This window comes from Emys orbicularis, chromosome 25 (genome assembly GCF_028017835.1).
Source record: "Emys orbicularis isolate rEmyOrb1 chromosome 25, rEmyOrb1.hap1, whole genome shotgun sequence".
NCBI lineage: Eukaryota > Metazoa > Chordata > Testudines > Emydidae > Emys > Emys orbicularis.
Window position 1 is genome coordinate 15,929,573 of NC_088707.1, and position 121,896 is coordinate 16,051,468.

Here is a 121,896-nt window from a genome sequence, read left to right on the forward strand (position 1 = left end):
ACCCGACCTTCCTTTCATGCTGCTCTGGAGGAGGAACGCGAGTGGATGATGTCTGCTATGTCCTCTCATGCACTTAAAGCAGAGAGGGACACTGCGGCAGGGGAAGCCTGGGTCTCTGAGCACTGATGAGCTGATAAGGGACACCCACAAAAATCCTGTCCTCTACCCGGTGGCAAACCCTGGGCCCTAGGAGAGTGTGTGCAACGGGAGGGGCAAGGGAATTAAAACGCTTCTATGACCTGATATGGAGGTGGTACCACTGAGCATCATATCATGAGGGCATTTGCAGGAAAGACTTATTTTTTCCTGAATAAATATGGTAAATAACTGCACAGAGCTAATAAATCACAATATGCATGTGAGCTACACTGGAGCCCCGGGCAAACTACTGCATTAGTATTGGCTAGGGGGGCCTGGGAAGAGACAGAGGCGATAAATTGTTACAGCAAATGGCATAGCTGTCACATGTGATTAATTAATCAATTACTGTGGAGAAGAGCAGCTTGCAAGCTGCTGGTGAGAGGTTTGCAGAGGTCTAAGCTTATTAGTCAGCAGTTGGGATCTCTCACTCTTTGGAGTGTCTTCTCTGTGTTTGCTAAAAGTGAAGCATTTTTTTTTAAATATCCGAGTGGGTGCCTTGTGATTCTCCAACATGCAATATTTGAAAGGTTTGGAACAGTCTAAGATTAGGCATTGTCTAAACGAGAGAAAACAGCTGTCTGTGTTACACAACACTGGCAGGGGAAAAGAGAACAATTACCATTTTGACTGTGGTTTGTTATCATGTGTTGATTGAGAAGATGCTGCAGATCTTTGGGAACAAATCTGCTTAAGAAGAAAAAAAATGACATCAACAACAGCTGCCAGGCATTTTCTCTCTCTATGCTGTACAAAAGAGACACCAAGATACTGGTTATTAAATAGGAGTTAAACAAAAATTTTCTGTCCAAACGATTTTTCACTGGAAAATTGTTCTTTGACTAAACAAAATGTTTCACAAAAAGTGTTTGCTGCAGAAAAGTTAGATTTTTCATTGAAAAACCCAAAACTGAAATATTTTGATTTGAAAATGCTGCCACACTGCCTTGTGATAGTTTTAGTTAGGTTGCCTCATGTCCCTATTCTTCTCAATGGGCTGGTCGCACTAGCTGAACTACCTGTCCCATGATGCACCATGGCCAGCAACTCACATGATGCATCACTTCCTCATTCCAAGAGGAGAGATCAGAGTGCATCATGGGATTCCGACCAGGAGTCAAGTCTATAGAAGAGAATGAAAACAAGAGGGAGGAGCCACTACCATCTAGAGCTGGCCACTTTGGTGAAATATCCTTTCATTAAAGCTGAAACCTATCATTTCCATGAAATGTCTCCCCAAAAAATTTTTGGGTTGAGCAAGACAGACAAGTCCTTGCTCAACCTGATTTGAAGTAAGAACAGAATTTGAACCCCTGCCTAGACCAGTACTCTAGCCACCAGGAAAGAGAGAGAGAGACAGACACTCTTGGTTTTGTTCTAGCACAGGACACTTTACTGATATAACTAAGCAACAATGTGATGACATCAGAACACTGCTTGTGACGCAGCCCTGATCCTGCAGTCTTCACACAGGCAAAACTGCCATTGACTTCAGTTATTCCTGTCATTTTGAGTGCAATGTTACTATTGCTGTTATTTGCACTCCGGTAGTGCCTAGTGGCTCCACGGTCCTGTTGTGCTGGGCGCTGTCCAAACATCTACCGACAAGACAGTCTCTGCCCCAAATCAAAGTGTCAGAGAGGTGCTGGCTGGACACAACACATGGAAGGGCGGATGTGAGATAATGAATGGTAACTGAGTGGGAGTTCTGCCTGAGTAAGGACTGCAGGGTTGAGTCCCCTTTGCACCGTGGTAATGTGCCCTCTTTCAGCTCCAGGACCCTCAGGACCCTCGTGTGGGTGGAGTGGAAGAAGTGGGCGGGGTTATTAACTATTTCCTTCCCAAGGGAGGATTAGCTATAGTTGTGTTCTTTATGCAACAACACACCGGCATGGCGGTCTAGTCCCAAATAACCACATTTCCCAACGACACAAAGGGCATGTCTACGCTGCCGCTGGGAGGTGTGTTTGCAGCAGGTGTAGCTATACCTGAGCTAGCGATGAGTTAGTTAGACAACATGATCTGGCTGGATCAAAGCTAATCTAGTAACACAAGCAGTGCAGCCTGGCGGCGTGGGCCCCAGTACATCCTAGCTAGAGCTAAGCTAGCTTGGGCGTGTCTGTCAGTGCTGCAGCCACAGGCGCCAACTCCGGGAGTGCTCTGGGGCTCAAGCATCCCTAGAAAAAAATAGGGGGTGCTCAGCACCCATCAGCCGCAGCTGTTCAGCGGGGCTGTGGATCAGCTGTTCGGTGGGATCATCGATCAGCTGTTCAGCCCCGTCAATCAGCTGTTAGGCAGCTGGCGGGAGGTGTTTGGGGGAGGACGGGCAGGGGGCAGAAAGAGACGGAGTGAGGGTAGGGCCTTGGGGAGGGGTTGGAGCAGGGGCAGAAAGAGGCAGAGTGAGGGCAGGGCCTTGGGGGAAGGGGCGGAGTGGGGGTGGGACACCGGAAAAATAAAAGTCAGCGCCTGTGGCTGCAGCCACATCTCCTGACTGCCGCACAGACAGACCCCAGCAGGCAGGAGTGCCGCCAGCTTTTCTGCCGCCCTAGGTGGCAGAAGGTCCCGCCCCGAAATGCCGCCCCCCACAGAGGCGGCGGAAGGTCCTGCTGCTGAAATACCGCCGCGGTCGCCGCCCCCCCCAATTGTAGCGCCCTAGGTCGCCTAATTGGTTGTGCCGGCCCTGCCAGCAGGCAAGGCATAACTACCGTCATATGAGTGCTCTGGCTGGTTTCTGGCAGTTTCTAAAACACGGAGGCTCATACACTGTTCGAAGGCATACTCCTACACAGTGCTGCGAGGACGACTGGAACAATGGCCATGCAACAAATGGATTTTTTTGGCTTACCTCGATGAGACAAATCACTGCAATAATAATCATTATTACCACCGTCACCGATATCGCCAGCAGCAGCTTGTTGCCGTAGCTGTATTGGGGGGGCTCCGGGGATAACTATGAAACAGAAAGACATTCAGACAGAATGGGAATGATAGTTACTTCTGAGTTTTCTATTGCTCATTTCCAATGTATCATGTGATGCTTACCTCCTCTGACTCTTTCTTGCTGGCTTTCCTCTGGTGGGTGCTCTCGTTGGGCGCGTTCCCGTTTTCCCAGAGGTACGTTCGCCACAAAGAGGAGGTTTCTTTGATATCTTCTCTCTCGCTGAACAGTTTCATGAGCAGGCCTGTCTTGGAGATGAGCTTCGCGCAGGCCAGCTGCAGCCTGGGCTCAGTGCAGTCCATTTTCAGGGTTCGGATCACATGGGAGAGAAGGTTTCTCACAGCTTGGTTTGGGATGAGGGAGCGCAATCGATTATTCAGCTCAGCTTCAAACAGGTCTCCTTGAACAGAGTAATTATCCGGGGATGATGACCCACTAAGTGCATATGGAAAACCAGAGCTCTCTTTTTGATGCTTCCAGTGTGTTTCATTGGCTTGGTGTATGCTGGGTAAGATATCATCCAGCGAAGAGTCATTGTTTTCTGATGGGTTCTCCAAGACAGCATCAGTCAAAGCAGCACCCTTTCTATGTGATAACCTATTGATTACATCTTCTTTACTATTCATCCTGTGCTTTTGTTTTCTTTCCACTAGCATGTGGCTTACATCTGAATTCACTCGATGAAATGCCTTCTGGAAAAGATGATTATTTCTACTGAAATGTGGGCTCCCTTTCTGGCCATGTTTTCTGAAAATAAGAACTTTTTTAGGTTTTCTAAGGGGTGCATACTTTGCCTTTAGAGTGTCCAGATCTTTCTTCCTACCAGTTTTATTGGCATGTTCCAAGAAAATAATGATTTTACCTGTTAAGTCATCAGAATTGTTTTCAACCTTAAATGAGACAGTCAAGTGAGAGGCCTGTGTGGGCAAGTGTGGAAGGGAATGTCTCCGGGAGGAGGGAATGGATATTTTGTGATGTCTGAAGACAGAAACTGTGCTAGAGGGATTTAAACTCCTAGCCACTTTCTTCCTGCTTTGTGCCACACGGTGCAAATCTAAGTCACTTCGCTTTTGCACCTGACTCTTAAATGCCTTCTTAGTTTCTCTTCTTTTTCTGCCAGAACAGCAAACTGTTCCTTTGCTTCTCTCTTCTTTAGCTTGCAGGGTCTCTCTTTTCATCTTTTTTGATTGTTTTTCCTTCCCTTCCCTTGTACATTTCATCCTATAATCCACACATTCCTTTGTTCTCTCTGGAGTTTTCTTCCTTCCATGCGTGTTTCTGGATAAAACCTCGTCGCATTGCTCTGCAAGTTCCCTACAAATCCCTCCGGCTTTCAAATGTTCTCTCAGATGCCCGGGCACTGCTGGAATTTGCCCCTCAGTTCTGCGTGCTTGGCTTTTGTGCATGGCAGGAGTTGTCAGGAATGACTTGAGCACAGATTTCATCTTGTTTGCACCATTGCCATTTTCAGAATTGTATAATTTTTCTTGGAGCTCTGTTGCTAGCAAGTTCGCCAAAATATAGAGTTTCCTCAATTCACTTTCATTGGCCCAGTCCACAAGCTGAAAGTCAGTCAATGCCAGCATATTGGATTGAGCGGCAGGAAGTTTGAAAAGGCCTGGGGTAACTTTTCCTCTGTGTAAATTAAAATTAAACAGTTTAAAAAATGGCAAGACTGTCAGTCCTACATTGTTTATTTCTCCCTTCTTGGTCAGGTGTTTAAAGAAAAGGTAATTTACTCCAGGAAGAAGATCTCCTGACTTATTAAGATCCATATCAAACTTAGGTTGATACTGGCTATCTGCAAACATCGTGATTTCATTCTCACTGTTGGTGAGTAAAGGTTCCTCAGGCTCAAGATTTAACACGATGCTGGCATTCAGTTTCCTGGACTGTAACACTTTCATTAATTCCTCTTGCAGCTTTTCTAAAGGTTCTCCGTGAACTGTTCAAAAAACAAGAGAGCAAATTTGTATCTCTCTATGTCAAGAAGAGATTGCTTCAAAAATATGGGGTCACAGGGTTACCTTACAGTGTAACAACCCAGTGGAAATGTGTGCTAAAAAGAAACCCCTTTTGAAATGTATAGTAGAGAAGAGAGAGAGGGGAAAAGACTTGTTAGAACAACCAGTCCCTCTTTTGGAGCCAGAGGATATATAAAGGGCTCTGCCCCCATTAGTTTTAAATGTCCAATTGACCAAGCTTTCCTTGGGAGAGTTTTCCACAGTCTAAGAATCTCACTCTCTGGTTGTTTCTCTTCCATGGCTACATCTCATTGCCCTTTGTGACACCCTTAGCTAAGTGTAAGTATATTTTTTCACTCTTGCCAAACTCAGAATCAGCTGAATAAAATGAACTCAAATTAAAAACCAACCAAAAAATGCAAATCCTGTAAAGCAGGACGAAGCATGGAATCAGACCAGCTGAATGAGGATGAAATATTGGTCACCACTCTATTATCCTAACTTGAGCAGTCACTACTAATAGAACATTCCATATGGAAAATGACAGACTAGATTATCCAGTGCAAAGTGACCTTAAAGCAGTCACACAGCTGAGAACTCCCCAATGCAGGCAGACTCTCTGATGGTGATCAGCTAGCAGAGGCAGGTCTGTGGCCCCCACTTAGGGTGACCAGATGTCCCGATTTTATAGGGACAGTCCCGATTTTGGGGTCTTTTTCTATTACCCCCCACCCCCATCCCGATTTTTCACACTTGCTATCTGGTCACCCTACTCCCACTCCCAGTAGAAGTGGAAGGAGTGGGCATTCGGGGTGCAAGGAGGGGAGAGGGTGTGGCAGAGGAGACTTCAACATGACCAGTCCTCCCCAGGCATAAATTAGGGCTGCGCCTGCGCAGTTCTAACTTGTGATGGACTGAGGGGGCCCTGAGTCAGGGCATTGCAACCAGCATCCGGCAGCTCCCCAGACTTGAAGGCCTATGTGAAGAAAATGCTGAGACTGTAGAGTTAAGGGAAGCACTCGAGAGTCAAGAGATTCTTAAATCAGTGCTGCCCACACAACCATAGCTCTCCCCCCAGTTGCATATACAGTCTAATTACAGATACAAGGTAACAGTTTCAAAAGTGCCTAAGCGACTTAGGAGTCTAAGAGTTCCATTGACTTTCAATGAGATTTACACCCCTCAGCGTCTGTCACTTATGAAAATGGGATTTAGACTCCTAATGACTCGGAAATGTTACCCCACCTCTTAGTCCATGATAATTGGCCCCTGCCTGTGCTCCTTTTCACGGTGCTCCTGCCTCATGTAGGATGCAGGGAGTCATCAAGGACCATGTAAGCTCTCAGAATAGAGCTTATTAATAAGGCTGCAAATCTGTCACGGAGGTCACAGAAAGTCATGGATTCTGTGAATTTCTGTGACCTCCATGACTTCTGCAGCGGCTGGTGTGGCTGGCCCCAGGGCTGAATGAGCAGATCAGGCAGCCCCTGGGCCAGCTGCACCAGCTGCTGCTGGGGCAGTTTGGGTGTGAGAAGGGGCTCAGGGCTGGGGCAGTGGGTTGAGGTGTGGGGTGGCGCTTACCTTGGGGAGGGGGATGGCTCCCTGGAAGTGGCTGGCGTGTCCCTTCAGCCAGGGCCGGCTCTGGCTTTTTTGTCGCCCCAGGCAAAAAAGCCTCCCGCTGCCCCCTCCCGCCCCCGGTGGGGAGCGTGGCAGGGGAGGGCGCTGAGCCCAGCCGCGCTCTCCCCGACCAGCCAGAGCGCCGGGGGGAGGGCGGCGAGCCCGCCGCGGCTCCGCTGGCGGCCGGAGCGCCGGGAGGAGGGCGGAGAGCCCGCCGCGGCTCCGCTCTCCCCGGCGGCCAGAGCGCCGGGAGGAGGGTGGCAAGCCCGCCGGGGCTCCGCTCTCCCCGGCGGCCGGAGCGCCGCGGGGAGGGCGGCGAGCCCAGTCGCGGCCCTGCTCTCGGGCCGGAGCGCCACGCCGCGCCGCCCCCCTCCCGGTGCCGCCCCAAGCGCATGCTTGGTGGGCTGGTGCCTGGAGCTGGCCCTGCCTTCAGCTCCTAGGCAGTGGGGCAAGGAGCTCTGTGCACTGCCCCCACCCACAGGCACCACCCCCGCAGCTCCCATTGGCTGCAGTTCCCAGCCAATGGGAGCTGCGGAGCCAGAGCTCGTGGCGGGGGAAGCATGCGGAGCCCCCTGGCCTTCCCTCCCCCTAGGAGCTACAGGGACACGCGGAACTGAATAGGGAGCCTGCCAGCCCCCCCAATCCTCCCCCCCAGCAGCAGTGGGGGTCCCAGGCCACCCCCCCAGAGCACCTGCGGCCCCCCTGTACCAAGTTTTAGTTAGGGGTATAGTACAAGTCATGGACAGGTCACGGGCCGTGATTTTTTGTTTACTGCCCAGGACCTGTCCATGACTTTTACTAAAAATACCCAAAACTAAAACGTAGCCTTACTTATTAATAATCCTTAGCTCATTATAGCACTTTTCATCAGCAGATTTCAGTGCGCTTTACAAAGGTCAACATCGTTATCCCCATTTTACAGGTAGGGAAACTGAGGCACAGAGCAGGGAAGTGACTTTTCGAAGGTCATCCACCAGGTCAGTGGCAGAGCTGGGAATATGACCCAGGTTGCCCAAGTCCCATTCCAGTGCTCTAGCTAGTGGGCAACACTGTTCATGCCGTACATCAAAGCAAAGTGGTGCATGCAGTGGGCCTGGTGCTGCATTTCACCCTGTGCGAGACAGGGGCACTCTGAGAACAACCTGTGATCATGTAACAGAGACCAATCAGGCTGTGGTTTCCTCTATTTGTTCAGGACATTTAAAACTGTAGACTAGATGCAACTGTAGAACTAGTACAATATAGAGCGATAGAGAAAAGGCCTCAATGGCTCAACTGATATCTCCTTGCTCACCTCTGTGATTTCTGGCCCTAGGTAATGGTGGGAGGGTGAACAGCCTGACTAAGAGTACAAGAATTCATGGCATCTCTTGTCAGTTCTGAGGCTCAAGGGAGGTGCATGACTGAGGCTGTGGTATGCAACTCAGCACATGCAATTGCATCGCATCAGCATGCAGATACCAGTGCTAAAGGAAACACCATGCTGGATGGAACCAGCCATAGATAATTAACCAAACAAGCCAGTTTTCCCAAGATGATATTTGACACCGACTAAAGTCTTAATTCCAAAACACTTTTCAGCCTTAATTTCCTCAAACCCACTCTCCAGCACGAAAAGCTCCACATTTCTCCATGCTCTGTGTGTGTGTGTGTGTGTGTGGGGGGGGGGGGGGGGGGGGTTAGTTCAAAGTCTTCTTGGGTGCCAGCTGCTGGTGTATGTTGGGGCTGTTTGCTCAGCTGACTTTCAGGGAGTTTAAATGGCTCACACTGATAGGGCACTAAACCAGCCAATCATGAGGCTGCCTTGGTCTCACACCAGCAGGGATGCCCCTGGAATTGGCACAGAGGTAGAACAGTGTCCACATGTGGAGTTAATCAGGAATAGCTCTTGAATAATTCCATGTGTAGACAAGCCCTAACCTAATAGTTAGAGATTGGTTTAAACACCTATCATGAGGTTTAATATCCCTTCCCAAATGTTTATCAGTAAGTATTCTAATTCTGAATATTCTGGTATCCATAGAAATGTCCAGTTCCTATCATCATAGGACCTAATCACATCAGCCATGCCATCAGGGCTCGTTCACCTGCACATCTACCAATGTGATCTATGCCATCATGTGCCAGCAATGCCCCTCTGCCATGTACATTGGCCAAACCGGACTGTCTCTATGCAAAAGAATTAATGGACACAAATCTGACATCAGGAATCATAACATTCAAAAACCAGTAGGAGAACACTTTAACCTGTCTGGTCACTCAATAACAGACCTGCGGGTGACAATTTTGCAACAGAAAAGCTTCAAAAACAGACTCCAACAAGAAACTGCTGAGCTTGAATTGATATGCAAATTAGATACAATCAACTTAGGCTTGAATAGAGACTGGGAATGGCTGAGCCATTACAAACATTGAATCTATCTCCCCTTGTAAGTATTCTCACACTTCTTATCAAACTGTCTGTACTGGGCTATCTTGATTATCACTTCAAAAGTTTTTTTCTCTTACTTAATTGGCCTCTCAGAGTTGGTAAGACAACTCCCACCTTTTCATGCTCTCTGTATGTGTATATATATCTCCTCAATATATGTTCCATTCTATGCATCTGAAGAAGTGGGCTGTAGCCCACAAAAGCTTATGCTCAAATAAATTTGTTAGTCTCTAAGGTTCCAAAAGTACTCCTGTTCTTTTTGCGGATACAGACTATCACAGCTGCTACTCTGAAACAGTTCCTTTTTGAATCTTGCTACGTTCTCGGCCTCAACTTCATGAGGCAGTGAGTTCCATAGTCTAACCATGTATTGTGTGAAAAAGTATTTCCTTTTTTCCATTTTGTATTTGCCACTTTTTACCTCATTGAATGCCCCTTGTTCTTGTGTTATGACATAGGGAAAACAGAAGCTCCTGATCTCCCTTCTCTAGACCAGTCATTATGTTATAGAATCTTATCATGTCCCCTCTTATCTCCTTTCTAAGATAAGAAATCTTCATCTTTTCAGTCTTCATGCAAGAGTTTTCACAGGCCATTGATCATTCTCATCACCCTTTTCTGAACCCCCTTGAATTCCGCAATATCATTTGTGAGATGGAGTGACCAGTGCTGTGCACAGTCCTATGAGCTCAGTCCTGTGAAGTGCTGAGTGCTGGGGAGGATGACCAGATAGCAAGTGTGAAAAATCAGGACAGTGGGTGGAGGGTAATAGGAGCCCATATAAAAAAAAGCCCCAAATATCGGGACCGTCCCTATAAAATCAGGACATCTGGTCACCCTAGTGCTGGGAGTGGAGGACCAACTGAACCTTTCCTATACAGAATCTTTCACAGCTAATGGAGTAATGGTCAGATTTAAGGTGTCTACGTTCAAAATGATATATGTTAACTGCAAACCTACCGCACAGGGAGGAGTTGGTGGCACACAAATGTTCACAGTGTAACTTGATTGTCTTACACAGAATTTCAATATTCTCTTTCATCTGGCAGAGGCAGCAAGCCATGTTGTTGGGCAGTATACTACAGACAAAAACATGATTGAACAAAATCCCAGTATTTCATTCCTTCCATTGTATTACATATTGTGCAATACACAACCACCCCCGGCAACACATTTGTGTGTGTGTGTTTATTCTAGAGTTGCATGGGAAACTATTTTTTCACCCAACTAAAATTTCAGTTGAAATTTTTTTGTTCAAAATTTTCCATTTGAATTTTTTTTAAAAAATGGTGTGAAGCATTAATTTTCAGTTCGAATCAAAGCTTTCATTTTGATTTTTTAAAAACAGAACTGAAAAATGCAATTGGAAACAAAACAAATGTTTTCGTTTCCTTTAGAAATTTCTCATTGAAAAATGTAATCAGAAACAACATTTTTGACAAAACTCCATACATTCAGCAGGTAGCTTTTCTTACTATTACACTGGTCTACAATGTTTGAGAAGTCGTCTGCTTCAGAGATAAAATGTGCTATTTATTATGTATTTTGATGTGCTGAATTCAAATATGACAATTAAAACAACTGATTGGCTACTGTTTCTAAGATATTTAAGTTTTTACCTTTTATGTCTATGTATATTGTGTAGATAGTAGAGTTTTAATCATAAATTGTAAACCTAGGTCTTTTCATGTGTTTATGGTTGCTTTACATGATAATATTTCACCTGTCCTGTTTATGTAACACTTTAAAAATCAGCCAAAGGGTTATATAAATAAAATTTATTATGAAACAAAAGGCAAAAAACTATTATGTACATAGTTTAGTCCTATTCAGTGTCTACTCTGCACTTCTTGGCTTGTCTCTTGTATTCATTAAATGGAGCATCTCTTGTCACTGTCCAGCAATAGTCTGCAAGCATTGATGGGCTCCATTTGCCCTGATAGCGTTTCTCCATTGTTGCAATGTCCTGGTGAAATCGCTCGCCGTGCTCGTTGCTCACTGCTCCGCAGTTCGGTGGAAAAAAATCTAGATGAGAGTGCAAAAAATGTATCTTTAGTGACATGTTGCAACCAAGGCTTTTGTATGCCTTGAGGAGGTTTTCCACCAACAACCTGTAGTTGTCTGCCTTGTTGTTTCCGAGAAAATTTATTGCCACTAACTGGAAGGCTTTCCATGCCATCTATTCCTTGCCACGCAGTGCATGGTCAAATGCATCATCTCGAAGAAGTTCACGAATCTGAGGACCAACAAAGACACCTTCCTTTATCTTAGCTTCACTTAACCTTGGAAATTTTCCACGGAGGTAATTGAAAGCTGCTTGTGTTTTGTCAATGGCCTTGACAAAGTTCTTCATCAGACCCAGCTTGATGTGTAAGGGTGGTAACAAAATCTTCCTTGATTCAACAAGTGGTGGATGCTGAACACTTTTCCTCCCAGGCTCCAATGACTGTCGGAGTGGCCAATCTTTCTTGATGTAGTGGGAATCTTTTGCACGACTATCCCATTTGCAGAGAAAACAGCAGTACTTTGTGTATCCAGTCTGCAGACCAAGCAAGAGAGCAACAACCTTCAAATCGCCACAAAGCTGCCACTGATGTTGGTCATAGTTTATGCACCTCAAAAGTTGTTTCATGTTGTCATAGGTTTCCTTCATATGGACTGCATGACCAACTGGAATTGATGGCAAAACATTGCCATTATGCAGTAAAACAGCTTTAAGACTCGTCTTCGATGAATCAATGAACAGTCTCCACTCATCTGGATTGTGAACGATGTTGAGGGCTGCCATCACACCATCGATGTTGTTGCAGGCTACAAGATCACCTTCCATGAAGAAGAACGGGACAAGATCCTTTTGACGGTCACGGAACATGGAAACCCTAACATCACCTGCCAGGAGATTCCACTGCTGTAGTCTGGAGCCCAACAGCTCTGCCTTACTCTTGGGTAGTTCCAAATCCCTGACAAGGTCATTCAGTTCACCTTGTGTTATGAGGTGTGGTTCAGAGGAGGAGGATGGGAGAAAATGTGGGTCCTGTGACATTGATGGTTCAGGACCAGAAGTTTCATCCTCTTCCTCTTCCTCGTCTGACTCAAGTGAGAATGATTCTGGTGCATCAGGAACCGGCAGTCCTTCTCCGTGGGGTACTGGGCGTATAGCTGATGGAATGTTTGGATAATGCACAGTCCACTTTTTCTTCTTTGACACACCTTTCCCAACTGGAGGCACCATGCAGAAGTAACAATTGCTGGTATGATCTGTTGTCTCTCTCCAAATCATTGGCACTGCAAAAGGCATAGATTTCCTTTTCCTATTCAACCACTGGCGAAGATTTGTTGCAGAAGTGTTGCAACATATGTGTCGGGCCCACCTCTTGTCCTGATCTCCAATTTTGCAGCCAAAATAAAGGTGATAGGCTTTCTTAACCATAGTGGTTATACTGCGCTTTTGTGATGCAAAAGTCACTTCACCACAAACATAGCAGAAGTTATCTGCACTGTTCACACAAGTACGAGGCATCTCTGCTCACTTTGGCTAAACAGAAATGTGTCCCTTTGCAAAATCAAACACTGACAAATAAGAGAGCACGACACTGTATGATTTCTAGAGCTGATATAGGGCAATTTGTTCAGCAGAGTGATGTAAGCTTCGTTATGATTGCATCATCCATAACTTCTAGGAATAACATGATGCAATTCATGTCATGTATGACGCAATACCAGCTTCAGATTGCATCATTCATTGTTTTGCCTAAAAAGCAAGTACTGTCCAAACCCAGTCATAGATTTATTCATAGATCCAGTCAAAGATGTATTTTAGTCATTTCTGGTTTAAATTGAGATCCCTTCCCTTTATAACTCACTTATCCTCCGCCATTCCCAAGGGTCGTATATACTGACCCAATAGCATATCTTGAAAACTAGAGCCAATCAACAATTTTAAGCATCATTTTCATTCTCACTGACCCAGAATTAGTAAAGTTTGACTACATTTATTTCAGAAGCATTTTGGCTGTAGAGCAGTGTTATTTGATTATAATATTTCTATTATTTATTAGTTGCTTTGCAGCAGTGCATAGAAGCCATAGTGATGAACAAACAGAACAAAAAGAAGAACCTAACTGATCTAACTATATGTTGTCTTTAACACGGACTTGCAAAAGAAAAATATTGGGCTGGTTGCCTTTTTCTTTTTTATGATGTATAATGAAGGTCCAAAAGGATTTTGTAAACACAGTACAGAAAAGTTACTAACTGAAATAACTTTTCTTTTCTGAATGCATTGCCATGATCCCATACAGCTCTCAATTATTGCTGAGTTATTAGATACAAAGCTAATGGTCTCCACAGGCAAACCTTATAAGCATAGATTATGAAATTAGAGAATTTACAGAAAAACAGCTAAAGTTAGTGTAGGGGCAAACCAGCATGTTTAGCATCAGAGGACTAGGAACAGGAAACAAACTGAAAAACCAGAATTCTGTGGTATACATTTCTGTACACATCCCCAGGGTTCGACTTCCTTAAGTTAGCTGAACAAGTGAGCTTGTGGTTTTCACTTGTTTTTTCAGACTAAATACCTGCTTACTGTGCTTGGTACCATGCCAGTGGGAAAGGACCTATGGAAAAGCTGACACATACCAGCAGCTCTGATGTAGTATAGCCGGGTCTTTGGGAAGGGACATGCCCGCAGGCCAGACAGGGCATAGCAGGGTCTTTGGGAAGGGGCATGTCTGCAGGCCAGACAGGGTATAGCTGGGACTTAGGGAAGGGGCATGTCCACAGGCCAGACAGGGTATAGCCGGGACTTAGGGAAGGGGCATGTCCACAGGCTAGACAGGGTATAGCAGGGTCTTTGGGAAGTGGCATGTCTGCAGGCCAGACAGGGTATAGCAGGGTCTTTGGGAAGGGGCATGTCTGCAGGCCAGACAGGGTATAGCAGGGTCTTTGGGAAGTGGCATGTCTGCAGGCCAGACAGGGTATAGCCGGGTCTTTGGGAAGGGGCATGTCCGCAGGCCAGAGAGGGTATAGCCGGGTCTTTGGGAAGGGGCATGTCCGCAGGCCAGACAGGGTATAGCAGGGTCTTTGAGAAGGGGCATGTCCGCAGGCCAGAGAGGGTATAGACGGGTCTTTGGGAAGGGGCATGTCCGCAGGCTAGACAGGGTATAGCCGGGTCTTTAGGAAGGGGCATGTCCGCAGGCCAGACAGGGTATAGCAGGGTCTTTGGGAAGGGGCATGTCCGCAGGCCAGACAGGGTATAGCAGGGTCTTTGGGAAGGGGCATGTCCGCAGGCCAGAGAGGGTATAGTCGGGTCTTTGGGAAGGGGCATGCCCGCAGGCCAGACAGGGTATACATTCAGAGCTATTAAGGGATAGGTAGGCACAGTCTCCCCACTTATACCACCTAAGTAATGAGACCCATGGATTCTGGACATGTGGAACCCTCTGTCCAGCAGTGTGCCTGGAGTTTGTGTCCCTTTGCACTCACCATTCAAGGAGTTACTGGGCAATGTCGCCCCTTTCACCAAAAGGTTGTTTTAAGTTAACTTGTTTTCCGTTCGGTGAGTCTGTGCCAGGCCCCCATGCCATTCTCTCCTCCCCTCACACAATGGGCCAGACCCAGCACCCGCTTCACCCTCTGCACTGCTCCTGTGATGCAAAGAGGCCAGAAAACTGACTGAAGAGGGAGCTGGGAAATTCCCAGGTGTGGGGAATCCCTGGCTGGTGCACAACTGGCATAACTGGCTCTACCTCACCCTATCCTGAGTCCCCTGATACCAGCACAGAAGGTGTGTCAGGGACAAGAGGGTGCCCCTGTGATCAGGAGAGACTTTAAGACACCTTTGTCACTTTGCCCTCGTCCTTTCCCAGTCAGCCAGACCGAAGGATCTGACTCCTGTGCAAAACTGGGCCTGCTCTTGAGTTTGGTTTGATCGTTGCTTCAGAACCTTAACCCTTGTCTCAAATGCCTGACAGGACTGTACTCACACTTTTCCATAGCCTGTTGCCCAAGCTTTCTCTCAGTTGCTTTGTTTGATCCCCCATCTTTTCCCTTTAGCTCTCTTACCTCAAAGAGCCACTCCACTTATAGAGGCCTGAGATGGTCCTACCGAGCTCCCTCTGATCTCATTACCAGGGTGAGGCAACTGAATAACGCCGCACCTCCAAACATAGTCTCCAGGCCTGCATTCTGGTGCAGGTGCTCAAAAGCCCTTCCGCATGGCGCCAGCTGTCCAGTCCAGCTATTTCATTAGGAATGGTTAGAGTTTTGGATGCTATTTTATTTTCATTATTGTGTCTTTATCTCAATGAAGAATAAAAGCTAATGTGTTATTGTCCATGTGTCAGGGAATGTCCTTTATTAAAGGGCTTATTTTAATGCTACACCATGTTACAAAACAGGGCTTTGGCTTCAGTGTGATTTTTATAGCTTGCCTTTTCGGTTGCATTCTGCAGTGCTGCTAGGCACAATTAACAAGCCCTAGGTGTTCCTCTGGGCCAGGGACCATTGTTTTGTTCTGGGCTTGTGCAGAGCCTAGCACAATGGGGTCCTGGCCCATGACTGGGGCTCCTGGGTGCTGCAGGAATAAGTAAGAATACAAATAATAACAATAACAACGAAGAGTCCTTGTGGTGCCTTAGAGACTAACACATTTATTTGGGCATAAGATTTTGTGGGCTAGAACCCACTTCATCAGATGCATAGAGTGAAAAATACAGTAGGCAGGTATAAATATACAGCACATGAAAAGATGGGAGTTGCCTTACCAAGTGGGGGGTCAGTGCTAACGAGGCCAATTCAATCAGGGTGGATCTGGCCCATTCCCAACAGTTGACAAGAAGGTATGAATATTAGAGGATTGGGCCAAAAGAAATCTGATGAGGTTCAACAAGGACAAGTGCAGAGTCACATTGGTAGATGTGTAGGTGAACAAGCCCCTGATGGTGTGGCTGATATGGTTAGGTTCTATGATGGTGTCCCTTGAATAAATATGCAGAGTTGGCAATGGAGTTTGTTGCAGGGATTGGTTTCTGGGTTAGTGTTTGTGTTGTGTGGTGTGTAGTTGCTGGTGAGTATTTTCTTCAGTTTGGGGGTCTGTCTGTAAGCGAGGACTGGCCTATCTCCCAAGGTCTGTGAGAGTGAGGGATCCGCCTCCAGGATAGGTTGTAGATCCTTGATGATGCGCTGGAGAGGTTTTAGTTGTGGGCTGTAGGTGTGCTACATTGATGACATCTTCATCATCTGGACCCATGGGAAGGAGGCCCTTGAGGAATTCCACCAGGATTTCAACAATTTCCTCCCTACCATCAACCTCAGCCTGGACCAGTCCACACAAGAGATCCACTTCCTGGACACTACAGTGCAAATAAGTGATGGTCACATAAACACCACCCTATACCGGAAACCTACTGACCGCTATACTTACCTACATGTCTCCAACTTTCATCCAGACCATGTCACACGATCCACTGTCTACAGCCAAGCCCTAAGATACAACTGCATTTGCTCCAATCCCTCAGACAAAGACAAACACCTACAGGATCTCTATCAAGCATTCTTAAAACTACAATACCAACCTGGGGAAGTGAAGAAACAGAAGGGTACCCAGAAGTCACCTACTACAGGACAGGCCCAACAAAGAAAGTAACAGAACGCCATGACATGAGCCATCACCTATAGCCCCCAACTAAAACACCATCAGGGGCTCCTTCACCTGCACATCTACCAATGTGATATATGCCATCATGTGCCAGCAATGCCCCTCTGCCATGTACATTGGCCAAATTGGACAGTCTCTACACAAAAGAATAAATGGACACAAATCAGACATCAAGAATTGTAACATTCAAAAACCAGTAGGAGCACTTCAATCTCCCTGGACACTCAATAACAGACTTAAAAGTGGCCATTCTTCAACAACAAAAACTTCAAAAACAGACTTAAACGAGAAACTGCAGAACTGGAATTAATTTGCAAACTTGACACCTTCAACTTAGGCCTGAATAAAGACTGGGAGTGGCTGGGTCACTACAAAAAGTAATTTTCCCTCTACTAATTTTCCCTCTGTTGATATTCACACCTTCTTGTCAACTGTTGGGAATTGGCCTCGTTAGCACTGACCCCCGCACTGTTTTTACTTGCATCTTTTCATGTGCTGTATATTTATACCTGCCTACTGTATTTTTCACTCTAGGCATCTGATGAAGTGGGTTCTAGCCCACGAAATCTTATGCCCAAATAAATGTGTTAGTCTCTAAGGCGCCACAAGGACTCCTCGTTGTTTTTCCTGATACAGACTAACACAGCTACCCCTCTGAAAATAATAACAATGGAATCTTTACAGTTTTTCCAGGCTCCAGATGAATGGCATCTGAGTCTGACATTGACTTTTTAATAGAATAATATCATCAAGCATTCTAATGATTCCTAGCTCTCAGAGTGCTTTTCCCCAGTAGATCTCAAAGAACTTCTCAGTGTTTAATTATTTATCTTCATAGCACCCCTGTGAGGCAGAGCACAGCTGTTATCCCCACTGTGCAGATGGGGAGCTGAGGCTGCACGAAGTGGCCAAGTGACTTACCCAAGGCACATAGGTTTCAGAGGGGTAGCCGTGTTAGTCTGTATCAGCAAAAACAACGAGGAGTCCTTGTGGCACCTTAAAGACTAACACATTTATTTGGGCATAAGCTTTCGTGGGCTAAAACCCACTTCTTCAGATGCATGGAGTGGAAAATACAGTAGGCAGGTATAAATATACAGCACATGAAAAGATGGGCTGTATTTTCCACTCCATGCATCTGATGAAGTAGGTTCTAGCCCACGAAAGCTTATGCCCAAATAAATTTGTTAGTCTCTAAGGTGCCACAAGGACTCCTCGTTGTTTTTGCCAAGGCACATAGGAAGTCTGTGGCAGAGCACAGCCTTGCACCCAGGCCTAGGCTGGTGCCCTGCTCACTTCCTTAACCTACAAATGGCTTTTTAAAATAGTTAAACAAATTCTCCTGCAGAGACGGCTCATTACTGCTGATGGCAGCTTGGTTTTCAGTTTGCCTCTGTAATTAAAAGGTGACCAACCAAAAGGTAATGTTTGCACATGGCTGTTCTTTAAGACACCTGTTTAATTGTACTCTTAGGAGATGGCTTTGGTTGAGGTTATGTCCACACTACAGGTGCTACAGGGGCACAGCTGAAGGGGTGCACCTACACCGCTGTAGCATAGATGCATCTACATTGAGAGAAGGGGCTTTTCCATCAATGTAGTTAATTCACCTCTCAGAGGGGTTAGCAAGTTCGACAGAAGAATTCTTCTGTTGACTTAGCTGCATTTACACTGGGGGTTAGGTTCTCTTAACTATGGCACTCATGGCGCAACATTTTTCACAGCCCTGAGTGATGTAGCTAGGTTGATCTAACTTTTAAGTGCAAACCAGGCCCTAGTTTACCGGCAGGCAATAGTGGTAGAAAGCACACTTCATATGTGCAGATGCTGTATGTTGGAACAAACTCTCCCCAAGGCCCTGTTTTAGTTATGATATACTGGAGCTAGTGTCCAGGGGCAGCTCCAGGCACCAGCGTACCAAGCGCATGCCTGGGGTGGCAAGCCACGGGGGGCGGCATGCCGGTCACCGTGAGGGTGGCAGTCAGGCTGCCTTCGGCGGTGTGCCTGCGGGAGATCCACCAGTCCTGCGGCTTCGGCGGCAATTCGGCGGCGGGTATGCCGAAGCCGTGGGACAGGCAGACCTCCTGCAGGCGCGCCACCAAAAGCCGCCTGACTGCCGTGCTTGGGGCGGCAAAATACATAGAGCCGCCCCTGCTAGTGTCAATATTTCTCCAGGGGAACTGACATCTGTAAGCCTTTGATTACGGCAGAAAAATCAACAACTCTAGCAGTTAGAAGTTGGGGTTTAAAGGCACTGTTTTTACTTTGCACTTTGGTTTGGTTTTGGTTTTTTGCTTTTCAGGCAAGTAATTTTTCTAGCAACTGCAATCTGCATTGAATAGAAACAAAATCCACAGAGTACTTACAGTGTTTCTAACCGGAGTGATGTCATGAGAAGAGTCTGAAATGTCTTTTGAGTCACTTGTGTGGCACCTAGGTCCCTGAAAAAGATTTATAAAAAACAAACTAAAAGTGCAGGCCTGGTTATTTGAATTCTGCCCCGAGGACAATACAAACATCTGATCTTAACATCATTTACATTTAGACCTCCCTCTGCATAGTCAACTGCACAAATATATTTCAAAACCTTTATGGTCCAGCCTATTAGAGCTGTTTAAAATCATCAGGCCTGGAAGAGGAGGAGAGAATCCTGCTGATTTAGGGGAGGTAGGTGAGACAGGGATAGACTCATGGGCTCCACACTCTTTTTCATCTTCATCCCTGAATCCAAGAGGTCATCATCCAAGTGGACTGAAGGAGGACACTTCTCGTGGAGGAGATGAAGCTACTCTCTCCTTGGGGCAGCCAGAAGAAGGGGAATAGGACTAAGAGTGAAAAACCTCTCTCATTGAAGTCAATGGGAGTTTCGACAGGATTTCACCCTCCATGTTTAAATACTCTTCCCGAAGGACCACACCCCAGCTGAGGTCTTGTCCACACACAGACGTACGCTGGTTTAACCAGAGCTGTGTTGTTAACTAATGTGGTTAAAGCAGCACTGGGTCAGGAGCACATGGTCTTAGTTTGGTTTGTGTGCCTTATTGTGGTTTAGTATAATCCATTAGTAGAGGAATAATCTCTACTTAGCTGTTCTTAACCCACAATCAGAGCATCAAATTTGCTCTGGTTTAATGGGTTTATAAACACACCTTCAGTTAAACCAGTGCCCGTATGTGTGTAGACAAGGCATGATTCAAGGAAACAGTTTGTTTCCTCATAGGCCACTCCAGCCAAGGAGCAAAAGACCCACAAGGTGTCTGAGAAGGCCTCACATTCAAACCCCAGGAGGAGGGGAAGTCTGAGGAGGAGGAGGGGGAAGAGTAGCTATTTTATCTACGTGGAGGCTAACAGCCACCATAGCACCCGAGTGCTTCCTCTATGCCACTGAATAAACCCACCCAACTCCCTGGAGAGGTATCAGATCTATTAGCAGGTGGGGAACTGAGGCACAGAGAGAGGAAGTGACTTGTGTAGCCTCCCACAGGAAGTCTGTGGCAGAGCTGAGAACAGAAGCGATGTCTCCTACATCCCACCCAGTGCAGGGCCTTACTGCCAGGATCCCCCTTCCTCTCTCGGCGGGCTCTCTCACAGCTAAGCAAAGGAGAAGGAAATGATTTTCCCAAATCCACTCTCACAAGATGAATGGCCAACCCCAACCACTAAAATCCATAAGAAATGTAAAGAACAGCCTGTATTTTATCCAAGAGAGAGTTGAAAAGATCACTAAGCGTTGTCTCCTAATTTAGACTGTGGTCTGTTAGAAAAGCGTCCAATCTGGATTTAAAAATTGTCAGGTTGTAGAATCCCCCACCACCCTTGGTAAATTGTTCCAATGGTTAATTATTCTCACTGTCAAAAATGTACACCTTATTTCCGGTCTGAATTTGTCTATCTTCAAGTTCCAGCCATTGGCTTGTGTTATCATAGGGTTAGAAGGGACTTCAGGAGGTCATCTAGTCCAACCCCCTGCTTAAAGCAGGACCAATCCCCAGACAGATTTTTACCCTAGTTCCCTAAATGGCCCCCTCAAGGATTGAACTCATAACCCTGGGTTTGGAAGGCCAATGCTTAAACCACTGAACTATTTCTCCCCCCTTTCTCTGCTCTAGTGGAGCTAGAGCAGCTGAGAATCTGTCACACTAATGTTACTAGACCTATGATACACAGCCTGTATTTATACCTCTCTACTGTATTTTCCACTGCATGCATCTGATGAACTGGGTTTTAGTCCACGAAAGCTTATGTCCAAATAAATTTGTTAGTCTCAAAGGTGCCACAAGGATTCCTCGTTGTTTTTGCTGATACAGACTAACATGCTACCACTCTGAAACCAGCCAAAAGACTGAGTTTGAATCAGCAGAATGGAGTGAGAAATGAAGGCCATGTGACTTGTATTGCATGTGACACTGTGTTCCATCTGAACACAGAAACTCCCAAAAACACAAAGTACAAATCTTTTCCACTCAACCCTCATGAATATGAAGATCCCTCTCCCCTGGCTGTAAGTGTGGAGTCCATAGATAAGGGGCTGGGAGCATTACACATGGGAATGAAATAAGAAATATGCAGTAAAATGACACTGACTCACATGCATGGAGCAATACAAAAAATATGGGCCAAAGTGAAGGAAAACCCATTGCTTCAGTTTCCTACACATCCTAGATGAATGAACAAAGTTCTGAAAATAGTAAAGGAAGATGATGAATCTGTTTCTATTCCGGGATACTGTGTGCTGCCGACTGAGAAAGGAATAAGAAATGCCATTGTGACAGAGCCTTGCCTATGGGAAGAAGGGTGGTTCATTGGTTAGGATGCCAGCAGAGGAGACCTAGATTCAGTTCCTTGCTTTGCCACTGACTCCGTACATGACTGTGGCAGTCATTTAGTCTCTCTCTGCCTCCTCTGTACAATGAGGAGAACAGTGCTGTCCTATCTCCTAGGGTGTGCAGATAAATATGTTAGACTGTGAGGGGAGCAGACATCATGGTAGTGGGAGCCATTTGGGTATCTTAGATAGACAGAGGCTGCCAAGAAATTCAGAGCTGTACACGTGAGATTATGGTTTTTACTAACCCCTGTGTATAATTTTATAAACAATAACCTTTTCCCAAGAGCTCCCTGTACTGTCTGAATCAAGTTCCATGCAGTGAGAGCAAACAACTGGTATGATGCCATCTCTCAACAGCCACAGCAAAATGATATCAGTTAACAGGAGAAATGCACAGAATGGAAACCCATGATCTGTTTGTGCAGTGGAAGTAGATATCCCAGAGATAAAAGAACCTCTGCAAATAAGATGCCTGAACCCCTGGCCTGTGGGATTGTGGGAGCTGAAAATAGGGTGACCAGACAGCAAATGTGAAAAAATCGGGACGGGGGTGGGGGGTAATAGGAGCCTATATAAGAAAAAGACCCAAAAATCGGGACTGTCCCTATAAAATCGGGACATCTGGTCACCCTAGCTGAAAATGTTCAGTGTAATCATTACCCAAGGACAACAGAAAGGTAGTTGTTGCCTTGTACCCCCTCAGTGCTTTGGGGCTGTGATGTGGGGAGAGTATGATCACCAGAACTTCTGGCATAAAATGCACTGACACAAGGGGGCGCCAATACAAAAACAGTAGCCAATCAAGAACCTTGGTATGAAAACAAAACTAATCAGCCACCCACCACACAGAGCAGCTTGTACTTCCCCTCATATTAACCCTCTGGAATCGTCAATAGCACCCAGACTCCTATCTTTCAATCAGCCCAAGTAGAAAAACCAGCATTCTCTTCTGCAGAGACCTCCTGTCCAGTACAGAACTGACCTCCTAGTCTCCAAGACCTGCTGTGAAGTACCATCTTCAGCTGCAAGATCTGATCCATCTGATCTCTTTGGGCCAGCCTATTCATTTACAGCATGGCCTGTGTGGGGATGGAGTGGAATGACTCTGCCCCTACCTCTCTCTGCTCCCTTCAGTGTTATTTGTGCCAGTCCCTGTGCTCTGAGGACTGTAGGGGCTAGGGGGCCCATCCCATGCATGGGAGTGGAGAAACAGAGTCAAAGATCTACTTTATAAATGAGGGTAACATTGAGTCAAGTCAATACTTACAGATACTTCAGTGAGGGCAATTCAAAAAATGACGTGTCAGCAATGATTGACAGCGGATTATGGCTTAGGACCCTGAAAAATCAACGAAACAGCACCAGAGCTGAGTGAGCTAGGAAAGTAAGTGTGTTGGCTAACAATGTTCATCCACATTACTCAGGCTTCTTCCTCTGTTACTTATTTGTTTCTTCTGTACGTTTGCCTGAAAATGAAAATATCACTGGGTCCAGGGGCAGCAGGGGGCACTCAGCACTTGGGGAAATCAGCCCACTTGTTTAGGTGCCTAGTTATGGACCCTGGAACTTAACGCTAGCCACCTACTTCTAAACATCTTGGCCTTTTTTGGCTGCCTGTGGAGGGTGGGGGTGGGGTCAGGGCCCTTTGACTTTTGCTGCGATTGCTTTTATGGCTGAGTTCCTTGAGGGGTAGTAATTGAATCCAGCCAGAGCAAAGCTCGGTGTCTTTGCAGGACTTCTTCTGTGCTCAGGGGTGGAGAGGCAATCCCTGATCCAGGAGAAGGCAGGATAGCCTTGGTCTCCTTTGTCTTGTGCAGCTGGCTTCTCCCTGCTCCCCAAACAAGTTCTGTCCAGAATAATGCAGGGGTGAGGCACGAGCTTCTTCCAAACCTTAGAGCAAAGGTCAGCGGCCTGCACCCATGTGCACCTGTCTGTTGGCCAAGAAGGCCTGAGAGCTCAGCGCCCTCAGCATGTCCATTCTGCACAGATAAACCCCAGGGCTGAAGCTGAGACCGTGGGGGGAGCATGGTGCACATGCGCTGGCAGGTATAGTGTGTGTGGCGCATGTGTACATGTGCTTTATGCTTGCCTAGCTTATATATGGGTGCCTACAAATGGTATGTGTTTGTGTCATAGGGAGTAGCCTGCATGGTGTGTGTGCGTGTGTGTGTAGGAAGACTGCATATATGTGCACCCCTCCTCCCCCGGATACACAAATCCATGTGCCTGGAAACCAAAAATCCACTCAGGTCCCATGAGATGTGCAGTGACCACTGTAGCAGTAGGAGATAGTAAAAGCTCAACGTAGGACAAAGGCAATGGTGCTTTTCAAACCCTATAACTCACCCAAATCACAGTGAATTTCTACTGGACCCCCTGAGAGGCACATTTGGGACCTGGGACTTCCTTCCTGCTAGAGGGCAAGTTTCTAACCATTGAACATTAGAGCTGTCCAAAAACCGTTGTGCACATTGGACCTGATTCTGATGTAGATTAAGGCCCTATGTAAATGCTCCTTTATGCTGCCAGTGCAATGTAAAGGAGTCAATGAGAACAAGGCCCATATGTATGAATGGCAGAAGTGGGTTTTTTTCATGGTTTTTATATTAAAAAATGGCTGCATGGTTTTTGCTCAGATTTCCCCAAAGAATTCACTCTCAAGCTGAGAACCAATCTGGCACATTTCAGCCTGAAAGATAAAAGTTTGTCTAAGTTCTAAGCATCCAAGGCAGGCTTTCGGATGAACATTTAAAAGCTGGAACCCAATTCTGCAGTAAGGCATGACTTTGGGAGGGAATTCACAGATGCAGAATCAGGAAAGACACAGGGCCCTGGCCTAAGTTCCCGCTTGCACAGCCGCGCAGGAGTCCACCAAGGGCTGCGGTGCGGGGAGGAGACACGCCTCTCCCTCCCAGCCCCGGGGCTGTGGCAGGGAGAGAGGAGGACTCCCCCAGCCCCAGAGTTGCTCTAGCGGGGAGAGTCACCTCTCTCCCGGCCCCGGCCCCAGCGCTGCTGTGGTGGGGAGCAATGTTCCCTCTAATGTGTGGAATGAATTTTGTTATGTGCACCGATATGGAGGTGATGTGTGGGGAGGGTGGGGCCAAGGGGTTTGGAGAGTGGGAGGGGGCTCAGGGCTGGGGCAGAGGGTTGGAGTGCGGGGGGGTGTGAGTGCTCTGGCTGGGGGTGATGGCTCTGGGGTGGGGCTGGGGATGAGGGGTTCAGGGTGTGGGAGAGGGCTCAAGGGCTTGGTCAGAGCATTGGGATGTGTGTGGGGGGGTGAGGACTCCAGCTGGGGGTGCAGATTGTGGGGTGGGGCCGGGGATGAGGAGTTTGGGGTGCAGGCTGCCCCGGGGCTGGGGCCAGAGGACTCCCCCTAGCCCTCTCCCTGCTGGCAGCAGTGAGCTCTGGGGAAGGGGCCCCGCTCTCCCCGCTGGCAGCTGCGAGCTCTAGGGGAGGGGCCCCCCCTCCCCACCTGCAGCACGGAGCTCCAGGGCTGGGGGAGAAGCCCGCAGAAGCCCTGCATGCCCCAACTTGCTCCCCTCCCCTGTCCCTGCCCACCCCCTACCTCTCTCCTCTCCAGGCTCCTGTGGCTGCGCAGCCCTTTATAGCCTGCTGCACGGCCGCACAGCTTAGAGGGAACTTAGGCGGGGAGAGGCACCTCTCCCCCGGCCCCAGCCCAGGCGCTAGTGTGGGGAGAGAGGGCTGGGTGGAGTCCTCTCTCCCCTGCCCCATCCCAGAGCCCACACCCCAAACCCCTCATCCCCGGCCACACCCCCAGCTGGAGCCCTCACCCCCCACACCTCAACCCTCTGCTCCAGCCCTGAACCCCCTCCCACACTCCAAACTCCTCAGCCACACATCACCTCCATATTGGTGCACATAGCAAAATTCATTCTGCACATGGATGGGAAAAATTAGAGGGAACATTGGCCCTGGGTATATTCAGCTAAAGATCTAAAAAACAAAATGCTTCTCCTGGAAAATACACATTCTTCTATTTTCCTCCTCAGCTCATTTGCTTCCATCATCCATGACTTTAATGTCATCTTTGACTCTGAACTCTCTGTCTTCCCCCATTTCCCCAGTTTGTAAACCTGCCTGTCCCCCAAGTATGCCATACATCTGCTGGAATTGTCCTCCACACCTCCATCTGATTTATTGCAACACTTAACATTCCGGTTTTGCAGTCTCCAATGAAAGCAGAACGCTGTAGCCTACCCCCTTGTACATATCAACCTTGGCCTCATCATGCTCAGTCTTCAAAGTCCAATGGCTCTCTGCTTATTTCAGGATACAGTTCAAAACTGCTCTCTTTGCTTTTAAAAATGCTGCTTTGTAGAGCTGGTTGGAAAATTGGAGGCGGGTTTTCCACAAAAAATTTCAGTGAAACATAAATATTTGTTTTCACTGACGTTGTCTGTGGAAAAAATGGACTTTTTGTTGAAAATCTGAAGACCACAAAAATGAAAAGTTTTGGCCCAAAGCTGTTGAAAATAGATTTTTTTTTGTTTTGGCCACATATTTTTGGTTTTCTGATGAAATACTGGAATTTTGAGGAAAGCAGACACCTTTCTTGAAAATTTCTTTCAGTCAAAAACCCAATTTCCTGTTGAAAAAACATTTTGATGGAACATTTCCAAGCCGCCCTACACCTTCAGCTTCCCTCAGCCTCTGGCCTGTCTCCACTCCCTCCTTGCTCCCCCCACTTAGCCACTTGGGCCCTCTATCACTTCCCAGGGCTGTTGGGGTGGCCAGCTGCCCTGCAGCTTTTGACATCTGGGTCACATTCTCTATCTCTCCTCACTGACTCTCCTCATTCTTCCATGGCCACCTCCAAGCTTCTCTCGCCCTCTGCTGTTGTGTGGAGGTTGGGGCTACAGTCAGCCCTTCACCCTTGTTACAGGGGAGCTGCGCAGCCTGTGGCAGCCACTGCAGAGTATAAAGTCACTCTGCACTGCACTAATGCTCTTTCTGAGAATGAGCTGAGCTCAACACGTTCTTGGGCTTCAGCCATCCAGGCTGAGGCCTTAAACATTGACCTGCCCCCAGGTGCTGAGGCCTATGAAATAAATGCTCCTGCTGTAGGCAAGGGCTGGAGGCCCTGAGACTGGTGGTCCTTCTGCAACTTGTCTCCTAGGGAGCGGCTGTTGCTCTCTCGTGGTTTTCGAGAGGGAGGGGATTTTTTCTCTATCCCTCCATCCTCCCTATCTTCTCGTGAGCACCCTTTTCCTTCTTCTGCTCTCCCACCTGGCACTGGCACAACCCTAGGCAGTGCCCACCCCCCCAGCAGGTTTGCTAGGAGCTTCCTGTGCTGTCTCACATGAGTCTGGCAGCGTGCAGAGCCATGTTGTGAGGAACGCCATTGGAGAACCAAAGATCCTGTAAAAAGAATCCACCCTCAAATAATCTCAATCTTACACTTACAATTTCTGCAAAAACTGCATCCCATGCCAGGCCTGGAATGTCCCGTAACGAAGCTCTGTAATGAGATTACCGCCAAGGTTTCTGGGAAAAGAAACAATTGTAGAAATAAATCCAGCCTGTTGGATAGGAATTTAGTAGTTAGCAATTTTGATTGGTAGGGAATATGCAAATCCCAGGTGGATTAGTGAGGAAATTCTGTTACTTTCTGCATTTGTTTAGCTCGTCAAATAGAGGAAGTGAAATGCACATGCGGTTAATCTCTTTCTATTCCAGGATATAGTAAACCTTTAAGAAACAACCTCAGCTAAATCTGTATATGGACAACCACCTATAGGTGTCTCTCTAGCTATATATCAGTCTGTCTTCTAGTAGTATAACTTTAGTCACATTTATAAAGCTAATTGGGACAAAATACTACCACTAGAATTGATTCTACCACTAGACAGGTTACATAGATGTAGACAGACTTCAGTAAACATTGCTTACTATACAGAACACTATAAAGTCATTTTTATAACTTACATATACTGCAAAAAAGGTAGAGGCTCAAATGCATGTTTCTCAATAAACAGGATTTTATTGCAGGATAAATCCCTGTTAAAATAACAAATTGAGATTACGGAAATATTAATCGCACTTGAACATCATTTACTTTCATTCACCTTGACACAAACGGCAAAGATTACATGTAGTTATGATTTCATTGGGTATTTCTATTCAATATCAGCTTGCATGAATGCATAATTGCTGAAAACCCATGTGACTTAAAGCAACCAGGTCTTCAAGGACTAGACCTGAGTGAAAGTTTTTATCTGAAACTTTTTTCGGCTGAAAAATGCAAATTTGGGTTGACCGAAACATTTTCTGGTTCAAAATGACTTTTTGTTTGAATCGTACCTCAATGTTATTTTTAAAAAGGCTAATCTCAAAAATGTTTTGTTTTAGTGTGAACAAAATTTGTTCAGTTTGCTGAAAATTTTGAAAAAATTTATTTTCAGGCCAACTTGAAGTGATTCTCCCACCCCACCCCCACCCTCACCCCCACCTCATTTTTCAGTTTGGCCAGAAAATAGAAAAGGTATTTGCACAGCTCTATTAAGGATCTTATTCATCACTATTTCAGTTCAATTATTTCTATTTTGCTCTGATCTCAGTGACCTCATTGGCTTCCAATACACAAATGATTTAAAGTTTGCCCTTCCTCCATGGGAATAGACAATGCCTTTAAAGGGGCATAGGCTGGCACTTCTTAATCATCACACCAATGAGTAGCAAGTGACTCTTGGCAATTATGTGGACAGGAGTTACATGAAGGGACTCCAATCACACAACGTCCCCTCTTCTTTCTTTCCCTGCTTGTTGAAGCCAGGCGTAATATGATGAACAGTGCCTCTTCTCTTAGGCATAGTGGACTCACCTTGGGAGTTGCTATTGTTGCAAGTGATAAAGATGATATTTTCTCTTTTAAAAACGTTGGATACTATATACAATAAATTATGTTAAAAGAATGCTACTGAGGTTTCAAACTCGAAAGTTTGAAAATACCAGAATTAAGGTTGCCTGTGAACCTTAAGTCTGCGTCCTGGTGCATATGCATTATGTTTGTCTTTAATTACATGATCTGTTTTTTTTCTATAGGATCATGTCATTCAGTGCACAGGATGGATAGTGCTCAGTGAACAATCAGGGTTGTGTAGTGAATGAGGCTGTTGCCTGTAGGACCCATACCTCATTCGCTGCAGTCACAGGTGCTGACTTTTGTTTTGCTGGTGTTTTTGCTTGTGGGTGCTCCTCTCCCCCCACTTCCCCCTTGCAAGAGTCGGGCAGGGCCTCAGGGGGGAGGGGGCAGAAGAGGCCAAGCAGGGGTGGAGCAGGGGGCCCCCCACAAAAGATTAATCCCACCCTGCAAGTGCTGAGCACCCCCTATATTTTTCGGTGGGTGCTTGATCCCCGGAGCACCCATGGAATCGGCACCTATGGCTGCAGATGTTGGAAGATGTGTAGTGAGCAAGCAGGCAACTGCAGTAAGAGAAAGGGTGGCTTGTGGTTAATGTAGTTGAATGTCAAATTTAGAACAAGCCCATTTACATGCATATCTTTTACATGTGCAATCTTAAATGTGGCATCTGCTGACTTTGGAGTGCTTCAGTTTTCAAGCTTGTGACAGGGTGGTCTGTCTCTTTAAGAGACTGTTTGTTTCCCATCCATGCCCAAATTTGGCATCTAAACCACATCCCACAGCTGACACATATGTCCTAGAGACCAAGCGTGTGTGTCACTTATTAAAAAAAAAAAAAAAAAAAAGCGCTCCAGACCAATCAAGGTAAAATAAAATAGACTCCCCTCAATGGGAAAAGAAACAAAAATACCAAGTCCACACTCAGTAAAGATGACTATAAATAACAACATAAGGATCTGAACACAAAGTAATATTAGAGTCTTGAGCCTACTCCAAGTTAGTAAGCCGCCGCCTTCTTCAGAGGTTTTTGCTTTTTCTCCCCTAAGGCCTCAGGTACCTATTTGCTAAACTGGTGCACCTGTTAATCTGGCTGTGCTTGGCTAACATAGCTCTTCTGGTCATTAGCAGCCTGGCAACCACCAACAGTAGCTTTTAGAGAGGAATATGTATTTGCCTATTTGTTCTTTTCCTAGTATTCTGGGAAGGGTCCAAGGAAGAGGGAGTGCTGCAGTAATTAACCAAAAGAAAAAAGTAAACAAAAGCCAAATTTGCTACCTTTATACTTCACTGGTATCATGTTCATTCACTCATACTACACAACACAGGAAAACCCAGCATGGGGAAAAAATTGAATCTGAAAGGAAAAAACCCTCCCACCTCAAAAAAGTTTTTAAAGAGACAGACCACTCTGTCACAAACCCTCACGTGTTTTTAACAAGAATTTTTGTATGAAATTTCCTAGATGTTTTTTTTTAAAAGAAAAATGGGGAAAAAATTAATATAGTATCTTCATTATTTGCCAAGGCAGCATAAGAATCCCTCAAATGAATCAAGGATCGCGCACGCCTTGAAATAATTGATCAAATAAGACAGACCTCCTGCAGAGCCCTGATCTCCCATATTTCCCTTGGGAATGCCATGTTTGGGAGGAGCAAACCCACTCCCTCCAATAGGACAATGTGGGCGAATCTCCATGGAGATTTCTTCACAAAAACATCTCTCCTGCAGCCTTTCACATGGGAAGGGACACTGTAGGTCCCTGTCTTTGACTTTGCATCTGCTTGCTGTTGAAACCATTCAGGATCCCAGGAGCAGAGTAAACAGCTGGAGTAGATGAGCTGGAAAGTAGATAAGATCCTAAGCTCAGGCTTTATCTTCACTGCAAAATAGCTCTCTCCATGTAAAACCCTAGTGAAGACAAGGCACAGGCAGTTTTTACCTTGATGTAGCTGTTTTTACCTTAACTGTAGCTAGTTGAGATCAACCCTATACTCCTCACCTGGGGTTGTCCTCAGCTACAGCGAGTTAAAAGCTACTGTATCTTGTCTCCACTAAGAATTTACATCAGGATAGCTATTGCGATTTAGTTATCTTGACATAAAAACACCTGTTTTTGCAATGAAGATATAGCCTCAGGCAAACGGACTGAAATAGAGAAGAGAAATAAAATTCTGTAAAACAAGGCAGATGCTGCTGAAACCCAGCATTGTCTCTGTTATGAGGGCATGTCTACACTACAGCCTACTGACATATATTAGGTCGACTTACAGCCACTGCAGTAATTACTGATGTGGCTGATGTCCACACAACCCTCCTTCTATCAGCGGTGCACATCCTCATCAGGAGCGCCTCCCCCGACTGAGGAGGGGCAGGGGGGGGGGGGCTGAGAGCCAGGGCTCTCAGCTCTGTGCAGCTCCCTGCCGGGCTCTCAGCTCCCCGCTCCCACCTGGGCTTCTCGCCTCCAGGATGGCAGGCTGGGATCAGGGGTGGGGGAGGCAGCCAGGCTGGAGCTCATCTGGGAACGAGGAGCCAGTCTCTAGCTGCCAGGTTTTCTTGTCAATTTCACAGCTCCAGCATGGAGTCGTGAAATTGACAAGACAGCCAACAGCCCATGTAAGTAACGCAGTGTCTACACAGACACTGCCTCACCCTAACTATACCAACATAAGCCTTATGCCTTTCATGGAGGTGGAGTTATGATGTCAGTGTAGTATGGCACTTACATCAGCAGGGCTGCCCAGAGGATTCAGGGGGCCGGGGGCAAAGCAATTTCGGGGGCCCCTTCCATAAAAAAAAGTTGTAATACTATAGAATACTATATTCTTGTGGGGGCCCCTGTGGGGCCCGGGGCCTGCGGCAAATTGCCCCACTTGTTCCCCCCTCTGGGCAGCCCTGTACATCAGTGGTAGCAAGGCTGTAGTGTGTACAATGACATACTTAGATTGACGTACTCTGCCTTACATTGACCTAACTGTGTAGTGTAGAAGACCAGACCTGAGTTGTCCCCAAGGTCCCAGCTTTAAAACCATTCATTGCTTTAAAATAACCCAAAGGAGCACTGCCAACAGCAGCAAGGGATTCAAGAACAAATAGCAGTTTGTCAATTATACTGTAAATTAAGTACTACTAGAAATAAACACGTACAGGTGCTTTAGCGACAGCAAGCCCTCGAGTGAATCTTTCTGCAGTTTGCTTAAGTCATTGTCCTTGAGAACTCTGAAAACACAGACAAAATGGTTTACTTGCTATACCAACAATAATCAAGAGAGAAACAAATCTCTTCAGCAGAAAACTATGTTAAAATAGCATCTCTCAAAAGCCTGGTCTACGCTACAGGGTTAGGTCGAATTTAGCCGCGTTAGGTCGATTTAAAAATGACTGCGTCCACACAACCAACCCCGTTCCGTCGACCTAAAGGGCTCTTAAAATCGACTTCTGTACTCCTCCCCGGCGAGGGGAATAGCGCTAAAATCGACCTTGCTGGGTCGAATTTGGGGTAGTGAGGGCGCAAATTGACGGTATTGGCCTCCAGGAGCTATCCCAGAGTGCTCCATTGTGACTGCTCTGGACAGCACTTTGAACTCCGATGCACTAGCCAGGTACCCAGGAAAAGCCCCGGGAACTTTTGAATTTCATTTCCTGTTTGGTCAGCGTGGCGAGCTCAACAGCACAGGTGACCATGCAGTCCCACCCCAGAATTGCAAACTAGCTCCAGCATGGAGCGAACGGGAGACGCTGGATCTGATTGCTGTATGGGGAGAAGCATCGTGCAGGCCGAACTCCGACCAAAAAGAAGAAATGCAAATATATTTGCCAAAATCTCCCAGGGCATGTTTGACAGAGGCTACAACAGGGACACACAGCAGTGCAGTGTGAAAGTTAAGGAGCTCAGGCAAGCCTACCAAAAGACAAAGGAGGCAAACGGTCGTTCTGTGTCAGAGCCCCATACATGCCGCTTCTATGACCAGCTGCATGGCATTCTAGGTGGGGACCCTACCACTATCCCACCACTGTCCGTGGACACCTGCAAGGGGGGAGTCTCATGTAACAGGGAGAAGGATTTTGCGGATGAGGAAGAGGAGGAGGAGGAGAATGTGCAACAGGCAAGCGGTGAATCCGTTCTCCCAGGCAGCCAGGAACTTTTCATCTCCCTGGAGCCAATACCCTCCCAAGGTGGGATCCCCGACCCTGAAGCCGGAGAAGGCCCCTCCGGTGAGTGTACATTTGTAACTACAGTACAGGGTTTAAAAGCAATAGTGTTTAATGTTTGATTTGCCCTGAAGAACTGGGATGCGTTCGCGGCCAGTACAGCTACTGGAAAGGTCTGTTCACATGTCTGGGGATGGAGCAGGAATCCTCCAGGGACATCTCCGTGAAGCTCTCCTGGAGGTACTCTGAAAGCCTTTGCAGAAGGTTTCTGGGGAGGGCTGCCTTATTTCATCCTCCATGGTAGGACACTTTACCACGCCAAGCCAGAAGCAAGTATTCTGGAATCATTGGAGCACAAAGCTTGGCAGCAAATGGTCCTGGGTTTTGGTCGCATTCAAGCAACATTCAGTCTATATCTTTCTGTGTTAGCCTCAGTAGAGAGATATCGTTCATGGTCACCTGGTTGAAATAGGGGAATTTTTGTAAGGGAACAGAAAAAGAACCCTGTTCATGCTGGGCTGTTTGCGCCTGGCTAAAAGGGATCATCCTGGAGAATAGCCATGCAGCGGGGGGAGGGGAGAAGGGATCATCCCAGAAAATAGCCACGTGGTGGGGTGGAGATAGGTGTGTGCTGCACATCCACCTGAAAACCACAGCCCCTCCTTTTAAATGTGAAACCCAACCCATTGCTTGCTCTGGGAAAGGAGGGTGCTGCAGTTTGAAAACATTCCCACATGTTATGAGCGTTAGAAGCCAAACCTTTGGCTTACCATGGCTGCCTGGAAACCGAATTCTGTTGCCCAGACGTGTGTGATGTGTCACCATACTGGCAGTGGGCGCTCAATATAAAAAGCAAAATGCGACCTTGTACCTAAAGCACATGTGCTGTCTGCTGTTTTGCTTGATTCGCTGTGAAAGAGTCTCCCTTTTGTTCTCAGAAATGTATCATCTTAAATTTTACTCTCCCTTTTTATCTCCCCCCAGGTGCAAATGTTTCTACGCTCCCCCTATCATCTCCGTCCCTGAGGTTATTGCAGGTTAGAAGGCAAAAAAACCACACTTGCGATGACATGTTTTCCTAGCTCATGCAGGCCTCCTGAACTAATAGGGCACAGCTTAATGCATGGAGGCATTCAGTGGCAGAAGCCAGGAAAGAATTAAGTGAGCGCGAAGAGCGGAGGCAGGACGCGATGCTGAGGCTAATGGGGGAGCAAACGGACACAATGAAGCGTCTGTTGGGGGAGCAAATGGACACGATGAAGCGTCTGTTGGCGCTGCAGGAAAGCCAACAAGAGCACACCTCGTTAAGGGCACAACTGAGCCAATTTCAGCTTTGGATACCAACTACCAACTGGAGGGTTATCCAGATGCCTCTATCTTCGTGAACAATGGCATCAGAGTCATGGGCTTTCAGATTTCACTGTGTGAAAAGATGAACGCTAGATCAGAGAACTGATTATCACCCATTCTAACATCCTCACCCATTTCTTTACCACCCCATGTCCTGAACTGGAATGGAAATATGTGTGTGTGTTCTTTATTTCCTTACAGTTTCTGGCTCAAAGACTGAACGAAATACCTGGAGAATACCTTTAGTCCTCAATATATAAAATGCTAGAAAATACTTACAAATACTCAGCCCAAGGGTATCCCTTCCATACCCTTTTTTCAATGGAAGAAATAGAGTTCCCACTGAAGTCTCTGTGAAGAAATAAATGCCATTTCACTATTATCTTTAGCAAATTAATTTAAAAGATGATAATTCCATGGAGAAATGTTCCTAAACAGAATACTTTGCAAACAGTTCCCCTCTGTCCTGTATTTCTCAATGCCGGTATTTAGTCATAAAAGGGTGTGATCATGCTCCTCCAAGACAAAATGCCTATTGACTTTGATGGAGCACATTCATGCCCTGAAATCTTTGCATATAGACTGAGTCTGCTGCCCCCTTCTGAAAGTCACAATCCTCCATTGGGATGGCACCACTGATTTCTGTGGAGAAGCAGGTGTCACAGAGGGCTATGGCTGGAATGAGCTGCAGGGGCAAAATAACTTGTAAGGAATAAAGGAACCTGTTTTCCTGAAAATCCTGCTACTAATAAGGGAAGAAGAAAACAAACCACTTTGGTATTGTGAGTGTGGTACCTTTATTCCCGTCCCTGCTTTCCACAAGGGATGGATTCTTTGTGGCTGTGTTCTCCGAGCTGGGTTTTCCTGGACCAGCCCCTCTTCTGATAGAGCACTGGGTTTTCTCTGCCCATTCGAGCTGGGTGAAAGTTTTTTGACTAATAATTTCTCTCTCCTACTGAAGATGTTCCATAGTGTATCAAATACTTGAATAGTCATTGGGCCAGAGAATGTGTGCGAGAGTACTTCTATAGCCTCCTGGTTAGGACATGCTCTTTTTCTAACGTCAGCAATCCCAGTTCAAGGCCCTGCTCCAATAATTATCCAAAGTGGAAAAGCTTCAACAGGTAAGACTGAAAAAGTCCTGTTTCAGGCAACCCCATAGCCAGTGCTTAGGGCACTGTCCTGAGAGACTGGAGACCTGTGTGCAAATCATCCTGGGAGAGGGCACTAGCCACTGGACTAAGCTTTATAAGGAAACATGGCTAGTTTGTGAACCTGGCCGTTCATTTCCTTTTTAAAATGCCTGGAAATGAAACTTTCATTCAAACAAAACATAGTTTGTGTCGACTTTGTCAAATCCCGACATTTTTTTGGAAGTTTCAGTTTCATTTTGACTTGCCCAGAACTGGGTTTTTTGAGCCTGCCAGCAAACCATAAATCAGTTATTGATCCAGCTCTGCTGCTCACCCCACCTTGGCATTGTGTTCATTTAACTTCCCAGCCTTTCCCAGGTGGTCCTGTCCCTTCTACCTGCTCTCTCAAGCTGCTGGACATGTCACTTGGCAGGTGGGAGCGATGTGCTAATACCAGACCCCATTGATGCAGCACATACCTTTGCAATGCTTGTCCATTCAGCTCTCTCATACAAATAGGGGTTTGGCCCCACAATCTTTGGCTGCCATTTCCCCTCCCCCTCACGGTGGGCAACATGCTGGCTCTGAAGGGCTGCTGCCCTCCCACCATAGAGGTAATATAGCTATACTGCAGTGGAACTGTGGGGTTTAATAAGGAATTCGTCCCTATACTGGTGCAGCTTACACCACCCCTATACTGGGGGCTGATTTGATCTTTGGTACCAGTTTGAGCAGGCTTGCGGGCTGACCTCACTTACACCCTGGCTGCAATAGCTGGAGTATAGAAACACTGCAGCCATGCTCCCTCCCATCCTCAGCGTACTCTGGCATGACTCTGTGCCGGGGTGCCTGTCAGGGAAGGTGTGGAACTGCCTATGTTAGCTCTGCACCTGCTGTGGAGGCCTTCTAATCAAGGATGCAATGAACCCATGGAATCCCCCCTTGATGCTTGATAATGCTCCCATGGAAGTCAGTGGAAAAACTCCCATTGACGTCAAGGGGAGCAGAATCTGGCCTATAGTTTATTATCATTGGCGAGCTGAAAGCCCATGTGGTCGTACATGTGTAATTCATAAAGTGTAAAAAAGCCCAAAGTGTCTGAGAACTTAAAAACTGTATGGTAACAGACCATGAATTCCTCTGAGGATTAGACCTGATGATATTCCAAACAAAGAGAGCTCTCAACCATCACTTCGCACTGACTCAGCAGGCATTCTAGGCTGCACAGTGACAAACAGAAAGGGGACAATCCTGGAATTTTATGATGTGGATTATTTGTGTTGTGTAGTGGCCGGGGCCCCAGGATTGGGGCCAGTACCCCCAGGGTGCTAGGTGCTGTACAAACAATAAAAAGATCCCTATCTCAAGGATCTTACAATCTAAGGGAAAAGGCTCCAGGTGGAACAGACAGATAGGGGAGCACAAGGAAAACAATAATGCTGGTCAGCATGGCAGGCAGTGGTCTCAGCACACCAGTTTATAATACTCCATGTGGGATCAGTCCCAAAATGTTCTGCAAGTCTTTCGAGAGCCAAGGCAAAAGAGTCATCAGCCCCTGCTGTAGAAATCATCTCTGATTCCCCTAGGGACAAGCCCCAAAACCTCCTCCTAGATGCCAGCCATCCCAGATCTTCCCCCCACATCAGTGGCCACCTCACAACTTCATCTCCCAGCTTCAGAAATCCTCTTGGGGGTCCCCCAGTTAACAAGCCAACAGCACCCCCTTTCTTCCCCCTGCTAAATGAGACTACAGTACCGTGCCTTTCTTGACATCTCTTCTCCAGCAACAATGCCTAGATGGACTCCTTCCCAGCTCCCTGAAGCTGAGGAAAGTTCCATGTGAGGCCCTGGAAATCACAGGGGAAAACGCCACCCAAATCTCATCTGGGAGTTTGAAAATCTCCACTGGATTTCACTGAGGGTGGCTGGTGGGGGGAGGGCGTTTTCTCTGTTTGTTAGGTTAATTTGTTTCTGTCCCTTGAGTCCATTCCTTCTTCTGATTGAAGGCTGTTTTCAGGCCATATGTCACCTTTCAACCCCCAGCCACTGTGGCTGTAGAGTTGTTCAGACAATGGGGAAATCTGGGAAAGATTTTGACTTTTTTAATGGAGAAAGTGTATTCTTTTTTTCAATCACCTCGTTCTCAAAACTGACTGCACTGTTTCTGATCAGAATTTAAAATAAAAATCACCTGTGGGCAAAGATCAGACCTGGAAACTTTCAGCTCAAGAAGTGAAAGTTTCAGAAAGTTGTGAGTGACTGAAAACAGGCAGTTAAGATGGCAAGTGATGGTCACAGCCACTCTCACAAGCATGGCTAACCACTGACTAATGGGGAGGAAATAATGGGACTGCAAACTTTGCCAGGGTGTTAATGCCAAGAATGGAGCATGTTCCATGGGGGTATAACAAGGGGGAATGGAAGGAGAAAATTGAGGGTGAAAATCAGAGAAAACATCACACCAGTGAGTTCCATTAGGTGGTTTAATAGTATCCTGGGACGCTCCATTGTTTGGAACTTTAAAAATGAGACTAGATGAAGCTCTTGGGGATGTCCTGTAGGCAGTAATCTTGCACTGGCTACAGGACAAAAGCAACGAGACCCCGGAGGTCTCGTTTCAAAATGCTGCTGCAGAGATCATTCTGCTGGCTCATCGCTTCGATCACCCCATCCCCCTTTTTGCAGGCCTCCGCTGGCTCCCCCTTCTCCATTGCATCAAAATCAAACATCAACTACTTGTTTTCAGAGTTAAGGCTCTTCACAGCCTGTCCCTGCCCTACCTACCATCTCTTCTATGGTATGGAGACATTAACCTCCACTTCTGTTCTGGAAATGATGCCTGTTTGGACTGACCATTTGTCAGATTTTCCAACAAGCACCACCACCACACTCTCTCTCCTACACCAACCCCCATGCGTGGGGGAATCTCCCTTTAAAAATCCGCAAGCCCCGTGTCCTCCTTCATATCTCTTCTTAAAACTCTCTGCTGCAATGCCTACAGAACACTCGACAGTGGTCAGGTAGTTAATGTGCTCTGCCCGCCCTTTATCACACTGATCGGAACCATTTCATTGTTTAAATTATGCTCCCTCAGCTGTTTTCCATAGATTCATAGATTGTAAGGCCAGAAGAGACCATTATGATTATCTAGTCTATCTTCTGCCTAGAACAGACCATAGAATTTCACCCAGTGATTCCTCCATTAAGCCCACAATTTCTGGCTGCACTTTTAAAAAGCCATCCAATCCTGATTTAACGACTTCAAATGAGGGAGAATCCACCACATATGTAGGTAAGTTTTTTCCACTGGTTAACAACTGGCAACTTATTTCTAGCCTGAATTTGTCTCGCTTCAGCTTCCAGCTGTTTGTTGCAACCATCTGTTGTCTCTCTCATTTTATATTTGATATAAACCCTTTGGGCCAGGGGCCATCTCTTTGTAAAGGTCCCACAGTGCCCAGCACAAGGTGGCTGGTGCCTGGGCACTACCACGGTACAAATAAATAATAATTATACTAATGACAGGACAGATGTTTTCAGCTATGAACAGGAGACAGCCAGTAAAAGAGGGTGGGTCTGCACAAAGGCTACAGCTGTACCAGGTGGTGTGGTAGATTGGATAATGTGAGTTCTGTAACTTCAGTTTCTGATTTGCTTTGGGTACATCTGTGGATGACTGGTTGTCTGCTTTGGGGAAGCGGATTGTCATGTGACCATGGTAAAGTATCACAGAATGAGTCAATTTGTACTAACACTAAACAGCTTTGCTAGAACAAGGGAAACAGTATTATCCCCAATACTGCCCTGCTCTCTCTGTTTGGTGCAGAGCTTCTGCCTCAACTTTCCGAGGCCCTCTCCTGCCTGGTTTTCTGCTACAGCTTTGGAGACAGTTTTTACATCCTCACAGGAAAGGCAGGAGCTTCCTTGGCCTCGCTATTTGCTACTGTGTACTTTGCTTAATTGCATTTACCGTAAGGGTGGTAAATGTCTCACTTTCTACAGTGCATGTGCAGAGATGGGGGATAGAGAGCAAAGGGAGCCCCTTGAGCTGGGACCATCTTTTCATTCTCTATTTGTCTAGCACAGTAGGGTCTTACTCCATGACTACGGCTCCTAGGTGCTGCAGTAATACACATAAATAATAACAATAAAAATAGCTTTAAGCCATCATTGTGCTCCCCCAGAGCTGCCAAGGGGCCGGGGTGGCCCTCGTGTGACGTACTGCAGCAATGACAACTCCCAAGAGAATCTTGGTGTCCTTGGGGACCACAGCCACTACCGGCAGGCTCAGCCAAATCTCTTTTGGGGTTGGGATGCTGGGGAATAAGGGCTTATCTACACAGGGAGACAGTAAAGGAAAGGTGTGGATATACACTGCTATAGTTATGCCCTATCTAATTCCCTGTGTGGACACTCTTAATCCAGAAGAGCCTTTTTCCAGTTTAGCTCATCTCCCGTTCAAACGCACAGCTACGCTGGTGAATTTCCCCATGTACACAAGCCCTAAGTGTGGGAGACAAGGCAGGGGCAGTTTCTCTCCTTCCCCGGAGCCTGTACCCAGGCCCGTGACCCTGACCCTGGTAATAACAAGCGAAAGAAGAGCAGATGGTTGGGGGAAGGGGAGCTTGGGCACATGAGCTAGGCCAACATTTTCAAACCTGAGAGTCTGAAGTTAGGCACTGAAAGGCACATTTAGGGAACTAAATCAGACAGGGCCTGCCTTCCATTGACCTCAACAAGAGCTGCAGGCCCTTCAACAATCAGCCCCAAATGTAGATTTAAGGACCCAGGGGATTTAGGAACACAAGCCCCATTGAAAGCCAATGAGATTTATGCTCCCAATTCCCTCAGCTGCCTAACTTTAGACTCCCAAATTTGGCAATTTTGCCCTGACGCTCTCTGAAAATGAAGATAGTAGTATTCCTCTACCTCACACAGGGCTTGGGAGGGGGAACCCATGAGTGTGAGATGTTCGGGTACTGCAATGAGCCTATACAGTCTGTGCTGAAAGGATCCCTGCCTGGGCAGGAGAGATCTAGGTGCTGGAGTTTCTATCCCCACAGAGAGGTCAGGGAGGGGGGTGTCTGTGTCCAGGTGGGGTCTCTTCTCTGGGAGCGGGAGTCTCTGTCTTGGCGCACTGTCCCGGTACTCACAGAAAGAAGAAGGTCTGGTTGCGGGCGGCAGGCCCAGGCGGTAGTAGCCGGTGGAGCCCGGCGGGCAGGGCAGCCCTGCTGCAGTTGAGCAGCCCCCGGTGGCACTGGCATGGGGCCGGGCAGGCGTTGCCATGCCGCCCAGCGAGGGAGGCAGCAGCAGCCACCAGCAGCAGGAGGAGGAGCAGAGGGGGCCGGAGGCCCGCCTCACTCATTGGGGCTCAGCGGATGTTGGGAGAACGGTGGCTGCTCCCCGTGGTTACCAAGCAACCACACCCGCACGCTTGTCAGGCATGAGGCACTGCATGGCCCCCGTGGGCTGCCCCTACCGCCGATGTGACCTCTGGACCCACTAGCCTCTGACCCCATCAACAGCCATGGCCTGCCGGTGACCCCCCACAGCAGTGAGGTCACCACTATTCTAGAGCAGCCCCTGAGCTCACCAAGACCTCAGCAGAGCCCCCCGGGTCTTCCCACTCCAGGGTCCAGGAGACCTTCACAAGCTCCCCCCAGTGGAGAAAGGCCACAGGGCAAGCAAGGGGAGGGGACCCAGCCCCATACTCCAGCCCCGAGGGCACCAAGGAAATAGATCCCTCCAGGTAGCGGCCTCCTGGGCCATGGTGGGTGGGGCTGGGGTGAGATTCCTCTGCCCCACTGCAAGGATGGAGACGCACATGGAAAAGGGGGTAGGAAGCCTCAGGTACTGGTGGACAAGGGCCATGTGTGGAGCATCTACAGGGAAGGCTCCTGTTCCTCCCCCTTTCAGTCAGGATAAGAAATGGTAGAGACCCACTGGACAGAGTGCGATATTGGCAGCCATGCGAGGGGTTTGGGCACCCCCCCAGAAAAGGGGGAGCTGGGCAGCAGGGGGTGGGGCTAAGTGGCCCTCAGAGCCTTTGCAATATTTCACATTTTGTGTTTTCTCTTTGTTGATGGGCTGGTGCTCCCTGCCTCTGGTGGGCGTTGGGAAAGTGGAGTGCAGGGCTGGGGCAGATTAATGAGGGGGAATGGACAGATTGCTGAGGGGGGGAGGCAGAATGGATACCAAACATATCCAAAAGAAATGGCATTAACAAAATGTTTGCCTAGCAGCACCTTGATTATTTGTCTGACCAGGCCTCACTTCCTGCAACCTTCTCAGCGAGTTGTCTCGTTACACTGTCTGCTCCTCCAGGAAAGGGCCGTATCATTCCTAGGTTCACATGCAGTGCTTTGCACACTTTGGGGCACTACATGAACAAACAGGAATGCATAATATGCAAAAGCATCCAGCTGTGTAACAGCCCTCTCACCTGAGCTCATCAAAGCAGGGAGGGCAACCCATCTAACCCCCATTTTCCCTGAGGGCACCAAATAGGGGAAGCCCCATCCTGCAGATATTGTTCTCACCTGAGCTTGCCAAATCAGGGACAGCCCTGGGAGTGGTGGAAGGACGAGCACCAACAGTGAGACATCTAAGAGCAGGGCATCAAGATTTCTTAGCAATGGCCCACCACTGTGGATCTGTCCTAGAGGAACCATGGATCTCACCATATGCAAAGAGAGAAGTAAGACTTTTCTCTTTTCAGTTGCTTTCTCACAATAACGGTCCAAGGAGAGCTCAGACTCCGATCAATGGGAGTTAGGTACCTAAATACCTGGGCCTCAGTTTCTAAACCCTGAAGATAAATGAAGAAAAGAGAACGGAGTAGAAGGTAAAGGATCCAAGCACCTGCAATGTTAAGCACAAGGAGAGGGAGAATACAGTCATTGTGACTACATCTCTGCTCAGGTAACGCTGACAGATCGATCCCAAAACTACCCTCACCCAAAGGCACTCAGAAGGGAAGAATGCCATGTGACAATCTGATAATCGCTGGCCTCCTCAAACCAGGAGGGTCTGCAAGATGAACAGAGGGTTGAGGGCTGCAGCATAAGGCACAGCATTACCAACTCCCAGAGTTAAAAAATTGAGTCAGTTCTCCCAAATCATGAGATTTTAAAACATAATAAATGGGGGGGGGGGGGTTGTTCTTGATTTGCCTTCCAGTTTCTGAGTCTTTAGGGGTCACTCAGGTAATGTTTTCAAGCTTCTCTCTGCAACTGTGAGGCCAAAAATGTCCTTAAGCGGAGTTCCTCACATGAAAAAACAGTTACTCAGCTTCTTGTAACTGTTGTTCTTTGAGATGTGTTGTTCATGTCCATTCCAATCCGGAGTTTTTATTCTCTCTCTCACACCCCTGCTCCCTGGTGGTCTCGGCGGTGAATGAAAAAGAGCGCCAGGGGGAACAGGCACCGGCTCCCAAGGCTAAGGAGGCCAAACGTATGGTCCTCTTTGGCAGGAAAGTGTATGCTGCTGGGGGCCTACAGCTGGTTATGCTCAGCAGGTATAACTTTAACTCTTGGGAACGCTACAACCAAATACAAAGAGATGCTCCTTGCGTCATGGATCACGACTGCATCCGTACTTGCTACGACCTCGCCAAGGTTCCAGCTCCACCTATTACGGCGCACTTGACGCGGGCTCAAGCCTCACCCCCCGCTTTCCTGGCCCAGGTCCCCATCCAGGAGATCGGCAGAGTGGCGACCTGGTCATCCGTGCACACGTTTACTTCCCACTATGCCATCACACAGCATGCCAGAGAGGACATAGCTTTTGGCAGGGCAGTTCTCCAGTCAGTGGTTCCTTAACTCCAACTCTGGGCAGGAGGGATAGCTCAGTGGTTTGAGCATTGGCATGCTAAATCCAGGGTTGTGAGTTCAATCCTTGAGGGGGCCATTTAGGGATCTGGGGCAAAAATCTGATCTGTCTGGGGATTGGTCCTGCTTTGAGCAGGGGGTTGGACTAGATGACCCTGAGGTCCCTTCCAACCCTGATATTCTATCACCCCACCTCCAGGAGAGAGCTTGGGAGTCCCCCTGATTGGAATCGACATAACCAAGCATTTGAAGAAGAAAAAAAAGTTACTCACCTTCTTGTAACTGTTCTTCAAGATGTGTAGTTCACGTCCATTCCAACACCCACCCTCTTTCCCCTCTGTCGGAGTAGCCCTAAGAAGGAACTGGGTCATATATTGAGTGCCATGAAGGCACCACTCCAGGGGGCTCCCTAGCCAACACAATGGAAGCTGCTAAGGGAAAAGTTTCCGACGACTGTGCACGCATCGTGTCCACACCTGATTGGAATCAAAGTGAAAAAGCACTCAAAGAAGAATCTGGCTTTAATAAAACCACCAAATGTAAGTGCTGGCAACAGTGGAGGTAGTTGATAAAAGCTCAAGTCCTAAAGAGGATGAAGAATGTCCAGCTGCTCTGAAAATGATTTTATTCAATTTAAACTTAGATTAGTTTCACTGTGACTGCACAGTTAACAGGTCATGAGAGATCCTCACAGGTGTAAATGCCAGTAAAGAAAGTGAAGCTAACTACCAGACGCCCAGTGCAATAGACTACAATCTGTCATAGAAGGAGACTGAAGTTGGTAGATCCCCAGTTGCTTCAGTGGAGGCTACCAGCTTCTTGTGCTATAGGCCGTGGTTAGTTAAGCAGGCCATAAACTACATAGGAAATGAGGAGAAGAGGAGCTTTAGTTTAACTCCAATAATCCAGCACATATTTCAACATGGGGAATAGGAAAGCAAAAGTTCAGTAACTTGATGTTGAACTACAGCTTCTCTTTCAGAAAAATTCCCCGTCATGGAGAATTTACCATAGCTGTGGGGAGTCTGTTCCAGTAGTTAATTATCCTGTTTTAAAAAGCTGCATCTTATTTCCAATTTGAATTTTTCTAACTTCAGCTTCCATCCACGGGATCTTGTGATGCCTTTGCCTTCTAAAGAGACTGCTAGTTGTTAGGGGCTTTCCCTTCACCCCTCCCCTGGTTCTTGTCATGCAGACAGAAAGCAGAACACCGGAAGTCCGAAATGCAGGCAATGCAATGTTTATTGGGGTTAGTTTCAAGCAAACATATCCATAGCTCTGAAGCCACAGAGCCTTTACCTGTGTCCCGTTCCCACCTCCTCTTTCTTAGCAGGCCCAAATATACTTGCAGAGCACACTCCTTGTCCCACCCCTTATAAGTTATGGTCATGTTCTGTTCTGGAGGGTCGTGAGTCTGTGGACTTGGTACCACTTCTTTTGTATCCCATGGGAGGGGTAAGGAGTGAGGAGGTGCTTCGGTCAGGGATAGGCTTTTCTTTGGCTTTTAGTTTTTCTTATGCCTCCCCCCTCATCCCCCCTTGCCCCTCCCAACTGGTTGCTTGACCTTGGCTTGAGAGAGGAGCCAGGCTGCCTTCCAGTGTATGCTCATATATTAAACTCCCACTATACCCAGTAACTAAGTTCCCTCTAAGCTGTGCGGCCGTGCAGCAGGCTATAAAGGGCCGTGCAGCCACAGGGGCCTGGAGAGGAGAGAGGTAGGGGGTGGGCAGGGACTGGGGAGGGGAGCAAGTTGGGGTATGCAGGGTTGCTTTGGGCTTCTCCCCGCCACCCAGGAGCTCTATGTGGCCAGCAGGGAGAGGGCCAGGGGAGTCCTCTGGCCCCAGCCCCGGGGCAGCCTGAACCCCAAACTCCTTATCCCCGCCCCACCCCAGAGCCCTCACCCCCAGCTGAAGCCCTCCCCCCTCCCACTCCAACGCTCTGCCCCGGCCCTTGAGCCCCCTCCCACACCCTGAACCTCTCATCCCCAGCTCCACCCTGGAGCCCTCAACCCCACACCCCAACCCTCTGCCCCACCCCTGAGCGCCCTCCCACACCCCAAACCCCTCATCCTGGCCCACCTCAGAGACCACACCCCCAGCCAGAGCCCTCACCCCCCAGCACGCCAACCCTCTGCCCCAGCCCTGAGCCCCCTCCCACACTCCGAACGCCTTCATCCCACCCCCGCCACACATCACCTCCATATTGGTGCACATATTAAAATTCATTAGAATCATAGAATATCAGGGTTGGAAGGGACCTCAGGAGGTCATCTAGTCCAACCCCCTGCTCAAAGCAGGACCAATTCCCAACTAAATCATCCCAGCCAGGGCTTTGTCAAGCTGGGCCTTAAAAACCTCCAAGGAAGGAGATTCCACCACCTCCCTAGGTAAAGCATTCCAGTGCTTCACCACCCTCCTAGTGAAATAGTGTTTCCTAATATCCAACCTAGACCTCCCCCACTGCAACTTGAGACCATTGCTCCTTGTTCTGTCAACTGCCACCACTGAGAACAGCCGAGCTCCATCCTCTTTGGAACCCCCCCTCAGGTAGTTGAAAGCAGCTATCAAATCCCCCCTCATTCTTCTCTTCTGGAGACTAAACAATCCCAGTTCCCTCAGCCTCTCCTCATAAGTCATGTGCTCCAGCCCCCTAATCATTTTTGTTGCCCTCCGCTGGACTCTTTCCAATATTTCCACATCCTTCTTGTAGTGTGGGTCCCAAAACTGGACACAGTACTCCAGATGAGGCCTCACCAATGTCGCATAAAGGGGAACAGCAGAGGCTAGCAGAGGGAGTTTGCCTGGGAGCTGTCCAAGAGGAGGTATGCTAAGTGCTGCATTAGGGGGGCTGTGTTGGTGAGTATCTGACTGTCTGTTGCTGGGACAGTTTGTCAGTTTGATCGTGTGCTTGATTGCTTGCTTGTTTGTTTGGAAAGTGTGAATTGGGAGTGCTTTGTTCCAGGTGGGCCTTGAGTGGGCCTGGCTGGTATATACGGGCAGTCAGCAGCGAACCAGCTGAGCGGCGAACAGCAGAGGCTAACAGAGGGAGTTCGCCTGGGGAGAGCGCACTGAGGCTTTCATCTGTGGGTTTCTCTGACTAGTTACTGCAACAGCTGAGGAAGCTCTTAAGAGGAAGGTGATATGGAAGGTGAGCGATCAGCTGTTGTAACCTGCACAGGTTGTGCCATGTTTGTCTTTCTTCCACAGGACAGAAGCGACTTTGTCTGTACAAAGTGCAAGCTGGTTTCCATATTGGAAGAGAAGGTTCGAGATCTGGAGAAACGAGTATCGACTCTGCGTTGCATAAGGGAAAATGAAGATTTCCTGGACAGACGTCAGGAGATGCTTCTACGGCCACAACGTTCTGAAGATTCAGAGCAGGCGCAGCAGGGACAGAAGGATGGTGAAGAAGTTTGGCAGCATGTGACCTCCAGAAGGAGAAAGAGGAGCGTCCATGTACCAGCAATGGAGATACAGGTGAGCAATCGTTTCCATGTTCTCTCTACAGGTACTAATGCGGAGAGTGGACTAGATGACACATCTGAAGGAAGGGAGCAGAAGGAGACTCCACCGATTGGAAGGCAAAAGTTTCACTGTCCTAGGGATGAGGGTTCCACAACCACCACTCCCAAGAGGAGGAGGAGGGTGGTGGTGGTCGGGGACTCCCTCCTCAGGGGGACTGAGTCATCTATCTGCCGCCCCAACTGGGAAAACCCAGAGGTCTGCTGCTTGCCAGGAGCTAGGATACACGATGTGACGGAGAGAGTGCCGAGACTCATCAAGCCCTCGGATCGCTACCCCTTCCTGCTTCTCCACGTGGGAACCAATGATACTGCCAAAAATGACCTTGAGCGGATCACTGCAGACTACGTGGCTCTGGGAAGAAGGATAAAGGAGTTTGAGGCGCAAGTGGTGTTCTCGTCCATCCTCCCTGTGCAAGGAAAAGGCCTGGGTAGAGACCGTCGAATCGTGGAAGTCAACGAATGGCTACGCAGGTGGTGTCGGAGAGAAGGCTTTGGATTCTTCGACCATGGGATGGTGTTCCAAGAAGGAGGAGTGCTAGGCAGAGACGGGCTCCACCTAACGAAGAGAGGGAAGAGCATCTTTGCCAGCAGGCTGGCTAACCTAGTGAGGAGGGCTTTAAACTAGGTTCACCGGGGGCAGGAGACCAAAGCCCTGAGGTAAGTGGGGAAATGGGATCCTGGGAAGAAGCAAGAGCAGGAGAGCGCAAGAGGGGAGGACTCCTGTCTCATACTGAGAAAGAGGGACGATCGATGAGTTATCTTAAGTGCCTATACACAAATGCAAGAAGCCTGGGAAACAAGCAGGGAGAACTGGAAGTCCTGGCACAGTCAGGGAACTATGATACGATTGGAATAACAGAGACTTGGTGGGATAACTCACATGACTGGAGTACTGTCATGGATGGATATAAACTGTTCAGGAAGGACAGGCAGGGCAGAAAAGGTGGGGGAGTTGCATTGTATGTAAGAGAGGAGTATGACTGCTCAGAGCTCCGGTATGAAACTGCAGAAAAACCTGAGAGTCTCTGGATAAAGTTGAGAAGTGTGAGCAACAAGGGTGATGTCGTGGTCGGAGTCTGCTATAAACCACCAGACCAGGGGGATGAGGTGGACGAGGCGTTCTTCCAGCAACTAACAGAAGTTGCTAGATCGCAGGCCCTGGTTCTCATGGGAGACTTTAATCACCCTGATATCTGCTGGTAAAGCAATACAGCGGTGCACAGAAAATCCAGGAAGTTTTTGGAAAGTGTAGGGGACAATTTCCTGGTGCAAGTGCTGGAGGAACCAACTAGGGGCAGAGCTTTTCTTGACCTGCTGCTCACAAACAGGGAAGAATTAGTAGGGGAAGCAAAAGTGGATGGGAACCTGGGAGGCAGTGACCATGAGATGGTTGAGTTCAGGATCCTGACACAGGGAAGAAAGGAGAGCAGCAGAATACGGACCCTGGACTTCAGAAAAGCAGACTTTGACTCCCTCAGGGAACAGATGGGCAGGATCCCCTGGGAGAATAACATGAAGGGCAAAGGGGTCCAGGAGAGCTGGCTGTATTTTAAAGAATCCTTATTGTGGTTGCAGGAACAAACCATCCCGACGTGTAGAAAGAATAGTAAATATGGCAGGCGACCAGCCTGGCTTAACAGTGAAATCCTTGCTGACCTTAAACGCAAAAAAGAAGCTTACAAAAAGTGGAGATTGGACAAATGACCAGGGAGGAGTATAAAAATATCGCTCAGGCATGCAAGAGTGAAATCAGGAAGGCCAAATCGCACTTGGAGTTGCAGCTAGCAAGAGATGTTAAGAGTAACAAGAAGGGTTTCTTCAGGTATGTTAGCAACAAGAAGAAAGTCAAGGAAAGTGTGGGCCCCTTACTGAATGAGGGAGGCAACCTAGTGACAGAGGATGTGGAAAAAGCTAATGTACTCAATGCTTTTTTTGCCTCTGTCTTCACAAACAAGGTCAGCTCCCAGACTGCTGGACTGGGCAGCACAGTATGTGGAGAAGGTGACCAGCCCTCTGTGGAGAAAGAAGAGGTTCGGGACTATTTAGAAAAACTGGATGAGCACAAATCCATGGGGCCGGATGCGCTGCATCCGAGGGTGCTAAAGGAGTTGGCGGATGTGATTGCGGAGCCATTGGCCATCATCTTTGAAAACTCATGGCGATCGGGGGAGGTCCCGGATGACTGGGAAAAGGCTAATGTAGTGCCCATCTTTAAAAAAGGGAAGAAGGAGGATCCGGGGAACTACAGGCCAGTCAGCCTCACCTCAGTCCCTGGAAAAATCATGGAGCAGGTCCTCAAGGAATCAATTATGAAACACTTAGAGGAGAGGAAAGTGATCAGGAACAGTCAGCATGGATTCACCAAGGGGAAGTTGTGCCTGACTAACCTAATTGCCTTCTATGAGGAGATAACTGGCTCTGTGGATGAGGGGAAAGCAGTGGATGTGTCATTCCTTGACTTTAGCAAAGCTTTTGATACGGTCTCCCACAGTATTCTTGCCGCCAAGTTAAAGAAGTATGGGCTGGATGAATGGACTGTAAGGTGGATAGAAAGCTGGCTCGATCGTCGGGCTCAATGGGTAGTGATCAATGGCTCCATGTCTAGTTGGCAGCCGGTTTCAAGCAGAGTGCCCCAAGGGTCGGTCCTGGGGCCGGTTTTGTTTAATATCTTTATTAATGATCTGGAGGATGGTGTGGACTGCACTCTCAGCAAGTTTGCAGATGACACTAAACTGGGAGGCGTGGTAGATACGCTGGAGGGTAGGGATCAGATACAGAGGGACCTAGACAAATTGGAGGATTGGGCCAAAAGAAACCTGATGAGGTTCAAAAAGGACAAGTGCAGAGTCCTGCACTTAGGACGGAAGAATCCTATGCACTGCTACAGACTAGGGACCGAATGGCTAGGTAGCAGTTCTGCAGAAAAGGACCTAGGGGTCACAGTGGACGAGAAGCTGGATATGAGTCAACAGTGTGCCCTTGTTGCCAAGAAGGCTAATGGCATTTTGGGCTGTATAAGTAGGGGCATTGCCAGCAGATCGAGGGACTAGCAGAGGGAGATGTGATCTCTACAAGAAGGATGTGATCGTTCCCCTTTATGCGACATTGGTGAGGCCCCCCTAATGCAGCACTTAGCGTACCTCCTCTCGGACAGCTCCCAGGCAAACTCCCTCTGCTAGCCTCTGCTGTTCGCACATGGATATAAAAAATTAGAGGGAACATTGCCCAGTAATACTTTTCTGCTGGGCAGAAGCAACAAACAGTGTCTTTGTTTTTTGTTCACACATATTAGTAAGGATATAAAAGTATCAAAAATCAAACCCAAAATTCTATCTTAGGCTAACAAACAGGCATACATACCAATACTAGTATATTTTCTCCTTGTGCAGGTACAGTGTAGACTGTGATCAACTCACCTTGTAACCATCTCTTTGACAGACTAAATAGACCAAGCTCCTTCAGCCCTTCACTGGAAGGTATGTGTTCCAGATTTTGAATCAATGGTGTACCTCTTCTCTGAACCTTCTCCAATTTTTCAACAGCCTTTTTCAAGTGTGGATCCCAAAAGATGTCAGACAAAGGGGTTAATTGTAAAAGTGAAAGGTAAATCACTGTTTTCCAGAAAATTTACATGACATAGTTGGCACCACAGAGACTTGGTGGGATAATACACATGACTGGAATACTGGCATAGTTTGCTCAAGGAGGACAGGCAGGGAAAAAAGTGAGGAGGTTTTGGCATGTACATCAAACATGTATACACTTGTACTGAGGTTGAGATGGAAATAGGAAACAGATTTGCTGAAAATCTCTGGGTAAGGATAAAAGGGTGATGTTATGGTAGGGGGTCTAGCATAGACTACTTAACCAGGGAGAAGAGGCTTTTTTTAAACAAAATCATCCAAAGCACAGGAGTTGGTGGTGATGGGGGACTTCAGCTACCCAGACATCTGTTGGGAAAATAACACAGCAGAGCACAGATTAATTATCCAAAAAGGTATTGGAATGCATAAGAGAAATTTTTTTATTTCAGAAGGTGGAGAAAGCTACTAGAGGAGAAGCTATTCTAGATTTGATTTTGACAAATAGGGAGTAACTGGTGGAGAATTTGAAAGTGGAAGGCAGCTTGGGTGAAAGTGATCATGAAAGGATAGAGTTCATGATTCTAAGGAATGGTAGAAGGGAAAACAGCAGATTAAAGATAATGGATTTCAAGAAGGCAGACTTTCGCAAACTCAGGGAGTTAGTAGGTAAGATCCCATGGAAAGCAAGTCTACGGGAGAAAACAGTTCAAGAGAGTTGGCAGTTTTTCAAAGAGACATTATTAAGGGCACAAGAGCAAACTATCCCAGTGCGTAGGAAAGATAGGAAGTATGGCAAGAGACCACCCTGGCTTAATATGGAGATCTTCAATGATCTGAAAAAACAAACAAACAAGAGTCCTACAAAAAGTGGAAACTAGGTCAAATTACAAAGGATGAATATAAAAAATCAACACAAGCATGTATGGACAAAATTAGAAAGGCCAAGGCACACATGGAGATTAAACTAGCTAGAGACATAAAGGGTAACAAGAAAACATTCAAATACATGAGAAGCAAGAGGAAGACCAAGGACAGGGCAGGCCCATTACTCAGCGAGGGAGGAAAGACAATAACAGAAAATGTGGAAATGGCAAAAAGTGCTAAATGCCTTTTTTGTTTCAGATTTCACCAAAAAGGTTAGTAGCGATTGGATATCTAACATAGTGACTGCCAGTGAAAATGAGGTAGGACGTGAGGCTAAAATAGGGGAAGAACAAGTTAAAAATTAATTAGGGCAAGTCTACACGTAAAATGCTGCATCGGCATAGCTGCATCGATGGACCTCTGCCTCTATAGCACTTTAATGAAGTTGCTCTAAGCCAATGGAAGAGAGCTTGCCCATCGGCGTAGTTAATCCACCTCCCCGAGAGGTGGTAACTATGTCAGCGGGAGAAGCTCTCCTGTCGTCATAGCGCTGTCTACATGGGGGGTTAGGTCAGTATAACTACGTCACTCAGGGATGAGGATTTTTAACACCCCTCAGTGACGTAGTTATATCGATATAGTTCTGTCGGGTAGATCAGACCTTAGACAAGTTAGATGTCTTCAAGTTGGCAGGGCCTGATGAAACACATCCTAGAACACTCAAGGAGATGACTGAGGAGATATCTGAGCCATTAGCAATTATCTTCGAAAACTCATGGAAGATGGGAGAGATTCCAGTGGACTGGAAGAGGGCAAATACAGTGCCAAGCTATAAAAAGGGGAATAAGGACAACCCGGGGAATTACAGACCAGTCAGCTTAACTTGAGTATCCAGAAAAATAATGGAGCAAATAATCAAGCAATCCATTTGCAAACACCTAGAAGATGATAACTAACAGTCAACGTGGATTTGTCAAAAACAAATCATGGTAAACCAACCTAATAGCTTTCTTTGACAGGGTAACAAGCCTTTTGGATGGCGGGGGAGGCGGTAAAAGTGATATATCTTGACTTTAGTAAGACTTTTGATACTGTCTTGCATGATCTTCCATAAACAAACTAGGGAAATACAACCTAGATGGAGCTGCTATAAGGTGGGTGCATAACTGTTTGGAAAACTATTCCTAGAGAGTAGTTATCAATGGTTCACAATCAAGCTGGAAGAGCATATTGAGTGGGGTCCCGCAGGGATCGGTCCTGAGTCTGGTTCTAGTCAATATCTTCATCAATGATTTGGATAAGGGCATAGAGAATATATTTATAAAGTTTGTGGACGATACCAAACTGGGAGGGGTTGCAAGTTGTCAAGGCTCCTTCCCCACTCTGAACTTTAGGGTACAGATGTGGGGGCCTGCATGAAAACTTCTAAGCTTAACTACCAGCTTAGATCTGGTCCGCTGCCACCACTCCCAATGTGCTAATTCCCTTCCCTGGGTAGCCTTGAGAGACTCTTCACCGAGCGGCGAACAGCAGAGGCTAACAGAGGGAGTTTGCCTGGGAGCTGTCCGAGAGGAGGTACGCTAAGTGCTGCATTAGGGGGGCTGTGTTGGTGAGTATCTGAGTGTCTGCGGCTGGGACAGTTGGTCAGTTTGACCGTGTGCTTGATTGCTTGCTTGTTTGTTTGAAAAGTGTGAATTGGGAGTGCTTTGTTCCAGGTGGGCCTTGAGTGGGCCTGACTGGTATATAAGGGCAGTCAGCAGCGAACCAGCTGAGCGGCGAACAGCAGAGGCTAACAGAGGGAGTTTGCCTGGGAGCTGTCCGAGAGGAGGTACGCTAAGTGCTGCATTAGGGGGGCTGTGTTGGTGAGTATCTGAGTGTCTGCGGCTGGGACAGTTGGTCAGTTTGACCGTGTGCTTGATTGCTTGCTTGTTTGTTTGAAAAGTGTGAATTGGGAGTGCTTTGTTCCAGGTGGGCCTTGAGTGGGCCTGACTGGTATATAAGGGCAGTCAGCAGCGAACCAGCTGAGCGGCGAACAGCAGAGGCTAACAGAGGGAGTTCGCCTGGAGAGAGCTCACTGAGGCTTTCATCTGCAGGTTTCTCTGAGTAGTTCCTGCAACAGCTGAGGAAGCTCTTAAGAGGACAGGGATATGGAAGGTGAGCGATCAGCTGTTGTAACCTGCACAGGTTGTGCCATGTTTGTCTTTCTTCCACAGGACAGAAGCGACTTTGTCTGTACAAAGTGCAAGCTGGTCTCCATATTGGAAGAGAAGGTTCGAGGGCTGGAGAAACGAGTATCAACACTGCGTTGCATAAGGGAAAATGAAGATTTCCTGGACAGACGTCAGGAGATGCTTCTACGGCCACAATGTTCTGAAGATTCAGAGCAGGCACAGCAGGGACAGAAGGATTGTGAAGAGGTTTGGCAGCATGTGACTTCCAGAAGGAGAAAGAGGAGCGTCCATGCACCAGCAATGGAGATACAGGTGAGCAATCGTTTCCATGTTCTCTCCACAGGTACTAATGCGGAGAGTGGACTAGATGACCCATCTGAGGGAAGGGAGCAGAAGGAGACTCCACCGATTGGAAGGCAAAAGATGCACTGTCCTAGGGATGGGGGTTCCACGACCACCACTCCCAAGAGGAGGAGGAGGGTGGTGGTGGTCGGGGACTCCCTCCTCAGGGGGACTGAGTCATCTATCTGCCGCCCCGACCGGGAAAACCGAGAGGTCTGCTGCTTGCCAGGAGCTAGGATACACGATGTGACAGAGAGACTGCCGAGACTCATCAAGCCCTCGGATCGCTACCCCTTCCTGCTTCTCCATGTGGGCACCAATGATACTGCCAAGAATGACCTTGAGCGGATCACTGCAGACTACGTGGCTCTGGGAAGAAGGATAAAGGAGTTTGAGGCGCAAGTGGTGTTCTCGTCCATCCTCCCTGTGCAAGGAAAAGGCCTGGGTAGAGACCGTCGAATCGTGGAAGTCAATGAATGGCTACGCAGGTGGTGTCGGAGAGAAGGCTTTGGATTCTTCGACCATGGGATGGTGTTCCAAGAAGGAGGAGTGCTGGGCAGAGACGGGCTCCACCTAACGAAGAGAGGGAAGAGCATCTTCGCCAGCAGGCTGGCTAACCTAGTGAGGAGGGCTTTAAACTAGGTTCACCGGGGGAAGGAGACCAAAGCCCTGAGGTAAGTGGGGAAATGGGATCCTGGGAGGAAGCACAAGCAGGAGAGCGCAAGAGGGGAGGACTCCTGTCTCATGCTGAGAAAGAGGGACGATCGATGAGTTATCTTAAGTGCCTATACACAAATGCAAGAAGCCTGGGAAACAAGCAGGGAGAACTGGAAGTCCTGGCACAATCAGGGAACTATGATGCGATTGGAATAACAGAGACTTGGTGGGATAACTCACATGACTGGAGTACTGTCATGGATGGATATAAACTGTTCAGGAAGGACAGGCAGGGCAGAAAAGGTGGGGGAGTTGCGTTGTATGTAAGAGAGGAGTATGACTGCTCAGAGCTCCAATATGAAACTGCAGAAAAACCTGAGAGTCTCTGGATAAAGTTGAGAAGTGTGAGCAACAAGGGTGATGTCGTGGTTGGAGTCTGCTATAGACCACCAGACCAGGGGGATGAGGTGGATGAGGTTTTCTTCTGGCAACTAGCAGAAGTTGCTAGATCGCAGGCCCTGGTTCTCATGGGAGACTTTAATCACCCTGATATCTGCTGGGAGAGCAATACAGCGGTGCACAGACAATCCAGGAAGTTTTTGGAAAGTGTAGGGGACAATTTCCTGGTGCAAGTGCTGGAGGAACCAACTAGGGGCAGAGCTTTTCTTGACCTGCTGCTCACAAACAGGGAAGAATTAGTAGGGGAAGCAAAAGTGGATGGGAACCTGGGAGGCAGTGACCATGAGATGGTCGAGTTCAGGATCCTGACACAAGGAAGAAAGGAGAGCAGCAGAATACGGACCCTGGACTTCAGAAAAGCAGACTTTGACTCCCTCAGGGAACAGATGGGCAGGATACCCTGGGAGAATAACATGAAGGGCAAAGGGGTCCAGGAGAGCTGGCTGTATTTTAAAGCATCCTTATTGCGGTTGCAGGAAAAAAACATCCCGATGTGTAGAAAGAATAGTAAATATGGCAGGCGACCAGCTTGGCTAAACAGTGAAATCCTTGCTGAACTTAAACGCAAAAAAGAAGCTTACAAGAAGTGGAAGATTGGACAAATGACCAGGGAGGAGTATAAAACTATTGCTCAGGCATGCAGGAATGAAATCAGGAAGGCCAAATCACACTTGGAGTTGCAGCTAGCAAGAGATGTTAAGAGTAACAAGAAAGGTTTCTTCAGGTATGTTAGCAACAAGAAGAAAGTCAAGGAAAGTGTGGGCCCCTTACTGAATGTGGGAGGCAACCTAGTGACCGAGGATGTGGAAAAAGCTAATGTACTCAATGATTTTTTTGCCTCTGTCTTCACAAACAAGGTCAGCTCCCAGACTGCTGCACTGGGCAGCACAATATGGGGAGAAGGTGACCAGCCCTATGTGGAGAAAGAAGTGGTTCGGGACTATTTAGAAAAACTGGATGTGCACAAGTCCATGGGGCCGGATGCGCTGCATCCGAGGGTGCTAAAGGAGTTGGCGGATGAGATTGCAGAGCCATTAGCCATTATTTTTGAAAACTCATGGCGATCGGGGGAGGTCCCGGATGACTGGAAAAAGGCTAATGTAGTGCCCATCTTTAAAAAAGGGAAGGAGGAGGATCCGGGGAACTACAGGCCAGTCAGCCTCACCTCAGTCCCTGGAAAAATCATGGAACAGGTCCTCAAGGAATCAATTATGAAACACTTAGAGGAGAGGAAAGTGATCAGGAACAGTCAGCATGGATTCACCAAAGGGAAGTCGTGCCTGACTAACCTAATTGCCTTCTATGATGAGATAACTGGCTCTGTGGATGAGGGGAAAGCAGTGGATGTGTTATTCCTTGACTTTAGCAAAGCTTTTGATACAGTCTCCCACAGTATTCTTGCCGCCAAGTTAAAGAAATATGGGCTGGATGAATGGACTGTAAGGTGGATAGAAAGCTGGCTAGATCGTCGGGCTCAACGGGTAGTGATCAATGGCTCCATGTCTAGTTGGCAGCCGGTTTCAAGCGGAGTGCCCCAAGGGTCGGTCCTGGGGCCGGTTTTGTTTAATATCTTTATTAATGATCTGGAGGATGGTGTGGACTGCACTCTCAGCAAGTTTGCAGATGACACTAAACTAGGAGGCGTGGTAGATACACTAGAGGGTAGGGATCGGATACAGAGGGACCTAGACAAATTAGAGGATTGGGCCAAAAAAAACCTGATGAGGTTCAACAAGGATAAGTGCAGAGTCCTGCACTTAGGACGGAAGAATCCCATGCACTGCTACAGACTAGGGACCGAATGGCTAGGTAGCAGTTCTGCAGAAAAGGACCTAGGGGTCACAGTGGACGAGAAGCTGGATATGAGTCAACAGTGTGCTCTTGTTGCCAAGAAGGCTAACGGCATTTTGGGCTGTATAAGTAGGGGCATTGCCAGCAGATCGAGGAACGTGATCGTTCCCCTTTATTCGACATTGGTGAGGCCTCATCTGGAATACTGTGTCCAATTTTGGGCCCCACACTACAAGAAGGATGTGGAAAAATTGGAAAGAGTCCAGCGGAGGGCAACAAAAATGATTAGGGGTCTGGAGCACATGACTTATGAGGAGAGGCTGAGGGAACTGGGATTGTTTAGTCTCCAGAAGAGAAGAATGAGGGGGGATTTGATAGCAGCCTTCAACTACCTGAAGGGAGGTTCCAAAGAGGATGGAGCTCGGCTGTTCTCAGTGGTGGCAGATGACAGAACAAGGAGCAATGGTCTCAAGTTGCAGTGGGGGAGGTCCAGGTTGGATATTAGGAAACACTATTTCACTAGGAGGGTGGTGAAGCACTGGAATGCGTTACCTAGGGAGGTGGTGGAGTCTCCTTCCTTGGAGGTTTTTAAGGCCCGGCTTGACAAAGCCCTGGCTGGGATGATTTAGTTGGGAATTGGTCCTGCTTTGAGCAGGGGGTTGGACTAGATGACCTCTTGAGGTCCCTTCCAACCCTGATATTCTATGATTCTATGATTCTATGAATTCCCTGGTGAATACAGATCCAAACCCCTTGGATCTTAAAACAAGGAGAAATTAACCACCCCCCCTCCTCTCTCCCACCAACTCCTGGTGGATCAAGATCCAACCCCCTTGGATCTAAAAACAAGGAAAAATCAATCAGGTTCTTAAAAAGAAGGCTTTTCATTAAAGAAAAAGGTAAAAATCATCTCTGTAAAATCAGGATGGAAAATAACTTTACAGGGTAATCAAACTTAAAGAGCCCAGAGGACCCCCCTCTAGCCTTGGGTTCAAAGTTACAGCAAACAGAGGTAAACACCCTAGTAAAAGGTACATTTACAAGTTGAGAAAACAAAGATAAAACTAACACGCCTTGCCTGGCTGTTTACTTACAAGTTTGAAATATGAGAGACTTGTTCAGAAAGATTTGGAGAGCATGGATTGATGTCCGGTCTCTCTTAGTCCCAAGAGCGAACTCTCCCCAAAAACAAAGAGCACAAACAAAAGCCTTCCCCCCACCAAGATTTGAAAGTATCTTGTCCCCTTATTGGTCCTTTGGGTCAGGGGTCAGCCAGGTTACCTTTTATATATATATATAAAAGATATACCCTTTACAGGTAAAAGGATTTTGGAGTCTCTGGCCAGGAGGGATTTTATAGTATTGTACACAGGAGGGCTGTTACCCTTCCCTTTATAGTTATGACACAAGTGCTTTGGAGGATAGGATTAAAATTCAAAATGATCTGGACAAACTGGAGAAATGGCCTAAAGTAAATAGGATGCAATTCAATACAGACAAATGCAAAGTATTCCACTTAGGAAGGAACAATCAGCTGCACACATACAAAATGGGAAACGACTGCCTAGGAAGCAGTGCTGTGCAGAAAGGGATCTGGAAGTCATAGTGGATCACAAGCTAACTGAGTCAAGTGTACCACTGTTGCATAAAAAGCAAACATCACTCTAGGACGTATCAGCAGGAATGTTGTAAGCAAGACATGAGAAGTAATTCTTCTGCTCTACTCTGCACTGATAAGGCCTCAACAATTTCAGGAAATATGTGGACACACTGGAGAAAATCTGGCAGAGAGCAACAAGAATGATTAAAGGTCTAGAAAACATGACCTATGAGGAAAGATTGAAAAAAATAGGTTTGTTTAGTCTGGAGAAGAGAAGACTGAGAGGAGGGGACATGATAAGTTTTCAAGTACCTAAAAAGTTGTAACAAGGAGGAGGGTGAAAAATTGACCTCCTTAACTTTTGAGGATAGGACAAGAAGCAATGGGCTTAAATTGCAGCAAGGGAGGTTTAGGTTGGACATTAGGAAAAACTTCCTGTCAGGGTGGTTAAGCACTGGAATAAATTGCCTAGGGAGGTTGTGGAATCTCCATCATTGGAGATTTTTAAGAGCAGGTTGGGAGCACGTTAGACAAACACCTGTCAGGGATGGTCTAGCTAATACTTAGTCCTGCCATGAGTGCAGGGGACTGGACTAGATGACCTCTTGAGGTCCCTTCCAGTCTTACACTTCTATGATTTGGGGAATCTGTTAGAACACCAAATAACCTGCACCTCTGAAGCTCACTTGTTTAATACAGGAAGCCTCATGCTGCAGTTTAATGTCAATGTAATGCAAAACTTGCACTTTCTAAGTGAAAAAGGGCCTTTGTTTGGCACTATGGCAGGTTAATCCAAAGAAGGAAAGGGCCCATAGGAAAATCGCTTTTATCTTGCAACTGACTGGCTTGGTAGATTACATGATAGTTAAAGAAATGTTTCTTAGGTGAGCATACAGGTGTCTGTGTGTGTAAATTCTGCAGCTACTTAAGGTTTCCTGTGGCAGGGCATCCACCTGCACTCTCAGAGACTACACCTGGCCAATTGTGCACTGAGGGAAAAAATATCTTCCTGACCCCCGCAGGTTGACCTGCTGAAACCCTGCAGCATGAAATTTGATTATAATCTATCTTAATGCAGAGCTGCAGCTGCTATGCCCATGCTGAAGGCAACGCAGGCAATCCTGGTGTTCTCAGGGCCCATGAAGGAAGGGATGAACTTAGCTATGTTTGTCTGTCTTTATTTTAGTAACAATAGATGAACCATTTATTTCCACCACTGTATAATCAGAAAGAAATAAAGCATCTAAAACATTTAGCATGTGTAATGTCACAGCCTTATGCTTTCATTCCTGAGCAACGATTTGAAATACTGTAAAACTCCCAGAATACTTTAAGCCACACTAATTAGACTGTCTCCCCTCCAGCAGGTGCCCTTCATCAAAACAGAAATCAGACAGAAATTCTTCTTCTTCTTCAAGGTTCAGCTGCTCCAAGGACAAGTCATTGACCTGGAAAGAGAAATTAAGAGTATATCTGCTACTCAGCACCATATTTTAACCTTCTTTGCCATCTCCCGGAAATGCAGAACGAACCATCGTATTTTAACCACATTTCAGGAAAAAACTGCCTGCCTGGAATCATGTCAGTGCAAGAACATTGGATGGGGAACCTGTCAACAATCAGCTCTCCATTCTGGGTAGCTGGCATCTCTGCTAATTTCTGTGACTGACCAGCGCCACAAGCCAATGAAACAAAAGGAATCTCTCTCCTCCCAAGCTGCCCCTTTCAAGTTTATCATGAATAGCTGGCTCACTAGTTTGTGTGTTGAGAGTGAGGGCTTGTCTTCTCTAGGGGGGAAATTGATGCAGCTGGTGTCGATTTAGTGGGTCTAGTAAAGACCCACTAAATTGACTGCAGAGCGCTCTCCGGTGGATCCTGGTACTCCACCTCTCTGAGAAGGGTAAGGGAAGTAGACCGGAGAGCGGCTCCCGTTGATGCAGTGCAGTGAAGACACTGGGGTAAGTCAACTTAAGTTACGTCGACTCCCGCTACGTTATTCATGTAGCTGGAGTAGCGTAACTTAGGTCGACTTACCCCGGCAGTGAAGACAAGCCCTGAGAGATGTTATTAGTTCAAATCCCACAAGCCACCAAGGGAGGAAGACAATTTTGTGGTTAAAGCACAGGACAGATAAGATTTAGGTTTTGTTTCTTGGCTTTACCACAAACTTCCCATTGACCGTGAGTAAACCAATAGCTCTGGGGGCTTTAAAGCCCTTTGATATACTCAGATGGAAGGGGCAATGGAAAGGAAGATTTAAATGGAGAACAGAATAGCTCTACACAGCAGGAGATCCATATCTTTCTTTAACAAAAAGGATAAAAAATAACCTAAGGCAATTCCACGGCACTTCGCACTGTAAATATATTAGATACAGACCTAAAACAAACCCTGTTTGAATGTTGTAATTACGAAAACACTGCTTTGCCTATGTGCACTTTAAGAGGACTAATGCATCAGGAGGTTCACTGAGACATTTCCTCCACCCAAACTGCTGGGGGTGCTGTGCAATGCCCAGTTGTGCTGCGGGCTGACTGTGTCGTGACATGTCCGATGCATTCCTTTAGAGGAGAAACATTTTGAACTGAACAGCCACAGCAAGTCCCACTGCTTTCAGACTAAGCAAGGTGACTATTCCTTATTCAAGCCACATGTAAGGGTTGAATTTAAAAGTTCAGCTGTTTTTAAGTCCAGCATAAGAATTATGATTTTTTTTTTACATTGAAAAGATTTCATTTTTATGCTAACATAATGCAAAATTAACAGATTTCAGTCAACCCTTTACAAGTAATCACCTTTGGGCTTAGAGAGGAGGTCAGACTAGATGATCATAATGGTCCCTTCTGACCTTACATTACAGTCTATGACAGTCTAACATAAGAACAGCCATACTGGCTCAGACCAATGATCCATCTAGCCTAGTATACTGCCTTCTGACAGTGGCTTGTGCCGGACGCTTCAAAGGGAATGAACAGAACAGGATAATTTTCAAGTGATCCATCCGCAGTGGTCCAGTCCCAGCTTTGGCAGTTGGTGGTTTAGGGACACCCAGTACATGGGGTCATGTTGCACCCTTAACCATCTTGGCCAATAGCCATTGAGGGACCTGAACTTATCTAATTCTTTTTTCAACCTAGTTATGCTTTTGGCTTTCACACATTCCCTGGCAATAAGTTCTGCAGGTTGATGGTGCATTGTGTGAAGGAGTACTTCCTTATGTTTGTTTTAAACTGGCCGCCTACTAATTTCATAAGGTGACCACTAGTTCTTCCATTATGTGAAGGGGTAAATAACACTTCCCAGCCTTTTTAACTTCTTCAGGTACAGAAGCTGTTCCATACCCCTAATCATTTTTGTAGCCCTTTTGTGCACCTTTCCCAATATCTTTTTTGAGATGGGGTGACCAGAACTGCATGCAGTACTCAAGTTTTACATAGACCATGGATTTATATAGTTGCATTATGATATTTTCTATTATCTATCCCTTTCCTAGTGGTTCCTAACATTGTTAGCTTTTCTGACTGCTGCTGCACGTTGAGCGGATATTTCAGAGAACCATCCACAGTGACTCCAAGATCTATCTTGAGCTAACTTAGACCCTATCATTTTGCATCACTTTGCACTTATCAACAATCATTTTCATGTTGTCACCCATTCACCCAGTTTACTGAGATCCCTTTGTTAACTCTTTGCTGTCAGCTTCAGAACAAGTAGATGAAGTTCAACCCAAAGGAGAGTAATTTATTTTAAAACTGCTCTAAAAACTCATTTGGAAGTGAAGTGCCTTTTCAACCTTAATGAGAGTGTCACTCCCACACAATGCTACAGGAAGCGGGGGCCTGGGCTTTGTCATGAGTTATACTTCTGGGTCTGTTACAATGTGGCTGAGAACATGGTCTCTACACTGCATCCCTAGTTTCTCCTATGCTATTTAAAAAAATACATAATTTTGCGTAATGATATCAAGAAAATAATAAAGTTTTAAAATATCAGTATACTGAATAATTGCAACCATACTCTAGGACATGGTAAGAAGAAATGCATTTTTAGGATCTACTAGATACATGATAAAGGGACTTGTAATGATTGCTGCTTGTATTCGAGTATGACTAAAACTGGAAATCAGTTCCCACATGCCGGGCTCAGGAGATGTGCCTAAGCAAGTTGGTGTCTACGTTCCCTCCTACTGTTGGCCGAGGTGGCACGACGATATTCTGTTGCTCATTCTGCTTCCTTTGTAGTGGAGTGCCGAGCTCGCCTGTCGTGGGCCAGTGCAAGACAAAACAGCCTCTATTTACCTGAATAAGACCCCTCAGCTCCTCGTCTGTTAAGGAATCAATAGGTTCCTCTTGGGCAGAGTTGTACTCCACAGCCACCTTACCATTCTCTGAAACAAGCATGCAACATGAGAATTAAGGAGGTGTTTTCTTACCACTTGATTTAGTGACCACAAAATGATTCCATACTCTCTCAAGACTGGACTGAGCTTTATTATTCTGCTTTATAACTGCATGGAGAGCCAGGAGCATCAATCCCATGGGGACAGGCGATTTAGAAAGTTCAGAGATGGAGTAGGTACTAATTTTATCTTCTCATTGTTGGCACGGGGCAGGTATGGGGGTTATAGCTCATTTGTTCCTTTAAGGAATGCAAATACCTTTGCTGTGTAAGATAAAACTGCCCCCAGTGATGCAAGTAACACGTAGTAACTGCCACATTGCATGCAGGGTAAGAAGAAGAGCCTGTGGGGGCTGCTCTCACATATGGACTGAGGATTAAGGACCCAATCTTGCTTCCATTAACATCAATGGAAAGACTCCAGCAGACTTCAGTGGGAGCAGGTTTAGGTTTACGGGATTAGACTTTTGTGTGGAGTCGGAGATATGGGAGATCTGACAGCACGTGCTAAGAAGGGAATCCAATGATTTAGGAAGCTACTCCTCACGCCCCCCATTTGAGAACACACTGTGCACAAACTAGTCTGACAATGCCAGGCTGTGAAATTACTTTGTACACTCTGTACCCCATTCCTTCCTCTGGCCTAGAGCATCTGCTTTCCAGATCAGGCAGAAAAACCAAAGGCACTTAACTAGGCCGAGTAGAGACTGGAAAAGCAGAGGAGCCAGAATCTGTGGAAAGCAGGGTACAAACAAACAAGAGGATGCTATTTACCTGCCTCTGCACAAGTGTCAGGTCTGACAGCAGGAAACCCACCAGATATTTTACTCCAGAAATCCACTTCAGACCTGATCTATAAGTACATTGGCTAGGAGTGTGAAAAAAGTCACTCCCCCAAACCAACCATAACTATGTTGACAAAACCCTCAGTGTAGATGCAGTTATGTCAACAGAAGAGTGCTTCTGTCAGCTTAGCTAACATCGCTCGGGGAAGTGGTGTCACTGTGGCAGCAGAACAACTTGTGTCAGCATAAACTGCGTCTACACTAGGGGGCTATGCCGGCACAGGCTTTGTAGGATTCACATGGCCTAAGTGACATTTTAAAAGTCTAAGCCAGTGGTGGGAATTTAGGCCCTGATTCAGCACAGCATTTAAGCACATATTTAAATCCCATTGATTTCATGAAACTTAAGCCCACGTTTAAGTGCTTTGCTTTATCAGGGTCTGAGAGTGGGAATCAGTGTTTGCTGGAAAGATTGCTGCATATTCCTCTACTCATGAAAAATATTAAACATCAAATCTGCTCCATCAAAATCATCAGACTGGAAACTGACTGTTTCTTAAATGCAAAAAATCAATCAATCGATGTTTAATGCAAGTTTAGGAGTTATTCATTTAAACAAAGTATTGACGGATCAGCACCCATGAGGCACCTATGTTCAGATGGTGGGCGTGAGTCCAATTCAATAGTTAATCAAAAGTCAGGTCCAAATGCCCTTCCACAAACCCTCTTCCCTTCCATGCAACTTGTGACAGGGATAAGTTAAATGCTCATGGACAAAAGGATTCATCTTCAGGAATGTCCATGGAGGCGCTCCCAAAACAGAGAGGGCCTTGTTCCGGCCCTAACGACAAACTTGGGAAAAGAGGAGAGCACAGGCCACCTGAGTGATCTCGATCGCCTTGCCTCAGGTCACGCCAGGCTTTCTGTATCAGCACACGGACACGGGGGTGTCTCTCTGGGCTCCCTGTAGACAGTGCAGTTATTGTATGTGTTATTTTAAGAATGGAGACCTGGGTTGGATTCCCCGTTCTGCCACAGAGTTCCTGCAACCTTGGGCAAAGCCCTTGGAGTAAAGTTCTAAAGAGTGCACAAGTGACTCAGCAGCCCAAGTCTGTCTGAAAATTTCACCCTTAGGCTGTAAAAAGGAACAGAATGTCCTGTGGCACCTTTAAGCCTAACAGATGTATTGGAGCATAAGCTTTCGTGGGTGAATGCCCACTTCGTCAGACGCATGTAATGGGAATTTCCAGAGGCAGGTATAAATATGCAGGCAAGAATCAGTCTGGAGATAACGAGGTTAGTTCAATCAGGGAGGGTGAGGTCCTCTGCTAGCAGTTGAGGTGTGAACACCAAAGGAGGAGAAACTGCTTTTGTAGTTGGCTAGCCATTCACAGTCTTTGTTTAATCCTGAGCTGATGGTGTCAAATTTGCAAATGAATTGGCATACCCGTAGGCTATGTCTCCAGTGTGAGCTAGGGGGGTGATTCCCAGCTCGTGTAGACATACTGGTGCTAACTCCCATCAAACTGGCACAAGCACAAATAGCAGTGCAGCTCTGGTAGCATGTGCAGCAGCAGCACAGCTAGCACAAATCCGCCGGAAACTGCTGGGTACACGTATTCACCGCGGAGAACACATGCTGCCGCGGCCACTACCGTGGCTACACCGCTAGTTATACTTGATGAGAGCTAGCGTATTTTCCCCTGAGCTTGGAATACTAGGGGCACGTCTATACTTACCTCCGGGTCCGGCGGCAAGCAATCGATCTTCTGGGATCGATCCCGGAAGTGCTCGCCGTCGACGCCGGTACTCCTGTTCTGCGAGAGGAGTACGCGCAGTCGACGGGGGAGCCTGCCTGCCGCGTCTGGACCCGCGGTAAGTTCAAACTAAGGTACTTCGACTTCAGCTACGTCATTCACGTAGCTGAAGTTGCGTATCTTAGTTCGAAGTGGGGGGTTAGTGTGGACCAGCCCTAGCTCTGAGTGTAGACTCAGGTTCTATGATAATGGTAGTAAAGATAATAAGTACAATAGATAGATAAAATAAAACACATAGAATCATAGAAGATTAGGGTTGGAAGACACCTCAGGAGGTCATCTAGTCCAACCCCCTGCTCAAAGCAGGACCAATCCCCAACTAAATCATCCCAGCCAGGGCTTTGTCACGCCGGGTCTTAAAAACCTCTAAGGATGGAGATTCCACCACCTCCCTAGGTAACCCATTCCAGGGCTTCACCACCCTCCTAGTGAAAATGTTTTTCCTAATATCCAACCTAAACCTCCCCCCCTGCAACTTGAGACCATTACTCCTTGTTCTGTCATCTGCTACCACTGAGAACAGTCTAAATCCATCCTCTTTGGAACTCCCTTTCAGGTACTTGAAAGCAGCTATCAAATGCCCCCTCATTCTTCTCTTCTGCAGACTAAATAATCCCAGTTCCCTCAGCCTCTCCTCATAAGTCATGTGCTCTAGCCCCCTAATCATTTTTGTTGCCCTCTGCTGGACTCTTTCCAATTTCTCCACATCCTTCTTGTAGTGTGGGGCCCAAAACTGGACACAGTACTCCAGATGAGGCCACACCAATGTCGAATAGAGGGGAATGATCACGTCTCTTGATCCGTTGGCAATGCTCCTACTTATACAGCCCTAAATGCCGTTAGCCTTCTTGGCAACAAGGACATACTGTTGACTCATATCCAGCTTCTCGTCCACTGTAACCCCTAGGTCCTTTTCTGCACAACTGCTGCCTAGCCTAGCTTGGTCCCTAGTCTGTAGCAGTGCATGGGATTCTTCCATCCTAAGTGCAGGACTCTGCACTTGTCCTTGTTGAACTTCATCAGATTTCTTTTGGCCTAATCCTCTAACTTGTCTAGGTCCCTCTGTATCCTATCCCTACCCTCCAGCGTATCTACCACTCCTCCCAGTTTAGCGTCATCTGCAAACTTGCTGAGGGTGCAATCCACGCCATCCTCCAGATCATTAATGAAGATATTGAACAAAAACGGCCCCAGGACCGACCCTTGGGGCACTCCGCTTGATACCGGCTGCCAACTAGACATGGAGCCGTTGATCACTACCCGTTGAGCCCGATGATCTAACCAGCTTTCTATCCACCTTATAGTCCATTCATCCAGCCCATACTTCTTTAATTTGCTGGCAAGAATACTGTGGGAGACTGTATCAAAAGCTTTGCTAAAGTCAAGGAATAACACATCCACTGCTTTCCCCTCATCCACAGAGCCAGTTATCTCCTCATAGAAGGCAATTAGGTTAGGCTGACTTATTTGTTGCAAACTTTGCACACACACACAAATTTAAACTTTGAGCTGAGACCAAACAAGGAAGCTTTCAACCCTAAGCAACACTTTTGAGAAAATATATTTATAATAGTTCTTATTCACTATCATGAAACCTACAACACAACTATTCTCAGACAACCCCCCAGATATTTACAATCAATGTATAAAAATGCCTTACCTAAAACTATGAGAAGTATCTTCTGAAAGGCACCCGACAGAGCTTTCTCAACGGCAAGTTTCTGAACATTTCCTGTTTTCATGACGAACTCGAGGGGATCTAAACCCAACAAGGCAGCAGAGTGTTATTTTCAAAGATTACATTTGAAAGCATGATGGTCATACAGTACTACCAAGAGCTTATTGCACAGTTAAATCCCTTCTGATAAGCAAACACTCACCCAGTAACTCATATTACTCTGGTAGGAAGACTGTTTACTGTAGCACTTTTACAATTATTTATAACATGGAAGTGCCATGAAACCTCAACCCTGACCAGGGCCCTATGGTATTAGGCACCGTACAGACATATAGTGACACACCACTCCTTCCCCAAAGAGTTTACATCTAACACCCATAGCAGCCAACCTGACAGCGCGGAGCCCTGCTGCCAGCTAGTGTGTGTGATGCAGACACTCTGTCCACTAAGAACTGGACTAGTATCAAACCCATTTCACGTAATTAAGACTACAATGTCATGGAGGTCACAGAATCCGTGACTTCCACTGACCTCCGTGACATTTTCTGCCTCGGGGCCAGAGCTCCCAGACAGCCCCGCCTCCACAGCTGCCAGCCCCCACACTGATCGGGGGGACCCCCCCGAAGCTGCCCAGCCGTGGCGGGCGGACCCCACAGCAGCCCCCAGCCCCGCAAGCCGAGGGACCTCAGAGTTCCCCGCACCGCAGTTGGTGCTGAACCTGTCTACCCCTTTGGCGAGGGATACTTTTAGTGAAAGTCAGGGACAGGTCACGGGCTTCCGTGAATTTTTGTCTATTGCCCATGATCTGTCCCTGACTTTTACTAAAAATATCCGTGACAATAACTTAGCCTTACACATAATTCATTCGAGAAAAGTGCCTGTGATGGAGCGCAAATGAGCACTAAAGAAAGACGTGAAAGGAAAGGAAACGAGAGAGATAGAGATAAAAAACAGAGAGGAGAGGAAGGGAAAGAAGAGTGCTGGTCCCGTAGCTTTGGTACCCCACAGTGTTTATTACAAACACCTAGCTGGACAAGCTGGTAGTGCACAGGCCCACCCTGCAGTGCAATATTCTAGTGCCTTTGAACGTCTAGCAGAGTGGAAGCGATCAACACGAACAATCACAAAGTTACCGAATTGCACTGGACACGTACCTCGGCCATTTTCTACATATGCCTCAGCAATGCCAAGTCCTCTGGTGCAGATCCCATGATGGGGCAGTGTTACTTCCACAACGCATAGGTATTTCAGGCACTGCCTCTCTGGCAACCCTCCCAGCTCCTCATTCTCCAAGTCAAACCCAGAAATATTCTGCAGCTGTTGGGATTTACATTTTCAAACCATCACAGAAGGATTTTGATGCAGCTTTTACTGTGCATTTGTCAATACTTAGACAATCATCAACGTGATCGGCAACAGGAACCTTTGTGGCTGAGAAAAGATACTGCAGATACAGGGAAGGGAGCTGTTGCATGTCGGGCTCAAGAGTGGTTTCCTTGGGAAGTGGCGCTAAGACCGGTGTTTTAGTACCCAAGGGACAGTGCAACTGGTTGAAGAATTGGGGATAGCAGTGAGAGAGGGGAGCCAGAGAGATGGCATGGGGTCCATCCAGGGAGCTAGTTTTATCTGCGTAAGAGAGGATGTCCGTTAGATGAGACCTGGTGAGGGCAGAGATGGTAGGAAAAAGAGATTAATAGATTTTTATTACCAGAAGGGATGGCTGTGATATAAACACTGAGCCCAATAACTATGGTGAAGCCAGAGCAGGCGTGTCCAAACTTTCTACCCTGAGGCCCAAGCATTTTATTTCAAGAAGCTCCAGCAGCCACCACCCTCTCTGCCAATCAGGCTTGCAATCTCCAAGTTGTCTTTGACTGCTCGTGTCACATGCAGGGTATTGCCAAATCTTGGCTCTTCTCTCTTCCCCACAGTTTGAAGATCTGGTACCTCCATGTCTGGCCCTAGCGCTAGGCTAAGCTTCTGAACTCATTACCTCCCTCAGTACAGCAACTCCTTCCGGCCGGTCTACCCAATAACCAGGTAATTGTCTGACATTTTGTCCAAAATGCAGCTGCTAAGGCTCTCTTCACTGCCTGTCGATCAGACCAAGTCACTCCCCCATTTCGAATCCCTCCATCAGCTCTCCAGATCAAGAATAAGGGGATGAGGAAGGGAACAAAAGGGGGGGATGATGGAGGGAACAAAAGAATACAAGAAGGGCTTCTTACCGTAATGATCCGGTTCGACCAGCCATTGAAGCCAAGGTAATAATTGGCTAATTCCTTACACTTGTAACTCCTCAGAGCAAGGACTTGCTGCTGAAAGGCCTTCTGTCTGGTGCAAATGCAAACCTGCCCAGAGGAGAAAAGCCCTAGATGGATTAGATGAGACTGGCTTTGTAGGCAGGGAGCTGTAAGTATTCACTAGCACTGCTCTTCCTGCTCCATATGACCAGGCCCTTAGTGCTCCAGGGTCCCACTGAGGAACCAGCGTTGATAGCTCTGGGAGCACAAGGGTGATGGTACCCCACTCCCTGTCCTCCTCAGAGGCAGCCCCACCCCACGGAAGCAGTGGTTCCAGGAGAGAGTGGTAGCGATGTTAGTGTAATAGACGCCCCTGAGCATTCCAGCAGCTACCCCTCGAGAGTGGAAATAAAGGGAATGATTTACTGCTGGATCTGTATGGGGGTCCAGCAAGACCCTAACGTGCCATCGAGATACAGGGCTTCAAGGACCGTGAGCCCCACCCTCAAATGGAGAAGACTCTACAGCCACTTGTGTTCCCCTGCGTCAGCACCACCCTGAGCCCTGAGGCAGACATCTCAGGGCCCCAGCTTATGTCCCTTCGCCCGGAGACTCCAGGATACCACCCTATTCCTAGAAACCTCTCAGCCAATAACTGGAAGTTACACCTTGTTTTAATTCACTTACCTTTAAGGGAGATTTCTGAAATAATCTTTGCCTGTTGCACACGCGTTGGGCTCTGCTGGCATCTCTAGCTGAATAGAACTTGACCAGAGCATAATACCCAGGCCCCGCGACTGCAGCATTTCTGTGAACTCGAACTGAATACAGCAACCCAAACTCAGAAAATGCTGAAAACAGAGATTGCTGAGGAAAAAAGAGACAAACAAAGATCAGTACTAAGGAGATAGAGCAGCAGCCAAGAGGCACTGTGAACAGGGACTCTGCACAAGCCTTGATTATTAATTACGGAGTATTTTTCCTACAATCAGTTTCTTCCTCTAACAATAATAAACCCTTTGAGTAATTAACATGGGTAAAATATAACTTGAGTGTTTGGTTTGGACAGATATTGTCTCTGACTCTTTACATAGGAATACAGGAACTGCCAGGCTGGATCAGACCCAACATCCATCTAGTGCAGGAGTTCTCACAACAAATTTTTGGTGGCTTCAGAGTGCGGCCACCAACTCTTGCCAATTTTTCATAGAATACTTAATTAACTTTAGGAAAAACAACTTTAGGAGGGCAACGAAAATAATTAGGGGGCTGGAGCACATGACTTACGAGGAGAGGCTGAGGGAACTGGGGTTATTTAGTCTGCAGAAGAGAAGAATGAGGGGGCATTTGATAGCAGCCTTCAACTACCTGAAGGGGGGTTCCAAAGAGGATGGAGCTCAGCCATTCTCAGTGGTGGTAGATGACAGAACAAGAAGCAATGGTCTCAAGTTGCAGTGGGGGAGGTCTAGATTGCATATTAGGAAACACTATTTCCCTAGGAGGGTGGTGAAGCACTGGAATGGGTACCCTAGGGAGGTGGTGGAATCTCCATCCTTAGAGGTTTTTAAGGCCTGGCTTGACAAAGCCCTGGCAGGGATGATTTAGTTGGTGTTGGTCCTGCTTTGAGCAGGGGGTTGGACTAGATCAGGGATCTCAAACTCAAATTGCCACGAGGGCCACATAAGGACTAGTGTATTGGTCCGAGGGCCGCATCGCTGAAAACTTTTCATACAACGATACAAAAGTATAGTCAAAAATGAAAAAAATGAAGAAGAATATAGTATACTATTAAAAGTCAATGTATTAACTTTTTAAAAACTGTAATGCGAAGAGGGGTTTTAATAAAATATAAACACCTGTAACTATTCCTTATGTGGTCAGTAATACTGATGATGATCTACACTAACAGTCTATCAACATAGTGTAATGGCAGGAACTTTTTAAAGTAACTATTCATACAAAATACGTTGCCACTTTTAACATTCTTCCCAACAGGGCCGGCTCCAAGTTTTTTGCCACCCCAAGCAAAAAAAATGTCCCGCGCCCCCCGGCCCCGCCCCAACTCCGCCCCTTCCCCGCTCCATTCCAACCCCTTCCCCAAATCCCCGGCCCCACCTCCTCCCCTGGGCGCGGCGCATTGCCCCTCCTACCCCTCCCTCCCGTCCCAGGCAAGCCTGGAAGGGAGGGGGGAGCAGCGGAGCAGCGGCGGGCTCGGGGGAGCAGGCGGCAGTGGAGCGGAGGTGAGCTGGGGGGGGAGGGAGCGGTTCCTCTGCCCCTCCCCCCCCCCCGGGTTACTTCCTGCGGCCCTCCCCGCGTACCCTACCGCTGCAGCTCACCTCCGCTCAGGGCCGGCTCCCGGCTTTTTGCGTCCCAAGAAAAAAAAAAAAAGGAGCTGGCGTGCCGCCCCAAGCACATGCTTGGAGTGCTGGTGCCTACAGCCGGCCCTGCTTCCCAACTACTCACAGCAAAGAATCATACATGGTGAACTTCATACCTCAGACTGCTCGTCTAGTCCATGAGGCCCCACCCCTTCCCTGCCTCCATTCCAACCCCTTCCCCAAAGTCCCTGCCCCAACTCCGCTCCCTCCCTGCCCCTATTCCAACCCCTTCCCTGCCGCGTCTCCGCTCCTCCCCCTCACACCTGGAAAGTCCTAAGTGCTGGGAGGCAGGCGGAGGAGCAGAGACACGGCGCGCTGGGCCGGGGAGGAGGGGAGCTTGGCTGCTGGTGGAGTCGGCACCTATGGTGGGCCGCAGGAAATAACTCCACGGGCTGCCGTGTGTTTGAGACCCCTGGACTAGGTGACCTCCTGAGGTCTCTTCCAACCCTAATATTCTACGATTCTATAATTCTAAATAAATATGCACAGATACATGTCCAAATCATTGTCATTTATTTTTTTTGCAGACTCAATAATAAAAATTATGTGCAGTTGTTTCTATTCTTTACTAGACCTAAACAGACTAGAAACACAAATAAGGTGCTTTGCATGTTCTTGTCCTTTTTGTTATTTTCTTTCGCTCCCCCCTCAACTTTTTTTTAGACTTGCTGGCTAGTAAGTTGCTGCTGTGAAAAGTGATACTTGTATGTTAATATCACTTTTCACAGCCTCCCAGCGAGCTACTAAGGCTTTGTCTACACTACAGACCTTACAGCGGCCGCGTTGTACTGCTGCAGCTGCGCCGCTGAGAGGTCTCCCGTGTAGCTGCTCTAGGCCGGTGGGAGAAGCTCTCCTGCTGGCATAATTAAACCATCCCAATGAACGGCGGTAGCTATGTTGGCAGGAGCTGGGGCTGGAGATGGAGCCCAAAGCCCTGTGGCTGGAGCCTGACCCCACCACCCCCAGGAAGATGGGGAACTCACTGGCTGCTTGCTCTAGTGTTTGTCTCCCCAGCCAAGGCTCAACCTCTGCTGGAGGCCCCGAGGGAGGGGCTGCTGCTTCCCTTCCCCACCCCACCCACGCCAATCACCACCCAGGAGGCTGTGGCCGCAAGAAAAGCCCCTGGTGGCCACGGTGGCTGCATTTGAGAAACACTGATCTAGTCCAGTATCCTGTCTCCAACAGTAGCCGGCACCAGATGCTTCAGAGGAAGGTTCAAGAAGCTTCACAGTGGCCAGATGTAGGACAATCTGCCCCCCATGAAGGCCTCATCCTAGTCCCGAACTGTTAGATTCATAGATCCCTGGCCAGAAGGGACCATTGTGATCACCTAGCCTGACCTCCTGCATAACACAGGTCATACAACTATCCCAAAATAATTCCCAGAGCAGAAATTTTAGAAAAACGTCCAACTTTGATTTAAAAACTGCCAGAGATGGAGAATCCACCATGACCCTTGGTAAATTGCTCCACTGGTTAATTACCCTTACTGTTAAAAACATACACCTTATCTCCAGTCTGAATCTGTCTAGTTCCAGCCATTGGATTGTGTTATACTTTTCTGTGCTAGACTGAAGAGCCCATTATCAACTATTTGTTCCCCATACAGGTAATTATAGACTGTGATCAAGTCACCCCATAACTTTCTTGTGGTTAAGCTAAATAAATTGAGCTCCTTGAGTCTACCACTAAAAGGCATTTTTTCTAACCCTTTAACCTTTTTGGGGGTTCTTCTCTGAACCGTTTCTAATTTATCAACATCATTTTTGAATTATGGACACAGTATTCTACCAGTGATTAAACTGGTCACAGTATTCCAGCAGTGGTCACACCAGTGCCAAACACAGAGGCGAAATAACCTCTCTACTCCTAGTTGAGATCCCCATTTATTCATCCAAGGATCACATTAGCACTGGGAGCTGGTGTTCAGTTGATTACCCACCACGGCCCCCAAATCTGTATCACAGTCACTATTTCCCAGGATAGAGTTCCGCATCCTGTAAGTATGGCCTACAGGCTTTGTTTCTATAGGTATACATTTACATTGTGCCCAGCTTACCAAGTGATCCAGACCACCCTGTATCAGTGACCTGTTCTTGTCATTATTTACCTCTCCCCCAACTTGTGTGTCATCTGCAAACTTTCATCAGTGATGATTTTGTTTCTTCCAGGTCATTGATAATAATGTTAAATAGCTAAGAGCCAAGAACCATTCCCTGCAGGACCCCACTAGAAACACACCTGATCAATGATGATTCCCCATTTATAATTACATTGAGACTTATCAGTTAGCCAGTTTTTAATCTATTTGGAGTGTTGTGACATTCTATACCTTGCGGGAGCATCCTGTAACCCCCATATTCCTCATTTTTATATAATCGTTATCTTACATATAAAGCATGCCTTGTAAGGTATTAGCAGAAAGGTCATGACCTGCTGAAAGTCACTTCTCTATCCATATATGCATATCATTAATGCATATGAAGTTATGAGAATTGTGTTGTATGGTTGTCACTGAAACATGCTGTAAGTTGGGGAATCAGCCAGATATCTCCCCAGAGGCAACAGCAAGGAAAATAACCAACAGCTGGGCAGGGTTTCAAACAACCCAACAACAACCATTGTCCAGCAAAGGAGCTACAATTCAATGACTCACCTGTATGAGGCCACAAAAGGGGAATTGCTCAACATTGCCTGGAGACTGAGGGCTTGTCTACACTGGCAACGCTAAAGATATTGCAGTCCTTAATATACAGGTTTGTTCCTTAAACCTGAGCCAAAGGACTGCAATATCCAATGGGGTGAGAAAAATTGCTTAGTCTAGTTGTTGCCCGGGATAGAGAGTTTAGACTGCGTGATATTTTATTTTATTTTGGTAACTAACTCTGACTTTTTGCCTAGCACTTAATATCACTTAAAATCTCTCTTTTGTAGTCAATAAATTTGTTTAACTGTTTATCTCTACCAGTAAGTTTGTATGAAGTGGGTAGCAAAACTGCTCAGGGTACAAAGGCTAGTGTATATCCACTTTCCATTGATGCAGTGGTGAACCAATTAATAAATCTGCATTGCTCATCTTGAGCAGTGCAAGAAAGTATATTCCTGAGGTACAGTGCTGGGAGCTGGGGAGATTTGGCTCTGGAGCCTCTCTCTGTGTGATTCATGAGCGGCTCTGGGAACATTCATGCAATCTAGCTGGGAATGGGGCTCCACTTGCTGTTGTGCTGAGTGATCACAGTGCCTGGAGGGGTTTGCTGCTGGTCACTAGCAAGGCATTGTGAGAGACAGCCCAGGCTGGAGAGAATTAAGGGGGCACAGCGGTCCCACAGTTCCAGGCTGCACCCTGGGGATCCCGTCACAAGTGTTTTATGTTAAAAACCAGAATGATATAAAATTATCAAAATGCACTATACCTCCAAGTCAAACACCTTCAACCAAACTTGTAATCTCATTTAAAAAAAAGAGAGTTATCAAGTTAGTATGACAGTACACCTCTACCCCGATATAACGCGACCTGATATAACACGAATTCGGATATAACACGGTAAAGCAGCGCTCCGGGGGGGCGGGGCTACGCACTCCGGTGGATCAAAGCAAGTTCGATATAACGCGGTTTCACCTGTAATGCGGTAAGATTTTTTGGCTCCCAAGGACAACGTTATATCAGGGTAGAGGTGTATCTATTTTCCAGAAACCCATGTTGATTGGTATTAATCCTATTACCCTCCATCAATTCTTTATTAATCAAATCCCATATCAGCCGCTCCATTATCTTGCCCAGGATCAGTTTCAGATTGACAAGCCTATAATTATCCAGGTCTTTCCATTTAACCTTTACAAATATTAGCACAACAGTAGCTTTCTTCCAGTCTTCTGGAACTTCCCCCGTGTCCCAAGACTATTGAAAATCAACATTAAATGTCCATCAAGTCATCAGCCAGCTTTAAAAATAACAAAAACACCATACTCTTGGAACAAGTTATATGGACTTATTTAAAAATGTCTATTAGTAGCTGCTGTTTAACACCCTCCTGAGATACTAGTAGAATGGGAAAAGTATTATCATATGACATGATGCCATCATGTTTTTCCTCCCTAAAAACTTTTTCTTATTACTATTGAGAATTCTACCATTGCCATCTAGTCATGGCCTAATACCATTATTAAGATTATTTTGTTCCTAATATACTTTAAAAATTCCTCAGTGTCCTGAACTCTGCTGGCTGTAGATTTCTCGTTCTGTCCCCTTTGCTCCCCTACTAATTTTCTACAACTCCTAGCTTGTGATTCATATTCATTATCATCAACTTCCCCTTTCTTCCATTTATATATATATATATATATATATATATATTATAGCTGCCTTTACTTCCCCTCTAAACCAGCTTGTTTTTTTTTTAAACCAATTATGGCCTACTTCCTTGATTGTGGCTTTTAGGGCAGGTAGTAAAGCATTCTTAAAGAATTCACTTCCCAATTATCACTCACATTTTTCTGATTAAATTCTTCCCTCCCAGACAATCTGGCTCATAACTCTTTTCAGCTTTGTGAAATTGGCCCATTTAAAGACCCCCATCTGGCATTCATTCTGTTTGCACAATACAAATGTAGTCAAGTCATGATCACTTGTACCTAAGTTACTATTAATTTTTAGTTCTGTGATTAATTCCTATGTGTCACGACCAGGGCCGGATTAACCTTTTGTGGGCCCAGCACCAAACATATTTGTGGGCCCCCCTGTGGTTGTGATAGGCCCCTTCCAAGTGTGGGCCCGGCGTGACAGCGCCATTGATGCCATAGTAAATGTGGTATTGCCAGGATGGGGTTGAAAACATTTATTCAAAAACAAAGTAAGATATTTGAAGCCACACTTGATTGAGACCTCCACTCAGCCCATAGAGAACAAACTGGGCTACCAGCAATGTACCCAGAATACCACTGAATTTGGTTTGTGTGAAAGGGGGTTGTTAATTTTGTCCTTTTGTTTAAACACTCAGGGCCTGCTTGGGCCCCTGAACATAAGTGCTTAATTAGCACACTTATGAGCCATATTAATCCTGGATGTAGCAGTCAGTGGTGTCACACCTGCATCTCCCCCCCACCACCACCCAAAGTTATGTTTCATGAATACATTTTTTGAAAGCTGTATTTTCTACTTTGGTACAATAATGTTTATAAAACTTTGGGGCGGAGTGTTGGGAGAAAAATTGCTGGTGCCCATCTTTTGCAGGGAGAAAGAGCCACTGAGAGAGAGACACACACACTTTACTCCAAAGGCTACCACAATCCAGCCTCAAGCTCCTACACCAACCTTCACACCTGGGCTCTTCCCCCACCCCACACAACTAACCCACAAAGAAGGGCTCTCCTCAATCTCCCTGCTACTGCCCCCCCCCCTTTCACCCCAGGGCTGTCACCTCCCTCCCTTCTACTATCCCCCTGCACTGAGCCAACCCAGACTCCCCCCGCCACACCAACTCCCACCTTAACACCTGCTTCTCCTACACCCCCATGGAGTCACCACCAGTTCCTATATCGCACCCGGACTTGCCCCACAACTGCCCCTTTCCCCCCAAACCACACTGCACCCCCTCCCTGGATTCCAGGGGGGCAGTTTCTGGGCATTCCCACTGACAGGGGGTGCAGCAGCCAGCACTGACAAGCCCTGCTGTCACCACCCCTGCTGCTCCCAGAGACCACGGACAACCACCCCCCATCCTGAAGTTACAGGGTCGAGACAGTACCCAGGAGCCTCTGGGCACCAAGGTCACTGGGGGGCTGCACACCACCCGGGAGTCACAGCACCGCAGCTGCCCCCAGCTCCCCATCGCCCCAGGAGAATGGAGGAGACAGGAGCTCCCATCCTGTGCCCCAAGGGGAGGGAAGGCGCAGCGGGATTAGCGCCAGGAATTCTTGCCCTACACCAGACCATTTCCTTGCTTGGGATTCTTTTTGGTCCACTCCGCCCACTTCAGCTGGGGTGGCTGATAGCATGGCACGGGGAATTCTGGGACTAGTAGTGCAGCTGCCAGTGCAGGTCCCAGGGGCCCAGCGGAACACAGCAGCGTGCAAACTACAACTCCCAGCATACCCTGCAACACCCAATCCCTGTTGGTGCTGGGAAGTTGCTGACTCTTCACATTGCTGGGCTGTGGCCCAGGCTGGATTAACCCTTTGTGGGCCCCTTCCAAGTGTGGACCTGGTGCCACCAGAGCCATTGTAAACCCGGTACTGGCATGACGAGGTCTAATGTATTCTCTTGCATCATGTACAACAACACTTTTTGATTGAGGAAATTATCACCTATAACATTGAGAGACCGGTGTAAAAATAGGGTTGCCAGGTGTCTGGTTTTCAACCAGAATGCCTGGTCGAAAAGGGACCCTGGTGGCTCCGGTCAGCACTGATGACCAGGCCGTTAAAAGTCTGGTCGGCAGTGCAGTGGGGCTAAGGTAGGCTCCCTGCCTGCCATGGCTCCCATGAGCAGCAGCATGTGCCCCCTCCAACTCCTAAGCGTAGGGGCAGCCAAGGGGCTCCACACGCTGCCCACGCCCAAGCGCCAGCTCCGCTGATCCCATTGGCCGGGAACCGTGGACAATGGAAGCTGTGGGGGTGGTGCCTGAGGACAGGGCAGTGCACAGAGCCACTGGCCACGCCTCCACGTAGGAACTGGAGGGGGAACATGCCACTGCTTCCGGCAGTTGCCTGGGATAAGCATCTCCCGTAGCCCCAACCCCCTGCCCCAGCCCTGATCCCCCTCCTGCCCGCCAAACCCCTCAGTCCCAGCCCAGAGCACCCTCCTACACCCAAACCCCTCATCCCCAGCCCCACCCCCAGCCAGAGCCCACACCAGGCCCCCCCGCACCTCAACCCCATGCCTCAGCCCAGAGCCCCCTCCTACACCCAAACCCCTCATCCCTAGCGCACCCCCAGCCCGATGAAAATGAGTGAGGGTGGGGGAGAGCGAGCGACGGGAGGGGGGAGGGGCTCGGAGGAGGGGCGGGTGTCCGGGTTTGTGGCAGTAGAAAGTTGGCACCCACCGTAAAACCTGAACCCGGAGATTTTATCTCCCCACTTCCCCCTGGGCATTAGCGATTCTAGCAGTGACCCGGGGGCATTCCCGGCCCCGGGGGGGGGGGGGGGGCGTCCCACGGCAAGTCCGTCGCACGGAGCGAGAGTCCCCTGGGTCCAGCGGTGCCGGCGCAGGCCGTAGCGCCGCCGCCCCGGGTCTCACCTCCGCCCCCTCCTCTAGCCCCCAGACCAGCAAGGCCTTGCCGCTCTCCGTAGGGACCCGGAACGCCAGCACCTCGGGGCTGGCCGCCAGCGCCATGCGGGGCGTCAGCAACAGCGGCGCGGCCCGGCTCCGCCTCCAGCCAACCACCGCCCGGCACGGCCCGCCCCCGCCCCGCCTCGCCTACAGCCAACCACGGCCCGGCTCCGCCTCCAGCCAACCACCGCCCGGCCCGGCCCGGCCCGGCCCCGCCCCGCCTCGCCTCCAGCCAACCACGGCCCGGCTCCGCCTCCAGCCAACCACCGCCCGGCCCGGCCCGGCCCGGTCCCGCCTCGCCTCGCCTGACCCGGCCTAAGCCCCGCCTCCTGCTCCGCCTGGCCCCGCCTCTTCCTGCCTTGGCTGCCTCGCGCCGCCCCTTGACCCCAGGCCCTGCCAGCTGCCAGCCCCCTTCCTTGCCCCCGGCAGGGCCAGGGCGCCCCTCTGAGGTCCGGGGCGGACAGGGCCCTGAGAGCCAGAGCTGTCAGTGGCGGAAAGGGGTGGATGCGAGGGGCCTCTCAACTGCCTGTCTCAGTAACTGCCTGGGCTGCCCTGCCCTGCCGCCCTCCACATGCCCAGGCGCTATCGGCTACAGCCGCGTGGGCCTCACGGCGGAGAACACAGCCGAGCTGCCAGGCCCCTCCATCCAAGGGAAACACGAGCATGGTGGTGGTGGGAGAACCAGCACGTGCTGTCCCGCGGGCTATGGTTCCTCAGACGGCTCCTCTGCGAGAAGCCAGGGGAAGCAAGCGCACCTACCAATGAGATGCTGCGGCACAATGCTGGGCTTCTAGCTCGTTTATTCTCTGTAGGCGAAAAGGCTTTTCTTTACAAAGATGGAGGAGCATCATTATGCAGCCCCTCCAAGACACCACAGCTAGCGGGAGAATAGGTTTACTCACAGGCACATCAGCCTCTGAGGTTCTCTTAACAAAGGGGGTCACACAGGCAGGAGCACGCTAACCTCGTTGTGTACTGGGATAAAAGAACAGTGTTTCTGCCATCAAATGGTGCAGTTGCTCTCTCCGAAGCGCCTGCACTTCATCAGTTTCAGGTAGGTCTCCACCTTGTGCAGGTCTTTCTTGAAGCAGGACAACAGGCCGTAGTTTTTTAACAAGGCGTCTTCATTCCGGAGATTGATGTCAAATTTGTCATAAGTGGGTCTGAGGACTTGAAATCCCCGGAGGCTTCCATCTTCCAGCTCCTGTGGGGACATGGCAGCTTAGATGGGAGGGAATGGCTCTTGGGCTGGCATATCAGAGCCCAAAGGCCTGGGACCATGGAAACAAATGCCAAGGTGCCAGCACAGCTCAGTGCCTCCCAGTCTCAGCACTCCTGAAGAAGGTGCTGTCACAGGCACAGAAAGCCGGAGACAGCATTTAGGCAGGTGGTGTGGTGTGGGCTTAGCACACTTGCATCGGTGCTTTTGAATTAGCACTGGCCTGCGAGAGGGAGTGTGCTGGGGAGAGGAGCTGCTGTCAAACCCAGCACACCCCCTCAGGCAGCTGGGAGGGAGGGGGAGAGGTGGGGTGGAAAGGAGGGGCAGAAGGGAGTAGGTGATGTGGATCGCCCTCTATGAATTTTACCAAAGGGTGCGCAGGATGCAAGCTCCTCTTTGGGATTCCTGTAGACCTTGGGATGGTCCCTTATCTACTGCTTCCCTCCCCCGTTCCATTTTCTTCTTGTAGACTACAAGCACATACAGTATGTTTAAAATCCATGGTTCTCAATCCAGCCATGTTACAACAGAAGATAGTTTCCCATCTAGCCATAAAGGAGGTGAGAACCGTGTTGCTGTTCAGAGCTCATGTTCCACTTGTGCACATTCTTTCGCATACACATTTTCACAAGTAGAGCAATTATACGTGTACGGTTGTGGACGTATTAAACTATAGTCTTCAGGAAGAAAGCTAGACAGGGCCCCGGATAAGACACAATGGTGAGTGGATGGATGTATGAAACAGGCTGGAGACTACCTAGGTGTCTCAGTAACACAGCTGGCCAAAGCGCTCACTTTGGTGAGCTGGTGAAATAAACCTCTTTTCTCTTTAACACTTTGCAGTCCCAGTGGAGAAATCTTTAGCTGATGTTACCAGGCTCCTGCTGCTTCTGACTGAAAAGCTTTGTGCACCAGCTGGAGCTTTTTTAGCTTTTTTGGCCAGGTAAGCACTGCCTGAAATGGAAACCTGATTATTTGACTGGCTTCTCAGCATCACTCTGCCCAGGAATTGAGTAGAGGTGTACGTGGAGTGCTGTTGATGTGTGAGAAGGAAAGAACCCAGCTTGACTCTCAGGGCCAGACTTTTTTAGTTGCCTAAAGATGCAGCTGGATATGTAGGTGTCTAACTCTCATAGGACTCCCAAGACACTTCTGAAAATCCCACTCAGCTGCTGTCTGCATCTTTAGGCACCTAAATATTCTTACACATCTGGGTTTCAGAGCCCAGGCTGAGTTTGCGGTGTTGGCAGTGTGGGAAAAATCCCCCACCTTTTACTTATAAACTGAGCACACTCGAAATCCCTGAGAGACCATAAACACTTGCACATTTTAAAAAGGCACTTTTCAGAGTAGAACCACTATAAAGCGGCTGGGCTGAGAAGCATTGATTCTCCAGGGAAGGGGTGGGACAGATGATCCCTCTTTTTATAAAACTACATACTCCCAGTGATGGAACACAAATATTTCAGGACAGAAGCCTGCACTCCTTACAGCTTTTTGATATTGTTGTAACGATCAGCTTCAGCAGAGTGTAACACACGTGTAAGGGCATGGAGAATCAGGTCCCCCAGTGTGAAGTTTAGACTGTGTTCTCCACGGATTGTATTATAGAAAGACTTTCTTCTTGTATCAGTGCATCTCACATGTGGCCACTTGAGCATGGAAATGACAAAGAAACAAGCAGGTGCAAGCTCATGCCAATGATTATTTAGGTTATACATAGTTAGGAATATCAGCAGAATACTGAAAAAACTAGGCGCCTACCATTGCTGCGGTGGAGTTAAGATTGCTTGGGGACACATAAATTTGCTTCTTTTTTTTTTTTCTCCGCAACTGATAATTTTCTCAACTTCTGTTTGTTTTTGCAAAATATTACAGGGCATATTTACATTAACACTGACAAAGTATTTTGTCAAGGGATATAGCAATCTTTCTTATAGTGCCACTTACAAGACAGATATATCCTATTAAAATATTGTTTAATGATAGGCTTGGAAAGGACTTTCTAGTCTGTTCTATACTATTCTATTCTTTATTGGTTTTTATACCGCACTCATCACCATAGTATCTGAAAGCCTTCCAGTACTGCAGTAAGCAATGTGACTCGCATCTGTCATGTGTTTGTTCATTCATCCTCTCCCAGGGGGAGAAGTGTGTGCAGGGGAGCATTTTGTTTTGATTTTTTTCACTTCTGTATCTGTACACAGTGTACACTCCCCCCTCCCCCTCCCTCATACCCCTACCCCAATGGTCAACTAGTTAACGTGTGGCCAATTTAGTCGTTTTCCAACCCCCCTGTAAATTCAAACACCACCTCTATAATTTTATTTCTTGGGGAAAACACTGGTCTACACGTACGTGTTGCCATCTGTTTATGTTCGAGAAGGAAGGTCAAAGAAATGCAGCTTGCATTTGGAGCAGGAAGTGGGGAAGTTTGGGATGGTCCCTAGTCCCTGGGCGAGTCTTGAGCCAGCCCCCAAGAAAGCTCTGTCTGCTGGAGTCCGGGAGAGCCATATGATTCTGTAATCATGTCACATGCTGCTGCTTACCCTCATCAGAGCCTGGATACCTTCTTCTAAGTCCCTCAGTTTTTCGTAGACTCTGTCTGAGGTGCCAAACACAAGGCTGTTGGTGAACACCCTGCTTAGGAACTGCACTGGGTTTAACCAGGACTGAATGAGAATCAGGGAAAACCGAAGCAGCTCCATGTCCTGAAATGAAAATAAATTGGGGTCAGAGCTCTGCAGGAAAGGTGGCTTCGAAGCAACAGGCATGTGCTTTCCACTCGGAAACCGAATGTGACTGAAATGAACTCTGCAGCACTGATTTGCTTAAACTGAGATAAAGCCATACGTGGTCTGGGGAGTATCACCCAGAAATTCTCTTCTGTGTGGACAATATACTGCCCAAGCCTTCCCGATGTGTGATTTGTTACAGTTTATACCATAGCTGAAAACAAAGCCTGTCCTCTCCCTATGCAGTACCCTTCAAGGTCACGCCTGGTGAAAAGGGTGATGCAAAGAGCAGTGTCTCTCATAAAGCACCCTTCATCCCAGAGCATTTTACACACCTTACATATGCCAGAATTGCTTTACCCCCAAAGGAGGTGGAATGTGGCATCTATCTAAGAGCTACACTACATGACAGCTTGGGATAGGAAATGAGGAATCCTGATGATTCTACAAGGGGAGTTTAAAGAGACAGACTGGAATTCTCCAAAGTAGAATTTGGCCAGGACACCTGGAACAACTCCTGCTCAGAAAAATGCCACAGGATGGTTAATGAGCACAAGTGGCTAAGTGCCTTTTGCTTTTATCTCCCGTTGGGAAGTTAGCAACCTCCCCTGAGTACCATGCTGGGGCACTTCATGCAGTAGCCTGAACTTGATCCTCAGAGGTCTCCTCTTCAGGTACTGTCCAGGCCCAGCCCAGTTTAGCTTAGCTATAGTTTTACTGTGCAGGCACTAAGGAGCTACCTCAGACAATGCAGAGTCCTGTTGGAAACCCTCTTTTCAGAAGCGGCTCTGCTGCCAGAATGTATTTGCCAGTTGAAGACAACTTACTGATTTCTGCTGGGCATCATCTTTTCCTGTGGGAGCAGGAATGGTTTCTGAATAACAAAATGCTGATTGGGAAATTTTGTTGGAATGCCTCTGCTCCTCTGGAATATAGGTCCGTTCCTGTGAAAACATCCCAAACACACTGAGAACTGCTCTTTCTCGTGCCCTGGGAAGGGGCCTGGGACCCTTCTCCCCAGGCTGAACCGAAGAGTTACTGTTAACAAGATAGGAAAATGAAACAAAAAGTGACAGCCGCTGTGAAGGGCTGGCAGGTGGGAAATGGCATGCAATTCCATTGATGAGCCAGCATGTTGGCCAACTAGTTACTAAGGCTAAAGATCACCCTCTGACTAGGTCTGTGCTATGAAATAACACATGCAATATTCAGTTTAGCTTCTCAAAGGAAGGACATGACAAAGGAAGGACAAAGGAGCACCCACGGGGAAAAATTGGTGGGTGCTTAGCACCCACCAGCAGCTCCCCGGCCCGCCTCAGCTCGCCTCCGCTCTGCTTCTGCCTCCTCCCCTGGGCGTACCGCCGCATCCTGCTTCTCTCCCCTCCCTTCCAGCGCTTGCACTGCGAAACAGCTGATTCGTGTGGCAAGCCTGGGAGGGAGGGGGGAGGAGGGGGAACGCGGTGCACTTGGGGAAGAGGCAGGGCCGGGGCAGGGATTTGGGGAAGGGGTCGAATAGGGGCAGGGAGGGGGCGGAGTTGGGGCGGAGACTTTGGGGAAGGGATTGGAATGGGGGTGGGGCAGGGGCGGGGAAAGGGTGGAGTAGGGCGGGGGGGGCGCGAGCGCCCACCGGCGCCAGGGAAAGTTGGTGCCTATGATCCCGTTTGTATTTCTGCAAGCTAAGGTAGCAAAAACCAGATGATTTTGGAAAGCCGAAGGTCTGCCAGCTCCATATGTAAATTATACATTCCTTGGACACAGTAAGTCTTGTAAAGATGTGTCATCTCCCATGGCTTGCAGGGGCGCTGATACCAGGTTCCCCTTAGTGAAGGTGGCTGAGCCACTCTGGGCTTTGGAAACTGAACTGTAATGCCGGTCACCATGAGGGGACAAGGAAATGTGGAGGGTGAGAAGGAGAATGGGGGGGCGGGGAGGGCAGGGAAACGTGAGGAAGAGGGAGGAGACGGGTGCAGGAAGGAGACTAAAGGTGGTTGCTGGGAAAGGTGGAAGACATGAGGGATGTATGGGAATATGGAGATTGGGATATAAATGAGTTTGCAACCCCTGCCCAGGATTGGGGAGAACTCCACAAACTGAACATGTCTGTGTTTGTGGGGAAAGATGATCCCATTTTCAAATAACATGGGAGTCCAATGGCACGACCCTGTGATACTTACAAACTCTTTGTATGTGTCAGCAGCCAGCAGGTGGAGGTGCTGGGCCCTCAGCACGGCATTGGCAAACAGACTGGAGAGGGGCATGGCAGGGAAAGCTGCTGCCCCCCGGGGCCACTGCAGCCCCAGGATGATTGCAACAAAGAGCAGAGGAGAAAAATATGACCCTGCAAAAGAAAGGGGAGGTGTCAGTAATCCTGGGGGCAGTGGCCTAATTACTGTTGGGGGTGGGTGGGGGGAGGCTACAGTGAAGCCCCTTTCATCCTCTGCTCTTTCCAGGGCTGGCACATAGGGGAAGCTGATGGTGTGGGGGGGTCCAAAGGGGCAGCTGGTGACTGCTTCATACATTTAAGACCATTCTGATGATCTTTTTTCACCTCCTGTGTAGCACAGGCCAGACAACCTCAACCAGGGATTCCTGCATCATGCCCAGAACTTCTGGTTGAGCTCGAGAATCTCTCTCCAAAAGACATCCAGTGCTGCCTGAGTGACCACAAGTGACGGAGACTGCCCCACGTCCCTGAATACGCTGTTCCCATGATGAATTACCCTTGCCGTTACAAATGTGCTCCTTATTTCTAGTCTGAATTCATCCAGCTTCAGCTTCCATCCATTGGCTCTTGTTCTGCCTTGTCTGCTGGATTAAAGAGCCCTCTATGATCAGAAATCTTCACCTCCTGGAGGTCCTTACAGATCAGAATCAAGTCACCTTTTAGCTTTCTCTTGGACAATTAACAGACTGAGTTTTCACTGAGAGGCCGGTCTTCCAGACCTTGAATCATTCTTGTAGCTCTTTTCCGAACCCTGGCCTTTGCACTCATTGTACTTACCCATTCGTATTACCATGAAGTTATTTCTGTATAAAATAAACCGGATTAGACAAGCAATATGCAAGTACAATGCCAAAGGGACAGACCTTTTCTTGTATTTTTAAGATTCTCTCATGCTCATCCCCCACCCCCACTCTCTCCCTCTGGCCTGTTCTGTGATGACTGGAAATTCTGCTCCACAGTTGCTGAGCCAGCGTGCCCTCCTCCTTACCCAGGGCTCACCTGCTGCTTTACAAAGGGGGCAGAGAATCCTTGCCTCCATTTTACAGATGGGGAAACAGCCTTTGAGAGATGAAAGCCAAAACTTTCAAACATGGGCGCCTAAATACGAGTGTGCTGGCTCCGAAGTGCTGAGCACCCACAGCTCCCCCTGCAATCAGTGGCAGCACCCAGCATGCCTGAAATTCAGGGCACTTCTTTAGGAGCCTAAATATGGATTTACAATGCCTGACTTTAGACAGCCAGATTTAAACATGTTGGTCCTAAACTCTGTGACCCAGTTCCCCCTTTGCCAGCTGGGGTACTGATACTCATACATCTTCCTGGGGTACTGGGGAGGTTTGGTTAATATTGGGGCAGTGCTTTGAAAATGTAAAACACTCTGTAATTGTTAGAGGGGTGGAGTGGATTGCACACTACGATCACAGGCTTCAGTGGACACGTACTCCCCAGCACTGCAGCCAGAAACCCCCCCACCTCCTCTTCTTCCCCCCAAGGCAGAAATAAAGCCAGTCTCTTTCACCGGTGCCTGCCCAGTGCAAGCAGAAACAGAGCTTTAGTGAGGTTCTTGGATGCTGGGGCAGGTGTGTGTGGGGGTAATGCTGGCAAGTGGTGCCAGGTGCAAGGTCTAATGCCAATGGATGGTGCTGGCGGTCCTGGGTTCCAAGGTGAGGTGGGTGATGCCGGTAGGTGGTGCTGGAAGTTCTGGGTACAGGTGGGAGTTGGGTGATGCTGAGCATTATGGTTGCAAAGGGGAGTTGGTGTTGCCAGTGGGTGGTACTGGGGCTTTGGGATAAACTACGTTTCTGTCTGATCAATGATCTAAAGATCACTGCTTAGAAATGTTTATTGATCCTGATATCATGTGTACAGGTTCCAGGGCAGTGCATCTCTGTCCTGGCAAATCCTAGAGCACCAGACCGGAAAGCCTGGCTGTCATCTCACCGGCTACGTTCCTCTTCTCAATATTTTTGTTTTATTGGATGTTAATTGTGTTCAAAAGTTCCTCAAAACACACGGAAAATCTCTTTGCCCCTCTCCCACCAAAGCCTTTTGAGTCTTACGCAGCTGATATTGTTTCTGGACGTCGCTGTTCTTCTTTCCCGGCTGAGGAGGAGCCCTCATGGTCCTATGAAACCTAAGAGATTTCATCATCCCTCCCCCATGGTGTCCAACATTTTCTCCATCAGGCCTTGTCTGCACTCAGAAGAAGGGTGTATAGACTAACATGAGGTAAACTCCTAGTGAAGACTAGCCAGTTGTAGGATTAACATATGTTAACTGTGTTTACCTCAACCTGCTAATGTGTGTGAAAACTATACATGGCATTGGCTTCACTGTGATGTTCCCTTGTGTTAGTTAGCTAACACCAGAGAAGAACACACCTTTCTCCTAGTGTGTAGTTGAGTGTGGATTTCCTCATAAAAAAGAGGAAATTCTCATCCCCCGACATCATGATTCTCAAATGGCTTCTTTGGGCATGGGAACAGTAAGTGAGGGACAAATATAAACATTTCCGGGTAAGTGAAATTACTGAGCAATCTTGCATTGTTAATATTCGGTAATAATGAACACAGTCTTTACAATAACAGATGAGACGAGCCAGGCTTCATAAACTGGTCATTCCGAGGACTGGCTTCCTTCTACTTCAGTTCCAGCTACTTTGTAGCAGGCAAAGATCTCATGAGTTCCCTGAGTCAGGGATTAATGCGCACACGTACAGGTTGGTCTTCACCTAGTTGCCATTTTTTCAGGTGCAAATATTTTGGGGCACAATTTCACCCCCACAGTTTGTGTTACTTAGACACCCGAGCCATTGATTATTCCACGTATTATGGCCACAGACGTCTGGGTGATCTAAATCGTGTGTGAATAACTGCAGGAGCAAAATAGCAGGCAGTTATTTGTAGCCTTTGTTTCCATCCCCAAAACCTGTCCATGCTGCTTTGTACCCTGGGATTCCAGTCTGCCAGGTTGCATGAGGCATTGTTTTTAGCCCTGAGTTCTTGAGAGAGGGGCCTCAAAAAGCAGCTCAGAACTGAAGTGGAGTGATAAAGGCATAGTCAGAATAATGGGATGCCTGAAGTCTGATATCTTGTGAACCACCATAGAGCACCTGCTCTACCACTACTGCTCAGCTTTCCCAAGGGGGAATTACATTAGTGTCTGTCAGTCATACCTGTGAAACTGTCACGGGCTCCTCAAACCAGACAAAACCACAGACCGTCACAAACCAAGGGGCGGGATAGCTCAGTGGTTTGAACATTGGCCTGCTAAACCCAGGGTTGTGAGTTCAATCCTTGAGGGGGCCACTTAGGGATCTGGGGCAAAATCAGTACTTGGTCCTGCTAGTGAAGGCAGGGGGCTGGACTCAATGACCTTTCGGGGTCCCTTCCAGCTCTATGAGATAGGTATATCTCCATATATTATTTCCCAGAGAGGCATCCCAGCATCCCGATAGGCTGAGCTACTCTGCTGATCAGAGCAATGCAGTGCCATGGAAAGCCGGCAACGATCCCTGTATCTGAGATCAGCCAGCATCTGAACGTGGAGGTCCCCAGCCCAGACAAAGTGTATATGGCTTGAGAAAGGAGATAAAACTTGAAGAGCGGGGGTGAGGCAGGGGCAGAGCTAAGGGCTGGGCCAGACCAGCAGGGTACATCCTGAACCATAGTGAACACAAGGTGTCACTGAGCCCAGAACAAAGGATGTTCCCAGACAAAACACCTGGAATCGGAGTAAATACGTGTTGCTAATGAAAAGGGGAAAATACCCACTAGAGCGTTGTCTTCCAAAACTGACAGGTTTGCTCTCTTGGCACATGTGGAGCAGGGTTTAACCCTTAGGAGCCTGAAGATGAGTTTAAGATGGGAGTGGAGCAAATGAGTCTCATTAGTCTCCTGCAGTCTCACTCCCCTTCCTTGAATGAGAGCGCCCCCCCAGGAGCTGATGAAGGGAAGAGAGCCTCCTGCACCCCACCTGCCAGACCTACTCCATCAGCAGGGAGCCAGGCAGGATTTATCCCAGGGGATGCTGACCTCCGGCAGCTGCAGGGCTGGGGATCAGCGAGGGGTGGAGCAAGTCTCCTTTGCAGCAGGGGTGTGGATGTGCTAGATGGGGGCAGCTATGCCCTATTGCTCCAGCACCCCTGAACATACCCACATACCCCAGCAAACCAGCTGTTTTATTATCTGTCATGGTCCAGGACCTCCTTGTGCTAGACTCCGTACAAACACAGCAGAGATGATCCCTGCCCCAACAAGCTTACAACCCCCTCTACATTGGCCACCCTTAGGATTAGTGTAATGGAGCTGAGCTTTAAAAACCATAACATAGAACTTCCCGACTTTTGTGTGATTAAAATGATAACCTCCCTGTTGCTTAGGAACACAGAAATCACCAGGCTGGATCAGACCTGAGGCCCCTCTAGTCTAGTATCCTGGCTCTAACACTGCCCAGCACCAGCTGCACCAGGTGCAAGGTTCCTGCATTAGCAGGTATGAAATAATCTGCCCCCACATATAGGTTCTGGTCTCTAATAGTTAGAGATTGGCTTAAACCCTGGAGCAGCAGATTTAGTATGCCTTCATAATTTTTGTTAGTAATAGAAGTTAAAACTCTGGATATTCCTGTGTCCATAGAAATGTCCAATCCCCTTTTAAAATTGCTAAATTCTTGGCCTCCACATCTTCCTGTGGCAATGAGTTCCACAAGCTAATTACGCATTGTGTGAAAACATATTTCCTTTATCGGGTTTGAATGTCCCATCTTTTACCATAGACATTGAGTTTACACTGCACACGGCAATACTGTCCTCTCTCTCCACTGGGTCCCACTATCCTGATGTTCACAATACTTTACAATTCAGATATAAAAAGGTACCTGAAGCCATTTCTCTTTGGTAAGTTGCAGTTGCTCAGGTGCTGTTTGAAGCTGGATGTTTCTAGGCTGGTAGTGGGAACCTGTGAACCATTCTTATATACTGGGGGGTCGTTGTAATATTTATGCATGTTTCCATGAATGTGAGACACCATTCCCCCCTGCCATATTGGTCTATGAATAAATGCACAGGTGTTCACAATGGTGTTACCTACTCAGAATTGTATTATACATAAATGCAAAATGTATCACGGATGTTTGCCTAGTGCTAAATTTAGCACTGAATGATCCCCCCATGTTCTGTTTATTGTAAATAGAGGTCATCTAGCAGAGATGTTCATCCCCAATTTCAGCAACCACGGAGTAACTCTTCTTCCACATTGTTCACTGTGCCATGTAGAAAATGCACATCCTCCTAGCTGGATGGGGCAAACCTTGCTCTGACCTAACAGGGACAGCTGATCGCTCAGGGAGGCCTTGAGAAGAAGCAAATGGGATACTTTGCAGTATTTGTTGCTTAGGACAACAAATGTCAGCCGCTCTCCAGAGCAAAATGACTGTGCATTAAAACATGGGCAGTGACGGATGGAGGGACAGATCCAGCAAAAGGGCCCCCACTTTCCCCCACGTGCTTGTCTATTGTCTGCCCTTTACATTGCAAAACCAGATCCAAAACCTATTAGTTAGGCCCCTGGTATTCTAAAACACTTTAGACCTAAATTCTGTTACAAAGCCCTGGATTTATGTAGCTGAGCTGCACTGAGTTTCACTGCAAATGGGGAATTCTGTTTTATTCTATATCAGTTCTTATACTGTGCTCATCACCATTGTATCTGAGGATCTTCCAGTAATGCATGAAATGACATGGCTAACATCTGTCATGTGCTGTTTGTTCATTAATGATCTGGAGGATGGCGTGGACTGCACCCTCAGCAAGTTTGCGGATGACACTAAACTGGCACGTGTGGTAGATACCCTGGAGGGTAGGGATAGGATACAGAGGGACCTAGACAAATTAGAGGATTGGGCCAAAAGAAATCTGATGAGATTCAACAAGGACAAGTGCAGAGTCCTGCACTTAGGATGGAAGAATCCCATGCACTGCTACAGACTAGGGACCGAGTGGCTAAGCAGCAGTTCTGCAGAAAAGGACCTAGGGGTTACAGTGGACGAGAAGCTGCATATGAGTCGACAGTGTGCCCTTGTTGCCAAGAAGGCTAGCGGCATTTTGGGCTGTATAAGTAGGGGCATTGCCAGCAGATCAAGGGATGTGATCGTTCCCCTCTATTCGACATTGGTGAGGTCTCATCTGGAGTACTGTGTCCAGTTTTGGGCTCCACTCTACAAGAAGGATGTGGAAAAATTGGAAGGAGTCCAGCGGAGGGCAACAAAAATGATTAGGGGGCTGGAGCACATGACTTATGAGGAGAGGCTGAGGGAACTGGGATTGTTTAGTCTGCAGAAGAGAAGAATGAGGGGGGAGTTGATAGCTGCTTTCAACTACTTGAAAGGGGGTTCCAAAGAGGATAGATCTAGAGAGGTGGGGGGTGTTAGAAGGTCTGCATGGCAGTCACCACCTCTTGCCACCCTTCTCTTGGTCTCTCCTGCAGGCCCCCTGCCCCTGTCTTCCCTGCTTCTGGCCATTGACCTGGGGCCGTTCTCATGGCACTCCCACGCAATGTTCTGGGCCCACCAGACACTGCTGATGAAAGCACTGGGGGCCATCTAGCTTGGTCTGCACCCCTACATGTGATCCAACTCTCCTTTGGGCTCATCGTCCAGGGCAAGAAGCCCCCCAGGTGCTGGATCCAGGGACGCAAGGTTTGATGTAGACTCATTAATAAACACACTGTTGGGAGGATGAGCGTGGTGTGTTCCTGGAAGCCACTCGGTGTTTGTATCCTGTAGGTGCGACAACGTCAGAGAGTAAATGTCAGGTCCCCGGGCAGGGAGAGCACTGGATCCTGCTGCTACCGCGTATCTGGTAACTGAGGAGCCAGCAGCATCTGGGGGTGTTTTTCTCCTGCCACTCCAGAATGTTTTTGAAGATGTCAGGCTGTGTCAGGTGCACACAGGAGGCGCCCTGCCCAGCAGTCAGGGACAGGGTAAGACTCAGTTCCTGGGGAGATGGAATCCTCTGGGAAGTCCAGCCAGCATAGCGGTGTGTGTACGGCACTTTCACTCGGCGGCAGTGTACCGAAAACACACCACCAAGGACATTCAGTAGGTTCGAAGTGCCAGATTGACACAACCTTCATTCTTTCCCCTTGTGCGTGCGACCTGGCTATTGAATGAGGCAGGGGTGCGATGGGAAACCCGTGTGGGATCATGTAATCATAGACTGTACCTGATGTGTGTGTCCAAAGGGGAGAAGAAGGGCTGCACAAGCAACCAGAAGGTGTACAGCTGGCATTTCCAAACTTGTGAGCACCCGAAATAACTGTCTTGTAACGTGGATTTGCTGCAGGCCATATCCTAGGGGTTTTTTACAAAGAAAAACCAGATTCTGTTATGTGGTGATGAGCCCCTCACTGTGCATCAGCAGTAGAGTTTTAACCCTGAGCCATCAGCATTTCAGCACTGATTGCTCACACTGGGGCTACAGGATTATGTTATCTGGGGCCAGGCAAGGCGTTGTTCCAGGGGGAATGGACTGCTGGGCCCAGGTGCTGGATCTAAAGGGGGTTGATTGGTTGGGGGTGCGGGGGAGCTGGTTCACTGTGCTCTCTGTCTCCCTCGACTTCCAGAACTGGGGGAACTCCAGACCCTCGTGTTATCCCAAGAGGGTGGGAATGGGCCACTGGGGAGGTTTCCAGTCCTGCTCTCTCTCCACCCTCAGCACTGCAGCTAGTCTGGCAGCTCCCAGCTGTGCCCAGCCCAGCGCATGTTGTTGCTGCTGCTGCTTTGGGGGAGGCAGATGCCCAGCCCTCTTGAATGCATGTGGATTTAGTTCTTATTTTGGCGGGGTGCCAAAAATTTCCTGAGAAATGGCTGTTTTCCCATTTCTATCTCAGCAATAGCGGAACAGGATTTTATGAAACAAAGAAGAGGCACTTCACTAGCCCAAGGCTGTCCCCCTGGCTGAGTATCAAGGACCTGCTGCAAACAACAGACGTGGGAGAGCTTCTCAAAGAAGAGGCGACAAGAATCCTTTCTAATGTAAAGTAATGGGCAACCCAAGTATAGGGACTGCTGCCAGCTCCCCCCGGCAGTGCTGCCAGCTCTTGCAGTTTGCATGAGTCTCATGTTGTTTGGTGTTTTTCTTAAAGCCTCAGGTCCAGGAATGATGTAAGCACATGAGAATCTCATTGAAACCCCCTTCCAGGCCCCGAGAAAAGGTTGAAAACATGGCCCCTAAGGGCCCCGCAATCAAGGCGAAGACGGGGAATGCCACATTCGTTGCTTGTTAAAAATCTCATGATTTGTAAGCCATCCCTGGGTTTTTTGAATGTGTGGAGTTAGTGACCCTGAGGCAGGTTCTGTGCCACCTGCTCCCCCCCGCTTCGGGTAGGGTGTGTCTGGGATGGGGATGGGAGAGATGCCCTAACTGACCCTGGGCTGTTTTGGCCCCTGCTGGCCCAGGTTGGGGGGAAGCAGGCAGGTGGCTGCTCTTCGTCTCTTCCCCCAGCTATGCCGTGCTGCACACACAGGATGTGCTGCACACACAGGATGTGCTGCACACACAGGATGTGCTGCACACACAGGATGTGCTGCAGTTTCTCTCTGTTTCCTGCCTGCAGAAGGGACAGAGTTAGCCCTGCTCTGTGAAACAACAGGAAAGAAATGGTTTGGGTTCAGTGAGTCGCAGGAAATGAGCCCAGCCCATGAAGCAACTGTCAGCGTGAAATCCCTCTCGCATCCTTCCAACCTGCCCTCAACACTATAGCACGCTGGTGGGTGGGGGCGCAGTCAGGGCCGGCGCAACCCATTGGGCGCTAACATTTGGGGGGCGGCGACCGCGGCGGCCAGATCTTCGGCCGCCCCGGTCGGCGGCGGTATTTTGGGAGCGGGACCTTCCACCGCCTCTGTCGGGGGCAGCATTTCGGGGCGGGACCTTCCGCCTCCTAGGGCGGCAAAAAAGCTGGCGGCGCTCCTGGGCGCAGTATATTTGTGTGCCAGTAGCAACTAGAGGCTCCTCCTGGGATCAGGGTCCCAGGGCCGGCTCCAGGCACCAGCCTTCCAAGCAGGTGCTTGGGGCGGCAATCTGCAAGGGGCGGCAGTCCGTGTGTTTTTGCCCCCAAGCAGCGCGCCGAATTGCCGCCGTGGACAGCGGGGGCAGTCCGTGCGCCGTTAGGGCGGCACGCGCGTTTCCGCGGTGGCGGCAATTCGGTGGCAGCTTCTATGTTCAGCTGCCCGCGGCGGCAATTTGGCAGCAGCTTCTGTCTTCCGGCTGAAGCTGCCGCCAAATTGCCGCCGCGGCGGAAACGCGCGTGCCGCCCTAACGGCGCACGGACTGCCCCCGCTGTCCGCGGCGGCAATTCGGCGCACTGCTTGGGGCGGCAAAAACAGTAGAGCCGGCCCTGCAGGGCCCGCTGGGCTGGATGCTGTGCACACACAGGAAGAGTCAGCCCTTGCCCCAGGTTGCTCACAGTCAGCAGGTGGGGAGCGGGCAGCGAGATATTTGCAGTGAGGGTGAATGGCAAAGGCCATGCCGGGGCCATGTACGCTCACTGCAAGGGCAGGTCTGTGCTGCAAAGAGAGCTGCTGTGTATTTAACTTGGGTTAGCTGGCCCAGGTTAAAATAGAAGTGAAGACCTGGCAACTTGGCTTTTAACACAGGTTAGCAGCTCAAGCCATAGCCTGTGGGGCAGCCTGGTGCTGAACTTGAGCCAGAAGTGAGTTGCTGCAGCCTCGCTGCTGGCCTACCCTGAGTTAGCTAATCCCAGGTAACACATCCTTGGAGCCTGCCGGAGAGGTGTGAAGGGGCCTGCACGTTAATGAGCGTGTGGCCCCACCAGTCTGAAGGAAAGACTGAAGGAAGTCTGTGGAGGTGAGAAAGAGTTGGGCTGGGTGAGTACTGTCAGATCCGCGTCAGCCCCCCATGGATGCTCCTATCTCAGGTGAAGAGCCCCCAGTTCCATGTAGCTTTCCCAGTGAAACCAATGGCTCCAGGATGCCCTCAATGCGAAGTGAGCAAAGGGTTCACACCAGCCTTGCTGAGTCTGGTTCTAAAATGACTGAGTTGGGTACACAGACAAGGCCTAAGGGAGTCAGGTACCCAATCCCATTGCCCTGCACAGGCAGCTGTGTGCCTAACTCCCTTGGGGTCCTTGCAAATCCCAATCTGCCCATCCATAAGTGACTTGTAATATTTACATACTACATTGCAGAATCAGTCAGTGCTCAATTATTGGGTGTGTGAACCAGTGACTGTTTAATTACAACGAATTACTGACTAATTCAGCTATAGAGTTAAAACAATGCTGAGAAGTTCTGATACTGCCCCTCCCCCATCCTTGGGCATTGCACAGAGCAGGGACCCTCCTCTCCCCCCGCCCACCCGCATCGCACGGAGCTGGAGTATGCCCCTCCCCCATTCTTGGGCACCCCACAGAGCAGGGACCCATTGTGACACTCTGTACCCAAAACACCCTGGCACCCCCATATTTATCATGGTGATATGATTATGATATATTTGGTACAAAGTATGCCTTGTGAGGTATTCTAAAAGTCTTGATCTGTTGAACATTAATAATATCCTGTTGGATTGTATGCACTATCATTGTATGTGAAGTTATGAAGTTTTGCTACGTGTGTGTTACTGAAATATGGTGTAAGGTTGGGAACAGCCATAACCAACCTTTCAGGTACAATAATGGAACAACCAGATGCTGCTGATGGGGAATCCACACTACCAAGGACTATCACAGGATCTGTGTACAATGAAAACCTCTCAGCGATAGCACATAAACAATGGACACAGTTTGACTCACATCCTAGCAAAAGATCTATAGCTCCTCCTATAAAGGGGGAAAAATAACATAATCACTTGGCCTCACTCCCCCTCCCCACAACTCAACATCTGGAAACACGCCTGGAGGACAAAGCCTGAACGGGGCGGGGGCCCCAGGCTGGAAAGGAGAATCCCAGCCTGTGTATTCAGGGTGAGACACGGCTTGATTCAGATCCTGTCTAGTTTATAGAACTCAGACGGTGGTTTTACTTTCAGATCTTAGGTAACTAACTTTGATCTGTACATTTATTACTTATAATCACTTAAAATCTATCTTTCTGTAGTTAATAAACCTGGTTTATATCTTACTTAAAACAGTGTGTTTTGGTTGAAGTGCCTGAGGAATCTGCTCGGTGTACAAAAGCTGGTGCATGTCCGCTTTCTTTGTTAGAAGTGGCGGACTGGGAAATAAACGAACACTGGCCGGGCTTCTGACCAGGGCAAGATGGTACAGGTGTGGGGTCCTATGCTGGGGAGCTGGGAGAATTGTCTGGAGCCTCTCTATTGTTGGTTCATGAGTGGCTGGGTGATCATTCCTGTAACTCAGCTGGGTGTGTCCCTGCCTATGGATGGCTGTGCAAGTGCAGGCCCTGGAGAGGACTGTAGCGTGTCACAGCATCACAGTGTGAGAGGGAGTCCAGGTTGGTGAGACAGAGGGCTCAGTGGTACCCCAGTTCTAGATTGCACCCCGGGGAACCCGTCACACCTGCCCCCTTCCGCACCCCGGGCACTGCACAGAGCAAGGACCCTCCCCTCCCCCACCCCAGTGCACTGCATAGAGCAGGAACCCACCCCTCCCCCACCCCTGGATATCACACATGCCAGGGTGCTGTTTTGATCTGCTTTGGCACAGTGTAGCCATGGTGTGAGGAGGGGTCACACTGGGGCTGGGTCAAGCCTGTTATTCTCATGTCTCAGTATCCCAGACCTGTGGGTACCTTATCATGGCACGTGTGAGTGTGGGGCCATTGCACCTTGTCTGGGGAGAGTGCCCCTTTCTCTGGTTGGTGCTGCCGTCCCCGCAGCCACCTCAACGATCCCAGCTGGGTAATGGGGCTGGGGTAGGCCCTGAATGACAAACTCTCCACCCCCTGCTCTCCAAGCAGACATTGTGCTGGGAAAGCCCAGAGGCAAATGCTCTGTGCACTGGCCAGTGGGCACAGCTGGGGCCTGACTCTTGGGGGTGCTGGCACTGAGGGCACAAGCTGGCCTCAGGCAGGGCCGGCTCCAGGCACCAGCGAAGGAAGCAGGTGATTGGGGCGGCCAATACAAAGGGGCGGCACTCCGTCCGGTATCGGGGCGGCACCTCTGGCTCTTCGGCGGCAATTCAGTGGCGAATCCCTTAGTCTCTCTTTGAGCTGCTGCCTAAGTGCTGCCTAAGAGGAAGAGGAAGAGAGGGAGTGAAGGACCCACCGCCGAAGTGCCACCGAAGAATGAAGCGGCACGATTGAGCTGCCGCCAAAGTGCTGCCGATCGGCTTTTTTTTTGCCGCTTGGGGCGGCAGAAAAGCTGGAGCCGGCCCTGGCCTCAGTGGGTACATCTGCACTGCAGCTGGGCATGTGCCTCTCACACCGGGCAGACAGACACATGCTAGCGTGTTAACAATAGCAGCGTGGCCAGTGGAGCTGGGAGACGGATGGGCTAGTCACTAGAGCTCAGACCTGGGGGATCAGGAGGGCTTGGACTCAGGTGACTAGTCATGTCACTGCCTGGGCCACAACAGCCACACTTCTGTTTTTAATTCTAACTCGAGCAGAGCTAGCACACATCTGTCTGTCCAGGCTGGGAACTCGGAGCGCTCAGCGCAGCAGGTCCTGGCTGGCCGACCCTGTTTGCTAACAGCTTTATACTTGCTTCTCTGGCAGATGTTCTCGGTCCAGTAGTTCTTAGGGCCACGCAGGTAGAAGCAAAGGCAGCATGTGGCCCATGTGTCTGAGGGGGGAGGGTTACACACTGCTGTTGTGGGCAGCTGCTGACGTATTGGGTACAGGCGCAATTAATCAACCAGGGTTGGAAGGGACCTCAGGAGGTCATCTAGTCCCACCCCCTGCTCAAAGCAGGACCAATCCCCAGACAGATTTTTACCCCAGTTCCTTAAATGGCCCCCTCAAGGATTGAATTTACAACCCTGGGTTTAGCAGGCCAATGCTCAAACCACTGAGCTATCCCTCCCCCCAACAATTACAGGTTGTTTGCATGTTATTGTTCCGTTAAGATAAAATCTGTGCTCCAGAAATAAGACATCGTCCACCCATCTGCCAGAAGCCCCATTCCGTGGAAACCAGATACTGTGTCAGCAGCCTCGCCTGTGCTGAATTTGGAAAGTGCTGAGTAAATCCAAGAGAGGAGTGTGTGCATGGGACCATCCGGCCAGGACCCTTTCAGCAGTGAGCGGTAATGACACACCGTGGCTGCGTAAAGGGCCCGATGCTTTAGCCAAAGCTGCTTAATGTCACACTCGGTCTCTCGTGCCTTGTGAGCCGGACTTTCCATCACGTGACCTGCCCCAGGCTGAAAACAAACTCACCAACGCGGAGGCCAGTTTTCGGTCAGTTCTGCAGGCAAGGGTTGTGGAAATTGCCGTGTGGGGGGGCTGCATCTCCTGGACGCTGCCTTCCCACATGTTCACGATCACATAGCATCTCTGGGACAACCACGTAGCAATGGCTCCCATGGAAAAGGCTCTTAGGAGAGCACAGAAGAGTGCTTAGCTCCCTTCAGTGAAACCAGGCACAAGCTTCTGAATCCGCAGCTCTTTGGATTCCTTAGAGCCACAGTGAGGTATTGGCTGTGGGTGGACGTGCGCTGCTGGTGAGAAAACACAGCCGAGAATTTCCAGGCTGCCTCCAAATTCTACAGCTTCTTCCTGCAGATCCTCCCGAAGAGCGACCCTTTCCTGTCCTGCAGCTAGAATGCTCGGCAGCCTCCTCTCCACCTCCCTGGCACCTGCCTGGTCCTCATACGGCCCATTCTGCTACAATCACCTTCCTGTCCATTGCCCTGGCTGTGTCACACCCCTCCTTGCGACCCCCACTAGCTCCCCCTTGATCCATGCGTCTCACACACAAGCTTCTGGGCCTTACTTGTAAGGCGCTGCACAGCTTTGCCCTTCCCTCTGCTTGTGTAAAATGTCATCTCTTGCCACCTTCCACCTTGTCTACTTCCTTTGCTCTTCCACCAACACCAGCCGCTTCTTTGATGCGCCCTTTGGCACTTCTGCAGCCTCTTCTGCGCTGCCCCTTGCGCAGGAAGCAACATCCCTGAACAGATCCCGCAAGCCCCTGCCGTGTCTCCCTTCAGATCCCTCCTCACTGCTGCTGGCAGCCGATGGTAAATGGGCCACAAGGGTTGGCAGGCGACCAGCAAAGGATTGTATATTCTGATGACTGACCCCCCCCCCCCGCCCTGTCCCAGGTCAGTGGTTTGGTCCATTTACTTCTTGTGTCTAGTTCTTTGGGGCAGGCACTGTCCTTTCCATGTGTCAGTACAGTGCCTAGTTCAACGAGGCCTTGATCCTGGCCATGGCTGCTGGGCCCTGCATGAATACAAGGCAGTGCTAGAGACCTCCTGGCTCACCCTGGCAGCAAAAGCCTGTAGCAGCAGCTGCAAACAGGCCCAGCACCCCCTTCCCAGCCAGCCCCTCCGAAATCACTTGGGCATGTGCATCCTTACTGGTGCAGTGTGGGGAACATCTGCTCTAATGTGTCTCATGAGAGCTCAGTGCCCATGACTGTATTTCGGTCCCTGCCTATACAGCCCCACCAGCCTGCATGGCACTTAACAGACACGCCCCTGCTGCAAAGAGCAGCTGCTCTAAACAGACCGTACAGGCAAACCTAAAGGGCCTGGGGAGGTGAGCGACATGCAAAATTTTGCTGGTATCATTCCACCCAGTCAGATTTCTCCTCTTGCAAAGGAAGGTCCGTGCAGCAGAAACTGTGGCCTAAAGTGCTGCTTGGAGCAGGAAATTAGTGAATTTTAATTGACATTGAGCAGGCTTATTATTAGCACTGAAGGAATGTTCCATGCTCTGGTCCATGGAAAACCTCTTCTGGTGAGTGAGTTGATGTGAAATGATCTTTGGTGTTCCTTAGTACAGAACCTGCCTGAGATCCCAGCATCATGATAACGGCCCACGCACCTAGACAAGCTGCTTAATGAGAAAGCCTCTGGACTATGCATCTCAGCCACGCGTTGTGCAGTAAGGAGCCAGTCTGACTCCGGGCAGTGGAAACGGGACGAGCAGGACACTGATTTATTGTGTTTATTAAAACTTTAAAAAGCAGTTGGACATTTTGATCCCACAATTTCCACTCTTTGCTGGGACGCCCTAATTCACACTTGGTAGAACTTCATTCCTGCTGTGTAGCATCTTGCTACAAGGAGTCGTAATAACTTCACGTGCAGTGTAAGGTTCAGTTCAACATGAGTCAAGTGATCACATTCCAGCCCTCTGTGAATGTGTCTCTCCTTCCTAGGCCCAGGGCCTCAGAGATGAAAGTGATTTGCTGCTTTAAACATACCAGGTTCTTTTAGCTGCCTAACTCAGGCTGAGGTTAACTCATTGTTTGCTGCCAGCTGCTGGCAGCTTGCTACTCATTCCTGTACATGCACCTAGGGGCTTGTGTGTTGAGATAATAACAGCAACTTCCCGGCTAAAATCATCTTGGCCAGCTCCCATCCAGACCTGGATACAGACTCAGAAAAGCAAGCACTGAATATACAACACCAAAAACTCAAGCAAGCTCTACTAATGGTTACGGGAGGCAGCTGCGTGCGGCAGGGAGGTGGGAGCTACTGGCAGCGTCCCATCATCTTGTTGCAGTTTGTGATGTTGCCCTGCCACACATGAGTCTGTAACAGCCACAGCCCATGGCAGGAAGCCAGGAATCCCATCCCCTCCAGCATCAGTGGGTAGCTCGCAGGCACAGCGGGTGCAAGTCGCCTGGGTGCAGAGCCCCTCACTCCTGGCCCGGATGCTCCCCAATTGTCCACTTGGCTTTTAGATCCCGCAGAGGTGCAATGTCTTCGTAGGTGGCAGTTTGTTCGATCTCTAAGCCCTGTGCAAAGAAGAGGGAGACTGAGGAGGAAAAGTTCCCAGGGACCCGGTTCGGCCCTGAGATACGCCCAGGTGCCTCCCTTGGCTCACCCGTTGCTGCACCAGCCGAGCTTAGGGTGGAATTGGGAATTCAGTGTGATGTTAGTTGGCAGAAGAGCTTTACCAAAGCGGACTCCTTGCCTCCAGCCCCAGCCCTCCCTCCCTCCCATCTCCGAGGCTGGCCTGGCCGTGCCATCTTCAGGCTCATTCCCGGGGATGTAATGGATTGGTGCCTTTTTTGCTCCTTCATGATTTACAGAGAACCTGAAAGGGTTTGTTTGTTCCCCTCTGCTTATTTTAGACGGAAATTCAGGCCTTGTCTACCCTGGCAGACTCTGTGGATGACCGGAGAACTAGTGGCACTATGACCGACCAAAAGTCTGGGAGCTGCATCTGAGAGGGGAAAAGATTTCGAGGCAGGCTGTTTGAAACGCTTAGTTTTGCATGGTTTTGTTAGTATTTATTTAACTCCAATACATAGGCGTGGGAAGTAGGGCTGTGTGGGATGATGCAGCACGCTCAGGTTTTGTGCCAGCCCCAGGGTCCCACCCGGGGATAGGACCGGCTGCTGGCCCTGCATGCAGGGTCCTGGCTGCCAGCCCAGGGTCCCGCTCAGCCACTGGCCCCATGCCCAGGGCTCCACACCCACCCCTAGCTGTGGCCCCAGCCTCCGCCGCTTTACCCCTGTCTGTGTCCCTCCCCTCCCCTCCCGGAGCCAGAGCCCTGCTCCCGGCCCCAGCTCTAGGGGATGGTGGGGGGTGCAGACAGGGGTAAGCGGGGATGCAGCTCAGCACCCTCACTCCAAAAACTGTTCCAGCGCCACTTCTCCAATACACAACACACACTTGGGAGAAAGGACGTCAGTCTTAAAGATCCACTCCTCCTCCCCTTCAGCTCGCAATGTCCATCTGAAACCCCCAACAAATGCCGCCCTGCCCAGCTCACAGCTTCAAAAATATTCCTATTATATTAACTATTATTAACCTAATTAACATGATATTGTTAACTTACCTCATAGGTATGGTCCTCATCAGAGCTGGCCTTGCCGTCGCCCTAGCGGGAGGGGAGAAGCACAGGGTAAATGTAGTGATATTCCTTACCACGGTGTCCTGCTATTTCTGGGCTCTTCCGTGGGCTGCTACCAGAATGTCTGTGTCATTAAATGTTTCCCCCCAAAGTGTCCCAAGTGGGTGTAAAACCAGGGCATTGCCAAGCACTGCGTGACGGGGCAGATGTGCCCTCGGGGGAGTGGGGCCATCCAAGAACAGCCCCGCTCAGCATGGTGTGTGTGAATGGCCTGGGCGTGTCTCCTACTGCGATGTCCTGGATTTACACTAAGTCCTTGGTGTAAACCAACCCAGGTTAAGCCATGCGATGCACTCAGCACAACCCAGGTGCCAGGGATAACAGTGAGCTGTCTGGATGCCAGGGGCCTGCTTCCGCTCCCAGCCATGCCAGCCCCACCCCAGATCTAAGCCTGAGGTGTGCACCGTCAGTGCCCAGACTCCTGATGACAGTTTCCCTTGGAGGAGCCAGGAGACATCACTGAACCCCTATCAGAGGCGACATATGGGGGGGCATGCAGGGTCATGTGCCCCCCCAGATTTGCTCACAGGGCTGAGCATGCTCAGTAACACTGCTGAAGCTGGCTGCCCTCACTCTGCCCCCCCATCTCTGCCCTATCCCCACTAACCCACTAGACCCAGAGCTTCCCAGGGGAATTCCAGATGCTTCCAGGGCTCCCCGGGGCTAAATGCTTTATTCCTCCAAGCAAAGGAAGATAAATGTTCCTCCCTGAGGCCTGGTCTACACTTAAAACTCAGGTCAACATAGCTGCAGTACTCAGGGGTGTGAAAAATCAACAGCCCCCGAGTGCCGCAGTGGTGCCAAACTAACCCCCAGTGTAGCCGCAGCGAGGTCGATGGCAGACCATCATGCTAGCGACCGTCGCCCAGGGAGATTGAGTTCCTACCGCGACGGAAAAAACACGTATGTCGCTGTGGTGTGCATCTACACTACAGGCTTCCCGCGGTGTAGCTGGGAGCTGTAGCTCCTGTAGTGTAGACGTCCCTGGCCTACACCTTTTGACAGCCACGAGGGGCTGAGGCAGTGCAACCCCTTGCTGTTCCTCCAGGCCTCTGCCAGCTGTTGGTGGGGCCCAGATGGCAATATCCCATATAACTCCCCCCTAACCGCGAAGCAGTGGGTGGAAGGGACTAGCTATCCTCCATCTTTTGCATTGCCTCTGGGACCTAGCCCAGGTACCTCAGTTCTCAGAGGAGGCTGTCAGGAAGAGCCCATTGGCTGAATAGACACAATGGAAATGGAGCCTCTTGTGACACAGCTATATATCCCCCCAGCGAAGGCGATACGCCTGCCCTGGTTCCAGGGCCATTAGCCCCCTGCCCCTTAGAAAATAAAGGAGACTTCTCCCCATCCTCAGCACAGCTCAGAGCGATGGCTGGGAGCCTGGGATGACGGTGCCCAGACAGGTCTAGAAACATGGTCCCCAACACGTCATGCTGAGACATTCCAAGATGCCTCGCACTGCAGGACGGTCAACGGTATTTCAGTAGGAGGCGCCCAATACTCACTCTCTCCAGGAGCAGGAGCATGGGAACGCTCACGAAGATGACCAGGAGAATGGACTGGATCATGATGATGACGTCTTTCACGCTGTTCCGTCTCTGGACCTGCTCAATGGTGCTGAAACCTACAAACAAGGCAACGGCAGGAAGGGGTGCCTTAAACCCTTTGCAGCGCCTCTCCCAGACGGGAGGCGCAGGAGCTGGCTGGAGTTTTGGTACAGAACAGCTGTAAGGGCCTAGGAGGAGGAACTTAGCATGAAAGGGTTCTGCATGGAGTAGTGAGTGAACTGGTGAAAACAAAAATTGATAAAGGGAATTCTTTTAAGAAAGAAAGAAAGAAAGAAAGAAAGAAAGAAAGAAAGAAAGAAAGGAAGAAAGGAAGGAAGCTGCCTGCTTTGCTTTCACAACAGCCCCGTTTGCACCCCATGAGCATCACAGACTTGCTTTTTTGATGGAGAAAAACCTCTCAGTTGATTCAAGAGCTTCCCTGACCTGCTGTTTGCTGTGACCTTCCATCAGCACCTCTTCTCCCCACCTCTCTGTGCTGCTGATCCCCTCTCCTACCTTAGGAGTAGTGATTCATCCCCTTTTCCATACTGTGACCCCTTGCCATCGTCCATCTAGCCCGGGCCACTAGCCTGCAATGTCACCTGCTATTGTGATTTTCTCACTAGTCTCATGATATTTGGTGCTAAATCCCAGCTCTGGGAGTCAGGTGAATACATGAGAGTGTCAGCCTTTGGGGTTTTTATGTTTGCTTGGTTTGTTTTTAAAAGTAAGTACATGCCCTCCCGGTCATGGATAAAAGCTTGAAGACACGAACCCTAAAGGGTCCAGACCCAGAAGGGAAATAAAGAGAACCCCAGTTTAAAATCTCATTGTTTTAAGCCCATCTCGTGATCTGTGGGCATGGCAGATGATCTGTGAGTGCTGAGGGCTGGCCAGCTCCATGGGCCCTGCTCTGGGGATGGGGAACGTCTCCCTGAAATGCTGCCCAGACAGCAAAGCAAGCAGCCTCCCCATGCCACACAGAGCTGGGCTTGCAAGTGGAAGGGCCTTGTCAGCACCACCTCATGGGCACCCAGGTCACGGGTCACTCAGGGCAGCAAACAGCCCGTTCTGAACATGACGTGCTTGGAAGGTGACAAGTGCAAGGTGTCCAAATTACATTTCCTGGCCTTCCGGGTGAGCCCGGTGGTATCTTCACCAGAGACCTGGCACCAACACAAAGCAGGTGCTGTCCCCTCGACACTGTGCTACTCCCACGTGTGTGTGACGGAGTCCAGAGCAGCACCACGGAGATATACAACCCAGTGTGAGTGACTGGAGGCAGTCACAGAGCCATTGGCCAGGAGAGCTGGGGTTCCCTGTTACCTGGGTAACTGATAGGTCTCAAAATGTAACTGTGAACAGGGAATCAGCATTGAGCAGGTGTGTTTCCATCAGAGTCCTGCAGGGATTGGTTCTTGGCCCTACACTAATTACCATGACATTATTAATGACCTGGAAGAAAACATAAAATCATCACTGATCATGTTTGAGATGACACCGGGAGTGGTAAATAATGAAGGGGACAGGGCACTGATTCAGCGCAGTCTGGATCACTTGGTAAGCTGGGCACATGCAAACCATGTGCATTTTAATACAGCTAAATGTAAATGTGCACATCTAAGAACAAAGAATGCCAGCCATACTTATAGGATGGGGGAGGGGGCTACCCTGGGAAGCAGGGACTCTGGAAAAGGTTTGAGGGCGTGGTGGTTAATCAGCTAAACATGAACTCCCAGTGTGACACTGTGGCCAAAAGGGCTAATGTGATCCTGGGATGTATAAACCAGGTAATTTTGAGTAGCGGAAGAGAGGTTATTTTACCTCCATATTTGGCACTGGTGCAACCACTGCTGGGATACCATGTCCAGTTCTGGTGTGCACAATTCCAGAAGGATGTTGATACATTGGAGAGGGTTCAGAGAGGAGCCATGAGAATGATTAAAGGTTTTGAAAACCTGCCCTGTAGCGATAGACTCAAGAAGCCCAATCTATGTAGCTTAACAAAGAGAAGGTTCAGGGATGACTTGATCACAGTCTGTAAGTACCTACATGGGGAACAAATGTTTGGTAATAGTCAATCTAGGAAAGAAAAGTCTAACATGATCCAATGGGTGGAAGTTGAAGCTAGACAGATTCAGCCTGGAAATAAGGTACACGTTTTTAACATTAACCATTGGAACAACCTACCAAGGGTCATGGTCATCACTGGCAGCTTTTAAATCAGGATTGGATGTTTTTCTACAAGATCTGCTCTAGGAGTTATTTTGGGGCAGTACTCTGGCCTGTGTTATGTGGGAGGTCAGACTGGATGATCACAGTAGTCCCTTTTGGCCTGGGGAATCTATTCATTTCTTTATTACCTGTATTGTGGGAGTGCCTAGCTGGTTGGTGCGAATGACAGGACCTACCCCAGTTCTCTGTGATAAAAATATGGCAATCAAGTTAAAAGCTAGGGTGTATAAACATTGTAATTCAACCCATCCTAATGTACAGGACAGAGACTTGGCCAACTACGGGGAAGGCGATCAGTATGTTCTCTACCACGGGAATGAAGATGTTGAGATGGTTAAATGGATGGACTTGCTATGATAGGAAATGGAATGAGGTTGTGAGGGGCCTAATGCGGATTGCCCCAATTGAGGACAAGTTGCTGGAGGCTAGGGTCTGTTGGTGTGGTTGTGTCCAGTGGAGACCTGGGAGTGCTTCTGGTAGGATGACCCTTTCAGTGATTGTGGATGGAAGACGAGCAAGGAAGAGGCCTACGTGGAGCAGATATCAACAGATGTTAGCGACACCAATTTGCACAACAGCCAGCCGTACAATCACGAGTTTTGGAAGAAGGCTATAAAAGTCCCCAACCCCAAATAGGGAAGTGGCAAGAAAGAGGAAGACGATTGTGGTAGCACCTGGGAGCTCCCGTCATGGACCAGGACCCCATTGTGCCAGGCGCTGAACAAACGCAGAACAGAGGGATGGTCCCTGCCCTAAAGAGCTTATGGTATGGGGGACGTGCCAGCGATGGTACTTGCCCCATTGAACTGCAGGGATGACTGGCACCTTCGTTCTCCAGCCTGTTCTCAGTTAGACACCTGGTGCTCCAGGCTGAACGTCCTCAGGTTGGTAGGTGTAAGTTAGACGTGCAGTGTGAGTATTCACACCCGTAATGCGAGTTCTCTGAGCTTCTTGTATTTTACAGTGTGAAAAGGGACTTTTTTACACAACCTTTCTGGAATGATAATATTCTTATCATTTCCTGGGTATCCTGGGACTGCGCTCATGGGCCTCATTCCTGCTTGGCCCCATTGTGCAGGGTGCTGTACAGAAATAGAGGCAGACACAGTCCTTGCCCCGAACAGCTGAGAGTCTCAGCAATGGCTTGCTCATTTAGACTCATAGACTCATAGATTTTAAGGTCAGAAGGGACCATTGTGGTCATCTAGTCTGACCTCCCGCATGATGCAGGCCACAAAAGCTGACCCACCCACTTTCCCTTAACTCAGCTGTTGAAGTCTCCAGATCGTGATTTAAAGACTTCAAGTCGCAGAGAATCCTCCGGCTTGCGACCCCTGCCCTATGCTGCGGAGGAAGGCGAAAAACCTCCAGGGCCTCTGCCAATCTACCCTGGAGGAAAATTCCTTCCCGACCCCAAATATGGCGATCAGTAGAACCCCGAGCATACAGGCAAGAATCTCCAGCCGGACCCTCATTTTACCAGTGATGGCACGTTATTGCCTAATTGACTAAAATCACGTTATCCCATTTGTTCCTGTGTTTCATAGCTTCCAGCACACAGATTCATAGAGTCACATACATCCATAGATTTTAAGGCCAGGAAAGGCCATTAGATCCTCTAGTCTGCCCTCCTGCGTAATACAAGCCAGACAAACTCACCCATGGATTCCTGCATCTAGCCCAATGGCTTGTGGTTGAACTAGAGTGTATTCTGAAGGGGAGAGAAATGAGAGCTGAAATAAGTCAGAAACCATGCAAAGAACCTTGGGGGCAAAATTGCCACAATGGGAATGGCTGAAGGCCCAAATGGTCCCTTTTATTAATCAGGATTGGGAAGAGCCTAATGTCTTCCTGAAATTCAAACCCTCCCTGACGTCCCCGGCGTCCGAAGACAGGGCTCCTTTGCTGCTGGGATCTGGGCCACAGCCCCTTCTTGCTGCATGGCCGCTAATGTGTTCAGGGGGTTCTGTATTGCTGTGTCAATGGGTCAGACTGGGATTTTCAAAGCATCATCATTAAGGCTAAGATTTTGTCATGGCTGTTTTTAGTAAAAAAGCCCGTGACCTGTCCATGACTTTTACTAAAAACAGCCATGACAAAATGGAGAGCTCAGCTGCGGGGTCCCCACACTGCGTGCAGCGGCGAGGCAGCTGCGGGGACAATGGTGCTGGAATGTTTTTTATAGTGGGGCTGCTGAAAGCCAGCAAAACTAGCCCCAAACTTCTTATCTGCCAGAGCTGAGGCCAGGAGCAGGGCCGTGTCTCCAGGAGGGGAGGGGGACACGGACAGGGATAAGGGGGCTGAGGCTGGTGGCAGGTGCGGGGCCAGTAGCAGAGCCCTGTGTGTGGGACCGGCAGCCGGGACCCCGCATGTGCGGCTGGGAGAGGGGCCGGCAGCTGGGACCCCGCGTGCGGGGCCAGGAGTGGGATGGCAGGATTCCGTGTGCAGGGCCGGTGCTGGGCCGGCAGCCCAGGACCCCCAGGCACGGGGCCAGCAGCCATGATGCGGGACCCCGCGTGCGTGGCCGGGAGCGGGGCCAGTAGCTGGGACACCATGTGTACAGCCGTAAGCCGTGACCCTGCATAAAACCTGGGGGTGCTGCAGCACCCCCCGCACTCCTACTTCCCGCACCTATGTGCGGGGGCCACTTGGAGCTCCAGGGTCCCCTCTGCCACCTGCGGCGGTCAGGAGCTGCGAGAGTACCCCACAGCTCCCAGCCGCCATGGGCTGAAGTCACGGAGGTCACCGGAAGTCACGGATTCCCTGTGACTTCGTCGACCTCTATAAAATAATCATAGCCTTAATCATAAGGGATCCCACTGGAGTGCAAGCTAGTTGCCAACATCCCTTTGGTGCCTGTGAAAATCCCACCGAAAGGTTTTAAGTAGAAAACTTGAAAAAATCCGTATGAGATAGGTAGGTAGGTAGATAGATAGATGTGTGTGTGTGGGGACAGAGGGACAGATAGATAGATGGGTGTGTGTGGGGACAGATGGACAGATGGGTGTGTGTGGGGACAGATGGGTGTGTGTGGGGACAGATGGACAAATAGATAGATGGATGTGTCTGGGGTTAGACAGAGACAGCGATAGCGCATCTCACCTATTACTCTCAGTTCACTCCCACACGTGCGTATACGTCCCAGATCACGAGCCAGGCTCTTATTTTCACACAAGTAAATACCATTGTCTTCAGGCTGGATTTTGCTGAAGATGATCATTACAAACGACACATTCCTCTCCTCATACACCCTCGGGCCATTCACATCTATCACCCGGGGGGTTTTGTCCTGTCCAGTCATTTTGTACCACTGCACATCGTTTGAGTTGCGGGAATGGCAGATGAAGTGAACTTGGGTGTTCTTCTTGGCAGCTATGTAACGAGGGTGCTGCCGGAAGTTTGAACAGCACATATCTGAGGAGGAGACAAAACCAGGCCAGGAGGGTAAATTGATAACACTGCATCTTATTAGCTCCTCCAGTTCTTCCCTGTGATGCCTGTGGGCTAATAGGGATCATCCCAGGGCTACTAATGCAGCATGCTTCCTGGCAAATGACTGGCAAACGCTCACCAAATGCAGAAATGTAGGTTGACATAAATTGCAATAAGAAGGACTACAATGCTGTGCGTGTGCAAACTGCGGCTTTGCTCCTGTGTACACCAAGCACAGCCCCAGCTTCTGGGCGTGCACCAGGCACAGGGCATGTGCCAAAGCTCGTCAGCGCTCATGGAAGTTAGGGCCTTAAATGCCACGCAAGTCAAGATGTGCACAAGGTTCTCACAAGACCACGATGTGACTCCCCCACACCACACGTACTGCTGCTATCACACTGCACAGCACCATTACAAAGTTTCAACGGAAAAATTTTGACCAGTTCTACTTTTAATTATTTAAAGTTTGCACAGCCGTTACATTTCTATGAAGTGACGAAGAAATACACCTCTACCCCGATATAATGCGACCTGATATAACACGAATTCGGATAGAACACGGTAAAGCCGCGCTCCGGGGGGGGGCGGGACTGTGCCCTCTGGCGGATCAAAGCAAGTTCAATATAACGCGGTTTCACCTATAATGCGGTAAGATTTTTTGGCTCCTGAGGACAGCGTTCTATCGGGGTAGAGGTGTATATCCATTCTGTGCTTATTCCAAAGCCATTTATAGGAATTTTGAGCAGTTAAATATACTAAATTGCTGAGTTACATATACACAGTATTGTATTTGTATTCAATTATTCCTTATAAGTAGCATTTAATTCAGCTGCTTCAGAAAATCATGACTAACCACTACTCATTTGTAACACTCAAGGAGGCTTTTCCTCTCTAATGCAAGCTGCTTGCAGTTGCTAATTTAGTTATTTGATTTTATCGCTTCCCAAGTTATTCCTGCCTTTCATAATTATAAAACAACAAATAATTTGGAAAAGACAGAAAACCAAATAGCTAAATTAGTAACTGCGAGCAGCTTACATTAGAGAGGAAAAACCTCTGTTACTAGCACCTGTGATATCTCACAGCACACTAGCAACAGAACAAAGCTTAAGCCTTAAAGAGTATCAAAGAAAAAGCACCATAGCGTTATGTTTATCGTCAGTAGACACAGCTCAGTTCTCCAGTATGCAATGTGTCTCATTACAATGAGGGCCACTGAGCTACTTTAAGGTTCCTTTGGTGCAAAATACCACCATCTCGAACCCAAGTCATTAAAATGTGCACTGTAGTTCCCTTTGATGATCCATAAATGGCGCTAGAACAATCTGTCAGATCTCGCTCCCAGCATTCCTGTCTCACAAGCAGCTCTGCATCTTTTGAAGACGTTTCGGTCCCCAAGGCCAGTTCCCAGACTGACTGGGACTGCAGCGTTTATTTTCTCTGAGGAGAGGAACCATAGGAAACACTGGTATATGAACTGGCCCTAGTGCTTTTATTATAATCATTGTTATTGATTTGCATTGTGGCAGTGCCCAGTCATAGGGCTGCATGGCACCAGGTGTTACTGTACCAACACAGAACAAAGAGCTGGGTCTCTAGTTCTTACAGTAGGTATCTGCCCTCCCCAGCCAGGCTGGCTCTGGGATCAACACCCTGGGAAAAGTCCAGTCATGTCTCCCTTGCCAGTCACATAACTGACCTCCTGTAGCCAGCTTGTGCAGTGGTGCTGTGCAGATAAGACTCTAACTCTGCCTGTGTAACTCATGTGGCCGGTAGTTACACAGCTCCCCTAACTGTGTTTTATTGTAGCACCTAGAAGCCCCAGTCATGGCCCTGCTGGGCACTGCACAAACCCAGAGCAAATCACTAATAGATCTTAGCCTCCCAGCACCCCTGAGCCGGGGACTCTTACCCCCATTTTACACCGGGGCAGCTCAGGTGCGAGGCAAGTCAAGTGACTTGCCTGAGGTCATACAGGAGGCCATTAGCTGATATGGGAACTGAAGGGAGATTTTCTATACCCCAGTCTACTAGACCATTTCCCGCTCCCTACTCCACATGCAGAGAGCCAGACAGCCCAGGGTTTGTTGTCCTCCATGCTGCTCTGTGTGCATGTCCCCCCGGGGCACGCTGGGAGAGCTGCCCTGACTTCCCCAGCACGCACTGGTACAAACATCGTTCAGCAGCATGGTAGATGTAGACTCATGAATGCGGCTGTGTTATCACTTGTCTGCATGGGAAGGTTGCACTGATTTAAGCTAAGGAGTGAATTTAAACCAATGAAGTAAAACCAACGCAAACCCCTGTGTAGACATCCTTATTTATACATCCTTATACATACATCCTTATGCATCCGAAGAAGTGGGTTGTAGCCCACGAAAGCTTATGCTCTAATAAATTTGTTAGTCTCTAAGGTGCCACAAGTACTCCTGTTATCCTTATTTTGGTACAGCAGCTTTTTTCAGCTTAGCTTAAGTCTATGAGGAACAGGTTTAAGCTAAAGCAAAATAAGCCATTCCCTTACATTGAAATAAGAGCATCCACACAGGGGGTTGCATGGATTTAATTAAATTGGATTAAGAACAGATTTAAGTTAAATAGTTGCAACTTTCCCATGTAAACAAGGTCTCAGAGCAAAACCAGTTCAGATACAAATGTCTTCTGTGGTTCCCCTCCTCTGAGGAAATGGCAAATTCTGTAGCCAAAGTCCATATATGACCAACAAGTGGAGCTGAAGGGACTGAAATATGAGGGGAAATATGCAAATTTTACAGAGGCTGGGAACTGCTTTCACATTATTAGGGTTATTCGAAAAGGAGCATATTGATTATAAATTGTTAATAGAGAAATGGGTAGTGGTTTGGGTTATAAGTTTTTGCAATAGCTTAAGCATTAGATATATTTAACAATGAAATAGGTAATTTACCATAATGGGAAAGAGACAGGCAGTAGCTAGGAACCTCAGCTAACTCATCCTCTCAAAATATATGGTTTTCATGTAGTGTTGTAGTAGTCATTTGGGGTATTTTAAAATCACTTTCTATCATTACTAATTCCATTTGATTGTCTGTTTTTCTGTCCTGTAATTTGCAGTGCTGCATTTCATCTTTTTCACCAGACTGCATCAATGTCATCACTCTGTTGCAGCACAGAGTAAAAGAGATCCAGGCAATAACAAATCTCTCCAGCCCCTAAGCTCTGAGGGTCAGACCCTCCACTGGTGTAAAGCAGCACTCCAATGGAAGATCTGGCCCTCAGGGTCTACCAGGTGGTTGCAGCTGGGGACTAGAGGTTGGAGCCACCAGCTGAGTTTCAGCTTTAGAGAATTTTCACTGGGACACTCATTTTCTCTTAACCTTGCTGTATTTTCAGTGGGGGAGGAGGCACCTGAGAGATTGCACTAAGCAAAACACAAGCATCACAAAGGAGGGGATTCACTGTAACAGTATTATACAGCTGTACTGACCTGACTTCTGCAGGGTGGTGGTTCTTGAGGCTGAGATCTCACCTGAAAGACAGGAGAAGAACAGAAAAAGCAGCTCAGAGCTGGTGTAGTACAGAGAGGTCTCTCTGGAAGCACTCAGCAAGCAGCCTCCACTGCCAGATAAACCCAGGCTCAGCAGGGCCCATACAAGTCACTGGCATTTGGAGGCTCAAGGTGCTATGGGAGCCAGGGGCCTGACTCTCCCAGACATTCTGGCTCTAACCTTCCTCCACAGCAGCAGGATGCATCTGGGGCTGAGGGTCAGGTGGGCTCCAGTACTGACTCACTGGCTGGCTTTGGGGTGGGGGAAGGGGACAGTCCTTCAGCGGGTGCGGGTGCCCTGAGCATTAACTATCTAACGCCTGTGAGCACACACTGCAGCCAGGGCGGGCTGCTCCAGTCCTCTGTCACACGGCTGAGACTCAGGGCGGGACAGTGGTTAGAGTGCTAGCCAGGCCTGGGGCTTGAGTGAACTCAGGACTGCACCGTGCTGGGGTTGAAACAGGCCAGTTAGCATGGTGGTTTAGCCACTAGCCTGGGACTTTGAAGACTGGGGGCCATCTCCTGCTCTGCTACAGACTGTGTGAACTTGGGCAAGTCACTGAGTCTGTCTGGGCTTTGGTTCCCCAGCTGTAAACCAGGGCCGAGAGCCCTTCCCCCCAGGGTTTTGTTTTGTTTTGATGGAGATATCCCATCTCCTAGAACTGGAAGGGACCTTGAAAGGTCATTGAGTCCAGCCCCCTGCCTCCACCAAGTATTGATTTTGCCCTAGATCCCTAAGTGGCCCCCTTAAGGATTGAACTCACAACCCTGGGTTTAGCAGGCCAATGCTCAAACCACTGAGCTATACCTCAGTGAGGATAAAGCCATTAACACGTGAGCCCAGCTAAGCACCCCACCTCACTAGCTGCTCTAGAGTCCGGCCCCAGCATAACAAAAAGCAACTTTAACAGACTTGTCAAGATAAATGGAGCCCATAGGGCAGGAATTGCCTGGTCTCCCTGCTGTGACCCTCACCCCACACCCTACATGGGGCCACTCACAGAGTTAATCCAAATTAATTTCTACAGTGAATTAGTTAAACCGTATTTAATCTCTGTGTGAACACTCTTATTCAGAATGAAAGTGGCCTGAATTTGGTTTAGCTTAATTGACTTGGAAGTACAGACTCGGTTCTTTGGGGCCCAGGCCAAGTCTCTCTATTGGGTGTGCAAAGTGCTAATGCCCTGGCGGGCATTGTGTAAATAAATCATTAACATGGCTGTGTCCCCCAAGAGGGGCTGGCATGGGACTGGAACACAGGGTATGGCTACACTGCGATAAAAGACCCATAGCACGGCTGCGGCTGGCCCAGGTCAGCTGACTCGGGCTCATGGGGCTCTGGCTGCGGGGTTAGAAAATGCAGCGTAGGAGTTTGGGCTCCAGCCCGAGCCGGAATGTCTACACTGCTATTTTTAGCCCCACAACCCTAGCCTGAATCAACTGCCCTGGACTCGGAGCCATGGGTTTTTATCACTGTGTAGACACACCCTTAGACTCTAAGCAGCAATTGTACCCCTACATCAGCAATTCCCAAAGTAGCCCACAACTCTCCTCCCTAGCCAGGCATCTCCGCCCTGCAACCTGAGCTAGCCAGCCCCAACCCAGCATCTCCCCTGACATCCTGCAGCGGCTGCACCACTTCCCCAGTGGGGCAGATGGGCAGGAAGCGCTGTCCTGTTTACTGAATCGCTCCAGTGCACAGCTCACTCCTTTGCTATTTCTATGGAAATTGATCTGGGTGGTCAGGTGCAAGCTGACATGTAGCTTTACTCCGTGGTTGTCTGCCAGCTCCTCGCCCATCCGGGCTGTGGTAATAACAATTCAGAGTAATGGTTTAATCATAGAAAGTGAATGTTGACACTCTATAGCTGTGCCCCTGCTGTTCACCTTGTTTGTGAAAGTGTGTACGAGCGGACGCCTCTGTGTATTAATGTTCCCGAACCACCTGTCGTCTCCTCCTTCCATGGGAAGAGAGGGGCTTCCAGTGAATTGAAGCAACAGCTGCCCAGTGCTCATGCACTGCTACTCCAGTTTTCTACCAGCAAGAGCTCAATACACCAGTCACCTTGGACAGCACGTTGTAGCTGCCCAGCATTTCCCTTTAGCCAGCACAGCCCTGGAGGGGCTCTGGCTATATGAACAAGGGAGATGTTACACTGCCTACTTAGCAAGGTTCCCAAGAAACACTCGGCAGGGTCTCACTTCTCTTACCTGGCTCCCATCACCGCAGCATCTGAATATCCCCCAAGCTTCGGTGGCTCTAGCCTCCACCCTGGGAAGCAGGCCAGGGCTCCAAAGCCCTTGTTCAGAACACACAGAGACAGGACATAACTTGGCCAAGGACATGCAGGATGCCTGTAGCACAGCAGGGAATTGAAGCAGGGTCTCACACATCCTAAGCCAGGGACCTAAACCATGGTACCAGCCTTCTTTCTGCTGGGTGGTTGTCTTGTGGGTTAGAACTGCAGAGCCCAACAGTGAAAACGCCACTGTCGCCTTAGTGAGCAAAGGGCTGAAACCAAGCAGAGCCTGGACATGCCAAGGGCATCACCTAGGCTAGTGATTACTTTCCCTGGGGTCCCACCATGCTGGGCAGCCCTGAGGCCAGAGTTCCTGCCTTGCTGCATATGCTGTGAAATCCAGGTCCTGCCTTCCCGGGAAAAGTTTGCTGTGTGCAAACGGATGCTGAAATGATTTGAAAGATGGAAGGCGTTTGGGTTGAAAAGCTTAGAAACAAGTGAGTGACAGCTGAGATCCCGTTTCCGGGTGAAGTTCTTTAGCGTTCCAACCCAGGACCAGGTGCAATGGGAGAGATTTCAATACTCTGTTGGCAGAATCCACATTTAGGACTAATTCCCATAAAGAGTTAATGCCGACTGCACCAGCCGATAGCCCCGGTAAGATTAAAGAACCTGTGAAAATCCTACCTGAGATCAGGACTAACAGGCAGAGCTGCGTGTGGAGAGCTGCCAGACTCTTGCAAAGGGAAGCCATTTCTCAGATAAAATGGCAGGAAAACATCAACGCCCTGGCCTTGCGCTGCGGCTGCAGAAACGCTGCGAACTCTCCAACTGGCTTCGTCTTTAGTGCTAAAAATGACAATGCTTTAGCGAAGCAAGACAGGACTTTCCTGTCGATGTAAATCAGGCCCTGCTGGGACTGCCCCAGGGGCTTGGTTTAGCACAGACTCAGCTGTGGGCCGTGGCTACGCAGTTGAGTGCATCTTCCCCGCCCCGGGCCAGATGCAGAGATGTGGCAGCAGGAGCAGGGGAATGTAAATTAGTCTCCCTTCGGGTCGCGCTACACCCGAGTTGGAGGTGTAATTTCCAACTTAAGGAGCCCGGCCCACGCTAGTTTTGATCGTGCTAACGCACTAACAATTGCAGTGTATCCATGGTGGTGGGAGCGACAGGAGGGCCCATCTGGGACTCAGGGCGGCCAGCCCCTCCCGCCGCTATGCTATACGTCTGTGTTTAGATGCCACCTTGATCAGAGCTAGCGTGGGTATGTCTCCTCCAGCTGGGATGGACGCCTTCCCACTTCAGTGCGGACATACCCTTGCAAACCGACAAAGGTGTAAGCTACAGATCTCCTGCAGGCAACAGCATGAGTCTGGATTCATTGAGTCACCTCCCACAGCACTGGGCAGGCACTTCCCTCGTCAGCTTCGCATGTTTCAGACAGACTCGTGGCACTTCTGCCTGGCCTTTGCCGGGGTGTGCGGAAAGCCCCGACCAAACCCACCAGTGCTGGCTGGGATGGAAGTCGGGCATTTGGCTGCTGTTATTGCTTCAAGCCAGGGAGCACTGCTGCACCCCCAGCACCCCCCAGTTCTGGTGCCCCCCCCGCCTTTGCCCTGTGGTGTGCAGTGATTGCTCAGTGCTTGCCTGAGGTCTGCTTTGTTCTGGGTCCAGGTCCAGTTCCAATTGGCTGTGCATAACAACAAGAGCTTCCCAGCACCCCGGCCAGACCCTCTGTCTGGGAAGCTCAGCCCTTAAAGGCACAGCTCCATCCCTCTCCCCACCCCAATGCCACAGGCTTTCCCTGCATTGATGCAGTGCTGGTGGAATGCAGGGGGCAGGGCAATCCCAGAATTTACGGCTCTCTTCCCCACTGCCGCCAAAGGTGCCGGCGGTCAGATCCCACCCAGTGTGCACTGTAACGTGTCGTTTTCTGCAGCAGCTGGAGGGGTCATTTGATGTTTGTGCTAGTTGCTGCTGGGTCGTCTGGTTAGGCCAGCGCAGTGTGTGACCCGTGCCCACTCCATGTGGGGCTCTGGCCCCTGTAGTGGTAACTGGGGCATACAGGTCTTGAGGAGCCTGCTGCGGCTTTAGCTAACAGAGTGGGACTTTTAGCTCAGGCAATGGAGGCTCGAGGCCCCACGTTCTCTGCTTGCTGCCGACAGCCCCCCAGGGGTGTGGTGTTACACGTGGTGACTGAAGGATGGAAGCCTCTCAACCTCTCTACACAGCCCCCGGGCAGAGTGCCCCGGTGGGGGTGGGTTACGGCAGCACCAGCATTCAGTTGCAGTGCAAGGGCAATATTTAAACAAGGCTCATATAAAAATGTGATGCCCCAATGGCCAAGGGGGGCCGATGCTGGAGTTCAAAAATTTCCAGTCCCATCTGGCCTTTCAGCATCCCGCCTAGTAAACCACCGATCAGCTGGGAGCTGGGGCTGCACAGGGAGCCAGCTGCCCCAGGAACTGCGGAGACTGGAAGCCCTGAGAGCCCCAGATAGGGCAGGCTGCCAAGGAGTTGGGGAGATGGCTGAGCTGGCAGGAAAGCTGCCTGCTTTCCACTGACATTTCATGGGAATCCACACATTCCCACAGAATGCTTGGAGGCTGGTGAATTGATATTGTCCAAGGGAAGAATGTTCCACGGGAAAACCTCCGACCAGCTGTAGCCATGTGCCATCTCGGATGGGTGTCCGCTGTGCCGCGCCACTGCGTGTAGGTGTGAAATACAAGCAGGAATCTCTGATATCCTGCTGAGTCCACCTGTCTCTAATCCACCAGAACCTTCTGGGAAAGGCCTGGAGCGCTTCAGAGGTGAGCCGAATATGGCCCGATAGAAATGAAAGAGGGGTCTCTGGAAATAACCCTGAAATGCTTCTTTCTTTTTATCAGATAACACTCCTGCCTTGGGGGAATGGCAGCACTCAGCCGGGTTCAATAGAGCTCTGGTCTCTCTGGACAAATAACTAAACCAGCCCCTCTCAAAAACCTCGGGAAATTAAACAGACTCTCCATGGGTACTTTAGATAGGCAGAATTTCCTCACTTGCAAGTTCTCTGGGACTGTGAGCAGACAAGGAAATCTGGACAAGGGGAAAGGGAACAGTCTTGAACTTGGGAAAACACAGCAACAGAACATGCGTGCTAAAAAAGAGTGAAATAGAATCATAGAATATCAGGGTTGGAAGGGACCTCAGGAGGTATCTAGTCCCACCCCCTGCTCAAAGCAGGACCAATCCCCAACTAAATCATCCCAGCCAGGGCTTTGTCAAGTCTGACCTTAAAAACCGCTAAGGAAGGGGATTCCACCACCTCCCTAGGTAACCCATTCCAGTGCTTCACCCCCTCCTAGTGAAAAAGTTTTTCCTAATATCCAACCTAAACCTCCCACACTGCAACTTGAGACCATTACTCCTTGTTCTGTCATCTGCTACCACTGAGAACAGTCTAGATCCGTCCTCTTTGGAACCTCCTTTCAGGTAGTTGAAAGCAGCTATCAAATCCCCCCTCATTCTTCTCTTCTGCAGACTAAACAATCCCAGTTCCCTCAGCCTCTCCTCATAAGTCATGTGCACCAGCCCCCTAATCATTTTTGTTGCCCTCTGCTGGACTCCTTCCAATTTTTCCACATCCTTCTTGTAGTGTGGGGCCCAAAACTGGACACAGTACTCCAGATAAGGCCTCACCAATATCGAATAGAGGGGACTGATCACGTCCCTCGATCTGCTGGCAATGCCCCTACTTATACAGCCCAAAATGCCGTTAGCCTTCTTGGCAACAAGGGCACACTGTTGACGCATATTCAGCTTCTCATCCACTGTAACCCCTAGGTCCTTTTCTGCAGAACTGCTGCCTAGCCATTTGGTCCCTAGTCTGTAACAGTGAATGGGATTCTTCCGTCCTAAGTGCAGGTCTCTGAACTTGTCCTTGTTGAACCTCATCAGATTTCTTTTGGCCCAATCCTCTAATTTGTCTAGGTCCCTCTGTATCCTATCCCTACCCTCCAGCATATCTACCACTCCTCCCAGTTTAGTGTCATCTGCAAACTTGCTGAGAGTACAGTCCACGCCATCCTCCAGATCATTAATGAAGATATTGAACAAAAACGGCCCCAGGACCGACCCTTGGGGCACTCCACTTGAAACCGGCTGCCAACTAGACATGGAGCCATTGATCACTACCCGTTGAGTCAGATGATCTAGGCAGCTTTCTATCCACCTTATAGTCCATTCATCCAGTCCATACTTCTTTAACTTGCTGGCAAGAATACTGTGGGAGACCGTAACAAAAGCTTTGCTAAAGTCAAGAAATAACACATCCAGTGCTTTCCCATCATCCACAGAGACAGTTATCTCGTCATAGAAGGCAATTAGGTTAGTTAGGCATGACTTGCCCTTGGTGAATCCATGCTGACTGTTCCTGATCACTTTCCTCTCCTCTAAGTGCTTCAGAATTGATTCCTTGGGGACCTGCTCCATGACTTTTCCAGGGACTGAGGTGAGGCTGACTGGCCTGTAGTTCTCCAGATCCTCCTTCTTCCCTTTTTTAAAGATGGGCACTACATTAGCCTTTTTCCCGTTATCTGGGACCTCCCCCGATTGCCATGAGTTTTCAAAGATAATGGCCAATGGCCTCTGCAATCACATATGCCAACTCCTTTAACAGCCTCGGATACAGCGCATCCGGCCCCATGGACTTGTGCTCGTCCAGCTTTTCTAAATAGTCCCGAACCACTTCTTTCTCCACCGAGGGCTGGTCACCTCCTCCTCATACTGTGCTGCCCAGTGCAGCAGTCTGAGAGCTGACCTTGTTTGTGAAGACAGAGGCAAAAAAAGCATTGAGTATATTAGCTTTTTCCACATCCTCTGTCACTAGGTTGCGTCCCTCATTCAGTAAATACCCTCCCCCTTTCCAGTAACTTGAGCAGTAGTCTGTCTAACTTCCTTCCCACCTGCTGATGAGAATATCCCCCAGCTGACTGTCTTTTAACTGCACCACTTCATCCACCCACTGCACCACTCACACTTGGGATCAGGAAATAGCAGTGTCCACATGTAGATCTGTCTTCATTCCTGAGGGGGCTTCTTATCTGAAGACATTATCATCTAATCCATCTTTGTAGCTCAGACTTATTAAGGTGCTAGCTCTGGGTAACTATACAGCTGTTTATTGTTTCATCTCTCATAATAAAGTTTTCAGGCTGCCTTTTTTCTTACAGTAAAGTCCCCACAGAAGACAAACCAAAAAGCACTTATGACTCTTGAGATGAATTCTGAGTTCTCAATGATAAGTTTTTCATTATAATACAAAAACTCTTTTTTAGGGGGTCTTTGTTTGGAGCCCACTACCCACCAACCTCCAAGTTCAAGTGTAGTTATGGTGACTCCTTGAGTGTCACAATTGTGGGTAGGTAGTTTATGCAAATGAAGTTCTCTATGGCAGCACTTTTCCTTCTTCACCAGTAGAGGGAGTAGTGAGCTCTTTCCTGTCCAGAGTTTCTGGCCACAGGGCTTACATTATTTAACATTCATATAATGCTAGTTCCTAGAGACCAACTGGTTTTGGGCTCCATTGCACTGGGCAAACATAGAACCAGTGACAATTCCTGCTCCAAAGAGCGTCCAATCCAAGAGATAAAATTGAACAAGCGCATGGTCTGGGGCGGAGGAGGCACCATGACAGAAATAATAGACGGTGCACATTGCCTCGCCAACCAGCGCAGTGCTCCCAGGTGTCTCTGGACTATTATAATCAGTCTGTGCAACCAAACAGAGAATGCTGGCAACTTGCCTAGGGAGATCACAGCTTCTGTAGAAAAGCTCTTATTCTTAGAGCAGTTCTTGGCGGGGTTTCCCTTGTTGTTTGGATCTTCCTAGCCCATTTAAATAGCAGCCAAGTAATGAGCAAGCCTGGGGTTCTCCCAGCTGTTTACTGTGTGTTTGTGTCTTCAGTGGACAGGAACAGTGTTAGGTCTCTGTACTCCAGGCAGTGTATGCAGATGTGTCCTTTGCTGGGCCATTCCTATTCATCATGGAGCTGGGTTTCACTTGTGTCCTTTTGGCAGCTCTAGTGCGACACAGAGAGAAGGTGAAGGCCGTATCCCCCACTCCACCACATGGTTTGCTCCAGAGCCTTCTGTTCTGAACTTGGATACCCCAGGGGACATGCTGTGCCACTGACAGAAGAAAACAATTCACCAGGATCTGTTGATCAGGAGGCTCCCTGGTCAGCCCTGCCAGTGGCATTATGGGAAGAGAGTCCCACCCCACGTGAAGTCGGTTCGGCCCACTCCTGCTCCATTCCGGCAGAAATACCCCCAATGCCCCCATCACACTGACCTTTCCCGGCCCAACATGGCTGAACTGGACCGTAGAGACACTTGTTCTGCCTAGGGTGCCAGGTGCCCGGTTTTTGACCAGACAGTCCAGTCAAACAGGGGACCTGAAGCGTCCAGTCAGATCTACTGACTGGACACCCAAAGTCCGATTACTTCAAGCGGGGGAGGCGCTGGGTCATCACCTGCTTCAGCTCCTACTCAGCCGGGGCTGCCTTCTACCTGCGTCAGGTGGCTGCTGCTCCCAGCCCCGGCTCCGCAGGTGAGTCCCTCCTGACCCAGGCGGGGTGGGTGGGAGGGGAAAAGCAGCGAGTGACGGGGGTGGGGGAGAAGAGAAGTGGATCGGGATGGGGCCTTAGGGGAAGAGGCAGGGCAGGGGAGGGGTTTTGGGGGAGTAGGCGGGGCAGGAGTGGGAATCATAGAATATCAGGGTTGGAAGGGACCTCAGGAGGTCATCTAGTCCAACCCCCTGCTCAGAGCAGGACCAATCCCCAACGAAATCATCCCAACCAGGGCTTTGTCAAGCCTGACCTTAAAAACCTCTAAGGAAGGACCTTGGGGGAAGGGGCAAGGCAGGGGAGGTTCCAGCACTCCTACTATAGTGTCCAGTTTTTAAATATTACCACGTTGGCAACCCTAGCTCTGCCCTGACCCAGCTGCAGGATTCCCCACGGAACTGCCCAAACGAGCATCTGATGAGGATTCAGTGGGTGGGAGACGTCTGGGCTGCTCGCTGTGGGAGACGTGGGGGGCTGCGAGGAGCTGGACGGGGCAGAGAGGGACTTGGCTGCTGGGCTCTAGGAGATGGAGGCTCAGGAGTGAATTCCCGGGGGAGTCCAAGGGTCTGGACGGCTGTGGGAGGAGGGATTAGGGTCTTTGTTACTTGGTACATGTGGGAGAGCTAGGAGGATTTT

The 121,896-nt window shown here is 48.8% G+C and overlaps 3 protein-coding genes and 1 long non-coding RNA gene across 4 annotated transcripts; 1 reads left to right on the forward strand and 3 right to left on the reverse strand.

Moving 5' to 3' along the window:
* Positions 1 to 59,080: 59,080 nt before the first annotated feature.
* Positions 59,081 to 78,547, reverse strand: RDM1 (RAD52 motif containing 1). Its single transcript, XM_065422692.1, has 7 exons — positions 78,445 to 78,547; positions 69,520 to 69,699; positions 68,818 to 68,940; positions 67,744 to 67,906; positions 66,572 to 66,670; positions 62,210 to 62,298; positions 59,081 to 59,359 (listed from the first exon to the last, which is right to left on the reverse strand). The coding sequence occupies exons 1-7, from the start codon at positions 78,538 to 78,540 to the stop codon at positions 59,252 to 59,254; spliced, it is 858 nt and encodes a 285-aa protein (XP_065278764.1). The 5' UTR covers positions 78,541 to 78,547; the 3' UTR covers positions 59,081 to 59,251.
* An 895-nt stretch (positions 78,548 to 79,442) lies between these two features.
* Positions 79,443 to 85,492, forward strand: LOC135894505 (uncharacterized). Its single transcript, XR_010562372.1, has 3 exons — positions 79,443 to 79,531; positions 80,540 to 80,639; positions 84,991 to 85,492. It is a non-coding gene; the product is annotated as an uncharacterized LOC135894505 (long non-coding RNA).
* On the reverse strand, positions 79,481 to 84,689 carry GH1 (growth hormone 1). Its single transcript, XM_065422611.1, has 4 exons — positions 84,606 to 84,689; positions 83,259 to 83,375; positions 82,246 to 82,407; positions 79,481 to 79,681 (listed from the first exon to the last, which is right to left on the reverse strand). Exons 1-4 carry the CDS (start codon positions 84,687 to 84,689, stop codon positions 79,481 to 79,483), a joined length of 564 nt encoding a protein of 187 aa, XP_065278683.1.
* Positions 85,493 to 99,741: 14,249 nt separating the features above from the next.
* Positions 99,742 to 115,502, reverse strand: CD79B (CD79b molecule). Its single transcript, XM_065422664.1, has 6 exons — positions 115,338 to 115,502; positions 112,351 to 112,392; positions 108,555 to 108,866; positions 103,176 to 103,294; positions 101,593 to 101,634; positions 99,742 to 100,543 (listed from the first exon to the last, which is right to left on the reverse strand). Exons 1-6 carry the CDS (start codon positions 115,402 to 115,404, stop codon positions 100,445 to 100,447), a joined length of 681 nt encoding a protein of 226 aa, XP_065278736.1. The 5' UTR covers positions 115,405 to 115,502; the 3' UTR covers positions 99,742 to 100,444.
* Between the last annotated feature and the right edge of the window lie 6,394 nt (positions 115,503 to 121,896).

Excerpts from the sequence above, each read along its gene's own strand:
- RDM1 (XM_065422692.1), bottom strand. The coding sequence starts at position 78,540 with ATGGCGCTGGCGGCCAGCCCCGAGGTGCTGGCGTTCCGGGTCCCTACG. Across the intron at positions 69,700-78,444 it reads GGCTAGAGGAGGGGGCGGAG|CAATCTCTGTTTTCAGCATT; the intron begins GTGAGACCCGGG and ends TTTTTTCCTCAG. Across the intron at positions 59,360-62,209 it reads AGCTGAGGGGTCTTATTCAG|GTCAATGACTTGTCCTTGGA; the intron begins GTAAATAGAGGC and ends TTCTCTTTCCAG.
- CD79B (XM_065422664.1), bottom strand. The coding sequence starts at position 115,404 with ATGGCTTCCCTTTGCAAGAGTCTGGCAGCTCTCCACACGCAGCTCTGC. Across the intron at positions 112,393-115,337 it reads CCTGTTAGTCCTGATCTCAG|GTGAGATCTCAGCCTCAAGA; the intron begins GTAGGATTTTCA and ends CCTGTCTTTCAG. Across the intron at positions 108,867-112,350 it reads CACCACCCTGCAGAAGTCAG|ATATGTGCTGTTCAAACTTC; the intron begins GTCAGTACAGCT and ends TCTCCTCCTCAG.
- GH1 (XM_065422611.1), bottom strand. The coding sequence starts at position 84,689 with ATGCCCCTCTCCAGTCTGTTTGCCAATGCCGTGCTGAGGGCCCAGCAC. Across the intron at positions 83,376-84,605 it reads CTGACACATACAAAGAGTTT|GAACGGACCTATATTCCAGA; the intron begins GTAAGTATCACA and ends ATGTTTTCACAG. Across the intron at positions 82,408-83,258 it reads ATGATGCCCAGCAGAAATCA|GACATGGAGCTGCTTCGGTT; the intron begins GTAAGTTGTCTT and ends TTTTCATTTCAG.